The sequence below is a fragment of the Phoca vitulina genome, unplaced genomic scaffold (assembly GCF_004348235.1).
Source record: "Phoca vitulina isolate PV1807 unplaced genomic scaffold, GSC_HSeal_1.0 scaffold3, whole genome shotgun sequence".
NCBI lineage: Eukaryota > Metazoa > Chordata > Mammalia > Carnivora > Phocidae > Phoca > Phoca vitulina.
In genome coordinates this window covers 35,750,878-35,887,689 of record NW_022589706.1, presented here as the reverse complement: position 1 = coordinate 35,887,689, position 136,812 = coordinate 35,750,878, and the positions used below count along the sequence as shown (strand labels likewise).

General features: G+C 42.6%; 1 protein-coding gene across 3 annotated transcripts; it reads right to left on the bottom strand.

The window, feature by feature from the left end:
* Window positions 1–32,135: 32,135 nt before the first annotated feature.
* On the bottom strand, window positions 32,136–101,595 carry DCUN1D4 (defective in cullin neddylation 1 domain containing 4). 3 transcript variants are annotated; one of them, XM_032400343.1, is made up of 12 exons: window positions 101,453–101,595; window positions 81,835–81,905; window positions 81,616–81,655; window positions 71,760–71,874; window positions 68,851–68,942; window positions 60,685–60,755; window positions 56,376–56,467; window positions 49,628–49,736; window positions 40,032–40,091; window positions 37,865–37,969; window positions 35,662–35,764; window positions 32,136–35,456 (listed from the first exon to the last, which is right to left on the bottom strand). In XM_032400343.1, exons 1-12 carry the CDS (start codon window positions 101,475–101,477, stop codon window positions 35,401–35,403), a joined length of 939 nt encoding a protein of 312 aa, XP_032256234.1. In that variant the 5' UTR covers window positions 101,478–101,595; the 3' UTR covers window positions 32,136–35,400. The 3 variants fall into 3 exon arrangements, with proteins under 3 accessions (XP_032256234.1, XP_032256235.1, XP_032256236.1); XM_032400344.1 differs by lacking the exons at window positions 37,865–37,969; window positions 40,032–40,091; XM_032400345.1 differs by lacking the exons at window positions 32,136–35,456; window positions 35,662–35,764 and having other exon boundaries at window positions 37,870–37,969; window positions 40,006–40,091.
* Between the last annotated feature and the right edge of the window lie 35,217 nt (window positions 101,596–136,812).

The window sequence follows — 136,812 nt, the reverse complement described above, 5'->3', positions numbered from 1 at the left end:
GGTGTGGGGGTGAGGGAGGAGGGCGTGTGGGGGGTGAGGGAGGAGGGGGTGGGACCCCCGACCCACACAGTCCTGCTCTCCGACGGCTTAAAATCCAGAGCGAAAGACTCTGAAAGACGAGCTTCCTCCACCAGAAGTGCCAACCTGTGCCGCCCTGAGAAATCAATTCGGAGTTTGGGGAGGCGCGGAGGTGGCCAGGGGGCAGGGATCAGAAGCTAGGGAGGGAGGCGGGAAGGTCTGGAGGCGTGCAGAAAGAATCGCGATGTATTGCTTAAAGCACACATCGAAATAAATAATGTTACATCGAATTCAAAAGTACAAGATGAAATGGGCCACTGCCTGACTCGGGTCAGCAGAGGAAAAATCAGTTTTCGAATTCATGAACAAGATTCGATTTACATTTAGTTAAGAGGGCCCGACCATTTCCGGCGGTGTAAACCTAGAGATGGAAGCGGGTGGAAATCTTGTCCTTGAGTGCGTAATGTTATAAACTGCACGGTGGGAGCAAAACTCAGCACACTGGAGGAAATGCTAATGTACATTTCTTTGTCTATGAATAAGATTACCACCCCACATGAAAGGTTTCTTTTTAAAAAATGTGAATCCTGACCCAGAAGTGAACGCACTCATTACTCTTTTGTTATTTTCCGTGAAAACATCGCTGGGACAGGCTGCGTTCCCATGCAGCATCCAGGTCCCGTCACCACCCCCTAAAACCTCCCAACTCCGCTCCCTCCGTGGCGCCGAGCCCCCCTGTACCGCCTTTGCTGCACCCCCTCCCCAAGCCCGCGTACGTCACTGGTCAGAACTCGCCAAGCGCGGCCCCGCCACTGGGCCTTCTCGTGCGCCATTTCCTCTGCGCAGGGGGCTGCTGGGTGTGGTTCTGGCGGGGCCACCGGGCTCCTGACCGTGGGTGCTTCTTGCGGTCAAGACCTCAGCTCGCATCTCCCCCCTCACCGCGGGGCCTGCGCATCTCATCCTGTCTAAACTAGCATACCCCATGCAAAGCATTCTTTAGCACATTTTGGTGTTGTCTTCATGCCTCCTAGAATTATCTACAAAATTGTCATTTCAGTGTCTGTCTTCCCAGTAAAGGCAAACATCTTTTTTTTCCTTTTTTTAAAATTTTTATTTAAATTCCTGTGAGTTAACATACTGTGTAATATTAGTTTCAGGTGTAGAATTTAGTGATTCAACATGACATACATCACCTGGTGCTCATCACAAGTGCCCTCCTTAATCCCCATCACCTGTTTCACCCATCCCCTCCCCACCCACCTCCCCTCTGGTGACCAGCAGTGTATTCTCTACAATTAAGAGTCTGTTTCTTGGTTTGCCTCTCTCTCTCTTTTTCCCCCTTTGCTCATTTGTTTTGTTTTTTATTTTTTATTTTATATGTATATATATATGTATATATTTTAAATTTAAATTCTAGTTAGTTGACATACAGTTCAATATTGGTTTCAGGAGTAGAGTTCAGTGGTTCATCATTTATATATAACGCCCGGTGCTCATTATAACAAGTGCCCTCCTTAATGCCATCGCCCATCCATCCCATCCCCCTCCCACCTCCCTCCATCAACCCTCAGTTTGTTCTCTATAGTTAAGGGACATGATTTGCTTCCCCCTCTCTCTCTTTTACCCCCTCCTGAATGTTCATCCATTTTGTTTCTTAAATTCCCCATATTAATGAAATCATATGATATTTCTTTCTCTGATAGACTTATTTTGCTTAGCACAATACTCTAGCTGCATTCACATCATTGCCAAAGGCAAGATTTCATTCTTTTTGATGGCTGAGTAGTATTCCATTGTATATATACATGCCCGATCTTCTTTATCCATTCATCAGTCAATGGGCATTTGGGCTCTTTCCAGAGTTTGGCTATTGTTGATAATGCTGCTATAAACATCGGGGTGCATGTACCCCTTTGAATGTGTGTTTTTGTATCCTTTGGGTAAATACCTAGGAGTGCAATTGCTAGATCATAGGGTAGTTCTGTTTTTAGCTTTTTGCTCTATACCACTATACTGTCCTCCAGAGTGACTGTACCAGTTTGCATTCCCACAACAGTGCAAGCGGGTTCGCCTTTCTCTGCATCCTCACCAATACCTATTCTCTCCTGTGTTGTTAATTTTAGCCATTCTGACCTATGGGAGGTGGTATCTCATCATGGTTTTGACTTGTATTTCTAAGTGCAAAGATCTCATTTGTCTTGGTTACTATAGCATCCCCTGGGCCAGGGACAGTACTTGGCACAGAGTAGGTGCTCAGTAAACATTTGTTGGTTGAAAAATACATTTCAACTCCAGATAAACCAGGATTCGTGCTTTTCAACATCCTTACATTAGAAAAGACACACATATTAATGGTGAGAACCAGGTCCCACACTGTACCATCAGAAACAACTAAAGAAAAATGCATTCAATCTCTCCTAATAAGGACTGTATGTGATTTATTGGGAAAAATTCCCATGTTCTACAAAATTTTTAAATTAGAAGAGGAGCACCTCGGTGGCTCAGTCAGTTAAGCGTCCAACTCTTGATTTCAACTCAGGGCTTGATCTTGGGGTTGTGAGTTCGAGCCCTGTGTTGGGCTCCATGCTGGGCGTGGAGCCTACTTAAAAAAATAAATACATAAAAATAATAAAATAAGGAGAAGAATGTTTACTATTCCTGACTTCCAGTCTTTTTCTTCACTTAAAATATTTTCATAAAATTTCAATAGATGGAGCTACCAAGAACTGCCTCTCTGACAATTTTCACCACTGGAAAGATGGTTACTTTTACCCAACTTTATTATTATTGTTATTATTTGAGAGAGAGAGAGCACAAATATGCGTGTGCATGAGGTGGGGCAGAGGAAGGGGGAGAGAGAGAATCTTAAGAAGCAGACTCCACGCCCAGCGCAGAGCCCGACGGGGGGCACGATCTCATGACCCTGAGATCATGACCTGAGCTGAAACCAAGAGTCAGACGTTTAACCGACTGAGCCACCCAGGCACCCTACTCAACTTTTATATGCTTTGGAGAAAGGAAACCCACCTCTAAGTGTATCTTAAAAGGCGCTGGGTAAGGATTCCTAGGGTTTCTGGGTCCCTGGTGGTAGCTACACTTACCTCTCATCTCTTCAGTTTGACATATCTTCCTTGGCCTCTTTCAGTGCTTTAGCCAAAGTCCTGTACTGGGCCTGGCTTTGCCCCCATGCTAGGATACCACCTCGGTTTCCATATGGCCCATGTGCCCAAGTGACACTCATCAATGGAAGCCTTTTATCATAATCCTCTTTGTTCTTATCAAAGAGTATATTTTGAGTTTCAACACTCTTTAGGGGCAAGGAGCAGGTTTATAGAATTCTCTTAGTACAACACCTCTGTCTATAGGACAGGGACAATGAGTACAGTCAGCCCACCGAGAGCCTCCCTGCATCTAATTATGTGACTTTTTAAATCTCTCTTGTTATCTTAAAAAATCTCTTATAGGGTGTGCACCCAAACCTGGCATAGATGAATCATCTTGAGAACTTTAAAGGTAAGGACAGCTAATAGTTTCACCTTCCTCCCGCTACTCTGTCAGAGCTCCTATCAAAGCACAAATTAGATTATCTGGAGCCTGGAAGCCAATAAATAGCTGGGTGTTTCTGGAAACAGTTAGCCACCTGACTTTACACATGTTTAGGCTCCAGAGTTGCCTACAATAGGAAAAGAGGAAACTGCTACAAATCACCACTCTCCCTACCTCCAAATTCTTCACTGGGCCTTCCTTGGTGCCCATAAGAAAAGCTGGGGACAGGGTGGTGAGAATGGTGTAGGTCATGGCCAGGGAACACGGAGTTTAGGGAGGCACCTCTCTTAGAGCAAGCCTGCTCTTTGTCTGGGGCGAGAGGTGACCTCATCCCTCAGGCTGTTCCCTGCAAACCCCGCCCTGAGAAGTGGCCAGGAAAGGGGGCAAGAACCTTTGCTCGCATTCTTAGCACACCCAGGAAGAACATGGTGGGTCGCCTCTCCCAACGAGGTCAAGAACCAGTCTCAGAGGACCCGGCCCAGGGAGTTCCTCCACTGAATGGAGAAGATCCTTCTCTGCTCATCATGCCTAGGCCACAGGCTTGCTGTTGAGGACGGGAGGATCTGAAATAGTGGAAGTGAAAAGTTGGAACCTGCCCCCGCTGGTCTGAGGGACCGTAGGAGGCAATGAGAGAGGAAGTAGGAAGGCAGGAAGGAGATGTGCTTCCTCAATATGGAGGATGATGAGACCAGGGTCCCCCAGTACGGGTGAGATGAGCCCAGGGAAATGCTGAGGGCATCAGTCAGACTCTGGGAGAGGGATCACCTCAGACACCCCCCTTCCCCCACAGAGCTGGGGCCACCCAGAGCCAAGAAGCAGACTCAGCCATGCAGCATGGTTAGGAGATGGGGAGCTGGAAGTTAGCTTCCCAGAGCGGCTCTTCGTACCACTGTGGTGTGGCTCAGACCCAGCCAGTCCCGCCATGACCCAGAAGAGGTGTACTGGACCTAATGTTTGTGCCTCCCCGGCCTCCTTGGGCCACGTCCTCCTGGACCCAGTCATGGGGACCCTCCTCAGCCTCTGCCACAAGCTAGCAGCACATCATTGCCTGTAAGCCTCACTGTCTTCATCCATGTCATAGGGATAAGAACAGCACCTATCCCATTGGCTTATAGAACCACTTTGTGCCTCAGTTTCCTTATCTGCAGGATGAAGATAATAATATTACCCATTTCTGCCCCCACCATTTGATAGAGCTGTAATTGACATCCAGACTGTATAAGTTTATGGTGCACAGCATAATGACTTGACATACATATATTGTGAAATGATTATCACAATAACTTCAGTTAGCATCTATCATCTCATATAATGTCACTTATTTCAAATGATTGCTGTAAGGATTAAATGGGTTGTAATCTTTTAACGTGGTTTAGCCCTTAAAACAGTGTCTGGTGCTAATAAGTACCATATAAAAGTTTATTGTTGTTACTCTATTTTCAAGTTAGAGTTGCTTCATCAAAGTTTCTTCGTGAAGCCCAGGACTTAGGAAATGAATATATTTAAGCGTCACAGAATTGTAGCCTTTTAGAATTGAAACAGATTTTTAAAAAATTAATCTAGTCCAAACCTTTTGCATTATAAATGGTAAAAACAGGCTCAGAGTAGCATAGCATACCCGAGATCGGCCAGCCCGTAACGGCAGGGCTGGGACTAGACTCCTGTCCAGAGCTCTTTCCAACATGCCGCACTGCTGCACACTGACTGAATACAGACCATGTGCCAATGGCCTTCATTAAGCCAGAGCCTTTGCTACGACAGTCAAGCTTGGGTCCACAAAGCAACACAGAAGCTTAATGGCAGAATTTGGAGATTACCCCCAATACCACCACCATCCCCCATCTTTGGCTTGGGAATGCCTATTGAAACCTGATTCTTTAATCCCATAATATGAAGAGATGTTCCAGAGCTCCCCCTTGGGCCTCCACCCTTCGGCCAGAATTCCAGGCATTATATAGGAAAGTTCTTCTGATTCTTCCTAAATGAACTGTCTCTGTACCACCCCTTAATTCTCCCTAAGAAGTCTCTTGCCCAGGGAGAGTTTATGTAATATTCTGCTAAGGTCAAAGCACAGTTCTTTTTGGCAGCTGGATGTTAATTAGTCATTGATCTTCGAACTCTGCTTTTTTTCAGGCTGCTGGGCTGCAACAATGAAAAACAATTGTCTCTTAGAGTGCTTTCTGCAAAACCCCTCATTCATCGTTTCCTCCCCTTTGCCACTGTCATCTCCCCAGTGCGGGCCCTTTTGACATCTTGGTGATTTAGAAGGGGTGCTAGAGTGCATCGGTGAGAAGGGTAGTCTGCAGTGAGCCTGGGTTCGAGCCCTGGCTCTGCCACTTACGTGCAGGCGAGCACTCCTGGGGAAGCTGCCTAACCCCCCTAAGCCCACCTGTGCTAGAGCTGCCTCCAGTTGGCACGTGCGAACAGACTTGGTGCATCTTTTCCCAGCTCAGTGTTCGGTGACTTCCTGCTGGCAGCTTGACATTGGGCATGGTGCTGTTTTACACCAGGGACATTGATAAATGCTACAGATTAGCATCCTCCTCCCTCCCCAAGATGCTTGTTAAACATTGACCAGCACGTCTCTGCCTCTGAGCCTTCGTTTCTTCATCCATGTAGTGGCGACGACAATAGGATTTACCCCATGGGGCTCTTGTGAGAGTTAAATGAGATCATGTATATGAACACTGTGCAGATCTTGCAGGTTCGATTCCAGATTGCCACAAGAGAGCCAACATCATGATAGAGCAAGTCAAATGAACTTTTTGGGTTCCCAATGCACATAAAAGTTATGTTTACATGATACTGTAGTCTATTAAGTGTTCAATAACATTATGTCTAAAAACAATGTACATACGTTAATTTAAAAATATTGCTAAAAACTGCTAAACCTCATCTTAGCCTTTAGCAAATCATAATCTTTTTGCTGGTGGAGGGTCTTGACTAGATATTGAAGGTTGCTGACAGATCGGGGTGGGTATGGGCAGTTTCTTAAAATAAGACAACAATGAAGCCTGCCACATCTATTGTCTTCCTTTCACAAACGATTTCTCTATAGCACGTGATGCTGTTTGATAGCATCTTATCCACAGTAGAACATCTGTCCAAATTGGAGTCCATCCTCTCAAACCCCGCTGCTGCTTTATCAACTAAGTTTAGGTAAAATTCTACATCTGTCGTTGTCATTTTAACAGTCTTCACAGCATCTTCCCCAGGAGTAGTTTCCATGTCAAGAAACCACTTTCTTTGCTCATCATGAGAAGCAACCCCTCATTTGTTCAGGTCAGATCATGAGCTTGCAGTCATCCAGTCGTCTTTAGGCTCCACTTCTCATTCTAGTTCTCTTGTGATTTCCACCACACCTGCAGTTCCTCCCTCTGCTGAAGTCTGGAACCCCTCAAAGTCCTGCATGAGGGTTGGAATGCACTTCTCCCAAACTCCTATTCATGTTGCTATTTGGAAATCTTCCCATGAATCATGAATGTTCCTAATGGCATCTTGAATGGTGAATCCTTTCCAGAAGGTTTTCAAATTTACTTTGCCTGGCTCCCTCAGAGAAATCATAGTTTATGGCCACTATAGTCTAATAAAATTTCTTAAATATCTCTTAACTAATAAGATTTGAAAGTCAAAATGAATCCTTAATCCATGAGCTGCAGAATGGATGTTGTGTCAGCAGGCATGGAAGACTGTTAACCTTGTGGTCCATCTCCGTCAGAGCTCTTGGGTGACCAGGTGCATTGTCAGTGAGCAGTCACATTTTCAAAGGAAATTTTTTTCTGAGCAGCAGATCTCAACAGTGGGCTTAAGGTATTCAGTCCATGTTGTAAAGAGATGTGCTGTCATCCAGGCTTAGTTGTGTCATTGCTAAAGCATAAGCAGAGTAGATTCAGCATCATTCTTAAAGGCACTAGGATTTTTGAGATGGTAAATAGGCATTGGCTTCAACCTAACGTCACCAGCTGCATCAGCCCCTCACAAGAGAGTCAGCCTGTCCTTTGAAGCTTTGAAGCTAGACATTGACTTCTCCTCTCTAGCTATGGAAGTTCTAGATGCAGGGTTGCCACAAGCCTTCAATTTGTCAAAAATGCAATATCTGCAAAGAACAATCAAACAAAGCACAATAAAACGAGGTATGGCTATATGTAAAATACCCAGGAAGCATCTGGCCTAGAGGGATCCGTGTGTTCACTGTTATTATCCACCTCCTAATTAGTCTAGTGCCTCCTAGCTATTTCCACTCTAGCCCATCACTTAGTCACTCAACAAACACTATATTCAGCTCTGCCACACTCCATTCTCCCTACATCAAGTCTCTCCTCCTTTCCTACAGCCTGTGGTAATTTTTCCCAAACCCAACCATACCGCAGACGTATTCTGAATCACAGTTTCTGTGAATGAGGGGTGAGAAGGACAGAAGATTCGAGTGAGAGGAAGGGAAAGAGAAAACGTAGCTGTAAACAGCAGCCTCACCACTCCAGAGGCTATGTGGCGAAGTGCTTCCACTAATTATTTGCTGTCCTGGAACTGACATTCCCACATCCCTGTGTTTATGCATCAGCAGAACATGAGCAGCTGCACCTGTGTGTGTGTGCATGAGCACAGGCACGTGCACACACACAGGCACACACGCACACACGTGCACACACACACGCACACACGCACGCACACACGCACACACACACCGCCCAGCGTGGGGAGGATTTCTCAAGTTTAAACCTGATGATGGTCAAAGCTTCTCCAGTGGAAGGTGCTGACTTCCATTCAGTACTTCTGGGATGTTCTCCAGGCCCTTTGCTGTCTATTCTATTTCCCGTTTGGCTTCCAGCATTCTTGTCTGTCAAGATCATCACCTCTTGATGGGAGGAGGGAAAGGATGTTACACCGAGACTGTGCCCACGAGATGCCAAAAAGCCATCGAGCCTGACTGCATACAAAAACTAACTTTTTCCTGACCTAACCAGCTATTTATGTGGTTTGCTGGCTTCGGAAAATCTGCTTTGTGACTTGGTCTGAGCTCCGACAGAGTGGTGGGAGGAAGCTGAAACTCTCAACTGTTTTTACTTTTAAGGTTTACAAGGTTAAATATTGAGGCCAGGGCTCCACACACACAACTTTGAAAAGAGGGCAGGGAGACGTGTTTTTCCACTCACTCTTTCCAACTTCTTTTACCCACATCCTTACCACAGCTTACCGGGCTCGTCCCTGATTTTCCGTCTGGCCAGTTCACATCCCTCTCCTGACTCCCCCCTAAGCCCCATAAACCTCATCTAGATCACTTGGTTGTCTTCCTAGCTGACTTGCTCCAGATGCAGACAAATCTCCTCCCTTCTCAGTTCAGTGCAGCAGAATTTGGACGGTTTTAGAAAGAGCTTCAATAAGAACCTAAAGGGCAAGCTAGTATTGAGCTGGTATTCACTAGTACGACTCTACTCATTATAAAGATATTGAAATATTGTGTGTGACACCATCTTATACAGAGAAAACCCAAAATACTCCCCCCCCAAAAAAACTGTTAGCAGTAATAAAATTCAGTAAAGTTGCAGGATACGAAATCAACATACAAACATCAGTAACATTTCTATACAGTAATAGCAAACTCCAAAAATTAAATAAGGAAAACCATCCCATTTACAATAGCATCAAAAACCAGAAAAGACTTAGGAATAAATTTCACCAAGGAGATTAAATAGCTGTACACTGAAAACTATAAAACATGATGAGAGAAATTAAAGAAGACACAAAACAATGGAAGATACCCTGTGTTCATGGATTGGAAGAATGAATATTATTAAAAATGTCCATCCAACCCAAAGTGATCTACAGATTCAATGCAGTCCCTTCCAAAATTCCAATGGCATTTTTCACGGAAATAGAAGCAAACAATTCTAAAATTCAATACAACTTCAAAAGACTCCAAGTAGCCAAATCAATCTTGCACAAAAAGAACAGAGCTGGGGGTATCACACTTCCTGATTTTAAAATATACTACAAAGCCATAATAATCAAAACAGTGTGGTGCTAGCACAAAAACAGACCTATGGTACAGAAGAGCATCTAGAAATAAATCCACGCATTTACAGTCAGTTGACCTTTGACAAACGTGCCAAGAACACACGAAGGGGGGACAGGAGAGTCTCTCCAATAAATGGTGTTGGAAAAACTGGATATCCGTGTACACATAAGACTGAAATTAGACCCTTCTCTCACACCATATACAAAAATCAACTCAAAATGTATTAAAGACTTAAACGTAAGACCTGAAACTGTGAAACTACTAGAAGAAAACAGGAGAAAAATCTCTTGACATTGGTCTGGGCAATGATTTTTTGGATATGACCCCAACAGAATAGGCAGCGAAAGCAGAAATAGACAAATGGGACTGCCTCAAACCAAAAAACTTCTGTGCAGCAAAGGGAACAGTCAACAGAGTAAAGCAACAATCTACAGAACAGCAGAAAATATTTGCAAACTATACATCTGATAAGGAGTTAATATTCAAGATATATAAGGAACTCAAACAACTACAGCAAGAAAACAGGTAACTCTATTAGAAAATAGAAAAGTACCTAAATAGATGTTTCTCAAAAGAAGACATACCCAAAAAAACCCACTTCTGTCTTCTTTGGAAGAGAAATTTTAAAATGTTCAGCATCACTAAGCATGGGGGAAATACAAAGCAAAACCGCAATGAGATATCACCTCACACCTGTTAGGATGGCTGGTATCAAAAAGACAACAGATGAGTGCTGAGATGTGGACAAAGGGGAATCCTGGTGCGCTGTGGGTGGGAATGTAAATCGGTACCACCGTTATGGACAACAGTATGGAGTTTCCTCAAAAATTAAAAATAGAACTACGTATTATGATCTAGCCATTTCCCTGCTGGGTATATATACCCAAAGGAAAGAAAATCAGGATCTCAAAGAGCTATCTGCCCTCCCATGTTCATTGCAGCATTATTCACAGTAGCTAAGATACGGCATCAGCTTCTTTGTCTATCAACAGATGAATGAAGAAAATATACACACACAGGAATATTATTCAGTCTTGAAAAAGAAGGAAATCCTATCATTTGGGACAACATGGATAAACCTGAAGGACATTATGCTGAGTGAAATAAGGAAGGCACAGAAAAACCAAATACTGCTTGATCTCACTTGTATGTGGAATCTAAGGAAGTCAAACAGAAGCAAAAGCAGACTGGCGGCTGCCAGAGGGGAGGGATGGAGGGAAGGAAGTGATGTTGGTCGAAGCGTACACAGTTGTAGTTATGCAGAATGAAGAAACTCTGGAGATCGAATGCCTAGCATGGTGACTATAGGTAATAATCTGTATTATACACTTGACATTTGCTAAGAGTAAGTCTTAAATGTTCTCCACACACACACACACCACACACACACACCCCTACACAAATGTTAACTATGTGAGGTGATGGATATGTAAATTGAGTTGATTATGGTTCATTTCACCCTGCGCACATACACCAAAACATCACACTGCACACCGTAAATATACTTTTTGTCAGTTATGCCTCAATACAGCTGGGGGGAAAGGGGGAAAGATTGAAACGCTTGTGTACCAGCTGGTATTCAGCGGCTTCCCCAAGTGCCCTGAGAGCCCCTGACCAAAGGCAAGGCCCCTAGTGAAGCAGCCAGGAGAGCTCCGGATCCCTGCCCCAACATGTGGCAAGCATGCGTTTGATTAATCAATTCTTATCTTTAAAATAGTTGATGGGGTGTCTGGGTGGCTCAGTCAGTTAAGCGTCTGCTTTTGGCTCAGGTCATGATCCCGGGGTCATGGGATCAGAGTCCCACATTGGGTTCCCTGCTCAGTGAGGAGCCTGCTTCCCCCTCTCCCTCTGCCCCTCCCCCTGCTTGTGCTCTCTCTCTCTCTCTGACAAATAAATACATAAAATCTTTAAAAAATAATAAAATAAATTTTAAAATAATTGAATATTGCCCCATGCTAAGGGGACTAAATAAGATCACACGTTCCAGAGCTCCAATTCCTCCTCTGAAGTTAAGAGTGGACAGAGACTGGCAGGCTTCCAAGGGCTGGGGGGCACATCCGGGCTCCTCCCAGAGCAGCCCTGTCCTGGGTAAACTCCCTTGCGGGCTGAGGCCAAGGACACTTCACTTCTTCTTTTCTGTTTCTAGCCTATAACTTGTCCCCCCCGCCACACTCCTAGAAGCAGGAGATTCCTGGCCCAATGGTTCCCAAACAGCCCCTTGAGGATCAGGCCCATCCGTGATGAAGGTCTTACCCACCTGCTGACACGTGATTCATGCAAGAGGCTCATGTGGGGTGGGTTTCATTGTGTTTTGTTTTGTTTTAAAGAGGAGAATGATGGCTTCATTTTACTTATTTTTTTTATTGTGGTGAAATACACATAACAAAATTTTCCTTAACCATTTTTAGATGTACAGTTCAATAGTGTTACATACATTCACGTCGCTTTGCAACCCATTCCCTGAACTGTTTTATCATGTAAAACTGAAACTCTTTACCCATTAAACAACAACTCCCCAATTCTCCCCTTCCCCTAGCCTCTTGCAACCACTATCCCACTTTCTGTGTCTGTGAGTTTGACGACTTTAGGTACCATTTATCTGTCAATGGACATTGAGATTGCTTCCAACTTTCAGCTACTGTGAATAATACTGCTACGGACATGAGGGTACAAATATCTCTGAGACCTGGCTTTCAATTCGTTGGGGGATATGCCCAGAAGTAGAAGAGCTAGGTCAGATGGTAGTCTTGTTTTTAATTGTTTTGCAGACCATTCAAGTTCCTGTACCTTGTTCATAATTCTTAGCACCAGGGGGTGGAGGGAATGATTGAGTTCATGTGGCAAGAGATAACATCACAGCATCACTCAGAATATCCAACCCAGGTCATATAAATGAGGTGACGCTGTACATTAGTGCCTGGTTTTTTAACCAGTAAGACTGTGAGGAGATGGATTGGTGTGTCCTTTTAAATGCCGTTATCTTGAAGGCGGTACACATATTTTAATGATGCTCAGAACACATTCTTGTGAAAGATTCCCTGGGCAGTCAGTCGCCATGCATTCAGAATGGATGTGATTTCTGGAAATAACTGAAAGTGATTCAGAGCCACATCTGGTGAACATGATTGGAATCACGCCGGGAAATGCTAGTTTCATCCAAAAAGAAGATACGGCTACAAAATAATAGAGCTGACTCGTAAACCTTTCTGAAGGCAATTCCAAGAGAGGAATTCAGAAATATTTTGCGTAATGGAAGCATTGCGGGTAGAAGGGGGTAGGTGTACAACTTGACTACTCTGAAGGAAAACTGACAAGTTTAAACTCTGTTGTGAATATTTGGGGGGAGGGGATGAAAACAAAAACCTGGCTTTCCAAGGATACATCGTAACTTACCCCTCTTGGAACGCCACACACAAAATGGCAGCTCACAGGCTGTAGCTTGGCCCATACTTTGGTTTTCTTTGGCTTGCAGAGTATTTTTTTTAAATACTCTGAGTATTGAAATTGGGAGATATTAATTTTTTTTTTTTTTTGTCTCAATTTCTGACTAATGAAGAATCAGCAGAATTGGGCCATATGAGCAGGCATGCTCTGGAGCCAGACTGCCTGAGTCTGACGCCCAGCTCTGCCCCTTTCCACTCATTTGACCTTGGACTTACTTAACCTCTCTGTGCCTCAGGACTCAAAGTAGCTCAGTGAGGAGTTATTTTTCTCATCTGAAAAAGAGGGACAATAATAGTACCTCTTCCTGCGGTTATTGCGAGCTTCAGATGAGGTTAGCTATCTGCCCCAATAATGTAAGCTACACTCTGGGGGCACTGCACCCTCTTTTCTGCAGGGACCAACAGTGGCTGGCCTATGTATGCAGGGCAAACAGAGTCCTGTTGGACACAGTTCCTGGAGAGTCCCCCTCACCCATCGATGTCACCTGCCTGGCCCCTCCCTTAGAGTCGCGGACCGAGCCAAACAGCCGCATTTCCAGAGAAAGAAACGACCTCCCCTTCACCAAGACCATCTGAGGTCAGTTCCAGTGCCCCTGAGCCTATAATCCTGGCCCCGTGGCCAAGGCTCTCACCCAAGGCTCCAGTGAATTCTAGCAGTGTCACACAAGCACTCACAAGCACCCAGACTTGCAGAGCAAATGGAATTTCTTTCTTTCATCTTGGACGGATATTCCTTCTGGGATAGCAGGCGCAACTCCGCCTTGCCCGTGAGAAATATCGCTATCTCTTCCAATCTTAATGGCCTTCTCTTTGTTTAAAATTGTAATCTGTTGGAAAGGAACTGAACTCTCTATCGGGACTGGTTGAAGCATCTCATTGGAGTGACTTCCTCTCTGATTTTTGTCTTCGCTCCGTTCGTGTCTGCCCATTGGGATCTGGGTACTCTGTCTTTGAGGCTTTGGGGAGAAAGGATTCTCAAGTGCGACTTTGCAGGAGGTGACCCTCGTCTGCCCAGGGGCTGCTCATCTTGTTATTCTCTGGCTGTCACTTGCCTTGTCTTTGGTCTGTCCCTCGCTGGCCCGCCCCCACCCGGGCTCTCACAGACCCCGAGCCTGCCTGCGCCCCTGCACCGCCGTCTCTAAAGCCCCACACTGAGGGCCACCCAGCCCCTTCTCTGTGATCTTCTTGGCAAGGTCCCCAAGCAAGCCCTCAACTCACCTCCATACATGCTGCCTGAGCCAGGGGTCCCTAGAAAAGCAGTCGGCAATAAAACTGAAACGTCAGTGTATTATGGGCAGGGAGGGATGAGGATGAAGAGCAACCCCAGGGAAGCCAAAGTGAGGGAAAAGGCTAACTCAAGCAGGGGACAAGAGGCAGCAAGTGCAAGATGACGCGCCAGGAAACGCAGGCGTAGGGATGCCTCTGCAGAGGCTGCAGGGCACGGGGCATGGGAGCACCTCTGGAGAGGCTTCCTGAGTCCTGGAATCATTGATGGGGTGGGGGGAAAGGGGAGAGGCCGAAGGGCAAGGAATGGATCTCCTAGTTCCTTCCCAGTCCCTGTCTCTCCCAGTTCAAACTTAACAAGTCAAAACTTTTCTGCCCTCCTGGGTTGTGTTCCCAGCTCTCTGGGCAACACTTGAGAGAAGTCAAGTCCGTATCAAGTTGTGCCGCTTCGGACCTTGAAAATGGTTAGGGTTCTGGCTTCAGCTACAATGGCTCCCATGGGACCCACATTTCAGACAGAGAGTAAGGTGAGGAGCACAGCCTGGCTCAGGCCATGTGGCTGCGGCTGAACTGACAAAGTGGCCTCGTTGCTGGCCCCAGCTGCCTACAATGAGAAAAGAGGGGCGGAGGCTGGGGAGGGTCCCCATGACTGGCAGCAGCCCCATGACTGGGTCCAGGAGGACGTGACCCAAGGAGGCCGGGGAGGCACAAACATTAGGTCCAGTACACCTCTTCTGGGTCATGGCGGGACTGGCTGGGTCTGAGCCACACCACAGTGGTACGAAGAGCCGCTCTGGGAAGCTAACTTCCAGCCTCCCGTCTCCTAACCATGCTGCATGGCTGAGTCTGCTTCTTGGCTCTGGGTGGCCCCAGCTCTGTGGGGGGAGGGGGTGTGTGTCTAAGGTGATCCCCCTCCCAGAGTCCTGACTGATGCCCTCAGCATTTCCCTGGGCTCATTTCACCCGTACTGGGGGACCCTGGTCTCATCCTCCATATTGAAGAAGCACATCTCCTTCCTGCCTTCCTACTTCCTCTCTTATTGCCTCCTACGGTCCCTCAGACCAGCGGGGGCAGGTTCCAACTTTTCACTTCCACTATTTCAGATCCTCCCGTCCTCAACAGCAAGCCTGTGGCCTAGGCATGATGAGCAGAGAAGGATCTTCTCCATTCAGTGGAGGAACTCCCTGGGCCGGGTCCTCTGAGACTGGTTCTCGACCTCGTTGGGAGAGGCGACCCACCATGTTCTTCCTGGGTGTGCTAAGAATGCGAGCAAAGGTTCTTGCCCCCCTTTCCTGGCCACTTCTCAGGGCGGGGTTTGCAGGGAGCAGCCTGAGGGATGAGGTCACCTCTCGCCCCAGACAAAGAGCAGGCTTGCTCTAAGAGAGGTGCCTCCCTAAACTCCGTGTTCCCTGGCCATGACCCACACCATTCTCACCACCCTGTCCCCAGCTTTTCTTGTGAGCACATGGGGAGACCAGTGAAGAACTTGCAAATGGGTACAAATATTGTAGCTCCGAGGGGTTCTGTATTCTTGTGTTAGTCACACTCAGCCTTTAGCAATTCATTAAAAATCTTCGTTAAATTCTTGTTACCGGCTTGTATGCATCCAGCAGCATCTGTCCAGGCCAAGCAAGGGCTCATGGCCCCTTCCTCCTGGGAGGTGCCTGTCTTCCCTTAGATTTCAAGTTTGTGGGTTGACCTGCGACCTCAGCTCTCTGATAGGTTCAAGAAAAGTGGTGAGTTTTCAGATTTTTTGGCAGACCCTCACTTGTTTGATTCAGGCCCAAAACATTGAAGAGAAAGGCCATGCTAAACCAACTGGATGAAATGATTCAGCAGTGAACAGAGACATGAGAGAACAAACCATCCAGCAACAAAAGCCACCTCTTAGAAATGAGAAAACATGATGAGGAGTGGACTGAGCTAAAAATGAGTCTACAGATGACTTGGTTGTCATTAGAATCCTGTCTGAATGACACAATCCACAACCATGTTCATATATTACTTCAGTAAGAAGGCTTTAAAGTTGTGGAAGGACACAAAAGTCTGATTACTCACGAAGTCAGAAAAATAAGCAAAGCATCCAAGTGGCACATGGTCGGTGGCTGCCGCAGCGTGGGAATGTAAGAGCAAAACAGCAGAACCCAAGTTTGGCCACTGAGAGCATCTGAATCAGCTCCTCTCCAAGAAACAGAAATGAGAAGTCCGGGAAGTGTTGGCTCGGTATAAACCTGGCATGTCTACGCCTCTCGTTCACCTATTCAGTGACTGTAAAAAATCGAGTTGCAGCCACACCAACTCAGCATCTAAGAATACCCCTAAAATGTATCTTCCTATATTTAAGTTGCATGAGATGAACCATGGGTAGTAGTCCTCACACCCTGAGGCTGCTGCCCAGACAAGCAGACACACCACAGCGGTTACAACAATTCATGTTGGCTTCAGTCAAGCTTCATTCCAGCCAAGAGAGGCTTTGCCACCTGTGGACACCCAACAGTCACCTGGGCTGGCATCAGAGTTCCCAGACGGGCCGGCACCCCTAAACACTCTGAGCCATGTCAGGGTTCTACTGGTCTGAACTCACTTTCCTCAGTCGAGCATTTCCAGAAAGAAATGAGTCCTAATGACACAATATGTAATAGTTTAGCTCTTAGAGAATTCTTTGGACCCTTTCCATTCAGTTGCTTTGAACTTAATTTGAAGAAGTAACTAGCTTTCACTTACTATAAGGTGCAGTTGGATCAAGCAGAAATTTGGAACTTTGGAAATGCAGAACAATCTTCACAGCTTAAAGGAAGGGGGAGGTTGTCGACATTTGGATTGCTGGTTTCCACCTTGGCCCAGTGGCTCATCAGAAAAACAAAAACCAAATTCGTTTAATTTCGTCTATCTTCACAGACACAGATAAATCAAAACCAAGAAGATCTAACAAAAAACATACTGGAGTCCCACTGAGAAAAGTCTGATGTTACAAAATGATATGCAGCCTACAATTGCTCTTCTTCCTAAGGGATGAGGATTTGGAACAAACAGGGGCTTGAGTGGAACAGAGCTCTGCAAAGAGAGGATTCCTACTGCTTCCAGAAATGGATAGAGTTACTCATTGTCACAGCCAAGCTCTCCCAGGGTCAGAAGCTTCTAGTTGGTAAGCAGCCTCCCCTAATTCCAAGCCTCCTGCTTTACAAGGCAGGAGGGAGAGTTTTCTATTGCAATGCTGACAAAGCAAGGGCTTTCGACACAGATGAGTTTCTAACCACCGCGAGCAGAGGGGAAAAAAAAAATTTCTTTGGGTGGGAAGAACATTCTTCCAGTGCATAAAAAGCTGTATTCCTTCTGGATCGTTACTGAGCATATATGCAAGAGCAGTTTGTAAAGCTGCTAACTAGCCTGGAGGAGCTGTGTGGTTAGAAGTTAAGAGCATGGGGCTCTGTGGCCAGATTGCCTTGTTCAAATCTTGTCTCTTCACTTCTTTGTGACTTTGGAGAAACCGCTACACCGGTCTGCGCCTCTGGTATTTTCATCTGTGTATGAGAATAATAACGTTTGTAGTGAGGACTAAGTGAGTTATTGCCTACAAAATGCTTAGGACAGCGCCTGGGTCGTACAAGGCACTCAGCAGATGGTACCTACAATTATTTTGGTGGCAAATTTCTCATGTCTCAATTGCTTGTGATCCACGAAGCATCCTCTACCCGCCAGCAGAGAATGAACTGGAGAGTTCCCATAGGGTATTTGTTAACGGAGCCTTCTTCCAAACCCCCGCCCCAGAAAGGATTTTCCTGAATTATCTCCTGGTCCTTGAGGTCACTCACAGCTTTGTGGTTCCATTCTGCCGGCGGAGGAATTTATCTGGTTGCTTTCTATATCACATCTAGAGCTCTACATTGGGCCCCCTGGCCTGATTCTTGGGCTATGTGAGGGTTTGTACACTCTTAGGTTAAATTATTGCTGTCTTTCAGAACAAGAACCAGGCAATTCAAAGATTTTAGAACTTCAGGAAAATGGATGATTTTCTATGCTATCATGTTAATATAAGTTCTTTTATTGACCTGGAATACATATACCAAAAAAGGGTACAAATTGTAAGTGTACTGCTTCATGAGTTATCACAAAGTGAAGAAACCTGTATTACCATCATCTAAGACAAAGTCACTATCAGAACCTGCGGACTTCGCCCCCCACCCATTCTCTCTCCAAATGACCACTCCTTCCCTCTTGCTCAGATTTAACCACTGTCCTGATTTCTAACACTATAAATTAGTTTTCCTGGTTTTGAAACTTACATACATGGAATAGCAGAGAATGAATTTGCAACTTGTTTCTTTCATTTTCTATTAGAATTCTAATAATCACATGTGCTATTGCATGTAGTTGGCTCTGAACATTGATTTCAATGTCATTTGGTGCACTTATGTGGCTTTTTTTTTTTTAGATTTTATTTATTTATTTGAGGGAGAGAGAGTGAGCACGAGCGGGTGCAAGGGGGGGTGCGGGCAGAGGGAGAAGCAGACTCCCCGCTGAGCAGGGAGCCCCACATGGGGCTGCATCCCAGGACCCCGGAATCGTGACCCGAGCCGAAGGCAGATGCTTAACTGACTGAGCCACCCAGGCGCCCCTATGTAAGCATTTCTGATGAGTATATACCTAGTGGGGAAATGATTAATCACTGGGTATGTGTATGATAATGCCAAACAATTTTCCATAGTATTTATACCAATTTGCACTCATGCTAGACACGCATAAGTTTCAGTTGCTCCGTATTCTCACCAAAAGTGGGTATTGTCAATCATTTTATTTTATTTTATTTTTTTTTTTTTTTAAGATTTTTATTTATTTATTTGACAGAGAGAGACACAGCGAGAGAGGGAACACAAGCAGGGGGAGAGGGAGAGGGAGAAGCAGACTTCCCGCTGAGCAGGGAGCCCGATGCGGGGCTCGATCCCAGGACCCTGGGATCATGACCTGAGCCGAAGGCAGACGCTTAACGACTGAGCCACCCAGGCGCCCCTCAATCATTTTATTTTTAATGTTAGCCATTCTAGGGTGAGAATAGGAGTGTCTCACTGGGATTCTAATTAGCATTTCTCAGATGATTAACTGTTATGAATCATCAGATGCTTAATTAATGAATCTCAAATGCTTAGTTGTATGAAATCTTTTATCTAGTAAGATTATTATATGAATTACATGATTTTTTCTTATTTTATAAATACAGTAGATTGCATTGATTGATTTTCAAAAGTGAAACTAATTTTTTATTCCTGGAATAAACCCAATTTGATGATCTTTATATTTTTGCTCAATTCGATTTGATAATTTAGAGTTTTTGTGCCCATGTCATAAAAAAAATTGACCTACAATACTTTTTCTTGTAAAGTTCCTAGGTTACAATAACATTATTAAACAAGATTCAAAGTGTTAGTGTATCTCTTCCTTCAATGTTTGGAAGAACTCATTGGCAGGGACATCTAGGCTTGAATTTTGCTTTATTTTGCTTTGTAGGAAGGTTTTACTGCTGTTGTTAACTTCTTAGGCAGAACACCAGGAAAGTGCACGTAAGTATACTGCAGTACATTTTCAAACTGAGTATACAGCCATGTGGTCAGCTCCCTGATTGAGAAACATAATCAGACATAATCAGACATAATCAGCATTCCAGATGCCTGTTTCTGGTCTTCTTCCAGCCATTAGCCCCCTTCCCATGGGTAGCTGCTATCCTGAATTCCGAGACCATTATTTAGTTTCGCAGTTTTGGAACTTGGTTGGAAATCTGTTGAGACTTACTTTTTGATCCAGTATATGGTTAGTTTTGGTATTGTTCTGTGTTCACTTAAAAAAAAAAAAAAATTGCCTATTTTGAAGTTGCTGAAAGCAGTGTGCTATATGTCAATTTAGTCAAGTTTGATAATTGTGTTGTTCCAATGTTGAGTATCTTTAATGTCTATTTGTCAGATTGTTCTATCAGTCAATCTCCAACTATGTAGGTTTGTCAGTTTCTCCTTTTGATTCTGTCACTTTTGGCTTCTTATATTTTGAAGTCATGTTTTTAGGTTCATAAGATTTAGAATTGTTACATTTCCTTGATGGACATTTTACAGTTATGAAATATCCCTCCTTATCTTCAGTAATGTTAATTGCCTCGAAATCCACTTTGTCTGATATTAGAATTGCTTTACCAGCCTTGCCTCTGTTAATGTTTGCAATGACCCATCTTTATCTACCCTATTATTTAAAATTGTTGGTATTTAAGATTTGCCTCTTGTAAGCAGTGTATGTTAGGGTCATGTTGTCATTGTTCTGAAGATCTTTGTTTTTTAAGTAGTGTAATTCGTCCATTTGCAATGAATCTAATTACTGATATATTTGCGTTTACATGTACCATCTTACTATTTGTATTGTATTATGTACCCTGCATTTATCTCTTTTCTTTTTTGCCTATCTCTTGTCTTATCTTCATTTTCACTAATTAGTTTGATTACTCCATTGCTTCCCTTTTATTAACATGTCCTACTTTCTTTACCATTTATTTCTGATAGGATTTCAATTCAGCCTGAACAATTTCCTTTAATATTTCTCGTACTACAAAACTGCTGGGAACATATTTTCTTGATTTTCAGTTATCTGAAAATATCTTTGCCTTTATTCTTTTTTTTTTTTTTTTTTTTAAAGATTTTATTTATTTATTTGAGACAGAGAGAATGAGAGAGAGAGAGAGAGCACATGAGAGGGGGAAGGGTCAGAGGGAGAAGCAGGCTCCCTGCCGAGCAGGGAGCCCGATGCGGGACTCGATCCAGGGACTCCAGGATCATGACCTGAGCCGAAGGCAGTCGCTTAACCAACTGAGCCACCCAGGCGCCCTTTGCCTTTATTCTTGAGGATATTTTCACTGAGTGTAGAAATTCTGGGTTAACAACGTTATTATTGATTTTAGCTCTCTGAAGGTATTGGTCCAAGGTCTTCTCAACTTCTTAGTGTTTGATGAGGAGTGATGGTTACTGAAATGGTTGTTCTGCAGTATATAGTGTTTTGGTTTTTTACCCTGCTACTTTTGTGATTTTCTCTTTTTCTTTAGTTTTCAGCAGTTTGACTACGATGTGCCTAGGCATGGTTTTATTCATTTTTATCTTGTTTCGGGTTTCCTAAACTTCTTAAATCTGTAAGTGTATGTGTTATACTAAATTGGGAGAAATTCTAGCATTTGGTTCTTTGTGGGTTTTTTGTTTGTTTTTGTTTTTTCTTTTTGTCTCATTTTTCCTATTCTTTCCATCTGAAACTCCAATCATATATATGTTAGATCTTTGCTGGTGTCCCACAGATGCATAAGCTTCTATTCATTTTTTAAAAAATTTTCCCTGTTCTTCATATTGGATTAATATCCATTAATCTATCTTCATTTATATTGAATCTTACTCTTGTGAATTTTTAATTTCAGGTATTTTTTACTCCTAGAATTCCCACTTGGCTGTATTTTATAGTTCTTATTTTTCTGTTGAGATCTCCCATCTTTTCCCTTATCATGATCATGTTTTCCTTTATGTCTTTGAACCAGTTATTATATCCACTTTAAAATTCTTATCTACTAATTCTAACATCTCGATTGCCTCAGGACCTCAGTCTCCACTGATAGTCTTATCTTTTGAGATTTGGTTGTATTTTGTTGATTCTTCACAAGTTAAGTAAGTTGGGGTTGTATCCTGGATATTGTGTTTTATTGTAGAAACTCTGGGTTCTGTTAAATTCCTCTGCAGAGTGTTGGTTAATTTGCTAAGATGCAAATAGCAAATTTTGTCTACTGTGTGGCCCCTCAAAATGCATTTCAGTAGTTTTATCTTTAGCTGGGCTACTTGCAGCCTGCCCTGCATATGCAGGATTCAGGGATTAGTTGAACATTTGGGCAGAGTTTATACTCAGAATTTGGAATTTCTCCTTTCTGGCTCTATTTCTGGGATTCTCCCTCACTTTCTAGAAGCTGTAGTTGCCCTTAAATCTGTCTTCTGGTTATTAGAAAGGCTGCAGAGTTTCTATGAAAGTTTTGCCCATCCCGGTGGTGCAGTGGTGCAGACTGTGGCATAACTAAAAGCTGAAAACTAAAACTAAAAGCTGTCAAAACGAAAAACTTTTTCTGTGCCATTCTCTTAATCCAGGTGTCAACTGACCTTCAGCCTCTGCCTATTTTTGCTTACTCTCCAGTGCTTTCAGGTCATTATTTGTTTTTAATTTATCTCCAGTATTTTATAGTTTCTACCTATACATGTGGCTGCTTTACAGGTTTTCTGTCTGTTTTTTTCAGAGGTTTTACTTGTATGTTGCTTTGTATTTGTCCTGCTTGGGTGTTTGTAGCACTCTTGAATTGGGGCTTCTTATCTTTCATTAGCTCATTCTTAAATAAATTTATTTATTTATTTATTTATTTATTTATTTATTTATTTATCTTAAATAAATTCTTAAGCATTGTTTTTAAAATATTGCCTCTGCCACATCCTCTGTCCTCTTTTTCTAAGTCTAAAATTATTTGTCTTTTAGGCCTTTTCATGGTGCTGTAAATCTCTTGACTTGTCTCTCTATGTTTTCCACTTTTTTTTCTTTAGTTTCTCTGTTCTTCAGTTTAGATTTTTTCTGACATATTTTCTATTCACTAATTCTGTCTTTGTTGGGCTTAGTCTTCTGTTAAATCCTATCCACTGAGTTAATTTATCTATTAAATTTTTCAGTTCTAGAATTTCCATTAGATTCTTTTTTATAGTTTCCTTCTCTGCTGAAATTCTCTCTCATAAATATAATTTACGGTTATTTAAAGTCCACATCAGATAACCCCAATATCTAAATTTCTTACGGGCCTTTTTTCTATTGGTTTTTCTCCTTTCTTAAAAAAAAAAGTCTTGTCCTTTTTGTAGGCTTGGTTATTTCTGAATGATTAACATTAAATAACATTGTGTACAAGAAATTATAGACATAACGTAAAGTTCTGTATGATATTTCTTTAATAAAAGAAAAATCATTTCAAGGTTTCAATAGTCTTACAGATATCTAAAAATAGACATCAAAAAGTAGAGCAAAGACTGCTGGGGAAATGAGTTCTGGTCTTGGAACTTTGAGGACTAAAGCGGCTCCATCTGTCTTTCAGGGAAATGCATGTCTTATAGCTTCTTCTTACTGCTGCTCTGTGCCAATCAGCTTTTTACTTCTTGACATATAAACTATGTAAAACGGCAATCTACCCCCAAATCATCATGACATTATAGATCTCATACCCACCTATTTCCTCCTGACTGATCCAATATATTTTAGTTCAAATTCCTGAAGAAGAGAACACGAGCGGCTCAGTGAAGTCTATGGACTGGTACCCATTGGGACGGGTGTGTACCCCTGGTCTAGTCAGCTGTAGCCATACCCATAGGTGTGAACTCATATATTCAAAAAGGGCAGCAAGATGAGGCCTAGAAGTAAGTCTCAGCAGGGGTGCCTGGGTGGCTCAGCTCATTGGGCATCCGACCCTTGATTTCAGCCCAGGTCACAATCTTAGGGTCACGAGATGAAGCCCTGCATTGGACTCCATGCTCAGCGTGGAGCCTGCTTAAGATTCTCTTTCCAAGGCACCTGGGTGGCTCAGTCAGTTAAGTGTCTGCCTTTGGTTCAAGTCATGATCTCAGGGTCCTGGGATTGAGGCCCATGTTGGGCTCCCTGCTCTGCAGGGAGTCTGCTTCTCCCTCTGCCCCTGCCCCCCAATCATGTTCTCTTGCATGCTCTCTTTCTCTTTCTCAAATAAATAGTCTTTAAAAAAAAAAAAAAAAAAAAGATATTATCTCTCTCTCTTCCTCTGTCCATCCCCCCTAAAGAAGTATCCTCAGCAGAAACCAAAGATAATCCTATCTAATATAGTCTGAAAGCATTCATGTCAACATTATTAAATTCTGTGTTATTTTCTTCATCTATTAGCTTTACTGAAGATACATTACATCTCATTGTTTTAAATTTGAATTCCTTTTTTCATGAGTGAATAGAGTTTTACTTCATATGTGTATAACCCATGGATGACATATTTTTCTCCAGAGAGAACTTACGTCTGGTTCTGTCAGGCAGTTAGACTCAGGGCATTCACCATAATCACATCAGGGCTTGAACTGATTTGGAGCTGAGCTTTTGTCCTGTGAGTACTGGTCTATTTCTAGCTCATCCTTACTTGTAAATCCTTCTAGATTCACAGAGTCCCAACCATAAGTCTGGGGGTTTACCAGAGCCCATCCTCCTTGGCAGACTCTAAACTCAGATTTTGTCACCCCATCCCAGTGAGACCTTCAAAAGATTTTCTGAGACCCTCAGTCTCAGCTTTCACTTTCCAAGTGGACTATTTCCTGAAGGGAACACGTGGCCTCAAATACTAGCTCATCTCTCTTGGCTTCTTTCTTCTTCTAGATCTTTGCCCAACAAAAATGTTCACACAGATTCTAAAAATATTTTGCCTAACTTTTTAAGCTATCCTTATGAGGAGGTTGTCCAAGACAGCCACTGTAGGAAGCAAACCTCATATGCTATCCACAGACTTCCCAAGAATGTCACCAACTTAGAATGAGAATTGGTCTTATTTCCCACGGCCTTTGGTCCCTCCATATTATGGAAGATTTTATAGCTAACTTTTACATTAATTGTTGCACCTGATGGTTTTTCTCAAGTTTTCTGAAAACATAGGCCATTATGGCACATTCTCTGCTCTTGCCCCATTGCCTCAAAGAGACCCCAAGTTCAGCGTAAGGAACTCATGAAGGTGGAAAAGGGTTATCTAGTGTAATATACATGTCCTCCTCTACTCCAGCCATCACTTTTGTTTTTGATGAGGGTTGTGATTTCTTCCACTTTGCCTGGCATATGGGTAACGACAAGGGTTAAGCTAATGGGATAGTTGGGACAAAGTGAGACGCTGAGTGGACCCTATCCACCACCATGACATGGGTCTTTATGTAAGAATAAAACTATCAACTCTCCCTTTGTTTCCTAATATGTCCACAGAGCATTCTGGCTGGTCTCCTACAATCACAAACACCAATGGCCAGGCTTCTCAAGGACTCTCCGGCTCTTACGTGAGGTGTCATTTAGCTTTCTCACCAAATAGGAGATACACTTGGAAAGTGACAGGAGTTACCCAGCTATCACTTGATTTCTCATATTCAGGGAACCTTCAGAATATGTTTTCCAACCCTTCTATTTGACTATCACATTGAGGTAGAGCCTCCCATCTTTTGATGGACCTGATAGTAGGACCACCTAGGTCTATGAAATTATTCCACCTAGTCTCCCAAACTAGGGTTTGGGGAGTACAGGGTTTGGAAAACGATGGGGAAAGTCAACTTCTGCTTCTTCTTTATCTATTTCTTGAATGTGTTGCCATGCCAATGATGTTACAGTCCTGGAGTAAGGCCCACCCAGATCCATTCTTCAGCTTCCTCCCACTCACCAGCAGTTCCATTTCTAGATTGCTCTTCACAGGAGTGATTATCTCCTGCCTAATTAGACTCTTGGTCTCCTACACTTCCATCCCCCAGAACATCCTTCAAGATCTCCTGTATGTCAGGTGGGAATCTAGCCCTGGAGAGGGCCCACAGGAAGAAACTAGAACACCACTGCGTGAGTCCTCTTTACCTAAGTGGTCATAAATTGTCCTTCTACCTTAGCAGCTCACTCTCTGTAGGGCTTACTGTGTTCTTGGAAAACTTTGACCTCCTCTGATGTTCCAAATTAGTAGGGAGCAGTCTGATATTCCTCATATTGCAACTCAGACACAGTGTGCTCCCTTGTCCCACTTTTGCTTTTAATCCACTAGATAACCCACTCCAGTATCCCAGAATAATCACACAAATGTCATCATCCATTGTGCCTGCAGCTCGAAAGCCACAGAAAGCCACTGGCTGGATGGCACCACTCCAGTAACTTAGGAACTTAGTCTTTCTCTGCTACTTTCTTACACATGAGGTCATTCTGCCCAAGTCTGTTAACCATTTACAGGGACAGGGCTGACCACAGCCTGGTCTGGATTTGAAGACTAGTAGGAATGGCGTCTCAACTCAACTATGGAAACTTCCACTTTGTTTCACCATCTCTTCACCCAGAAAATGATGCAAAGTATATGTAAGCATTCAAGGATACATGATAGTTCAAACCACTGGACATGGCTTCACTGGGTTTCCCTTATTTTTCAAAAGGCATCTCCAGAGATGGGTGGTCTCTGCAGTCTGGAAAAAGAGAGGAGTTTCCCGGGTCAGAGGAGCCCAAAGCCCAAGTCCTGCTGTCTTTTATCCCAATTTTGGTGGGGGGCTGGAGCCTGTCAGCCTTGTCACCTAGACCTAATGTCGACGTCCTGGAACCACAACTTCTTGCTATGCCACAGCTACATAGCCTAGTCTTATTTTTATTTCTCTTGGGACAATGAAACTTATTCTTTCATCATCTTTTCTCATTCTCCTCAGGGGCTCTTCCACACTTCTATCTCTCTCCTTGAACCTCCTACCTCTCCCTTCTCTCAGTAGAAATCTTTGAATCAGTCCCTGAGAAAACCAAGGCCATAAGGTAAGACCTCTCAACTACCTCCTACTCATTAACAGACATCTCCCCTCTTGTCTCAGGGGAAAACTGGTCCCTTGCCCTAAACTTCCACTTGGCTGGAGGGTCCTTACTCCTGCTTCCTTCAGTCCCTCATTCCACCACCATCTCCTTTCTGCCCTTTATCTTGAAGATGAAAAGTTCCGATACTCCACTTCAAGAAAGGAAGGAAAAGCAACAGGTTCATTGGCCATAGTAACATGTCATTGATCGATGATAGCTTTGTATCATCAGTACCTATGTATGATATTGTGATTGATGGTAAGAAAGATATATTTGGTCTTGGTCCCAGATCCTGGCACAGTTCCTAAATCCCTTAGAAATTCCCTAAGTGATGAGAGAATTAAGATGCTCTTTGTGATGTTAATGAGGTGACTTTTAGAAAGTCCCTAGGTAACCTGAGGATAGGGCTGGCTACCTGGGGAACCAACCCTGTGATGCCTTTGAAAGCCAGCCCCACACTTCTGAGTTGGCCAATCAGCAATATTCTTACTCCAGTGACCTCAACTCCATGGCTGAAGTGCAACCAACCCATACATTCCTATTCCGAAAAATCGGCCAATCCCTGAAATCCATGTTTCCCCAGAACTCGATAAAACTAGCAGAAAAGGGGCACCAGTAAGTCCATCAGAGGCCCAAGCAGCACGCATAGGGCTCACACGCCTCACCCCTCCTCGCTGCAACCTTTTCTCTATACCATGTGGCCCCCTACCAAACTGCTGGAGGTGGAGACATCGCCTCCTCTCTCTCTCCCACCTTCCAGCCATGTGACTTGGCACAAGTTACGTAAACGTTCTGAACCTCAATTTCTTCTGTATGATTCCCATGGTTGTTGAAAGGTGTCTCAGGAGACCAGTGTAAAACACACTACCTCACTGGCCGCCTTCTCTTCTGAAAGGAGCCAAATAATGTCAGTAAGCCACCAACTGGCCTTCCTGTCTACATCCCTTGAATCCATTACAGTTTGCTGGCAATCAACTCTCAAAACAAAATCCATGAGTACACACATGACATGAGTGTATAAAGTAGCCGAGATGATTGTGTTGAACCAGAAAGTCTGATTTCTTTTCTTGTTCACTGTCATGGGTCTGTCACCCGCAATGTCATCTCATTGTGGTCAGAATTCAAAAAGCACTTGGCCTCAAAGACCCATAAAAGCCTGCTCCTTTATACCCCCACATTTCCATGCTGGAGCAAGAAGGACATGGTTGCAGGTGCCTTCTAGCTACTTACTCTTTTCACAGGGAGGGTGGCGGTGGGGTAGGGGGCAGACCTAAGTCATGCGACTGCTTAGCTGCAAAGATTTTGACAATCGGACGGCACAGAAAAACATGCTGTATGGAGGCTGGATCGATTCTGAGCAAATGGGGAGAGCACATGGTCTCTGCTAGCCCGCAAGCTCTCCCTGCACCTGAGATTGGGGTCTCTGGAAATTTGTCGGTAGGCGAACTCCCTGTTTTCCGAGCACTGTCCACACCGTGGCCCTGCTTGCTTCATCGCTCCCCCTGGAGGTTTTCCTCCCCTAAATCTCTCTGCCACACTGTCTGACCCTTCTCGCCTCCCAGCACCTCGGCTTCCCACTCCCCTTGCAGAACCTTGGGGGTCTTCCTCCCATGGGTGTCCTCCCTTATACGAAAATGCCTAGTGGCTGGGCCTGGGATACTCCTGGAAGCCTGACCTCCGGTCTCCCTCCTGTGGGGAGCGGGCTGCGGTGCTCTGCACCCGTTACTTCCATCCGGTCTCCAGAGGACGGCAGAGGGGTCCACCCTCCAGGAGAGGGAAGAGAGCATCTCTCACTTGCTAGAACTCTCACACTATGTGAGAGTTTTCAACTATAGTCGGACATCCCCAGAGTGAACTTTGGGGATCTGGGAAGCCAGTCCTCCACCAAGGAACATGCTTGATGTAGCTGCCTCAATACATTCCATATCCTTTTTCATGAGAGATTTCTTCTGTCGGCATTTTTTCATCAATTATATTGCTATCTCTTGATGACAACCACAAACTCCCCCGTCCTGAAAAGCCCAACCTCTCTGTTGCCCCTATATGCTATCCTTGTGTACACTGCTAGATTCCCCTGAGAGTCGTCCCCTGCCGAGTCCCCATCTATCCCTATAATGCCCTACTCTCCAGAGGAACTCTTGGCACCAACCGAGTGTCTTTCTGGTCTACCACTTATTTATCAGTGGCTGATGCCACTTACACCCAATGGGCACAAGACCCCCATGCCCAGAGGTCTTTCCAAATTTTTTTCAATCTGTTGATTTTCTATTTATCCCAGTCCCCACTCTGCACACTTGTAAATTTTAATGCCTGTGTTCCCAATTTCACATAAGAGTTGTGCCTAACGTACAACTGAAGTTCGTTGATACAGTGATCATACTGCAGATCTGAGAATCAAGCTCGATGGGAGGAATAAAGGAGGAGTAAGAATTCGAGGTATTTATGAGCACTCTGAGACATGCAGAATAGGGTGCTAAAAGGCATGTATTATTCTGTTGGGATTATCTGTGATGGGGTCATAACTCTTGTCCAAGTCCCACTCTCAAGAAGGTGTCGGCAGCAGCCCCCACGGGTAATGAAGCCAAAATAAATAATAAGCAAGTAGACACAAAATGGAGTGGCTTTTTTTAAGAGAGGGAGGGAGAGAGAGAAGTGAGGAGGGGCAGAGGGAGAGAAGTTAAGCAGGTTCCATGCCCAGGACGGAGCCCGCTGTGGGGCTCAATCTCACGACCCTGAGATCATGACCTGAGCCAAGATCAAGAGTTGGACGCTTAACCAACTGAGCCACTCAGGCGCCCCAAAATGCAGTGGCTTTTAATATACTATGGAAATTTGGCCACAACTTTGTGGTTAGTTCACTGGTTGTGAGTACAGCTGCAGCTCTCCTCATCATTACATTTATCCCAAGATTTCTAGAGAACACTAGTTTGAATTTCAGATATTCAAATTTAGGCAATTCTGAGATGCCTCTGCTAGAAAGTGCCAGAGGTAAAAAAAAAAAAAAAAAACCCTTCCCTCAGCTTACTTTCTTATTGCCCTGGTTCTTCACAACCCACATGCTTCAGAGAGTGATTGCAAAGGAATTTTTTTCTAGAAGACTGAATACATTTCTTCAGAAGAGATTACATTTTAAATGATGTTTTAAAAAATTTCCATTTAATTACTATAGACAATTTATGTTTTTCAGTTTCCAATTATTATTCTCAGCATAGCCTACTTACTCACTCACTATAATTTCTAAGCAAGTACTTGTACACACGGGACGGTTTTATTTTTTGTTATGGCAATTGAAGATAAACATTAGGAACAAATTCTGGTGGGAAATAAACCAAACTATTTTCTGTTGAATGTGCCAAAAGTGGTGAACATTCTCTATTTTGGATTACCTTCTGCCCTACGAGCGTAGGTCAGTAGACAGGGCCAGAAGGCTTATGTATTATTTCCTCATGTGTTAGGTTTTTCCCCTTTCTAGCTGTAACCAAGTTTCACAGGCAATTCTTTTCTGAAGGGATCCCAGCAGCTTTTCTCTCGTCTCCTGCCTCGAAGTTATTCTTCACACGAAGATATGGGGATAACGTTCAAGCGAGTCATACAGATGACGTGGTGCACGTTGCACCGGGGAGAGCATGTCCTGCCTCCCTGTGGGTTCAAACAAATCGAGAAAGGTGCTGTCCAGAAGTAGCTAACTCTCCTCCTCACTCTTCTAGCCCCAGGGCGGCCTCCGTGATCTTCCATCTTTTCCGGTGGGTAATGTTTTCCATTTTTCAGTTCACTTTCCTCTTTGTCCCATTATTTCAAAGAGCTGTCTTGAAAAACGCCCTTCCTTTGGAGCAAGCTTCCTGTAACCTCTTCCCTCCATTGGCCTGCCTGCAATGCCTCTCAAGCTGTGTGTGCGCGTGCGTGCGTGTGTGTAGCAGGCATTGGTGATCTATTCTCTCCCCAGTCTATCCTGTTTGTTACACCGCTGGAGAGCTCTATTTCAACTCTTGTGAATTTTTATGTGGACTAGTATTGCCCGGAGAAACCCACCTCGTGGTCCTATTTTGTAGCGCTGGATGAAGTGCCTCGTGAATTCCTGCTCTTTGCTGTAGCCCAGGTTGGGTCCCCTGTCCTACCACTGGCCATCTCTCATTGCTTGCCATCCATATAGAATTAAGCTTTTTCTTTATCTCCACCTACCATCTTTGTAGGCTTCTGCAAGAGTATTTTGAGTTGATCCCAGCTTCGGTCCAAATTACAGTGGAAAGACCATCTACATCACCAATTTAAACTGGGTACCTGGAGATTCTGTGTTTTAGGAATCTTGTCTTCTGCCTCCTGTCTTACTTTCAAGCTTCTCGGGGTCTTGAAGTCTGGTCGGTCCTTGTGGGTTCTCTAATCTTTATGTGAGGTTTCTCGGGTCCTGCCAATTCCCTGCCCAGCACGAACTTGTGACTTGCTTCCTTCCACATGCATTTTCTGGGCACCCACTCCGTGCCAGAGATCCTGCCATCAGCGACAATTCAGAGAGTGGTAACCAGGGCTGATACGCGCTAGAGACTAACTGGATGATGCTGGAGGCAGTAAAAGTGGGCATTTCTGCCTGGCGCCGACACATCGCAAGCACTCAATTGTTAGCTCAGTGTTTTAGAAATACACAGCATATGGTTGTATATATTTTTAACTCACTGTCTGGCTGAGGAGTGTTTGTACTATATCTGGAACTGTTCCAGATTAAAAGAGATTAAAGAGGCAGGACAGCTAGGTACAGTGCTTTTCCCCGGATTATGAATAAAATTGCTATTAAGGCCAATATTGGTACAAATAGAGAGATTTTAATCTAGACTGTATATTAGGTAATAGAATTGTATCAATGTTAAGTTTCTTGAGTGTGAGCATTGTATTGTGGTTATAAAAATGTCTTTGTTTCAAAATACTAGGTATGAAGCATCATAATGTAATTTACTTTCAGTTCAGGAAAAAAGCGTATCCACAGAGAGAAGTGTACGTATGTACACACACGCACGCACGCACACAGGTGCACACGCACTCAGAGTGGCACAGAAAAGGTGGCAAAATGTTGACAAGCAGAAAATCTAGGTGATAGGTACATAGATGGGTTGAAGTTCATTATATTATTCCTGCATTTTTTTTTTCTGTAGCTTTGAAATTCCCCAATAGAGGGAGTTCGGCGGCGGGGGGGGGGGGGGGGGGGGGGGGGGGGACAAAAAAGTAAAAGAGAAAATACTTTAAAACTACCTTAAGTGGTTTTTGAAGCAAAATCCCAAGAAGAGAAGAAAGAATTCACAAATCAGTTCTGAAACCAAACACAAATACTTTTTATTTATGGGATATCATTTTACATCAATTCCATTAAAACCTAAAACCAGTTTGCTGCACTCAAGTTAGGTGGCATAACAGTGTTTTAGTTAAGCTGGAGTCACGGGACTTGCACATGTCTATGGATGGAATGCAGCTACTGACGACACGAGGCGTTCACAGTTACAGGTTGGCTGTTGTCCATTTAACAGGAACCCCCAGGGGAAAAGATCTTATGATAAAAAGCAACCCACGTTTTGGTCTCATTTACAGACACCCAACATTTAGCTGGTCAATGAATTCTATACATTTATTATACAACATATGAAAGAATAAAAGATAAGGCTTACAGAGGTATTTTAGCAGTTGTAAGAAAAAAAACCAAGGGCACAAACTAACTTGGAAAGCTTTCTGTAGAAACTTCAAAAGCACTGTTGAAATGGAGACGGAGAGGCAACAGATGTGTGTTGTTACAGGAGCAGCTAGAGGTTTGTCTAGTCAGATTTGTGAAAACTTAATTTGGAGTTCATGCTTCGAAAAAGCTGCATGTAACATTACAGTGGGTGTTTACGGCAAATCAAATCACGAAATTTGACCTACCAGTAAACACCAAAATGTTGTATTCCATGATGACACAGTATTGCGATGTGTAGTTCAAGACACAGTGGGAAGACAGAAAGGGTGTAGACAGGTAAGAAAGAAAAACCAGAGGAAGGCACCCTAATTTCTTTAACATTAGCCAGTAAGTAAGTGTCTGATGACTGCTCAATTTTATGTAACTTAGGGACATTTTTAAGAGAAAAGTATCTTATTACACGTTTGGCCCCTTTTCCTCTCCCTAAAAATAACTGCATAAAATCAAGAACCAAGGGCAAGCACTCCACAGTCATGGAGGTTTATTTTTCCAGGGAGCTCAAAAATTATTTGGAGTCTTCTAAATATACAAGATTACCATCACTTTGGAATATTCACTTTCCATATTCTAGATCACGAATAGGTTTTCCTTGGGTTTTTCCCCTTATCATCAAAATGTTCACTGTGGCTGAAATGTAACATCTCCCTGTAACAATCCCTTTATGTTACGATTAACTGTGCTTAGTGTTTCAAAACATTCTCCAGTTCCTAACCATAACTTTTAAAATAATTTCATCTATGATTTATATTTGTTTAAACAAAACTAGAGTTGATCGAATCTAAGAACTGTTGCCCTTAAAGTGTGATTTTTTCTTTTTTAACTTTACGGGATGGGATACTTCTGAAAACGAATCAAGTTCTTCACAAATGCACACCTGCCTCTGGCCCATTGCCACTGGAATACGAGGCACCTGTTGGGATGGAACCCCTTGCAACACATCGGTCCCAAGAGCTGTGCTTGCCATCAACATCTTCTATTCTCTTCGGATATTAACTTGTGCAAACTGGTATGAAGTTGTAAGGTAGAGGTGAGTCTACCATTCCTAAGCAAGGAATGATTAAGTCTGCTTAATCACTACAGAGTTTTTCACACTTCTGGTTTATTTCACAGCAAACCAAACCTTTCTGTTTGGTAGAAAAAGGAAGTGATTTCATTCTACCATATCATGATTTTGTATATGCACACACACCGTATATACATACAAAATTTCTGTCTTTGGTGGTTCAGTTAGGGAAAAAATAATATGAAAATCTGAACACTGTTTGCAAAGAAACTGTGAAATAGTGGTCAGGAGTAGCATTGTCTGTGTGCTTTACTCATTTAATGCCATTTAAAGGTTCACATTTAGTCCAAAAGATTTTTTGGCCAGATTTTGCAATAACCCAAACCTCTTCCAATCATTATTCCATCATGGATCTTGCTCATACCTGCAGCATTCACCTGTTCAAATGCACCATTAGCTTTTTACTCGGTTTAAATCATTAGACTTTTATGTTTTCACAAAACTTTAGGGATTAAATTAGTCATTCAATAGCACCAGATAGTTGAGGGGAAAACATGTTATCTATACATTTCCTCAAGAAGGATAAGGCAAGGAAAAAAAAAAAAAAAAAGACATAAAATACAAACCTAAAAATACCGTCCTGTTTACTCTTGTTTCCTCATCCACATATATAATGGCTATCACCTTTCTGTACAAATTACTCGGGTAATGAATGACGAGTGGCCCCTCCAGGAAAGGTCCTACTGTGTGACAAAGTGAGCTCAATGCTGGTGGTTTCGTGTCCACTGCCTGCAATGGACATTCTGCCAGGAAAAGCCTAGCATGAAAGAAAGAAAACAAAACAAAACAAAACACCTCTCACTTATAGTATAGTTCTTTTTCCAAAAAACTAGAAGATTAGACACCACAAACGCTTAACTAAAAATCCAAACCACAACTAAAAGTGCTCTGCGGTTACAAATTGCCAGCGAACCATTAGGTTTCCACAGAGGAGGCAAAAATCAATGTTACTTAGAATGGCACGGGAAGCATCAGCAGACCCAACACTGACCAGGAGAAGGCAAAAGGGGGGAAAAAAAAAAAAACAGTAAAGGAAGTTTTCGAGTTTCAAACTCATTTAAAAAAGGTGCAATTTTAATTTGTTCATTTGTACCTATATTCAAACTACTACGGCTTTAACATCAGAGAATAAAAACCTACACCTTGCGTGGTGGAAATGATTTGTGGCACGGTACATGTCTGGATGTTCAAATAATTGTACCTTTCATCATTTAAAAACACTCTTATTTAAGTAAACCAAATTATATTTGGCATATGCCTCTGAAAAGTTCTGATTCCCACCTCCTTCCAAAAGTTGGCCTCTTAAAACAATGAGGTTAATTCTGGCAACATTTGCTTATGGTAACAGTTGTTCTCTCTTGTGTTCTGAAATGCTACGTTGGAGACCAAATAAAGTATAACTGGTTCATTTGAAAAAAGGGACTAGAAATATGCCACAAAAATTATTTTTACAATACAGTTTTGCAGAAATAATCTCTAGGTGAAGCTTTTTCTTTTTATACACATATACAAAATTTAAACAGCAATATACACATCATCACAGTGAGGACGTTGGCAAATTCACCAATCTGTAGTGTAAATACAAACTGCGAAGCAGCCTTCCAAGAGAACAATGCTACACAGCAAGCAGAGCTGGCCCATTCAACAGCAAACACCACGACGTCCCTGCAAAGGGGAGACAGTGCAAGAAAAGCAGCATGCGCTTCGATACAAACAGCAATTTATGGCTAATGGTTGACATATCTGTGGTAACAGTGACTCTCTCGCTGCTATGCATAAAGTCCTAGGACATCTGTTTGTCTTTATACCACTCCACAAACTCGTCCAACAAAACTGGCCCTGCAGAGAAACAGAAAACAAAGCGGCTAAGGCTCTTGCCAGTGAGGACGGTGTGCGGATGGACGGCGTCGGGCTGGGGCTGGGGCGGGGGCTGGGGCGGGGGGCGGGGCTGGGGCGGAGCGGGGCTGGGGCTGGGCTGGGGGCAGGGCTAGGGCGGAGCGGGGCTGGGGTGCGTGTGTGAGAGCGCCCAGCGCCCCGTACTTACACGCTCCATCTTCGTCGTAGTTGCTGAGGTCAAGGTTAATTGTCCTGCTAAACTCTAGCACATTGCACCACTGGTCTTTGTTAATAACTTTATATTTTGATTGCTGATGGAGGGAAAAGTAATATGAATTACTGACACTTACAATTAACAAATGGCACGGTTTCAACTGCTGTATGAATCAACTTAATAAAGTTCATGAAGGTTAACTCTTTCCATTTGAGGTATGTTAAGCACCAATCTAGGAGAAGGATGAGAGAGAGCAAGAGTAGAACTTAAGATGACAATTCCCATTAGAAAAATATTATGAGGGCTCAACACAAAATGACAAGCACATCAAAGAAACATGATTTTTATCCCTAGAAGTGAAATTTCTAGACTGCAAAAGCCCTTCTATTAAAAAAAAAAGAGAGAGAGAGAGATAATTAACCTACTTCATAGAGATCCTGCAAGAATTAAAAGAGGTAATTTATGTAAAGTACTTCATTCAGTGCTTGGCAGAAAGCAGGTGCTAAATAAAGAGTAGCTCCCATTAATAATCCCTGCCCTGATCAGCATGCTCACTGTCAAGTACACACAACAGGGAGTTACTCTCCAGGAACTTACTAAGGGCCACCAGCGGTCTCAGAACTAGGTGCTCTAGCCGTTGAAGAAAGTTACTGTTCTAATCATACTGATCATAAAAGTAATAAATTAGAAGACCCATGAAGTAGTTTTCCTTTTCCTCTCAGACAAGAAATATGCCATAGGTATTTTTTTTTAAAGTACACAATTCCTGTAAAAAAAACTGAAAAATAAAGCCCAGATCCAACAGTTTTTAAATCCTACCCACTAAAAATCAGGAACACTGGGAAACAATACGAGTACGTAAAAAGCAGAGAGAGCTGAGCCCACGGTTTTGAGGACGCAAACACAAGAGAAGCTCAAATGAAAGGTTCCTGTGTCCTTTGAAAAGAAAAAAGCAAACTAATGTAAAAGAATAAAGCACAGACTACAAGTTTAACTTTCGAAGCAACTCAAAGCAAACATCAGTCATGGAAACAGTTGAAGATGCTCCTGGAATCGTGCAAAGTCAGACTTGCTTGTGGCAAGGCCTTTCAGCTAAAAAACTCCTTGCACTGGGGCTCAAATTCTGCTCCACTCTGAGAACAAGGACCTATTTCTACTCGTTTTCCAAAGAAAGCTAACATTTCACGGGATGGCCAGAGAAATGAGAACAGATCATTTGTAGACACGGACTGTCACGTCAACAAACGCTTCTTATAAGTAAAACTAGTTTTTAGACCCATCTTGAGGAGTCCTGGTTAGTAACGTTAAAAGCAATTTTTAATAACAGTCCTCAAAGAATCAGATCAGCTGAAAGTTTTTCTGGACCATTGCATAAAGTGAATTCTAAGAGATTATGACAAGAGTGAAGCTGGAGTCAGGGTAGGGCCCAGGCTTTTCTCAAAGACCCAGGACCCTCACTCATCCTTTTAGGCAAAGGGCACTTTTTAAGGGGTTTGGGTCCGCAGGGCAAGAAGGATGCCGTCTGTGACCAACCCAGGAGCTCAAACTCACATCTCAGATACTTCCAGGTCCTACAGTATCACACGGCATCAAAACCAGCTCCTGATAACCAGCAGCTCAAAATGTTTGATCATTAATACTTACAGCAAACAAACCACAGTGGAGTCAAGCGCTGGATTTTTTTCTAATGCAAACAGAAAACAGAAACTGAGGGAGAGGCTGCAGGTGTGCCTACCATCTGGACTGACCTAGGTGCCCATATTCTTGGGGATAAGAGTAGATAACAATACAGGACAAACTTCTTTTAATAAGAAGGCAGATGGCTGTTTTTTAACCTTTGCTTCATAAAAGCGGAAATTCACCTATAGCCACACAAAAAAGTGAATCTTGTTTTACTACCGTTATACAGAGCAGGAAATCCTAACGGAGGTCAAGTTTTTCCAGTGGGGCAAGAGAGCGGAAAGGACAGAGCCGTGGCTGTCTCGGGTGCACCCACACGGGAAGTGATGCGGCACGTACACCCCCCCCCAGACACACCCAGAGAAAACGGGGAACTGCTCACGGACAGCAATTACGTCACCATCACTCCTACAGGCAGAAAAGTACAACAAACAAAATTATGTGAAATGGTTAAATAAAGTATACTTGGTAGTTCTAAGCAAGCAAACATACATTCCATAAAATAACAATTTGGTACCTCTAAGAATTGGTGAAAAACTGGAAAAAGGGGCCAGATTTTTCCTAATAACAGTCCCAACATGCACTTGGCAGTGTTTATGTCTAGGCTGCGCTGGTCCTTTTCCTGTTTAACAAACAAAAACAAGGATGAGCCAGATGCCCCCAAATAATAAATTCCAATAATCCAAATTTCTATTTCACTTCAACACAAAATTAGTAAACAGCTCATTTATCATACACCATAAAAGTAAAAACCCTGAACCAAGCCTGAGGTGGGGGGAGGGGAGGCGGTCAGACACAATGGAGGGCTTAATAGGTTCGGTGCTATATCAATTTACCGTGGGAAAGATTTACGTCAACTGAGTGATCGCCCTAATGCAAAATCAATTAGTTATGTAGTCATGTATCTATGATTATTTCATGGGATAAAGAAAAATCTACAACTCAAGTCACTTGCTGTGACATTTATGATAATTATCCAAATCATAATTATTGACCCCAAAGCCCATAACTTAACTAAATGGAATTTAAAGGTTTCAATTTCCATGCTTAAGAATCAGGTTTCCTTAAGAAAAATCATTTTTCCAACAATTTTATTTCAATGGTAAGTGTTTTTCTTGAACCTAAAAATGTTGGAATTAAATTCAACTCCTAATAAATGCTGGGGCTCTGGAGATTCTGAGAGGATAAACTCATCCACCCACTGAGGGGAAAACAGTCTAACCTATTGCAGTCCTCCTTACCTTGGATTTATTAGATGTGGAATCTCTTAGCAGAACCCCTGACTAGTAGCCAAGTGAAAGACAACATTTTATAAGGAAACCAGAAAAGCAATATTACATAAACCTGAATATGGGCAGATTAAGTTCAAATTCACTTATATTTGCCATTAAGGATCCTACTTTCTCGTTCTCACCTTTCATACAAGTTTCCACTCCAGAACTACAAGCAGGCTGTCTCTAGGTAAAGGGGCAGAGGACCTGGGACCACAAGCAGTCACCTCACGTATCCAAAGCTAGTCTCCTTGTGGTATTTTAACTACAGTGGGAATGTGCAAAAGTACTTTTCGACAAAGGGAGCGAGTGCCTGGCTGTCCCACTTGGGGCGGACTCTCCACGTTCGTCACATTAAGGGATGATGCCGTGACCACCGCAGTCGGCCACGTACGCAGCCACTCGTTACCTCAAGGACTCTAACGCTGAAGTGCTCTTTAGTACACACAGAATTTCTGGCCATGACACTGGATTTAAAAGTGAAGGACTTGAACAATACAGCAAATGTGAGGGCCTCACTGAACAACAGCAAACAAAGTAGATGCAGATACAGGAAGATGTGCAACAGGTCTGTCTTCCGGTCCCAGTCGTAAAGCGTTAACGACCGTTCGCCAACAGACCAGGTCAGACGGCTCCAAGTCAGCCCTCTCCGTTACAGGCCACACAACTGAGTCTGATCATGGTGGAGGCCCAATTCCACAGGCCAATGCAAACAGGTGGGACCTCCTTTCCACGGCGTTCTCTGCCTGTCTCCTGGCCATGCACACGGTCTTGCTCAGGGCCGCAGGACTCACTCCCAGGGAGCGGAGGACAGTAGAAAAGGTGCTCCCAAGATTGCCCACCTTTGCCAACCACCTCATTGGTCTGCTGCACTTCAGGGGCTCAGACTTGGGTGAGGCACCGTGCAAGCAAAGGGAAAACTTCCTCGTACCCTGTGACACAGGTGTGGCACACAGCAACAGCACACCACACTATAAAGCAATCCACAAATAAATAAATAAATTAAACAACGAGTAAACTGTTGAAAACACACGCGGCACCACAGGACTGGGCCCAAAGTTCACTGGCTGAACAACCGCTCACGCAGCACGGGGCTGACGCCGCCGGCATCCTGCGAAAGCTTTCCCTCTGACGAGTTTGTGCTCACTCCCTACACCTGAAGTCGCTAGTCTGGCCCTGGTTACAGTCGTGCCTTCTTCCAACCTCAGTGCCTCTGTCCCCATCACAATGGACATACACTAAGGTGACAAAAAAAAAAAAAGATACAAAGGACCTGGACAGACTCTTTGCAACAATAGAATCATCTGACAAACTGATGGTCATGAAGGATTTCAATGCATGTGTTTGGCAGTGATGCCAAAACATGGAGGGAAGGCATCAGACTCACAGGACCGGAAGCTGAACCGCACTCACTGACTCCTGCTCTGCAAGGGTGCTAGCCGGCAGCTCGCAATCACTAACACCATCTTCTGCCTAGCAAATAAGAGAAAGACATTACGGATGCACGCACGGTCCCAACAGTGCCATCTCGCGGGTAACCAACATTGCCGGTGCGGGGACAGGACTAAGTGCAAATGACCGTGCCTGGAAACGCTCAAAATTCCTGGGAACAGCACAGTTGAGAGTTCCCACAGCACACATCTCCTAAACAGCGAAATTGGAGACACGCCCAGGGAGTTCTCGGACAATGATCCTAATGGCAGGCTCTGCAAAAGGGTTCCCCATCAAAAGTGAAATGAATCTTCTAGGATGCTCTGAGGCAGCCATCAACATCATGGGCAGTTAAAAAAAAAAAAAAATCACCTTAACAAATTCAAGGAGTACAGCAAAGACATACAGAAGCTCCTTGAAAGAAATTAAATAGTACGCTGTCAACACCGACCCTATGACCCTCTGCTCCTGGAGCACCAAGGAGCAAAGGACCGATTTCTGCATCTCAAGGTCAGAATCTAAGCACAAAGGCCCTTGAGGCAGACTGTCAAGAGTCAGTCAGCACCCCCCCGAAGGCCCATCAAGGTTAAAGGAGAAGAAATGAAACTTCCCTTCCTGCCTACTCCTGACCTGACCCAAGATGTGGAGGTATGTATTTCACGCACTTTCATTTTCTAGGATAACAACTTAAAAAACAATTTTACTTTTCAAGTAATAATAGGAACTGAACAGGTTCTATACACCAAAGAAACACTAACTCCCTACAATACACAACTAGATTCTGCCTTGCTGTCTTCCTTAAACACAGATTTTAAAAGAGCAGTTACAGATGAATCAGGCCTCTTAGTGTGGCAGCCGTAAAACCAAAGGAATGTACTCTGATGATTTGAGGAAGTTATGTGTTGTATATGGAATAAATGCATTCCTCAAGCTAAAGTCTAACAACAGCTAATGCAGAAAGTGATGAAATTTTATTAAAGTCTAATCTAAAGTTCTAATATCTAATTATCTATCTATCTAAAATACCTTTGTTTATGTAAGACTGTTCCCATATAAGTCGTCTTGTAAAATGTGAAAATTAAGCATTTTTTTCTTAAATGGCTCAAATGACTTAACAATAACAGAAACAAAGCAATTTAAATATGTAAATATGGTATTACAAAATGTATCTTTCAACACATAGGTATCCAGATATGTTGTATCAGAGGTCCCCAACTGTTCCAGATGATCTATTTCCAATTTTCACAAAGTGTTAACAGCTTAAAACTTGTATGTGAAAAGAGGAACGCTGAATTATTAAAATTCTAAGAAGAAAACCTTCAAAAAATCCCTAATATTTTTAAGAGAGACTACATGAACTCAAGAAACAATATACGTAACCACAATTCACAAACATAAATGGCCAAATCGGAAGTTGGTATATGAAATCAAAAGGCCTAAACTGAAGACCTATGATACACGTCCTGCAATTCTTATTTGACACCACAGGGATTACAAAAAATAAAGAGAAAATGCAGTCCTCCTTAACACAGCTACCTAAGAAAACAAATGCAAGGTAAAGATAGCGCTAAAGAACTCGAATTTTAATATGGTTCAGTTTATAAAACTGAAAATACAATTAAATTAGTTTTCTGAGTGGGAGTCAGTTTCTTTAAATGCACATTAAAAACAAGCAAAAAGTCAAAAAACCCAAGAGTGCCCTCCCATTGGGAAAAATGAAATAATTTTGCTCTTAGAACTTACCCAGCATTCATTTATAGATAACAATGTTTGCAAGACAATTATTTAATTAAGCTAAACTACTGACACTTCCTTTAAAATAAAAGAAAAACTCTGCCAACAGGCAGTCTTTCCTTGTCATTTTATTTGGCAGAGATTCTATTACTGTAAGCACTACTCTTGGAAAACAAGTCATTATTTGAAACTTGAGGTTTGCAGACAACTTAAATAATGTCAATGTAGAATAATTCAACAACTACTCCTAATTCTATGGGTAACTTTTATGGAGAAACTTCATCTGCACCAAAAATTGAGGTGCCTTAAACTCATTTAATACAACAACTCTGTCAGGACAGGCATTATTATAGCCCCCACTTTATAAATAAGGAAACTGAGGCATGGGGAGCTAAGTGACAGTCATCAAGTCGTAGAGCTGGGACTTGAACCAGGTAGTCAAGCCCAAGCCTGAGCTCTTCACTGAGTCCCACAGGACTTCCCTGAGAACGAACGAGGGGAGAGAAGCCCAAATACTCAGAGGCACAGAAGTCCACTTAGCTTTACGAAGAGCTGCTCAGCAAACGTGTGTGACCCAACCACCAAAGAGTAATCTTAAAGATAAAACGGACAAGATGTTCAGGGTAACGGACCTGGGGTTAGCGGACTACCCTTTCTTCCTACTTTTGTCCTGGCCCAGGACCACCTTCTGTTTTCTTCCTAATTCACAAAGAAAACAGGAGAAAAAAAGTGGAGGGAGGGAGGGTGGGTGTGTGTGTGTTTGGGGGGGGGGGGGGGCGGAGAGGGAAACTAGACAGTTCTGTCGCTTAAGTGGACGTGAGAAGCAGAAGCGGCTCCAATGATGGCAACAGACTCTCACAGGTTAGAGTCAGGCCCAATTCTCCGCCAACATGGGTTGCTGAACAAGGCCTGGAAAATTTTCCTTAGATTCTACGAAGAACACTCATCGTCATTTCTGGTTTGCATGGAAATGACTCAGCGGCTGTTTCACTTAGAGGAAGACGACACAGGAGCTTTAGGCCGGGTGCCCCCTGCCACTGTCCCGAGGCACCTCCTCAGGAGCCGGCCCAGAGGTGCTGGGGCCCCCGCCCGCGGGGAGCACCCTGCCGCCCACTCACCCCGCGACAGCGCCTCCCAGGAAGACGAGCGCGGGCTCTCCTGCCTCCATGGAACCCTCCGTGACAAATTCTCCAAGCTGGACTTCAAGGGGTGCGAGGGCAAGGACTCCCGCCAGAGAACTGGCCTCACCTTGAAGGCCTCCCTGCTCTCCAGCCGGTGGCTCCTCCCCCCTCCCCCCTTCCCGTCCCTCCCCGGCACTCTAGGCGGCCCCCCACGGCCACAGCCTCCTCACCCACTCTGTCCCCGCCCCTCCCCGCGCCCCTCCGCAGCGCCCTCCTCAGCCCGACTTCTGTCCTCAGAACTCCCGAGAGTCCGCTGGCTCTGGGGCCTCAGCGCGCTACCCGCCTCCGCCACACGGAACAGAGAAACATCAAACCTAACGTATTTAATAACTATCCCCAGATCAACCAAAATTACTGTAGTTAGTCTTTTACCTCAGTCCATTTGTCCAATCTTATTCTCGCTAGGTCCTTTTCAAAAAAGGAATGAAGAAAAAATGGCTGTTTTATTTTAAATGAGTCCATACAACCATTCTTGTTTATATGATAATATTTACACTGGGGGAAAAAACCTCTCTGCATAAATTCCCACTTGTATGAAAGAACTGGCCATTTCCGCCCCTGAATGTGTGTCCCACCGTCTTCCTCTACCAAGACGCCACAAGATGGTGACAGTTTCAAGGTAGGGAAGGCAGCGTGGCTCTGTGAGAGCCCCGTGTTGTCCTCGTGCTGTCCCCTCCTCTCTGGCTCTCAGTCTCATCATCTGCATAATGACAACACTGGACCAAGTGGTCTCCTATGGCTTCTTTCAGCTCTAAAGTTTCACAATTCTCTGACTGATCCATAAGACTATAAATAAGTTCAAGTCAGAATGAAATTAGGAGAAAAATAATATAACTTTATAGCCAACCACTATTTTTAATTGGCTACAAGTCCTGAAAGTGAGGGAAAAAACAATCACACCCACATAGAGGGCTATATAATCTTGGTGGAGAGATGTCAAAGAGGTCACCTTATCATTTTCTGGTACTGTATCATAATTTCTTTCCTCATACATTAAAATATAATTGAAAGTATTTAACATACGCCACTGTTACTTACAATAGGGAATATTTAGGATGTTAAAACTACAAGAAAGCTTAATTTCTATTAAAAGTTTGATTTTAAAAGGTCTGCTGTGTTAATTATATGTTGTTACCTCTAGGAGTCCTTTTTTAGTAGGGACAAATAAATATTAGAGGGGAAAAAAGAGGAGATACAGTTCTGCTGCCAACCAAGACGGAGTTAGAGAAATCAGATTTCCCCTCTGAAAAACCAGAAAACTGGACCAATTATCTGAAATGATGGCTGTCACACACTAGACAACAGGCAACACAGGACCATGACCGCTGAGAAAAAGGAGACAGGACAGAAGCCCTAGGGTGATCCCAGCTCACTGTTCGGAGGCAGGTTCCAAGCCAGAGCACAGGAGGGAGAACCCAAACCGAGCCCAGTGGTCTTGCTGAGTTGGAAAGGACAGAGGCTGTAGTTCAAGGAGGCAAAGGTGACTATAATTTGTGGGACAAAATACCAGCAAGGGGGGAGCTACACAGAGAGATATCTGGAAATCCACAAAGTGACTCCCTAGTCACTGGCCAAGGACTTATCTGTGTTAAGTGTGAGAGGAGACAGAGTCCAGGGAGGGCACCACTCACTGCAAAGGAGTTAGCAGAAATTCCCAGACCTCCCAGAGGGCTGGGGAAGACCCTGTGCTCCCACCGGCTACAGCAGAAAGACCTAATATACATGGCCTTAGGGAGAATCCTCAAAAGAGTCTTCCCAGTGGTGCTGAATCATCCCAAAACTGAAGGCTGCTCCAGACCAGTCCTTTCGAAGGATCAATCTGGTTCCAAGTAACTATAACTATACACCAGGAAAATGTATAAATTGAACCTTATTTAAAGGCATACAACAAAACCCAGGAACCAACAACATCCAGCATCCAATCAAAAAACGAAAATACAAAAACTAGGAATGCAAAGAACCTGTAAAATATGACCCACAATCAAGATAAAAATTAAGGAATAGAAAGAGATCCAAAAATGACAGATGTGATGGTACCAGAAGACAAAGTTGTTAAAACACCTGTTATAAACATGTTCTAGACATTCAAGAAGGTAGAAGAAGACATTATCACATAACAAGGAGAGAAACAGATATAAAAAAGGCTCAAATGGAACTTCTACAGCTGAAAAATACAGTACCTAAAATGAAAAAAATACTGGCTAGGATTAATAGCAGAAGAAAAGATTAATACCAGCAGACATAGTAAGAAATATTACAAAGGGTAAGGGGGGGACCCCAAAACTGAACATGGAATCACCGGCTTGTGGGCCAATACCAAGCATCTAACATAGATATAACTACAGTCCCAGAAAGACAGTAAGGGAGAACAGCAAAAACACTGAAGAAATAACAGCTGACAAATTTCCCAACTTAATACAACCTATAAGTCCACACATTCAAAAAACTGAACAAACCCGAACCAGAATAAACATAAGGAAAATTATGCCAAGGTGTATCATAATCAACTTGCCAAAAAGGAGTGAAAAAGAATAAAAGCAGCTAGAAAACAAGACACTATGTTCAAAGGAAAAATGAACAACATCAGACTTATCATCAGAAACTATGTAAGACAGAAGACAAGGGAAAGAGATCATTAAAGAATAGTAATAGTCAATCTATAATCTTTTATCCAGAGAACCACCTTCTAAATTGAAGGCAAATTAAAAGCTTAGAGAACTCATTACCAGAAAATCTATACTATGAGAAATGTTAAAGGGAATTTTTTAGGCAGAAGGCAAACGATACCAGGAAGAAATGTGGATCTACGCAAAAGAACTAAAGAGCACAACAGTGGTTTATAAAAGATATTTTTGACTAGTTAAAAAAAATGATAACAATGTATGCTATGGTCCGATGTTTGTGGCGCCCCCTGAATTCATATGTTGAAATCCTACCCCCCACGGTGATGGGCATTAGGAGGTGCGGCCTTTGGGAGGTGGTTAGGTCATGAGGCTGCAGATTAGTGCCCTTATAAAAGGAGACCCCAGAGAGCTCTCTCTTCCCTTCTGCCACATGAGGTTACAGCAGAGAGCCATCCAAGGATCAGGCTTCAGGCAATCACCAGACACCCAACCTGCTGACACCTTGATCCTGGACTGCAAGACACAGACTTCTGTTACTTATAAGCTGCTTAGTCTCTGGCATCTGTTACAGCAGCCTGAATAGACTAAGACAATATACTGTGAGATTCGCAGTCTATGTGTAAGTAAAATGCACCACAGCAGCAGCGGAGTATGGGAAGGCAACATGAAAGTCTACTGTCGTAAAGGTTCTTGCATTATACACGAAGTGGTACAATATTATTTGTAGATTGTGAAAATTTAAAGATGCATACATAAAGCCTAGAGCAACCACAAGAAAAATGAAACAGAGAGGCAGCTATTAGGGCAATAGTGGAATGGAATGATTAAAATGGAATCATTTAAAAAAATACCTCAATCCAAGGAAGTCATGATAAAAGGGAAAAAGGAACAAAACAGATGAGACAAATAGGGAAAAAAAATACTACAGGAGATGTAAATTTAACTATACCGATAATTACACTAAATATACATGGTTTAAGTATCTCAAGACAGATACTGTCAGTCAGACTGTCTATATGTTATCTATAGGAAACTATATCCTACCTGTAAGAAACCCACTTTAAATATAAAGACACGAATGGGTTTAAAGTAAAAGGGTGGAAAAAGACAGATCATGTAGACTGTCATCAAAAGAAAGCAGGAATGGCTATATTTGTATCAAAGTAAATTTCAGAACAAGGAATATTACCAGAGATAAAGAGACATTTCATGATGCTAAAGGGTCAATTCTTTAGAAGGATGTAACAATCTGAACTGTATCTAAACCTAGTATCTGCACTTCAGAATACATGATAGAAATGACAGGAGGAACATAGCTGGAGAATTCAATATTCCTCTCTCGGTAATGGACAGAACCTAGAAGGCAGACATCGGGAGAGATACAGAAGACCTGAACAACACTATCAACCAACGTGACCTAATTGACAGTCATAAAACACTTCACCGAACAGCAGCAGAATACTCATTCTTTTCACGTGTTTTACACAAAAAAACATTCATCACAGCAGATCATATTCTGGACCATAGATCAAGTCTCCACACATGTAAGTGAACTGAAATGACACAGGGTATGTTCTCTGACCACAACAGAATTAAACTAGGTATCAATAGGAGGATTACCTGGAAAGCCCTAAATACTTGGAAAATAACACCAACAATACATTTCTAAATAACCAATGGGTCAAAGAAGAAATCACAAGGGAAAATGGAAAATATTTTGAACTGAATGCAAATGATGAAAACACGTACAATATCTCAAAACTTGTGGGATACAGCTAAGCAAACCAAACCAAACCAAAGGGTTCAATAACAAAACCATCTCAGAGCACATTTTAGCCGAACTCAATCTATTTGGCAATGATTATACATGGGTGGTAGTTACTCATCTTACATACCAGGGCTTATTAATTCATTGGCAATGCTCAGTAAAAGCAAAGAGCTCTCTGCTGGCTGTTACTGGGGATGCAAAGAGAGCAAGTACGTAATCCTCTGCTCTGTCAGAGCAACGAAAGCCTGTGCCCAAACTCCACAGCCACGCTAGAGGAGGCAGCAGGGCCACGCAGGGAAGGCGCCCAACCCCCTCCAGGACGGGAGGGTCCGAGACCCGGGCTGTGGCCACGTTGCCACGTGGCCACGGGAGAGAGCCGTGGGAGCACAAACAGGGCTCCGGGCAGAGGTCCGGCATGACGAAAGGCAGAGAGCAGAAAGGCCAAAAAAGGCAGGTGGCAGGTTCAGGGAACAGCTGACTGGACTTCACCACAACACAGGCGTCCCGTGAGGAAGGAAGCCCGGAGTGACCCGTGGCCTGGAACTGGGGCCAGAACCTGGGTTTGAGTTCTGGATCTACTGCTGATGAACAGCGTGACCATGGTGCAATGTCTCTTCTTCTCTGCGGCCCACTCTCCTCCTTTGTGAAGTAGACTGAACCCGCCCCTGCTTGTCACGCAGAGTGGCTGGGGGGCGAGGGGGACAGCCGCACCAAACACATGGTGAAACACTCCGTACCACGAAGGCACCGGGGACTGAAGGCTCCGCTGAGCCGGGAGGGGGCCCAGTGACCCTGGGGCTGAAGGCAGATGAGGGACACCCTGCTGGTGTGACGCTGGACGAGAAGTGACAGAATGTGGAAACAAGAGGACTGTGGCAGAGCAGGCCCGGAGTAACCAGGGCTTCCACCGGCAAGGCCATGGTGGAAATACCAAGGAAGAGGCAAGCAAAGGGGCCCTTCTGAGATGGGCCACGCTGATGCACCATGGATGGGGCAAGCCGGGGACGGGAGTAAAATGGAACCTGGAGCTGAAGTTGTGGCAAACTCTGACCCCCAAACAGAAAAGCTAGAAAACAGGGCTTATTTTGGTGAGAAGGTATAATGCTTCTAAACAAACTTCACCCATACAGTAAGAAACAGCTGACTATGGGAGGAAACCAGTCTCATGTAATAAAATATTTAATCCCAGAAACTATGTACCTATTCTAAAAGCATCTGGCAAATAATTCCTATGTATATACAAATACCATTTAGAAGAACACTGTATCTGAGTTTCACCGTTATCATTTCTAATGTCTATAAACTTTCATGTGTTGTGATTTTACTGGAAGGTTATGAAAATGCAAAAATTCACAAATGAGGACACCACAGAGAACTACTAATGTGTTATTGCAGATGCACCAGAATTCACCATCAAGTAAACCTTTGGTGCTCAACAACCAGAGCCAAAGCATGTAAAAAATGAAAAAGATCAGCATGGTGGTAAGAAAAAAAAGAGTTCTCTCTCCCTGAACTCTCTGCTTTAAAACACAATCAATCAAGAAAGCCTAGTCACCTGAATCCACCAAACACACAAGCCTAACAGAAAACACAACACCATTCTTGAGTAGAGTGTAACTGCATGGGCTGTGGATTGTGTGTGAACGAATGCAATGCCAACTGGAGCCTCAGAATTCACTACCTGTGGTGAGTAGGCTGAAAAAATAAGACTTTATTCACTCCAGCAGAACCACAGTCACACACTTAGACGGGCCTCGCTATGTGACAAGATGCTCACTTTTCAAAATGATGACTAGAAATTATGTTTGAATTATGTTCACTGAAATTCACTTGGGTTTGAAGTTCAAACGATTTCCAAATACAACACAGCACCCAAAGTGAAACTGGATTAGATCTGAGTAGTTTATTCCAATAATTCAATGGGTGAAGATTTGTTGTTTCATGAGAATGAAAAGCTTTTCCAAGCCTATCTAAAAGACATTTTAAAAAGTATCTATTACATGCCCATTTATAAATGACTTCTAAGCCACTCGCAACAGCTTTTGAAGGTCTGCCACCACAGCTTTTTGCTAACCTACTACCTTTTTTGCCCAGAATCAGTTAGTTTAGAAAGAGTACATGTAGAAAGAAATTCTAACTAGCACCCTGGGAGTAACTTACTCAACTTCTTTGCTTGCAGCATGTAAAAACAAACCTCAAAAGGCAATAAAAAGAAAGGGGGGGGGGGGAGGGAGGAGAGGGAAACATCTGGATAGGCTCCAGAGAACTCACCCGTGCAAAGTCAAATGCGTATCTGTAAATAAGTTTAAAGTTTGTAGAATCATTTAATAATGATCTTAAGTAATCCAAAGTATTTCTGAGTTTTTCTGTTGTATCACATCTAGAAAAACAGAATAAAGGCAAATTATAATCTGAGTTTTTTTCTTAATTGGGGCAGTAATATAAAACATAATACCAAAAGACAGAATAAAACCCTGAGTTGGAACACATTCATGCTGATCTATTTTTCCCTACATTTTTTATTTAAAAAAATTTCAAATGTACAGAAAAATGGAAAGAATAGTAACTAAGCACCCACATACCCATTCCCTGGGTTCGTAACAAATACTGTCATATTTGTGCTCTCTCACATACATGCACTTTTTTTCTGTAACATTTGAAAGTAACTTGCCAACGTTATGACACTTCACTCCTAGACATTTATTTATTTATTTATTTTAAGATTTTATCCATTTATTTGACAGAGAGAGACACAGCGAGAGAGGGAACACAAGCAGGGGGGGTGGGAGAGGAAGAGGGAGAAGCAGGCTTCCTGTGGAGCAGGGAGCCCGATGTGGGGCGGGGAGCCCGATGTGGGGCTCGATCCCAGGACTCTGGGATCATGACCTGAGCCGAAGGCAGACACAACGACTGAGCCACCCAAGCACCCCTCCTAGACATTTAAATACCTTCATCACTCTTAATATTTTACCAGTGTAAACTTTCTTAGCTAATATATAGCCCATATACGAAATTCCCAATTGTTCCCCTGATTTTCTTTATAGATGCTTTTTCTTGATCCAGGATCCAATCAAGGCTCACGTATTGCTTTTAGCTGTCTATCTCCTTAGTCTCTAGAAGGGTGTCCTTCCTTTTTTCCGTCTTTCTTGACAATGTCATTTTTTTAAAAAGTTGTTTTGTAGAATCCCAATTTGTCAGATAATTTCCCTATGATTATACTTAAGCTAGCTACTTATGATAAGAACACTACTCATGATGTCCTTCTCCCTGCATCCCATGAGGAGGCTCATAATGTCAGTCTGTCCCATTATGAGTGATACTAAATTGATTCATTCAATTAAAGTAACATGCCCCAGATTCTCCACTAACAGGTACTTTCCCTCCTCTGAAATGGTATATAATTTATGGGATGCTATCTTGAGACTGTGAATCCTGTTCGTCAACAACCTGGTGGTTTCAGCACCCACTGGTGATACCTGCTTGAACCGACGTTACACTTGAAGACATGAAATGGGGATCGTTCTGACTCTCGCAGGCTGTGCTGCGACTGGCTGGAGCTCTTCCATAAAGAGAAGGTCTACTCACCACCTTTCCTCTTTTCTGGACTTAAGGATTTTTGCTTTTATTCAGTGTTATCACCTTTTATTGCCTTTATTCTTTGTGACGCACAAATTGTTCTCATTTGGGCAGCAGCCCCTTCAAGCTGGTGCCACTGTCCTTCTGACATGTCCCCGTCAGTCTTTGAGCACGTCCTTGCTTCTGGCACAAGACATCCCAGCTCACTTTGTACTTTCTCTACCCTAGAACTGAAATCAGCTATTTCTCCAGGGAGCTTTGGTGATAAAAACCTATTTTTACAGGTAAGTGACACACTGTTTATTTTTCCTAAGAAAGTAGACTAATTGGCTATTTTTACAAACCGATTTTTCTGTTCCTAATATCTAGTCCTTAAAAATGAGAACCAAGAGTCACCATTTCCACCAGCGATATTAACCTTTTCAAAGCTGGATGTGCTTCCTCGTATTCCTCTGTAGAGCTTTTACCTACTACTACTAAGTATAAATAATACATATTGTAAGTATTATCAATGTAAATATTTTATATACCTTATAAACTAAAATATGGTTCATACTAGAGCACACTGATCTACTTTTAGAAATAAATTTGTGAAGGTTTCTTTTTTGTAGCTAACTACAAAACAGTTCCCATAATCTACTGAGATAATAAAATATCTAAACGTCAAAAACTAGAGTAAATGTTTCATTTCTGTGAATCTACAACAATTTAGAATGTCCTCTATTTCTTCCTGATGTTTGAAAAGTAAAAAAAAGATAACAATTAGACTATTTTAGAAGGCAGAAAAGGCTTCTTTAAGGGACTGAAATGTTTGCTGACAGCTAAAAGCAGACACTAAATATTTTTAGAAGAGAGGGTTTTCCAGATAAAAGGAACAGCATGTGCAAAGGCCCAGTGGCAGAAGGGGCATGCCAAGTTCAAAGATGAAAAGGAAACCATTGTGACTAGACAGGGTAGATGAAGAGGGGAAGTGAAAGGGAGGTGGGGCCAGGCCATAAAGGGTTTTGTGGTCCATACTGTTTTGTTTTGTTTTTTTAATTGAATCCTAGAAACAACTGAAGTCACCCCCTACCATGGGAGAGACTACAATCATTGGGCTTTGCATCTTGAAAAGCTCACTCTGGATCTCTGTGGAGAAAGGTTGGGGAAGAAAAAAAAAAAGATGCTGATAGCCTAGTTAGAGATCTAGTGCCAGACCCCAAATGGGGGGTGAACAGAGGCTAAAAGGACATCCAAGGAAGCAGTAAGTGGGAGTCTAGGAGGCAGGAGGGGAGCAGGGCTTACTTTGCATTGGGCATTCTACTGTATGATTTGATTTTTTATTGTATATATACATAACTAATAATATTTTATTAATAATATGGGGGAGGGTCAAAGAGGAGAGAAACCAGCTAACCCCAAAACATTTAAGGCCAAGGTCTCTGCTCTTTACTGGAAGGGAAGGTGAAGGACCAAAGCCACAGGAAATTGGCCAGATACCAGCAGGTGGTTTAGCTAACTCCTGCCCAATGAGAGGAAGAAGAACAGATGTTTGTCTCAACAGATCCGAGGGCAGGGACCACTCATTTCGACAAGTGCTACTGCTACAACAGCTACAAGACAAGGAAGGAGCTGTGAGTCTTCGGGTAGAATTGCAAGGCCAAACGTGAACGCAGTTCAGTAGCATGCCTGGGAGTCCAGCCACCACCCTGGACAAAGATGTCCTTCTGTTTGAAAGATGATCAGAGTTCCTGTCTGGAGTGTAAAGCATAAAATGCCCAAAGTAAAACTTTCCCTTCATACATGTACTAAAGACAGTGACATAGGTTAGAGCTAATATCATCAATAAAGGGTTTAATCTGCTTTAAAAGGGGCCCTGCCCCACAGAGCCTCTGGACCCACCCCCATCAGGGAGCAGGCCGCTGAGTCACCCCGTCAGAACCACAGACTGCCATCTAGTGGTCACTCCACAAGAGCAAGTGCAGAGGGATTGCCTTCTAACAGGGCCTGTGAAGAAACTGGCTTGGGGAGTTGAAGCAACCAGCCTGAGACTTTCCAGAAAGCAGCCACATCTTCAGCCCGTCCCCCCCGCTTTTCGGTGTAGCACACGTGAGAAGACTCATATCGGCCTAAGAGAGGCAGACCGTGCCACTCCGCTCAGGGGCATCATCTCCCCAGAACAAAATGTGAACCTATTGTGGGGTCATTTCTTATGTGAGTTTTGCTCCTGTAACAGATTCAGAAGCACCAGGAAGCAGGACAATAAACCTCAAAGGTTCTAAAACGAAAAGTAGTTCTCCATTACCCGGGGAAAGGCCTTCACCCCTTCACTTAGCCAAAGGTATGTTTCTAGCCCATCATCAACTTCTATGCACCTTCTAACTTCTATGCAAAGTTGGCTACATCTCTAACATGCTTTTGTTCTGTTTAGTGTAAACATCCCTATAAGCTTAATTCATCAGAAGTAAGCCTAAGCCCACGTGTTGGGACAAGGCGATAAATAACAAAACAGTCAACTGAAACGAGCAGTGCCTTCTCCTGGCTGAGAATGATCTGCAGAGCTTGGGAAGGAGTGTCCCCACCGGCTGCCGTCATTCCTTCCGGCGCTCACAGAACACTGGCCCCAGCGGGGCTGAGAGCCCAGGTGTGACCACAGTGCATCGCCTCCCCTTCCCGGCTGGCGAGGCGCTGCCAGAGACACCCAGGGAGTGGTGGAGCGGATTCAAACCTCTGGCTCCAAAACCCATGGGCTTTCTGTTTCTGGCACACTCCCACTGTAACCAGTCTTTTACACTTTGCATTTTAATCAAATATACTAATATATTATAAATACAGGTATTGTCATATACACTTTAATTCCAGTTTGAGTTCAAAACACTTCAATGGACAGGTTTAATAAAACCAAAAGAGAGCAAAAAAGAAAAAAATCCAAAACAGAAGACAAAATAGGTAATTCAGAAGAGGGACTACTTTCCATCTTCTACCAGCATATTAGTGATTAGCTTCTAAGCATTCTTATTCTTGTTTACTGGGCATGCATACCTTACAAACACAGTACTTATTTTATCATTTCAAGAAGCCTAAAGAGAAGTGGCTTATTACTTCTGGATATTCTGCCTGCACTTCGCTTCCGAACCCCTGACCTGAATGGACTGCCTTGTTCGTGGATTTTGTTTCCCCAGGATGTAGAACACTGCACTTGGCACGTTGCGGCCATTCAAACACTTGCTGAACAAATCACGCATCTAGGGAGGCCTGAGGGAGGGGGAATGAAGGTTCTTACAACTTGATATTGGACTATTCTGAACTATAAAGAACCTTAAAGGTTATTCTGAGTAATTATCTCTTCCTCAGTGATGGGGAAAGCCATCTCAAGGTTTCATGCCAAAAAAAGAAAGCAGGCCCCTCAATGTCCTTAGAGTGGGTCAGCTTGTCATTTCACCCTGAATTGCAAGGACCAAGTGGCCGTCTCCTATGGGAACCCATCTGCCACCAAGTGCGTCACACCAAGCGTTAAGCGGGGTTCCCAATAAAGAACCAGCAGGGTCCCTGCAATCCCCCCGAGACTCCCTGAACATACACAGACCTCTTCCAGGGAACTGCACACTTCCCAGGCAGTGTGGCCCTCATATGGGAAAGGCCTGGCATTGTGTAACATTCTTTGGTAAAGGCAAATGTAAAAAAGAATCTAGAATGACATAAAAATGGATATTATACCCTCCCCCTCTGAAGACAAATGAAAATGTGCCTGAAAAATATTAATGGTGCCTTCTCTGAAACCTTGAAATAAAATCTTGATGTGGCCATGCATTCATCATGACAAGGACCCTTAAAAAAGAGCAGCCATCCTGCGCTGTGATCAGAAGGCAGCACAGAAAGTCCGCGAGGAAAACAAGGAGAGTGAGTAGACTTGAAATTGTCAAGGACATGTGCCCAACACCAAAAGCACAGTTTTTAAAGAGATTTCCGAGGACTTAACCCTAAAATTCTAGAGCATGCTGTCAGGAAAGTGTATTTGTAAAAGGGTGACTTGACTTTTACCTAAAACTCATCTGCCATCAGACAACAGCTGTTAGAGGAAGAACGTGACTTAAAGAATCAGAAGTCTGGGGTTTTCCTCCCCTTTCTGCCACTTACTTTAACACATCATGTATCCCTAAGCCTCAGTTTCCTCATTTGTAAAATGTGCAGGACAAAGCCTGATCGGTCTTCCTCATCCGGCAGCCTCAAATGGGCTCAAACGAGCGAGCAGTGAAGTGCATAACCAACTACTACGGCCAGGGGCAAAGAAAGCATTTTTATCAATAACAAATGGACAATGCTAGTAAGCTGGCAAATTACAAATTGTTTAAATAAACCCATAAAACCATTTCCACTCCAATTTCAATCCAGTAAGTATCAAAGTCTATTATTCCAAGTTAAAGTGAAAAAAGAGTCCTTCCGAGTACTTTAGATCAAAGTTCCCATGTTAAGGATCAGCACTTCATCTTCCAGTACCACTGAAATATTTACTCACCCATCCCAACTGTATCCTTCAATGCCAATAATAGAGTAACAATTGTTTTCTTGAATGAAACTCTTAGTGTGTGCACCCCCCCACACGCACACATGCATGCACACACACGCGTGCGAAGTGAACTCATAAAACCACTGGGTTTTTTTTCTTATTCTGGCTCAGGTAACACAAACAGAATTGTTATTATTACTTTTTAATCACTAGAGTAATGAAGTTCCAATTTTGCCCAAAACTAAAATCAGAATACATAAAATAGCAGCTATCAAATATTTTCACTTCTAAGTTAAACTTCAGTCAACTTTTTCTCCCTACCTGTAAACCAGATGCTAATATGCCTTTGCTTTTTAAGCTCTAAGGCTGTGCTAATATGGTAGTCACTAGATGCACGTGGCTACCAAGCACTTCAGATACAGTTAACACAAACTGAGCTGGATCAGAAATGTAAAACATATACCAGAGTTTGAAGATATAATATGAAAAAAAGAAAAGCTCGTTAATTTTTAAAATATTGATTATATGTTGGAATAATAACATTTTGGATATTTGTGGAGTTAAATAAAATACATTAAAATTAATTTTACCTGTTTCTTTTAACTTTTTTTAATGTGACTGTTAGAAAGTTTAAAATTACATATGTGGCTCACATCTATGAGAAGAGGCTGGTCTATTTCTATTGGGCAGATCTGCTCTAGAGGAATACTAAAATAAACAATATACATTATATAAACATTTTAATTGCTAAAATTTATGCATAATGTCCTCTCTTCACCATATAAAAATGGGATTTGGTCTTTACACCTATGGCCACAGGTGAAGTGTGCCAGATCACTTGGCTTCCTCCAGTCACCCAGCCCGGGCTCCCTGACATCCCAGGGAGGAAACAGCCGGCTGGGGAGTGCATGGATGCCTCCCCCCAGACCCCCGGCCCAGGACAGCCTCAGGACTTACTGTAGAGAAGTCATTCCTTTTAACCATTCCTGTAGAGTAAAATAACCCATGTTTTGTGCATCCAATTTCCAAGCTAGGACAAGCATAACTACCTGTATAAAAACAAACAAACAAAAAATTAGAAAGACCAATCAAATCAGAATGACAGATCCCAGTAATTAAAACATATCAACAACTTTCCAAATGCTTCTGTTCACGGTAGTCTAGTCACTGAAATATGAACAGGGTAACTTCAAAATTGAGTTCTAGTTCGGAAAACATCTAAAAAGTTTGATAATTAGTCTGTTGACAAAGGCTTGGAGGAACATGAACTCTTATGATGCATGATGGTGGAAGTGTAAAGCCATTAACCTCTCCAGAGGGCAATTTTGCAATATTTACCAAAATTAAAACCAGTTATCAACTTAGCAATTCCACTTACAGAAAGTTATGTTATAGATACACCGCACATGTACATAAAGATGTTATTATTCAATAACATTCCTGCGGTCTTATTTATAGTAGCAAAAGACTGAGAACAACCAAACATCTATTAATAAGGGCCTAATTAAATACTTCCTTGCTGAATGCTCTCCACACAAAGAAATACTATGCCACCATTAAGACAAAAGAAGTAGAGCTATCAGCAGAAACGGGGAACAATCTCCAAGGTTTATTAAGTGAACAGAGCAGGTGCAGAGCAGAGGGCTAAAAAAAATAAAAAGGTCGGTGGTAGGTCATAGATAATAATGGCGTTGTATCACAAACACATTAATGTTTGTGAATTTAACTGTATACACTGGAGGAAAACTATTTGAAAGTGGCCCAAAATTCCACTTAAAAAGCGCTGTGCGTGGACTGAGCACAGGCTGAGTGGCCCAGCTCCATCACTTCTCAGTGGGGCACCACTCTGGCTTCGAGGGAGTCTTCGGAAACTCTGGAAGCATCAGGAACTGTGACAACTCTAGTTTCCGGCACTGCTTATCACTTAGCTGCTTTAGGGAAAAAGATGGCCCAGAGATCCTGATGGTGAGTTTAATAAACGCTTGAAGGTGTAAAGACAAAATTACATTTCAAAGGTACATCCAGCTTCAAACTGTCCAGGACTCCACAGAGGGACAGAGCTGAGTCCACCCATCCCTGACTGGGGAAGAGGAGGAAGCCTTCCCATCTCGTCTACCTCAAAGACCCAAGAAAGGGTGAGGAATAACTAAAAAAGAAAGTAGGTCAGCCCTAGACAGGTAAAGAGGGGCAGGGCTTTGCTAGGACCATCCTACCACTCTGGGCTGGTTATCTCTGGACAGTTGTCCATACCTAAGGGACACCCAAGTCCTGAACTGGGGATCACATATACACTGCTGAATGGCTACATCTCCATTTGTTGTAACAATAAACAACAATAAAAACAATGGGAAGAAAATAGATGTTTCTGCAGAAATTGGCCAGGGACTAGCATAGTCCACATCTGGCAGTTAATTTTATTTCTTTACACAGGACGTGAAGGCTTCAACTACTACAACTTCCCCAAACATTAATCCACCATCCATGTGGCCCCACTGGGTCAGATGGTGATGGTGGTAAGAGGATGAGAGAACATGAAAAAAGTAAGGCAAGCAGTCAATTAGAAATCACTTGAGATGATTTAATTAGCCCCTGAGAGCCAACACACATACATTAAGTACTCCAGAAGAATGGTATGAGGGAGATTCAGAAAGTCTGTCCTTTTGTTTGCCAACAAGGTAGTTTGTACAAAGACTAAAAACGTCCAGCTTTGTCTAATTTATAACTGCAAGATTAATGAAAAGCTTTCTCTTCATGCTGACTTTATGGTTTTCCACCTTGGAAATTATTATCCGTGAGAACCCACTGAATCTCTAAGCCCTTTCATCAAATCTCAATTAAATCAGTACATATCGATTTTTAAAGTCACTAGGTTTTTTAGATTAAAAAATCTAGATTACTAGGTAGATTACTAGCACTGATCAGTAAACCAATGTTTCTACATATTATACACATCATCACAAAATATCATCCCTTAATAGGTTAAAAAACTTTAACTTAAAAGACCAGGGGGCTACTCAGAAGAACTTCCCAAAAAGACATGTTCTTCCAAATATTTACACATTAGTGGATTTCTCCTCATCCCTCAGCTTTTCTTGGAATTCTGACTCTGGCATACATATCAATTTACCTAGGTGAAATAACCCACATTTCCTAATTCAAACTTGGTATGTTCTCAAACAATATCTATACTCAATCCTCTATCAGAAAGATTTAAAGTTCCACATAAACACTTGTTAAGTTAAAACAATGGTTAGGACACAGAAACACACAAACACACACACAAGTATGCAAGAAATGTGGCTAAAAAGCCAAGTTGATATTTGCAATGAGTATTTCTTTACATAAAATGGACCTTTCTTATGGTAGCTAATCAGGATGCTAATTACTTAAAGGATTTTGCTGTTGCCTTAGTAAATGACAGCAGATTTGAATTTTACAAGCCTGCTTCAATTTCATAAGCTCTAAGTCTTCAGGCAAGGTGAGGGCTTTAAAACCTACCTTTTAAGTGTTTTAAAGTACTAAGTCAACAGTGCAGACAAGCCTTTAAAAAACAACTTTACTGCTTATTTTTCAAATGTTAACACTTCTGATACTGGGATGCATTCACAATTGATGCATATCAGAGTTTACTTAGCAACGTTTTTTCTTTCTTAGTGATGATATAAAATACAACTTCTGTTAGCGGCGTCTTAGAAATGAAGTACAGTAATAAGTACTTTAGAATAATATTCTGAATTTGGTCTCCTGGACTTCGGTGTGATTTGACATTTCAAGACTATTTCTTTTCCTACAGAAATCAAGAACTAAAGGCCTCATCACTGCTCCCCAAAAGGATAACAGCAGCTCTCTGTTACTGAGTACTGGCATTTGAAGAACTAGAATCCACACCAGCACTCCCTCCCCCCCACCCCCAACAGGCCTTTCCCCACCCCTGAGAGTAAATGCTCCCGGAGTGCCTCTCACACTGGCGGGCTGCCCTGGCCTCCTGATCTCCTCCCCTCCGGGCCCTGCTGGCCCCCTCCGATCTAGGCTGACGACTGTGCTCTGGGTAGAACCTTTAGGTCCGCTCTCAGGCCCAACTCACTCTCACCCTTCTTACCATTCAGTCCAGAAAACACTCCGCCAACCTTGGCCCAGCTGCCATCAGGAAACTTCCTTCATAAAGCCAGTGAAATGTTCTTTTTTGTGTCTATGACTAGTCTATGGACCACATCAGGCAAATACTATTGGCCCAGATGTCCCTAAACCTTTATAGCAAGCTGAATAATTTATTAAGATACCTGAACTAGATCACATTAAAATAAAAAATACAAGACAGAAATCCATATAATGAGCTAAAGGCTCTTTAGAAAATGTAGTGTTGCAGGGAGTAAGGGGGAGGACAGAAGCATAGAAATATTAAGGGTAAAGAAAAGTTTTAAGAAAAAAGTGTGAAGTCTTAATTTCTAGTTGTCTTTAAGAGCATGATATATACATAGGCACCAGCTATCTTGCCAAGAAGAGTCTGAATGAGGGGGATGAGCTCTTGAGATCTCTTCTAGATCATAAATTCATTTAGGATCGAAGACATATTTGTTAAATTGGAGGCTAATGCAATATTAAACTGCATAGTTAATGAGCCAAGGCACTTGTATGAGCATCATTTCTCATTTTAGTGTAAGAGAGATGATGTAGGAACAGGAAAAAATATTCAACATGATAAGAATTAGGAAAAAACAATTAAGCATATAAAATAACTTCTAATTAAATTTTTTAAGGAAATACTTAGGGCCTTTATATACTAAAAAGCAACCCTGTGTTAAATTCAATCAGAAGTGAAAGAGCTATGAAAAATTCTTGATAATTACAACCTACTCAAAACCCTTATGAATAATTAATTATTCAAAGATCTGGACAAACTCTGCATTAGGCTGGAATAACTATAGAGGGGGACAAACAGAGAATAGACTGTGACTCAGTCTCCCAGCTGATCTCTCAATGGAGGTACACATGCCCACACCACTCTTTAAACATCTAGTTTAATTACTTTATTACCATGCCTTTTATTTACAAGAACGTAAACAAGAGAAAAAAATGACTGGTTACACCATACCAATTACAACAAAAATTTTTGCTTAGAAATCAAATTAGAATTGGAACTTGTTACCCAGATTGCCTCACAAAACTAACACACCATTACTTCTTTACCGTTGCTTTATTTGTCAAGGGACAAAAGAGTTAAGAAAAATAGTCAACTGATTTGCCCAACTTAATAGGTTAGACTTACATTTTCGGGTTCGACACCAATGTCTTCACAAAATTTCTCCATGCCTTCAGGACCTACAACATCATCAGTACCTGCGATGAAATGCAACCTTATATAAATTAAATCTTACCATGTACGCTATTACTCCTATAGTAGTAGTATACTGTTAAAATATTTTTAAAGTAAACTAAAATCAAATAACACTTACGGGCCATAATCCTTTCTGAGAAAAGAAATCACCAAGTATAAACTAGAAAATATTCTGGAATTTCCGTTACTTTTTAAAGGATTTGGCTCTGCACAATCATTTAAGTCAATTTATTGCCATGCCTTTCATCAACCTATGGACACAGGCTACACATACTTTGTGTCTAAAGATAAGGCTACCTGAGTTCAACTCCTGCTCTTTAAAGTAGCTTACAGCTCTATCTTATTTTGGTAATAATTTCAATACATACAATAATCTCTGGAAACCTAGCAGAGAACCACATAATATTCTTTACAAAATTAACTGGGAAATAACATAATCGCTTCTCTTACATAGGAAAAAAGCAAGTAGTCTTTCTGTTCTTGACAAGGCAATAAAGCCTCTTTCTTCCCACTCTGGCTTCAGCTCTGTTTCCTCCTGAAAGAACTGCCTACATGTTCCATCCTTACTTTATCTCCCATTCATTCTTCAACCACTGCAATTTGGTTTCTGCTCCTCTCTCTCTATTGAAACTCTTCTTGCCAAGGTCACCAATAACACCCTTGCTGCCAAATCTAACAGTCAGCTGGTTTTTATTTTATCTGACCTCTCTGTGATATCTGAAACTTTGAAGTTCTTTCTTCACAAAATTTGCCTCCTCCCACAGCTTCTGGAAGTACCCTCTCTCATCTGGTTTTCCTCCTACTTCTCTTTTGGTTTCTTAATGTGTTCCTTTGCTTTCTCCCAACTTGTTAAATTTGATGTGAGGAGTTCCATCTTGAAACCACTTCTAGTCCATTCTATACCCTCTGCCGAGGAAGTCTCAATGGTGCTCGAGCTCTCGGGCCCACACTTTCCCTCTTAACTTGGGACTGTCCACCACATCACCGCCTGGCTACCCCACCTCCTGTTGAACTGCCACAGCTAAACTCATCTTCTGCCCCGAGCCACCTCCTGCATTTCCCATTTTCAGCCACCACCTGAGTGGATCATCTCTCCATGCCACGCCTGCTTATCCTCTCAGAGTCTGTCTCGACTGGTGGCCCCACGGGGAAACAGAAGCCTGGGAGTCCTCCTGGACTCTTCCCTTCTCCTACACTCTCCACATCTGGTCAACTAGCAGGTGCAATGCCAGTTTTTCCTTCCAAATATTTCTTAATTGTACCTATCCCGTGCTGGCCTGTTCAGGCGTTACTCTCTCACGCAGATGACCACAGCAGTCTCCTCAGGAGCTCCTGAATTCCACAGCCCCGTACCCTCTGACCCATCCTGCACACAGCCACCTAAAGGAGCCATCCCAGACACAAATCCCATGCCGGCGTCAAGTCCTTCAGTGGCTCCCCACTCCCTGAAGATGAAGTGCAAAGTGTGGCATATCGAGTAAGGTTCTCTATGACCTAGAGCCTCCCTTCCTCTTCAGCCTCCAACCTCTCCACCTTCAAATCAAGTTTCGTGAAAATAAATGAATCAGTAAGCAGTACTCAATGAATAAAAGCCCCAGAAACACTTACCTGTGGTTTGCTCCTGACACACACCCAACACCAGACTGTTCTTTGTGGCCTCAGCCCATCTTCCTCTCCCTTCCCCATGTTAACCGGCCGACTCATTTTCAGTCTTGAAGACTGACACCAGACAGGGAGTCTTCCACTCCTCCCACCTCCACCTGCAGAGGCTGGGAGGGGCAGTCCTCTGCGACCCCCCCCACAATGCCAGGAGTGGTTTTCTCACATGGGGTACATCTGTGTTAAGTCCCAGCTCCTCTGTCTTTCCCTCTGAATTCCTCCAAAGTAAAAGCTACTGTATTTCTAGTGGACCTCAGCATTCCACCTGGCATGGAGCAGTTGCTTTTAGAAAGTTTATTAAATGAATGAATGAATACCGGAATACAGGAGTCACTCTAATCTTTGCACAGCCTCTAGATCTAGCAAGTCCTGCAGAATCCACCATCTTCATAGGTCTCAGTTTCATCCAGGTAACATTTACTTGACACACTGTGGACCTATGCACTGTGGTCGTTGCTGACGATTAAGAAAACATGGTCCCTCCCCCTCCAAGAAGGGAGACAGGGCATAGGAATAATTCCTTTTTTCTTTCTTTTTTTTTTTTTTTTAAGTAATCTCTACACCCAACATGGGACTTGAACTCACAACCCCAAGATCAAGAGTTGCGCACTTAACCGACCAAGCAGCCAGGCGCCCCAGGAGTAATTTCAATATAAAATAATGATAAACAGAGGTGCCTGGTAGGCACGGTTGGTCGGTGGAGCACGTGACTCAATCTTGTGGTTGTGAGTCCAAGTGCCACGTTGGACGTAGAGATTACTTAAAAAAATAATAATAATAAACCACAATAAATGTGTAAGGTGGCTGTCCTCAAAAGATGAATATTAAAATCACCTAGTGGGCTTGTTGGAAAGTCTTATGTCCTTTCTCTGCTTCAAAGCCCTGGCTCCCCTAAAGTCAAACTTAGGTCTTTCCCTTGCAATGTGGCCACGGCAAATATTTTTTCTGCATGCTGTTATTTTCCTTTTAATCACAAATGTGCCTTTTTGTTACAAGATGTTTTGTTTCATATATTCAAATCTGTTACCCTTTTCTGGGATTTTCTTTTTTCTCCTTTTATTTTATAGGTTTTTCTATGTATTCCTAATTTTCTTATCTTGATTATTAGGGGAAAAGTTATTGTTTCAAAAAAAATTTAAGGAAATCTTTATATAATACTTAAATATTAAGACAATAATAAAAGCTATTATCCAAATAAAAGATTACTGCATTTTTAATCCAGTTTTTTTGCTATATTAATATATAAATACGATATAAAATTTCATTTAAAAGAGAAAGTGAAAAAAAATTAGAAAGCAAGTTTCCCCTCCAACCCCTCCCTACTCCTCAGAGACAAACATTTATTAAATATTCCTTTAAATTACCTTCCCCAAATAAGTCATTTATAGAATTCTACATGCATGGAATAGGTACATGTTTATTTGCTGTTTCTGTTCGTCCATGAAATTCTCTGTGGCTTTCCAGGGAGAATTTGATCATTTCATCTCCGACCAATGTTCATTTTTGCTTCCTCCTTTCCAGTTATTTATTCTCCATTCTTTCTATGTCTTGTCTAACAGCCCTGGCTCATCATTTCCAAAACAATGGCAAATAAGCATCACAAGGGTAAGCATCCTTATCTCATTCTTCACTCAAATGAAAATACATTTAGCCTTTTACCACCTGATAGGCTGCTAGCTTTGGCCTGGATGGTGCACATACCCACACGTGCGCAGTCACATATACATTCTACAAATGACACATGAATACATCCACATGGGAAAATACTCCAACAGACAAGGTCAGGGCAAAACAGACTAAAAAGAAAAGGGTGTTTTCACCCTTTCCTTACCAGTCCAGCATATATCTTCTCAGACCTTTATGCTTGTACTTAGGTATGTGCAAATACACAATGAAATCACTTTTAAGTTTGTTTACACACAAGGGTTCATGCTAGGCCTATAAATCCTGCACCTCGCTTTTGTCCCTGCATGTGCCTGGTGGTATCCCTGGGCGAGTGCCCGCACATGCGCTCTGCTAGTGGGCCCGTCTTCCATTACCCCACAGCACAGGAGTACATGTACGGGTCACCATTCTTTCCATGGTTCTACTACTGTAAAGATTCCGGCTACGAGATCCAAGAATTCTTCTCATGAGGAAATATCCACCTATTCCTATTTTGCTAAGAGGTTTTGTTTTTAGGAACAGATGCCTTTTTTTTTGGTATCTACTGAGAGGACCCCTTGGGAGGTGGTTGCAGATGTGAAAGAAAAAGTTACTTTATAATTCTTTTAAAATTCCTGTCTTTGGTTTCCATTCCTCCTGATTTAAAAAAGCTCTTCTGCTGTAACCTATCCTTGAGCCTTGCAAGGCGCCCGACTTCCCCGGGCCTGTGCACGGGGCCTTGGTGTGCCAGCTGACCTTCCCCCCGCCAACCCCCCCCGGAACGTCCGTCCCTCCAGCCTGGCCACCGACGCCGCTCTCTGCCAGCATTCATCCCAAAGACGATGCTTCTCGGTCTGCTGGCCACACTAGAAAATGAGCTGAGTGCACCCTAGAGCCTAGTCCCCAGCAAGCCCTCAGAGGAGGTCTGCTGAGGTATACCATGCAGCAGTCACGTTAAGTTCTCCAGGGTTTTCCCTTTCTTCCAGATTCCATGCAGTGCCATTGTCATGTTAGCGATATACACTTGCATCTGCTGTATTTAAAGAGCAGGTTTTTAACCCTATGACTTACAGTGGCATGACTGCCAAAAGTAGTATTCTATCCTAAAAATAGTAAAATGTAGCTTGTTAATCAACATTACTTAAAAGATACCCATAATTCTGCTATTTAAAACAACTTTTCTCTTTTTGCCATGATCTTTCTCGTGCACACATTTAAATTTAGCTGTAATCACATTGTTCGTTGGCGTTAAGATTGTATTTACACTAAATTGATCAATTCACTCGTAGAATTTAGCCATCTTAATTCTAACATTAAGAACTGAGAATTCTTAATTCTGAATATGTAACTGGCCAACACAAAGTGGGTCAGAAGTGAAGCACGAAGGAGAGGATTTTAAAAAGTTGTATCTAAAATCCTAAGCTGTGGAATGCTCTGGTAACAAGCTAGTGGAGATACATTTGGAAGGCAGATATACTGACAATCATCTAAAAAAAAGGAGTCCTCCCACTTTCCCCGCCACCTTAAGCAGGGGCCCCTCATAAATACATTTTTCATCATGGCCCCGGGCCCTCAAGGGAAAGCTTCCATAAGGCCACCATGTTGCATCCCTGAGGCAAACGAGGCCACACTGTCCCCTGCGTCGTCCTTAGCCTCGGCTCCCTTGCTGACAGACCACTTGGTCACTTAGCATCTGCTCCTGGTCCTTAATCTCATTTTGGCAAACCAAAACACGATCCCGTCAGAGAACTTAATCCAAAACAGAAACTAAGGGCCCACAGTCAGTCAGGACTTGGGAGAACTTCTATGATCTACATCTATGTGAGTTTCCCTGTAACTCTGACATCAATGCTGGCACGTGTTTGGCTTAATTCCTTATTCTTAGATATACTTCAGAAAGTGGAAGTTATTAGGTAAATTGCTTCTGTAAAACTGGTTATTTTCATCCTAATGAAAAGAAATGGGACTCCAGTTTCAGATGGAGGTCTAAACAACACTCCCCCACCTTCCTTTCTCAAGTCACCAAGAACTCAAATACCAAAGTACAAAAGGGAGCAAACCTCTAGCCACAGAGACCCGGAGGAAGAGCTCCCGGTGGAGCAGGTTTCATTTATTCAATCTCTGAGAACCAGAAATGGAGGTGATCGGGATTTGAAAAGGGGAGAGCCTGCACCCTAGAATGTGTAAAGGAGTGCTGGCGCTAACTGGCCCGGGAGAAGCGGGGAGGAGCAGGACTCAGGCTGCAGGAGCCAGGGCAGTGGAGGGCAGGGTAAGGAGTGGAACGGAGAACTCTGGGAAGAAGGGAAGGGGCACCCATGTGAGACAAGCGCACCACCAGGGCCCTCCCATCCTCCACCCGCCCCTCCACCCACCTCGGATTAAAGTGCAGGGAATCAGCCCAGGCCAGCTAGCTCTTTCCTAAGGAAACAAAACTCACCACCGGGTTTCACCACGGGGGGTAAAGCCTTCCTCTTGCTAGCTAGCGCCCTGCCTCACAGCCTGCCCCGGCAGACTCATCCCACAGCACAACCTGACAGTCGCCCCGGAGTCATCTCACCATTTGCTTTTCTTCAGTAATGATCTACAGCTTTTATTCATGTGTTTGGGCTATTAGAAGTGAAAGCAGGTATCAGCTGGAGCTCCTAATTATTCCCAATTTCAAGCCATTTTCCCTACTAACACAGGAAAAGAAAAAAATGGGGGTGGGGGTAAAAACAGGGATAGCCAAACCCACAAAAACTTTTTGTAGGGATGAACTGCAAGGAACCACCTGGCAGGGATCTCAAGGAACCTAAAGAATGTGGCTTAATCTTTATCCCAAATGTCACCTTCCTGAGCCAGAGAAAAGCAAACAAGATGGAAAACTGTAGCCTGCTCTCTTTTTAAAGGACACAGAAATGTGGCCGTACCAGGGAAAAATGATGTCTGCTTATAAAGGAAGACACACACACGAATCAAAATAGCTGTGCTCTGATGGTAGAATTAAGCGTACTTTTTGTCTGTTTAAAACTTCCTTTTCATAACCCACTTCATAAAAATCAATGTGAACCAAGATAAGAAAGCAAAAAACCTTCACAAAGTGATACAAATATGAGAAAACCATTCATTCAGCACCCATGTATCGAACACCTGGCAAAGTGTCAACCACTTTTCCTAGGAATACAAAATGTCTTCGAGAGATTCATTTTCTCTTGATATAACATGGAAACACATACATTCTGATACTATGTATTTGTTTTTTTTTTAAGTTTTATTTATTTATTTGACACAGAGAGAGAGACAGCAAGAGAGGGAACACAAGCAGGGGGAGTGGGACAGGGAGAAGCAGGCTTCCTGCTGAGCAGGGAGCCCGATGCAGGACTCGATCCCAGAACCCTGGGATCATGACCTAAGCCGAAGGCAGATGCTTAACGACTGAGCCACCCAGGCGCCCCTATGTAAGTATTTGTACTAAGGTCCCTGTCCTGCAAACAAGATCCAGCTCAAACTAGTTCAAGTAATGAAGGAGAATTAATTCACTAGAAAGATATTGGAGTAGCTCACGAAAATCCGAAGACCTACAGCAATCAGGATCACGTCCTTTCAAGTCTACCACCGGAAGAGAAAGATGCTCTTCTCTTAGCTGCAATCTGAAAATCCCAGGGGAATTTTATCTGATGGGCCTGGCCTGAGTTACCTGCCAGCCCTTGGAACAACTTCTGTGGCTAAAGGGGCAAGGTTCTTATCAGAAAACGAATAGGGTGAGGTAGGGGATGGGTTGGGGGGCGGGGGAAGGGGGAGGGAACGGAAAGATCAGACCACAGGAGGAACCCCCGCTTGGACACCTAATAAAAGGGCATGCGAGCCAGGTAGGAAAATGTCCTGTGTGAGTACAAAGCAGGCTGTTAAGCTAATGAAGGGGCCTCGAAGATGTACAGCAAGAATCGTCTGATAGCAAAGCGGTGAGAAAACACTCCAGGTGGAGGGACGGCGGCGGTGAGCCAGTCAGTTCTCTTTCAACCTGGAGGGAGCAGGGAGTTTTTTCAGGAGGCTAGCCTGGAGCGGAGTGTTAGGGAATGACTTGGTCTGATCTGTTTTTTGCTTTTGTTTTGTTTTTTAAATAAGACCACAGGAGGCCCATGAAACCTAGTTGGGAGCAGAGACAGAGGACAGGAAAATCGGTCTGAAAATGGCCAAAATCATCAAATGTAAAGGCTATGAGAGCGCCAGAAACACGGCAAAGAAGAGGCATAGAAGAGCCTTCAGCTCAAACTTGTCTGGAAACACTCCTTTTCTTTTTATACCGCACACAACCAGTGACAAACAACCCTGGATTTCAGTCTGATATTATCCAACCAGCTATTGTAAGCTGCAAAAATAGGACTGAATTTAAGACATTTTAAATGACAAAACAAACATTTTCTGCCAAATAATCTTTCAGAATAGACACTTAATATAAGAAATTCCATTGCACATAAGGGTTCAAAGCAGCAAAGCTTATTTTAACTTTGATGTCCAATCCAAAGAGTCACCCACTACCAGCATTCTAAATAGGTTTCCTAGCAATCCTGAGTATTTCTCCCAAGTGCATTCATCTTTTCAGTTCCCTTCTAGTGTTCTGAATTCTTTGGCTTAGCTGCTGGCTATAAATAGGACATTTGGTGATTTGTTTCAACTATGTTCCCTCCCTCAAACGGGGAGAGACGGCACACAAACCACATTAGAAAAGTACACATTTTAAAATTCTTTAATCTTCCCTAAGGTAGTCCTTATTTTCATAAGGGACGGTCTCAGATCATCTAAATGAGGACCTACCTGCATATTCGTAGAACCACTCTAAGCATCTCTTACTTGAAAAGGCTTCTTCTTCAGTCTTTATTCTGGTTGAATCATATTTCCTATACATGCTAGAAATTGAAAAAGGAGTCTGAAATTATTTAAAGATGCGGAGTTTCTGTTAAGTAGCAGACAGTTTTTCTTCTTTTACCCAAACCAGACATCTATTCAATCAGTATTTCCAGTATATTTTAAACATTTTACTTCCTGCATTTGGAAGCTTCAGCTTTTATAACTACAGTTTTAAACACAGTCAGACCCAAAACAGAATTAAATGGTAAATACCTGATACACGTTTTGCTCTCATTAACAAGTAATCAGTTCGTTCTGGCTAGTGAGGTAGAGGGGGGACTCTGGGATCGAGTCCCCCCTCTACCTCACTAGCCAGAATGAACTACAGAGTGATACAGTGAGACACAGCCAGAAATGGCTAAGGTGTTTCCTTCCAGCGAAGACCCTAGAACTCACTCCCGTCTCTGCATTAAGTTCTCCTGACTTTCATGTCTTACAAGTCAGGGTGGGCACAGAACACAGTCTAAGGAAGAACCTGTCAGTACTGGACACATCAAGGGAACATTAAGCAAATAAAAAGAAACATCAAATTATGTCCAAGCGTCCAGGGAAAAAAGCCTCAGGAGAGAGAAGTAGAGGAGCCTGGCCTCTGGCCCTCTCCTGTCGTGCCCCGCTGGTGTGGCAACACCCAGCATTAGCTGCACAACAGAGTCAGGAAGCACGGCAGTCTCCTCCTGCAACAGTGTGACTCTCTGCAGGAATTCTGTATTTTATGATGACCGGGGGAGCTAAGAACCAAGATGTTCCCTATCTGGGGAGGGGAGAGAAGGCAGGATCTTTAAAGTAGTCATTTTAATAGAAAAATTATGAGTAAATACTTTTTCTTTCCCTCATTTATACATAAATTGCCTAAACAGGTGTGTGTATGCATATGTATATGTAAACACTTATGAATACAGTTTTAATTTCTATATTATATATTACAAAGATCATACATAATTACATTTTAGTAAGTATTTATTCATGACCTAGATATTCACCAGAATAACTGTATGTATGCCTGATTAGAGATTCTGGGTTTTAATACCGAGCATGGCTATAGGGTATTAAGATACCGAAACTGCAAACAACCCCACCAGTTTTGTACTTCTTCTATAAGAGGTAGCCACACTACCCAGAAACAAAGGTGGGACTGGCCAAGGGGTCAAACATATAGCTTCCAATCCTGGGCCGAGACATTCTCAGCTCACAGTCTGTACCTGGCCAACAACATGGAGACCTACACAGGACGCTGTAATGAAGTGCCTCAAAGTGCTCTACATAAAAAAGGACAATTGAATACCATTCAGTAAATAAAAAAAGATACCAATACATGCTATTACGTGGATGAACCTCATAAACATCATGCTAAGTGAAAGAAGCTTGACACAAAAACACCACTCACATGAAATGCCCAGAAAAGGCCAATCTGTAGATGGAAGCTGGATGGGGGGTTGCGGGGGTCTGGGGGTGGGAACAGGGGAGCGGACTGTGAATGGGCATCAGGGATCTCATTGGGGTGGTAGAGGTCTTCTAAAACTGGTTTGTAGTGACAGCTGTGTAACTCTTAACTACTTAGTAAAAATCACTGAATTGTACGCTTAACGTGGATGAAAGCTGTGGTATGTAAATGACGTTGTTTATTAAAAAAGACCAAGAATGAAACTCAGCTAAAGCTATAGACCCCTATCCCTTGGGTGGCCAATGAAATGCTATCGGTAAGAGGACCTCACCCCCTCCTGCAACGCAGCCACCAGTTTTAACACAGCTTTCTCATTTGGAGTTATCCCAGACTGTGGTGAGAAGTAGCAAGTGCTCCATATATAGTCACCAACTCCTATGTGATTATTAGCATTTAACAGTTCCAATGACAAGAACAGCGACACCACCAAAGAAGTGACCAAGTGACCTGGCTTCCCAAAGCTGAAAATCACTGGTCTAAACATTGCTGGTGATTGTCTTCTCAGTCACTGCTATCTTCTCATAGATCACATTTTCTGCTCATCTGGTATAGGAAGAGTGATAGCATTTTCACATTTTCAGAGTCCATCTCTCTATCCTTCCAACCGAGTTGGAGCATATTAAGTATCACGGCAAGGAAAAAACAGAAACAGCTCATCTAATGCCCTTGATTTATAGATGTGAATATTCAGGCCCTTGAGTGAAGTAACCTACAGAGCCAGAATGGAGGAAAATGGAAAAAAGGCAGAAAAGAATGAAATTACGATGTTTGTTCGTTGTTAAAAAACAAAAAGAGCAAAGCAAAAAAGACTCATGAAAATCGAGGTGAAAGAATTAAAGATGCCTAAAATAAACAAGCCTAACGACTTTTCGAGTTACCCAATTAAGCAGTTCACTTGTCTGAAAGAGAAGTGGTTTGCAGAGTCTTCTTTTTCACGATTTCTAACAAATCCTCACTCATTTGAGACTCAACCTCTGCTCGGCCACCACTCCAGGCAGGCTCAGAGCGTCCAGGCCCCACAGCACCCCCCGGCCATTCAGCCCAGGGCCCCTGCGAAAGCAACTGCGGATTCCTGTGGTTGTGTTTGGTGAGTGAGACCCCTTAGAGGACAGATACATACCAATCCCGTGGTCCTCAACGGGCACAGACGGCAAGCCCTTAAAAGGAAGAAACTCTACACCAGTTTTGGTGGATCAACTAAGATCCACTAAGACAAAAAGTCAACTAAGACAAAACTTCAATTTCTAAGAACTCGGACTTACCTAATCTGGCTTTGTTTTATAAACCCACATAAGTATCACAAGATAATTACACTTTGAAAGTGTGCCTCTTTGATACACGTCATTGAGTTTGATCTACTGTCTCTGCGACATACCCATCGTGTCTACTTTTCTTGGCGGATAAGTCATCTCCGGAGGCAGGTCTCCTCTTTTTCCTCGGCGGCATCACTTTACTAAAGCAGTCTGAAGAGCTGCAAGACCGCAGGCTTCCTAGGGACAAAGAGTCACAGGGTACAACAGCACGTTTAGCCACATCCTAACATTCCCAGAGAACGCCACCCGCCAAATTGGGAACAGTCGTGGCTTATACCGTAAAGGGTTTAGATGTTATCTGTAAATGTTATAAGGTGAAAAAAAAGGTTATTAGTTCCTCTTTAGGAAAATGTTATAGTCGAGAAATAAACCTTGCAATGACACAAATAAGTTAATGTCCCCCACCCCCAAAACCACATTAGAAACAGAAGTTATCACGATTTCCATTTACTCTCCAAAAACACTAATGTAAATCATCAAAGCTTCAGTCTCTTTTATATGTCAGTGTTCCTTCAAAAGGAACTGCACTGCTATCTCATTTGTGTATTTCATTAGGCAAGGCCAGATCAACCAGTAACCTTGAATCTAAAATACAAACAAGCACATCAGTCCCAATACTCTTAAGCTTCAAGGGGTATCTGATCTTAGAAAAACAGGATTTAGATTTTTTTGGACAGAAGCCTGACAGGATCTTGAGCAAAATTTCCATAATAATTTTTAGTCTGTTTCTGCCACTTTTGGTCAGGATTTTCAGAAGCAAACCTTCATTTGGTAAAAGATATTAAAATATACTAACAGACGATCCCAACACGGAACACGTACAGGGACCTCACTGTGAGCCAGGCCCTGTTCTGAACACTTACATGATGCCTTCACTTGTCCACCTCCTACCTGCCTTATGAAAAGAGAAGCCTCATTACTGCCTATGCCGCTGAGAGAATGAGGGCAGGGAGAGGTTAGGTTAAGTGGCAAAACTGGAATTCAAACCCAGACAGTCTTGCTTCAGACGGTCTAAAACCATTACAAATTACAAAACAGTTATAAGATAATTAAAACGTGTCCATCCTGGCACAGGTGTTACCAGATATGCCATTTGGGTCCCGCAGTAACCCCGAATGTCAGGCAGGGCAGAGATCATTATCTCTGCTTGACAGATGGGAAAAATCAAAGCTCGGACATCCAAGTGATTTTCCAAGGTCACAGAAGTGTTTAGGGGTGAATTCTGGACCCCCTATGTCTCTCCTCCTTCCACTAGTCCCTTGGTAGAAGGCCCTGGGCTCTCACTGAGTCAGAGGACAAGAGAGAGCTTAAGGGTGCTGGTGTCTGAATGATCTGCATTCAACAAATAAGTTTTAGCTCTTCACCTAACTATGTGGCTTGGTGAATCGCTGACCTATTCTGGTTCATCTTTTAAAGAGTAAGAACTGTGATACCTCCCTCTCAGCATTTTTATGAAGAAAAACGTCTACTCGATAAGTGCTTAGGTGCCAAGCACTGTGTGTAGACAGACGCTGGGGATATAAATAGAAACACGTTCTAACTGCTGGAACGGAGGTACGCAGACAGTGCTCAGGCTGGACCTCAGCACTCCCTGAGTGCTCCCAGGGACCCTGCGATGTAGGTATTGCTAGCATCCCCATTTTTACAGATGAAGAAACTGAAGAAGAGAGATTAAGTAACAGTCAGAAAGCAGTAGGTGAAGTGGATGATGGAAACCAAGCAGCTCGGCAGCAGAGCCCCAGCGCTCAGCCACTATTTACTGTCGCCTCTCTGAGGTCGTCCAGGCAGAGACTGAGAAGCAGAGAACTCAGGACAGAGCCCCGGCGAGGGTGGATGTGTAAAGGGCTGAGAAAGACCTGGGCAGGGAGAAAAACTAGGAGAGTGTCATGTCCTACAAGCCAAAGGAGAAGAGAGCATTTGGAGGTGTGGTCAAGTGCACCCCGAGGTCAGCTCAGGGAAGGAGCGAAGGCACCCACCAGACTGAGCAAGGAAGGCCCACAGCAGGGGGGCGGTGAGGGTGGAGGCCAGGCTGCAACGGGCTGCGGAGGGATGTGGGTGAGGGAGCCAACACAGTGCAGGTGGACAGCTCTTTCTAGAAACCTGCTCTGAGGTGGCTGCCCAGTGCCAGATACTGAATGATGCATGAGCTCGAGGATCCTGTCTCCTCCTCTAGCACAGAAGCAGACCCCAAACAGGGCTAAAAAGACAACCCTCGGCCACCCTTCTCCAGGTCCCTACCAGATCCTGTCCTTCCAAGGATGGAAGCAGAGAGTTTTTCGGAGACACAAGGCACACCGTATCTCTCTCCCCCACAATAGCAGCAGTAACTGGAAGGGAAAGGTGGAGAAAGTACTGCCCACCACCACACACACCCCATCTTCCCTATAAAATGGTCCTGTTTATAAACAACACTAAAGCACACAAAAAGGGCCAAAGAGCTTCACAGTGACCCAAGCTTCTGAAGAAAAAAAAAAAAGATTTATTCTTGTCCATGAATGCTTTGCGGTGGGGGTTGCAGAATGTAAAAGTCTGTCCTGCCAAGCTGGAAAGCCTGCCACACTGCTCAGAAATAACGGTGTGTCCAAAAAATAGCAAGTGGTGGCGAGGTGATGGAGCTAAGGGAACCCTCGTGCACTGCTGATGAAGGCAAGCTGGGGCAGCCGCTCTGGAAAACAATATGGAGGCCCCTGAAAAAACTGAAAATAGAAATACCCTGTGATCCAGCAATTCCACCGCTGGGTCTTTACCCAAGGCAAAAAAAAAAAAAAACACTAACTTGAAAAGAATATATGGACTCCTATGTTTGTTGCAGCATTATTTACAACAGCCCAGATATGGAAAGAACTTAAGTGTCCATCGATAGATGACTGGATAAAGAAGATGTGAGATAGATAGATACATAGATAGATAGATAAATAGATAGATAGATAGATAGACAGACAGATAGATAGATAGATACACAATGGAATATTATTCAGCCATAAAAAAATAATGAAGTCTTGCCATTTGCAACAACATGGATGACCTAGAGAGTATTTCAGAAAAAGACAAATACCATATGATTTCACTTACATATGTAGAATCTAAAAAACAAAACAAATGAAAAAACAAACAGAAACAGACTCATAAATACAAAGAACAAACTGGTGGCTGCCAGAGGGGAGGTGGGCCAGGGGGATGGGCTATACAGGTGATGAGATTAAGAGGTACAAACTTCCACTTATAAATAAGTCACAGGGATGCAAAGTACAGCATAGAGAATACAGTCGATAATATTGTAATAACTTTGTATGGAGAGAGACGGTAACTACACTTATCCTGGTGAGCACCGTGTAATGTATAGAATTGTCAAATCAATATGTTGTACACCTGAAACTAATACAACATTGTATGTCAACTATACTTTAATTTTAAAAAAAGAAAGGAAGGAAGGAAGAAAGAGTGGTCTGTCTTAAACGTCAAAGCTCACTTTCCCCTCCTTGGATGTCTATGTATAAAGAAAAGTCGGGGCACCTGGATGACACAGTTGGTTAAGCATCAGACTCTTGATTTCAGTTCAGATCACGACCTCAGGGTCGTGAGATCGAGCCCCGCATTGGGCTCCGAGCTGGGCATGGAGCCTGTTGAAGATTCTCTCTCTCACTCTCCCCGTGCCCCTCCCTGCCCCCTTCTACCCTGCTCACTCTCCCTCTCTCTCTTAAACAAAAAAAAAAAGTCATTTCCTTCCAGTACTGTCATGGCTTGGTTCTGAGCATCTCACGTGGCAATAACCTCCCCCTTACACCAGTGTCTGCAGAACATGGGAGAAAATGCACTTGAGTGCCTCAGCCCATGGCACAATGCACACTATTTATAATGTCTTCACCAATATAGGTTAATCCACTAGCTCCTCTCCTATCTACTTCCTCATAGACAAACTGGTATAATGTCTAGCTTTCACTGAGTCCTAGTTATCAAGAGTATCACATTTTTGGTAAACATACAAACATCATAAGTTAATTTTTTCAACTTTCTCTTATTTTCTTCCTTACTGATGAATGTTTTCTGTGAAAAGTTTCACAAATCACTTTTTCTTGTGTTTGTGTAAAATGCACTCATTATTTGAGCCCCAATTTGGCATTTTATTCTTTTATTTATTTAAAATTTTTATCTTCTAGGGGCGCCTGGGTGGCTCAGTCATTAAGCGTCTGCCTACGGCTCAGGTCATGATCCCAGGGTCCTGGGATCGAGCCCCGCATCGGGCTCCCTGCTCAGCGGGAGGCCTGCTTCTCCCTCTCCCACTCCCCCTGCTTGTGTTCCCTCTTTCGCTGTGTCTCTCTCTGTCAAATAAATAAATAAAATCTTTAAAAATAAATAAATAAATAAAAATAAAATTTTTATCTTCTAGTTAAAAGATGGCTTTTGCTTAGATCTCTCTACTCTGATGGTCAGCATAAGCAAGTGGCTATGAGGGGGCCATCTTTCACAAAGAAATGGCGTCTGTTCACCTTCCCGGTGCCCACTGGAGTTCAGGCACTCACTGGCTTACTGACCCTTTCATCCCGCCTCAGAGGAAAGATGTGTCAAACTCAGCCCCCAGTGAAGATACAAAGGACTACACAGTACAGCTCCAGAGGTAGAACCCTAGAACCCATAATGACAGTGAAAAGTTTCAGGCTACATGAAAAGCAATTTTTTAATGCTGAGGAAAACAAGGTTATTTATAATACTTTGCCAACATGAACCAAATCAGCAAAATACACAGAGAGCACACAACTCAAGGCTTATGTGCCCCAAACCCACTCCCCTTCTCCCCAACATAGCTCCAGGGATCCTACCTGAGCAAGAGCAACAACTAGGGTTTTTTAAGTGCACATGCAAAAGTACACATTGGTTTGCAGGGCCCCACTTGGTTCACCTGTGCATACACAGCAACTAATAGAGCATCTTAGTACAATAATAAGAAGATACATACATTACTGAGAATCCTACAGAACACTCTCAATAAATATTTGTGAAATAAGTGTGTTCCTAAAACATGTGTAAATCAAATTCTACTTAAAAAGTCAGTACATTTCCTTAGTACCTTTCCAGATATTTAAAATACCAATGAATACATAGTATATCATTTCAGATTTTTTTTCCTGTTTGTCAGTAAAACAAGCACTCGACTTTTAAGTCTCCTGGCAAGTAGGATTTTTTTAAACAAAAATATTCGATACTGTTTGCTTCTTAAAATAACTCTGTGATGTCTTTTTATAATAAAAATTACATTCATTTAAATGAATGTTTTACAAATTTGTATTTATTTGTATCATTAAATTTAGGCTTTACTGACTCAGAATTTATATCAATTAATCTACTTCAACTAAACTTTATCTTTAAACTAAAAAAACAACTTATGAAAATGTTATGAAATGTTATCTACTTCAAAGAATGGACTATTTTAACCCCCTAAAAGTATCTACTTAAGTACAATCAATCTGACATTACAGATCAAGGCAAAATGTTAAGGCTGATAGTTTAAAGAATAATGCTGAAGCACTTCCAAAGTTATCCTCACAAATCTGAGAGGTATTATTACCGTCCCAATTCTACAGATGAGAAAATTGGCCGATAAAGTTGAGCACCGGAAAGTTCCTAGATCAATAATTAGGTAAAAAAGAAAAGCAACTTCCAATAGATGAACTTTAGGAAACCCCAAATTCATTTGAAATGATCAGAGAGCTGCAAGTTTTCATTCTTTGCCAATCACCCAAGAAAAAGCAGTGATGAAAAAGATTTTAGAGTCATCTTACATTATGAGAAATATTTGGCAGATACATATGAAAGAAGAAAAGTCTTTTGATAATAATAATAAAGGGAAGAGGAGAAGAATCCCAACTAGCAAGCCCAAACTGTAACTCACACTCCTTAATATTATCTTGATGTTCTGGTGTTCAGTCTCAATATCTCTACAGTAGATGGACAATCAGTCTGAAATCTACCCTGATGCTGGTGTGTGTGTGTGTGTGTGTGTGTGTCTGTGTGTGTGTGTGTGTGTGTGTGTGTGTGTAGTCCTTAAGAAGGCAATAAAAATTGCTTATATTTTTTTACCCAAGAGTTATGACTTGAGTTCAGGTTCATTTCTTTTTGATTTAGTGTTAAAAGAACTTCAGATCACCGAAGGGGATCTAAAGTGATCTAAGATGCTAAAGAGAACAAATGAAATATTCTATTCACTGCCTATATTTTCAAATAAATCAGGTAGTCAATGAAGTCTTCCCACATTAAACAATTAGAAATACTGCCAACATCTTTCAGCTGATTTATTTTAATATTTGGTCCCACAAAATCTATTTCAAAAAGCAACTCGAGTTCACCTGGATCAGACCAAAGGCCCTTTAATGACTATCCAGCTTGTTGTTTTGATGATAATTTAACTAAACCTGTTATTCTTAATAAACAGTATCTATGTATCTAAGATGCTCCACTGCCTTTTCTTTTTTAATCTTTTTGTTTTGGGGCCTCAAGAGGTCCATAAAATTAGAGAATTTGTCTGACTTTTCCTAACTTAGTGTAAGTGCATGTTCTAAGACAAAAATCTCACTAATTTTTCATTTTACTGAGTTGGTTGTATCATACCCTTGTTTCACTTAATAACATTTTACATGGTTCATTCTGCCACTTCAGTACTTCTTATATAGCTGTTTCACCTCACTATTCACTGAACAATGTCACAAAGACATAGTGATTTTGGGTTGATAAACAGATCACATTTCAAAACACCTTTCCAGTACCTAATATTTTCTTTCATTTCCTTGAACAGATCATTGAACTACTTGCTTGTTTGAGTGAAACTATTAGTGTCTAAATGTGAGATTTTTATCCTACTATTTAAGACAAAAAAATTTTTCCGTTCCTTTCTAAATACTGACTTCTGACATCTATCATCTTTTTTCTTACTCATTGTTTTTTGTCCTCTCCATTTGGCTTTTTTTATTCATTCCCTATAATTTGGATTTGGGGCTACTGGTCCAAGATTAACTCTCTCTGTCTCTCTCTCTTTTTCTTTTCTTGGTGGGAGGAAGACTGAAAGCACCAAAGAAAAGCATTAGAAGGGACACAGCAGCCTCTCTTGCACTTAGGTTTGGCTCTTCCACATACAGTTTCTTACAGATGCTGCTGAGACTACCATTGGGCTTCAAAAGATTCAAAGCAGCATTATGGTGATTAATGTTCTCAGATTTCCAAACATAACAGATTTTATGTTGTTTAATTTTTAAAGCCTACTCCGTCAGGTATGGTAATCACAAGTGATGCTACAACCAAATGGGGAAATGTTAATGAAATGGACTGTTCTAAGAAATGACTAATGCTAACTGACACTGACGGGCATGTATGAGGTAGCAGGCATTGCACCAGCACGTTACACACCAAACATCACACGTGTCCACTGTCCCCAACGGTGAGAGAGGAGGCATGAGGCCAAATACATTTTCCACTTTCATTTTCTTAATTATAGCTTCCAGTTATTAAATTGCCACATTCGAGTTAAATATTTAGACATAAAATTACTATAGTAACAATATTCATTTAAATCTAAAGTTCAAAGTTAACTACATAATGTACAAGATTCAGAACTCAGAGGTTTTTTTTTTTTTTTAAAGATTTTATTTATTTATTTGACAGAGAGAGACACAGCGAGAGAAGGAACACAAGCAGGGGGAGTAGGAGAGGGAGAAGCAGGCTTCCCGCCGAACAGGGAGCCCGATGCGGGGCTCGATCCCAGGACCCTGGGATCATGATCTGAGCCGAAGGCAGATGCTTAACGACTGAGCCACCCAGGTGCCCCTCAGAACTCAGAGGTTTTATTACCTCAGCTAAAGAAGAGACAACCTCAAGGCTGTACCAACACAAAATTCAGTTTTAAATCAAAATTGCACTAACTCTTAAGTTTAAAAAATCCTCAGAGCCCACCAACATATTGGTTCAGAATTGGAGAGAAATGTGCTTTACTTCTGACTATTAAAACTGGCCCTGCAAATTTTATTTCAGCATTACTGGTAGCAGCCGAGTCAAACAGACTTAAACGTATATCAACAGGAGACTACAGAAGCACATTATGATATATCCATGAACTTTAAAAATGCAGAGACAAAAAATATAAAGTAGATGCTTTATAAATGTGCTACTATAAAAAGATCAAAATATTCTGAGTGACCAACACAAGAGGCACATACAAATATATACTGTTTGGGGGGGGAAATATCATCATCATTAAGGAAACAAACATAAGGATATCAGAGTTACCTCTGGAGAGTCAAATGTGGAGTACTAGTGGGGGATGAAAGCTGGGGGTAATAAAACGGAACAGAAACTTTCATTTTTTATTTTCTACATTTTCTATATTTCTTTTAAAACCATGTGCATACATTGTTTTCAAACTGTATTAAGCAAATTGCTTTTGATTGCCCTTGAGTTGATTTTCTGACACAGAAAGATCAGGGGAAGGGAGCCTCTGTGGCCTCGCCTTCTAGAACACTCCTGGCACAGACTCTGCCTGCCCCCCCCCCCCCCTTCTCTCACTCCTTGTCCTGGAAGGAGGAGTGCCTGATCTAATTAGTGGTCCAGAGAGAAAGAGCTGAGAAGGGCCCAGCCCCTCCTGACCTCCCTTTCAGATTGGCCTACCAGCAGAAGCTCAGACTCCTCCGCTGTCATAACAGGTGGGTTGGAGGGGGGACAGCAGGTGTGCTGGCCTGTGCTCATCTAGTTGTGGTGGCAACTGCACATCAGGCTAATTCAGATGAAATACAGAAAAGCCTCTGCATTCTATCTATACATCCAAGCTGTGTTTTCCAACAAACTGTTACTTCAATCTCCATCTTGTGTCTAATTTTCAATTGATTCTGAACCAATCTGGAGAAGGTGGGAGAGTCCTAAATCCCCAAACCTCCAAGATATACCATTCAATGAAAAAAAGAAAGATGCTGTATAATATGTACATTATGATCTTACAGATGCTAAATTTTTAAAAGTACTATAAAAGTATATGCATGCATAAAAATGTCTGAAAGAATAAACATTAAACAGCGTACTGGGGGAAGGCTGGATTGGGAGACAAAGAAGGAGGACTGTCACTTTTTACTCCATTCACTTTTGTGCTATTCAAAATTCACCAACAAGCATGTGTTCCCATATTACTGTGGTAATTTTCAAAAACTTTATATTTTAATAATTTTTGCTGAGAGATGTAACCACAGATCAAGCAAAAGTTTCTGAACTTTGGGATTATCAACAGTTTAGAGAAGTGGTTCTCAAAGTGTGATCGCCTGACCAGCTGCATCAGCATCATCTGAGAGCTTGTTAGAAATGCAAACTCTGGGGCCCCAGCCCAAGTCTACAGAATCAGAAACTCTGGGGGTGGAGACTAGCAATCTGTTTTAACAAGCCCTCCCTAGAGGATTACAAGCTAGCTAAAGTTTAAGAACCACAGGACTAGAGAACTGTTTATAATAATTGTTTCAATTTTCCAATTCATAAATCCTCAAGACCTATACAACACATACATCTAATACCCCACCCATCTATCAAATTATTTTTCATCTCAACTCAACAAGCATTTGTGGAGTACTTTTCAAACTGCATTACTGTAGTAAGTTTTTAGTATAAACTAAAATACTTCAGTAAAGAAACAGTACCGTGAAACCACTAGGGAGGTCCCAGCCCCTTTAAAGGGACTGAAGTACTCTGACATAAACCAGAGGCCCACCAACAGAGATATGACACTGGGAAAGAGCTAGAACACAGCTTCCTTCATACACCCTGAAAAACACCCTCAACCAAGTAACAACTTGTTAGTGTATTACAACACAGATCATTCTCAGCTAGTATTTCTCCTTTATAACTTTATATTACAAAGTTTATTTAAATTTAAGTAGTGCAAACATTTACAGATACCTGTTGGGTGATCGTCTTGGCCAACGTCTTCTGTTAGATTCTGCAAGAAATATGTTCATTATTACCAAGAAATCACACACCATATGGCAAGTTTTAAAATTCATAAACATTTTCATAAACAGCTGATATCTTAGTATCTGTAATCTAAATTTTTACCAAATACACTTAAAACAACTACTTTAAACAGCTGGTAGATTCGTCTTTAAAAGGTTGACTTACTAGCTTATTAAGGGTGTGGTAGATCTTATGAATATTTGCCAGTGTTGAGAGATGAGAGTTCAGCTGGAAGTCTTTAAAAGAAAAAGAAGAAAATTCAGTATCATTTATTTCCCAGGCTGCCAAAACAGTGTAAAAGAAGAAAACTCAGAAGTGAAGAAAAACAAATGTTTTGATACCACTGAATAGTATTCTCCATTAATTTGATACTTATTAAGTAAAATACAACATGCAACTACTGACCTATCTCTTAGAAATAAAGTCTGGCAATAAAGTTAAATTCCCAACCGAATGTTTAAGGCCATGAAATTTTCATGTGAACTGTAAGGTAAAATAAAAATCCCTCAGTAGTCGTAAAATCCTACCAGCAATGAACCTGAACGTAAGAGAAAAATGTCAATAATGTTAGCAAATTAAATAAGTCACACAAATAGAAGAAAGATCTCAAAAGAAACATGTTCACTTTCTCTTTCTCTTTCCCTTGCCCTTTCTCTTCCTCAGAATTACTAATACAGTATCAAATCAAGCTCCTGGCAAGAAAAGAATAGAAAAGCATCTCAACCATTTGGCATTTCTTGTAATATATTTATTTTGTTGGCTCTTATACGAGAGAACAAAAATGGAACCTAAGTCCCTCCCCTCCCATCAAGCAGACAAATCAAAGGACTACACTGCAAGCTGAGTCCACGAGCCCAGAGCCCAGTGATGGAGCCTATAGTTACTTGCATTGCAATATTAAAAAATGCCACAAACCCTGGAACGCAGAAGCAGAAATCATGCTCAAAACCTGTCCAAATCAAAGAACATTATCCCCCATCACCTCTAATAATTTCAGGATTACCCGCTAAATCATACATACATCTTGGAATCCCACACAACATGTAACTTTCAACCGTTAGGCTTCTGAATCTCTAATTTCAAATGTTTCTTATGGCTTGCATACGTATTAGGCTACATAAATATAAGTTAAAAGTCTATAAATAATTTTATATTTGAATAAACATCAAAGAAGTATTTTCACAAAATACCAAGATTTACACTAGTTCCTTTACCATCGCAAAGGTTAGTCTGAAAGTAACCTTGAAAAGATACTGTAACTCCCCCAGGTTAGGCCATTCTGATAAAAGAGGAAAAAAATCGCCCTTCACTGGAATAGTTTCCTTGGGACATGTATTAGGTGCAAAGAGACCAAAGAGCAGACACTACAGTACAAGTTGTGCTGGGCTGGACTCTGGGCTGCCGCTCCGAGTCTGGAAAGCAAGCTGACTGCCCTGCCAGTATTTAGAAAGCTTTACTTTCTTTTCGAAATTGTGCCAGGAATCCAGTTCTGGGCTGGCAGGCAGCAGAGCCTCTGGCATTCACAGGTCACTGTCAGGGGCAGCAGGCCACACTTGCACGTGCGCACGCGCACACACACACAGGTGTACTGCTCCGACCCACCTGGTGGCAGCCATGGTCAGACGCTCCACTCACAGCCACTGAGAACTGCCCAACTAACCAGATTTTCTGGCTGAGGGACAACCAGAGCAGGGCCTCAGACTCTAAATGGGCTTTGACTAGAGACAAGTGTTACTTGTTTAGCATCTGAATGGTTTAGCCATACTTAAGGTAAATAAATGATGACATAATGTGGCCCAGAATCCTGATTTTCCATCTTAATTAGTGCAGTTGCACAGAAAAGGTTTAGGAAAGAATTTGGAGTATGTGAACATATGTGTGTGCGTTTATTTACTTATGTGTCTATTTAATAAACATTGATGGGGTCTCTAAAGCTAGGCGCAACAGTACTCTCCTGATCCACAAGACGCTTTGGGGAGCTTGAACACACGCAGCCCCCGTGACCCACATTTACCACCACACCATAACCTCCCCTTTTCGTACTCTCTCAATTTCAAAATCGGAAGACAAATGATACATTCCATCGTCATCTCTAAATTAAATCCTGAAATAAACTCCTGGGTCTCCCCCCCCCCAAAAAAAACCCAAAAACTGAAAAAAATTTAAGGATCCAGATTCTCTCTTCACTGAGGCCACATGGAGGGGGGGAGAGAAAAAGGGGCTTGCTAAAGATTATTCAAGCACCGAGGTTTCCAGATGCCCCCCCCACACCATGGTACACTTTTTCACCACTCTGATGTTAATTCAACTGTCCATTCACATAAAAGAATCTAAATGAGAGGCGCCTGGGTGGCTCAGTTGGTTAAGCATTTGATTTTGATTTCAACTCAGGTCATGGTCTCAGGGTTATGAGATCGAGCCTGGCATCAGGCTGGGTGTGAAACCTGCTCAAGATTCTCTCTCTCCCTCTCCCTCTACACCCCCCCTTAAAAAAAGAAGAATCTACATGAATTACAATTTCTAAATCCTTCTACACATACACACACACACACACACACACATATACACACACACAGTTCTGTACAAAAATCACAGCCAAAATGCCACTTCAATTTACAACCTCTCTGTGGAGACTGAAAGCTGATTTGAATCTCAGGTCTACCAGTTATTTAACCTAAATCTCAATGTTCTCATCTATAAAATGAGATTACAATTCCTAGATGTGGCAGACATCCATTATAATGCCTGGTCCATATTAAGTGTCCAATAAAAGAAACCAATTATCACTACATTCGCTTATATTATTTTCCATATCACACTTCTATCTAAAATGGTCTCTAATTTCCATAGGTCCAAGTCAAGCCCCAAAACAAAAACTCTAAAGTTGGGGCTCCTTCTGTGATTGAGGCATGTGGCCTGATACGTCTTTACAGCCTATGATGGCATTACTATATTCATATACCACCAACCGATGTTCACGATGATGGTCAAAGATAATCTCAACATAGTAGAAAAAAAGGACAAGAGCATTTAAGACCAGGTTCTACATATGAACTTTCACTTCACAGGCAATGGCGGATAACAAGGTTTATTTCGCACATCACGCAATACAGTCAGGAATTCTCCATTTCCACATCCACTGTCATCACCATCTCATCATTTCTTCACCAAAAGGAGAAAGAAACCAGCAACACGAATAATTTCTCTTTAGCTTCACCAAGGTAAGAAGCAGCCAAGGAGGAGACACAAATTCAGAGAAAAAAAGAAAAAAATGGCCTTAAAAGATAAATCCACAAAAGTTAACACATATTGAATTTATGGTTCATCTGTTTAGTGCTCAGGGCAAGTAATAGATCTTGAAATCTAAAATAGATTTCACATCCTTAAGGAATAGATGTTAAGGGTAAAGATCAAATGCTTTACAGAGAACATATTTAGGAAAGCACTGATTCATAAAAATTTCCTTCTGCTCATATTTCAATTCCAAAGGATAAATGCTAGGTTAAGCCACCTTTATTCCATGATCAAATGACTCCACAGTAAAGCACTGACTGGGTTTCACTCTCCTGTGTGACATGCAAACCCTATTATCCTGTATTAAAAGCAAAAACTGGCTCTGCAAAAAGGCACAGCCTGCTTAATAAACAGCACGCCTAAATTATCTTCTGGGTATTCTTAAAACGATCAACAAATGTTGACTGGGCATAAAGTTTCCTGGGTTTTTGTTTGTTGTTTTGTAATTATCGTTTGCTGTGACCTACATATGATAAAAAAAAAAAAAAGAATGAGGGGGGGGGGCCAAAGTCCATGTCCCCAAACTACCCTAGGTATAGAGTTCCACAATATAAACAGACATAAACATTAGGAATGAAACAATTATATAAGTTCAGACAGTGACCATCAACCAAAAGAATCAAATTTAAAAATTAACAGTCCTAATAGGAGTTTATTTCCAGAAGAAGGTCAGAAACAATTTAAACTCTTAAAAATCAAATCCTTTCCCTCATACCACAGTCACTTGTAAAATACAGCTGGGAGATGATCTCAATTGTAATAGCAACAAAAAGCAATAATACATACAGGAATAAACAAATATGTAACATACAAACGAAAAAACAATAAAAGTTTACTGAAAGACATAAATGTAGAGATATCAGAGATATTACACCGCTGGAATGGAAAAACTCAGTATTATAAAGCAATCACTTCCCTTTTGCACTAAACTACAAATTAAATGCAATCAAATTCCTATTCTTCCTGCCTCTCAGATCTCCACCCTGAAAGAGGTGGAGAAAAGGAAGGGAGTCAGGCAGATTGATTCTAAAGTTCATCTGAAAGAATAAACATGTTGACCTTGCCAAGAAATTGTTGAAAAAGAAGAATGAGGAAAAAGGTGCCCTATCAGATAGCAATACATAATATAAAGCAGAGGTTGGTAAATTCTTTGTAGAGGGCCAGATCATAAACATTTTTAGCTTTGTGGGCCATGCCATCTCTTCTGCAACTACTGGTGCCATTAGAGCTCAAAGCGGCCATAAACAATACATAAACAAATGAGGGTAGCTGTGTTCCAATAGAACTTTATTTATAGAATCTAAGTAGTAGGCCGAATTTGGCCCATGGGCCATAATTTGCCAATGCTTGGTATAAAGGTACAATAATTACAACAGAATGGTACATATGCAAGAAGATAAACCAATGGAAGAGCACTGATAAACATATGTACATCTGTGTAAACAGACATATGTAATTAATATATGATAAAATGGCATTTCAAATCAATGAGGAAGAAAGAATCATTCAGTAAATAGAGGGGCAACTAGCTAGCATGTGGAACAGATTAAAGTTAATTCCAACCTCACCCAAAAGTTACAGATGGAAGGGGAAGGCATTCAAGGCAAAAGAAAATCCCTTATCTTGGGTTCAGGGCCCTGCATGCTCTCTGCCTCTACCCAACTCTCCAATCTCATCTCCTACCCATCCTCCTCTGGCTTATTCTCCTCAGCCACAGTGAGCTTCCTGCTGTTCTGTGAATATTGTAAGCACACTCCTACCTCAGGGCCTTTACACATGCTTTGCCTCGAGCTGCCTTCTGTCTGATAATAACATGGCTTGCTCTCACATTTCACCAGATTGCACCACCAGGTGCCTTCTTACACAACCTCGCCAGACCAACAAATAGGACCCCTTCTTTGATCTTTATCACTTTCCCATGCTTTCTTTTCCTTTTTCTTTTCTTTATATCACAGATTTGTCATCTTCTTCTCCCATTAAAGTGTAAGCTTCATGGAAGCCAGGACTTGGTCTTGTCCACTACTGTATCCCTAGTGCCTAAAATGATACCTGGCACCTAATAGGCACTCAATAAATACTTGATGAATGAATGCAGATCAAAGGCACCAAACCTTAATTTCGGTATGTTCAGGGCATTTCAAGTGCATCCACACCATTAGATCTTCAAATGTGAGAAGCAGCATGGTAAAAGAGGAAACTCGTAAGGAAGGCCAAGGTCAGAACATAAAGAATCTGTAAACCCTGCTTACCAGTTTAGATTTAATCTCTTAATGACTTGTATCTCCAACTGGGCCACTCGGGGGTATGCAAATCAAACAGGCATGGCACATTCAAGCAGCATCAATTCTACTCCATAGTAATTCACCTGAAACAGTGTTATACGAACACAAAAACACGAGTACGGCACTTCAAGGAGGCTTCACCACACCGAGCTATGCTGCCGGGATCCTGTGAGTACTTAAGTCACTGAACCTCTGCCATAGCAGAATGTTGGTGGAGAACTTTGAGGACTATTGCTGTGAGTCCAGGTGCTGCACAGTGTTTAAATTGGGAATTTTTTTAGAAGGATCACTCGGCAGCAAATGTGTGCCACGGATCGGGGTGGTCTGGCTTCAGAAGGGCCTCTCATGAAGACTACCGAAGTGACTGAGGCGAGGAAGGATTAGGGCCTGGCGTGAGACAGGGGCAGTACCAGTGGAGGGGAGCAATGCTGAGTACAGTGGGGCTGCACAATATCCACATTTAACTCACCCAAATTCAACCTGATTCACCTGGCCAAAAAAAAAAAGAAAGGAGGAAGAGAGAAGAAAAGAAATTTCAGTTGTCCCATAACGGCCCTCCATTCTACTGAATGAGCCACAAATCCGACAGCCGCTTGGTGAGTCTGTTTCCACACGCCAATCACATTTTGTGCATCTCACAACACTGGATGAGTCTAGTATTTAAAAATGTATTTTCCATAAAACATGGTCCCTAAATGCAAGCCAGCTGCTTCAACCGGCGCTCCACTGAAGAGCCAGAGATCTGTTCCGGTGCTGGAGGAAAGGACCGGCTGTGCTGGACTCATCTGAGGCAACCTCCCGTGGGGCACCTTCCGAAAGTACTTCCAAGTGATATTTTTAATACAGGTGATTCTGGCCTTACATATGGACTCAGAACTAACCTCTATATAAAATGTGATTGCCCTATAAGGAAAAGCCACTATGACTGCCATTCAGGAGACGACACAGAGGAGTTCAACGTTTCATGTCCATTTGTCCAATTCTCCCTTTCCTGGCTCAGGCAGGATCACACAGCTGGCTGTGGCCAAGCTGGGAATGATTCACATCCTCTAATTCCCAATCCAAAGCCCATTCCTCCATTCTAGCTTATTTCTAATCAGAGCAAAGACGGATCTATCTTCATGCTCCATAAAAGGAGAAAAGCAACACCCTTTCCCACTCAAAGTTGTTAACAATCAAGTACACAAACTTAGAGTAACATTTTCTTAAAAGTTACTAAAACTGGCTAAATCTAAAACAACCTACCAACCTTTTTTTAAAGATTTATTTATTTATTTTAGGGCGGGGGGGGGCAGAGGGAAATGGAGAGAGAAACTTAAGCAGACTCCACACTGAGCTCCACAGGAGGCTCGATCCCAGGACCCTGAGATCATGACCTCAGCCGAAAGCAAGAGTCAGATGCTCAATCAACTGCACTACCCAGGCGTCCCTACCGCCTTTATTTAAAGGGAAGAGATGTGCAGAGTAGATACCACCACCACCACCAATGTTATTTTGATTTCAAGTACACTTCTTTCTTCTGAGCACTAACGATCAATAAAAGTATTTTATTATTTTTTTAAAGATTTTCTTTATCTTAGAGAAAAAGAGCACATGCACACTCGCAGGGGGCTGAGAAGAGGGAGAGGGACAAGCCTGACACAGGGCTCTATCCCAGGACCTTGAGATCATGACCTGAGTCAAAACCAAGAGTCAGACACTTAACCGAATGAGCCACCCAGGCGCCCCTAAAAATATTTTATTATTAGCTAAACTCTAGTTGGCCCATCAATGAGCAATGCTCTCAGGTATAAAGGTTTTTAATGCAGCACTATGCACAGATATGTACTTAATAAATGCTTCTTGATGATAGTGAAAATGATGAACTAAAGCAGTAAAGGCTCTTGGGGAGGGGACGGGCAGAATAATGACCAAGTTATTGACAAAGAAGTGGAACAAAATCAGACAAAAATTAAAGGTCATCAAAATCAGCATTCGTCCTGAATGTTTCTCGGACAGACCAGAACATGATCTTGCAGAGCGGAGCTTGGGCTCTCGAACTGGAGTTCAATATGGAATGCTTATAGGCTCTCTAAGCTACAGGTTATATGGCCCATTCTCCTGAAATGTCAATTTTACTCAGTGGTGAGGAAAAAGAAAAAAAATTATGTTGTCAAAGTCAAGGGTGTATGATAGTTGAAATGTATTCTTTAGGTTTGCCTTGTCTCCTTCCTTCTAGAAACAGGAGCCCTCTTTCCTGTGGGTTTCAGACCGACAGAATGAGAATGCCAATGAAGTCAAGAGGAGACCCCTACCAAACCTGTAAAGAACATGTAACAATGTTTGATTTCAGTCAACAAGATTTTAGATTTGTTACTGCAGCATAAAAGGAGAAAAAAAAAAAAAAACCCAAGTCTTCAACAAGTCCTTACAAGGCCCTACATGATCTGACCTAAGTCATCTCATTCCATTATCCTTGCTCACTCCATTCCAGCCACTCTCGTCCTTGAAGACTCACGTGAACTCCTACCTCAGGGCCTTTGCGTTTAATATGCCCTCTGCGTCAGTGACTTCTGGTGTTCACAAAGCCTAGCAGCTGACTTCACTATCTATTCAAATGTCACCTCAACAGAGAGGTCTCTCCTGACTCCTATCAAAAGCAGCACCTCCACCCCCCACGAGCTTTAGATTTATTTTATTTCTCTAAGTTTGTGTGCTAGGTTTGTGGGTCAGCTTCATACGACATGCCCCTTCTTTGCTAGAAATAGGAATTTCTTTATAAAATGGATAACAGCGCCTGCCTCATAGGGATACTGAAGAGGACTGAATGAGTCAATGATGTGATGGGCTTAGAATAGTACCCGGCACGAGGTAAGCACTACCTGGGTGCTGGCTGGGATGCCACAGAATGAGCAGGAACGGTCTGCTATCCGCCCAGCGCCCTCTTCCCCACAGTCCAAACCAAACCTGCTAATTAAGCCTCTGAAAACTAATCCAGCAACTGCACTTCAGAGAATCATCTGGGAAGCTTGAAAAAAAAAAAGGCCAGGGTCCCCATCCAGATGGGAGTGGGGTCATTGATTTTTCAGTAGCCCAGATGATTCTAATATGCAGCCAGAGAAGGGAGTTCTAACCCCACTCTCGACTCAGTCCCCAACCTGCTGGCAGCCAATCCACTAATGGAACAAGCTCAGCACACAACAGACCGGAATCTAACTCATTCACTGGTACCCCATCAGCACGTGAAAAAAAAAAAAGATCAAGATCCAGGGAAAAGATTATAAAACTGAAAAGCCAGGTGAAAATGAGAAGAAACAAAGTAGCAGTGGGAAGATATTAACATCATTCTCCTCATCAATAAATATTTGCCACTTACAAGGCACAAAAGGCAAAAGGTGAGGCCCCGCAAGGGGAACCTCGATAAGTGGTGGGAAGCAGGTCATCATAGGTGACTCAGCGTTATCACTGAACACGAGATCCAAAATTAAAGCCGTCCACGCATACCGCTGCTGGCTTTTTCCTTCTGACTCTCACAGGACCCATAAAAGAGGCTGCGAGGAGAAGCCATACGCCCCGGAGAGGCGGTGTGTCACCTAGCACAGTCATCCACTCCCCGGCCTATGCCTGCTGGTGCCATCTCAAAGGAGTCGGCCACTTCAGGACACCCCGTGTGGCTGCACTCCAAGTGTGACAAGCTATAAGGGGCCCTAGATTCATTCCCTTTGCCCCGCCTCACCCACTGAAGAACACAGATCCACTCGGTAGTTCAGAGTAAAAATCGTCCTTTAATCTCACTAATGTTACAAGAGTTCTGATGCTCTGGCATCAGAAAGACCTGAGTTAGAGTCTCAGCTCTGTGACAGTCTAGCTGAGTGACCCTGCCTGTTACCCAGTCTCACTGTGCCTCAGTGTCCTCATCTGTACAGTTGGACTAATGGGCCCCCCTTCCCAAGGCTACTGTGAAGATGAAACGATGGTGCCTACCAAGCACTTAGCACAGTGTAGGCCCATACTATGCGCCCAGAAAGGTTCAATGCTTTCCTCCCTGTTATTATTAGAACATAGAAGAGACTAAGACACCCTGAACCTAGAAGATCAAAAAGTAAAAACAAGGTAGAAGGGATGACAAGGTGACGGGTCCTTAAAAGTATGACATCAACAGACAGTTGCCTGGACTTGAATATACAACTATCCTTCCCAGCTTCTTATTTAATTAAGAACAAGTAATCTGTGGTCTAATTTTTGGGAATGGCATTTATAGAAAGCGATATTAAAGGAAAAAAAGACTTAATCTCAACTACAGAAAAAAAAGAAAATAATTTCAAAGATGTTACACAAAAACATGTTAGTAGCTCCACTAAAAGGTAAGGGGTTTGTTGGGGGGGAGGGTTGTTAAGATTAATTTATTTATTTGAGAGAGAGCGAGCACGCCAAGTGGGGAGAGTGGCAGAGGGAGAGGGAAAGAAGACTCCTGCTGAGCACAGAGCTCAATGCGGGGTTCGATCTCAGGACACTGAGATCACCACCTGAGCCAAAACCAAGAGCCGGATGCTTAACCAACTGCGCCACCCAAGCACCCCTAAAAGGTAAGTTTTACGTTTTCTAGCTTTTCTGCAATGTTGTCAGGTATCTCCTATATTTAAAAATAATATAAAAAGTGTATTTAAGAAGTAGTTAACACAGGTCTGTTTAAAATTAAGACCTAAGAAGACTAAAATGACTATGTCATTAGTTAGTTAAGAAAAGGTATGCAATACTTTTCTTTGCCACGATCAGGTCCCCAGTTAGAATCAGTTTTTTAAATGCCTACTGTCATTGAGAGGAAGATGGCAGAAACGAGAGGACAGGAAGGATGGGAAAGAAGGAACTCCTCCTATGTCCTGATGCTGTTGGGGCCCATTCCAAGAACAAAAGAACCAAAAGCAACATGGAGCTGATCCGATCAGCTGGCTCTGCCATCATCATTCATAGGCCAAAGACAAAAGAGGGAATTCCAACATACCTGCTGGGCTGCCATAAGGATTAAACCAAAGGCAGAAACAGAATGTTGAGTATTATTTCACTGGCAGTGGTGGGGCACCTAGACCCTGGAGTCAGAATGCCCAAGTTAGAACCTCAATTCACCACTTAGAAGCTGTGTGACCTCGAGAAGATGCCTTAACCTTTCCACACCTCAACTTCTTCATCTGTAAAATGTGGATAATAACAGTACATAGCCTGCTTCCTAGGGTTGTTATGAGGGCTGAATGCATTAATGCAGGCAAAGCAGCTGGAACAGCCCAAGAATAATCACCAAACACGTGTCAGCCCCTCCCCCCCCTTGTTCCTCCTCACTCCCTGCGCCCCACCTTTCCTGACTTCTTGCTTTCCTCCTCTCCTTTCCTTCCTACTCATAAACTCTCCCTGGTCCCTCTTGTCAGCCCTTCGCCACAGGGCTCCTGCCCACCCTCCACCTTATCCCCCTTCACCCCAGCCTACCAAACCCCCTTTCTACCGCCCCAGGTCTCAGTACTTTCACCCATGCTGTCCCCTCCTCTGGGAAAGCATCCTCCCACCTCACCCCCAGGCACACACAAATCTTGTTCTTCACAGGGGAAAACTTCAAAAGCGAAACCCACATGATAAATGCCAACCCTTCCATGAAGTCTAATTTTTATGACTTCCCATGCATTTCCAAGGCACTCTGGGCATCCAACTAACCTAGCTGCCGTCGTGCCATACTTCAGCTGTCCATTACTTCTCTGCCTGCACCACTAAACCCGCTGGAAGAAGCTCTTTAGACACAGGGACCCAACCCCCCCACCCCCAGTCACGTGGGTTACCGCAATGCCTGACAACAAGAAACCTCAAACGTTTGGTGAATGACTAAGTGAGGGAAGACCTCATTTGGTTCTTTCTGATAACCTCTCTTCTTCTCAAGGGTCTCCTTTTAAAGCCTAATGAGGACAGAGTCATTACACAGCAATCATCAGCAACAAAAACAGAAGAGAGCCAAGCACTTCTCTAAACTGTGTTTTTTCCCTCATTCAGTCCTTGGGATCGCTCTGATCTTGCCTCCTACTTCTTTCTCTCTGCCCAGCTCCCCACTCCACTCCAAGCACACCAGCCTCTTTGGGATTCCTATCACAGGCCTGCTCCCCCTCAGAGCTGCTGCATCATCTTCCTGCTGCCTGGAATGCCCCTCACTCCCATCAGGTCTTAACTTAAAACCTGACCCTGCTATTAAAAACTACAACATCCTCCACTCCTCTCCCCTCCTTGCTCACACGCCTGTGTGCCCTACCCCTTGCTTTATTCTTTACAGAACTTACAACCATCCGACACATTATATGATTTACCTGCGTATAGGCTCTCTCCCCTATGCTAGACTGAGAACTTCACGAGAGATGAAGAACAGGGCCTGGTACATGGAAGATGCTCAATAAACACTGTTGACTGAACAACTCCATACTCTGCAGTAGGTATGTTTTATGCGTGAGGACTCTGGAGTGCATGCAGAGGAGCTGCTGAGTAACTTGCCCACGGTCACACAGCTAAGACATAACAGAGCAAGGATCTGAATCTAGGCAATCTGACTCCTGGGCCCACACTTAACTATTATCTGTCTCCCAACCTGACCCAGATAACAATTAAAAGACATCATCAAAAAATTTTTTAAAAAATAAAAAAAATAAACAAATAAAAGACATCATCACATCCCTGGAGGAAATCCTAGCAGTCTATGTCTTTGGGCCATACGGAACAGCCATCCACTGGGAAACTTCAAAAGAACAAGTCATTTCACTCTAGACAGTTCCATGTGGTAAAGCATTATCAGATTTATAATTTATACAGCACTGATAGTTTTTCTTTGGACTTAATAGTTCAGGAAAAAGAGGAGGAGATTTATCACACCTTCTTGTACTGTAATATCCCCATGAACAGCAAAATGACAGATCATCAACTAACATGGAGGTGGCTTACGATGACATACATTAAAAGCCAAAAATTGTGGTAGGAGGTGGAGAAGTACAGACTGCAAGGCAGCACATGGGAACTTTTGGGGGTCATGAGAATGTTCTATAGCTTAATTTTAGTAGTGGTTATAACAGTATAGATATTTATCAAAATTCATCATCAAGCTGTACACTTAGAACAGGTACAATCTTATAGTATCTGTATGATACTCAATAAATACTAAAAAGCAATAAAGACTATCAGATAGGAATTTTAACTAAATATTCTACCCAAAAAAGGCACAAAGAATATTTCCATGCTAATACTCCCAAATTAGATCCAAAAAGACGCACTAGAAGTTAGGCATTAGCTCCTGAGCATCACACCTCTCTCTCTCTCCTTTTTTTTTTTTAAGGGCAAAGAGGTGATTAGAAAAAGACAGTGAAGAGCTCTGTATAATGAGATCCAGCAGGGTGGCTGATGTGTGGCTCAGAGCCTGCCTGGCCACTGGCAAAAGCAGCGCCCACAATGGACATTGACTGTGTGCTCCTTCCGTTCTTTGGGTAACCTCAGACCAGGACTCTAGGACCCTGAACAGAGTCCAGTGAGGGTAGAAGGGCACATCACTGGTCTTCTCCACAAGGGCCTCTGCCACGTACTGACCACTGACAGGTATGAATGTTGAATTTGTCAGAATTCTTAATTTCGAGCATCAGAAACCAACTAGCTAATATAACAGGATAGTGATTTCTTTTTTTAAAGAGGCATTGGATAATTCATAGAATGTCTAGGAAATCCAGAAAACCAAGTTGTGCAACTTAAGGGCACACAGCAGAGCACACGGACACAGCCAGAACTGGCCTGGTCCCTGGGTCCACAGCCTGCAGCTGCCCCCCACTGTCCTGCCCCCCTGCCCATTCTCTCCAAATGGCCTCCAGGCACTCCCAGCTTCTTTCCAACACTTGCCTCCAGCCTCAGATTCACGCTCTGGTGGGTGTGTCTGAGCAGCTTGACCTGCAAAGGTAGGAATGTTCCAATCAGAGAAAGAGCCAGGGCCCTTGAAGACTGATGATGCCCATCATAAACACAAATGGATGACACGCCATCTCTGGGAATACTAGTGATACAGGCAAGTAATAAAAGGCTTTCAAAAAAATATTTACAAGAAAAAAAAATCCTCAAAGAGGGAACTAAAAGGAATCATATCCAAAGGTAATGCTATTTGGGGAGGGTAGGAGTCCTTTTCATATAGTAGTGCTGTACTAAGTATATTAGTTTCAAAAACTACAAGCCTACCTTCCTAAATTGAAAATGCCTCATTAAAAGTGTTTTCTAATTAAAAGAAAAATAATTCAAATCTGGAGTAGCAAATACTTTGTTTGCTAGAATAAAGAACACAAGAGGAAAAAAAAGTCCTTAGATCTGAAACGGTAATGCAATGATCGCTAAAATACATGATTCTATTTAAAATGCATTTCAATATCTTTTTCTACTTAAAGCATATTTTTTAAATGTACGTTCTGCTTAAAAGAATAATTCTCAAGAGGTACTTCTCCTAACCTGAATCTCAGAATAAGAAAAAAGAACAAGCTATGAAAAGCTATTAACACTAATTCAAGATGACCGACTATAGAAAGATATCCATATCAATCTCAGATAATCAGAAAATTCACCTCCAACTAGCAAAGTTCATTTTCTAAATGAAGAAAGCCTTCCAGTAATCTCAATGTATAGTTAACATGAAATAAACCCTAAGGACCGGAATCTGGTCATAAAACAAAAAGAGGGGTAATATCAGACCTGTCAAGTTCTGCCTTTGCCTTATCTCCGCAAGACTTACACACCAGATCTGAAATGGAAGCATGCATTTTCACACAGACTCCTGGCCCCTTAGTATATCACTAGTATTTTACTTTCTCCTTGAGAATTTCTCTATGCCACATTCTTCAAAATTGGTATCTGCACGTATTTAAAAAGAAATACTATTTAAATTGGTTTGCTTATGGCTGACTTTGTCAAAAAAGAATGAATAAGTGAAAGTTTGTATTCCCTGAAGAAAAATCTGAAGATAATGAAAGAACGACTCAGAAGCATGCTAAATAGCAGGAGGGAGAATTACAATTTTCCAGATAATTCACTATTTAACAGTTGACCATTTAAGTGCAATTCAGTACATATTTGAAGACCTAGACAAAGTGCCATCCTGGATGATAAAATGGATACTAAACAGTCCCAGATCTCAAGGGGGTAATAATCTAATTGGGGAGGGGACAAATAAGTAAATGAGCAGCTACTGTTATATTAGATAGAACTGAGAACAGAAATAAACCCTACTTCGGAGATTCAACGGAGAGAGAGGGAACAGGAACCCAGTAAAGAACAGTTCCCCAAAAGTAGGAGAGTCCTTTTCATATAGTAGTGTTGTACTCAGTATATTAGTTTCAAAAACTACAAGTCTACCTTCCTAAATTGAAAATGCCTCATTAAAAGTGTTTTCCCAAGGAAGGTGCGGGGGGGGGGGGGGGGGGGGGGTTGCTGAGCTTCCATGCGTAAGGCTGATTCAACCCCAGGTTCTGAGGAGTCTGTATTTCATTAAGCAAACACGAGCCCTCGAGGTTTTGTGTAGGGCAATCCTAAGGACAAAGATGATTTAACTAGTGATGAAGAGGACAAAGTGAGAGGAGGCTGAGGCTAGCAAAAGGATTACTGTGGATTAACAACAACAACAACGTAAGAAAGATGGGTGAGCCCTAAGGCGACGGCAATAGGTAGTAAGGCACGGGAGGAAATGCAGTCCCCCTCTTACCACCAGCCAGGGAAAAAGAGGATGAGAAATGTCTTAGCTTCCACCTTGGGTTATTAAGTGAACTGCGGCTTCATTCACCAAATGAATAAAATTAGTCTTGTTTTGCTCTTTGTTTTGACTACTAGGAAGCTCAGAGCCAAATATTTGGCCTATTTCTAACATACGGCAAGCATTTATGTGCAGCCTGTACATCTAAAGTTTATTTTCCTTCTCTTTTTAAAACTTATTTATTAGAGAGAGAGAGGAGAGGGAGAGGGAGAGAGAGAATCCCAAATAGACTCCACACTGAGTGTGGAGCCTGACCCTGGGCTTGATCTCATGACCCCAAGATCATGACCTGAGTCGAAATCAAGTCGGACGCTTAACCGACTGAGCCACCCCGGCGACCCTATTTTCCTTCTCTTCACAGCTTTTATCTGTACTTAGTAAGTCACTTTTAATTATTTTTAAATGAGGCAGAAAATAAATCAACAGATTAAGAAAAGACTGAGACCAAGCCAGAGATAGCTGGACAAAGTAGCTGGCTCAGGGATATAACCTGTAGGCTGCCAACCCAGAGTATTCTCCTCACTGCTCCTCTACCCTAGCAAAGGCCACATCTCACAAAAGCAGCTGAAAAATGCCAGACTTCCACTTTTTCAACCTTCCTTACAAGTAGCAGTGCCATTAAATCAGTTCTACCCAATGAAACTGAAGGGGAAGTCTCCAAGGTGACGTTCTAGAAGACTCCTCTCTGCTAAGAGAGAGTTGTAAGAAAATATCCTTCCTTCCTTCCCGTCTCACACAGGGATGATGTCTGGGGCCACAGCAACCACATTACCAACATGAAGCAATGAGCCTGAGGCTTTCCATAAGCCAAATACTAAAAATAGGGGAATAAAAGGATGGAAAGAGCCTAAAGTCTTCAAGCACATCATTCAGACACCATACCACCCTTACAACCATCTATTCTCTACACTTCTTGCTACTGGACAATAATAAATTCTATTATTTATGCCATTTTTAGTTGTGTATAGTTACTTGCCAATAATGGATACACACGGTCAAATCATGAGGTCAGTTTCTGACAGGCTGATTTTTATTCTGCTGAGTTAACAAGATCATTATTCTTGAGATGAGAAAATGCAAACATGTATTATTAGTCAGGAAAAAAGCAGTAAGCTATAAGAGCTGCTGGGAGCAGCTAAAGATAAAAACAGAAAGGGATGTAATGGTAAATAATTATTTGAAAAAGCATGATCAAGTATTGATAGGGGCACTTCTTGGAGGCAGGAACAAAGGAAGGAAAGAGTAAATGTACAGAAGTCCTCTAAGATGGAGAAAATGAAGGAGACTTTCTTTTCTGGCAATGTTATAAACAAGATAACCTAAAAATCCTTCCCAATATAAAACAGTGAAAAAATTCTGGGTTAAGTATAAGAAACATCTGTTTAAATGCACAGCTAAGTTCACATGAAAATAAAGGACGTCCCCAAAGGCTCAAAGAGGACCCTAAAATCCACAGCATAAAGTAGAAGCTGATCATGTTTAGAAACCTAGGGTTTGAGGGGCTGGAGGAGAGGGGGATTGTGTGCGTGTAAAAGGTATCTGCCCTTTGGGATGTAACAAAAATAAAAAGGGAAAGAAATTACTGGCCTAATATTTTCTTTAAAACACCATCTTGAAGGCAATTATAACTCTTATTTTCAACCTTGGACACTTTACGTTTTATATGAACAAATTCCAGCATTAAGTGCATATTTTAAAAAACATGTCCATATTACATATTTACATATCACAAAGGGCTTCCTGAATATTTCATCATAAGATTAAGTAAAACATAAGATGGACAGAAATCTTTTCCTGAAAAAACCATACATTGCCCAATTTTTCGGCCATGATTTAATCACTAATCACTTAATCAAGTTCAGTATATTTGTAACTATACTAAAAGGTTTCCAAATTTTAGGACTTTTTGGTAAAATTTTATCATTAGGGTCATTATAATATTCTTCCAGTGACTATGCGACCAATAGTTTCATAATACCTTATGTATCATATAAAAATAGTCTGTTATCTCCAAGCTAATGTTATTGCCCTCTACATGACAGATTCTGCAATGTACAAATTCAGTATATAAATGGTAATGGGAACTGGCAAAGGATGTGGTGTTTGGGGCATCTACAGACTGAGAGGATGGTCTCTAATATTAAAGAGGCAAAGAAAAAAGAATTACAGCCCCAGCTAAAAACAAAAACACAAAAACCTCTTAAGGTCGTCCACTGAGTTTACGTTCTGCTAGCCTCATTTACTTCCCACGTTCCCTTGAAAACTGAAAACATCCTATATTCCCTTTGCTCATCTTCATGCTGGCTTTATGAATGGGCATAGTTCCACCCTAAATTCCATTAAGCCGCCTCCATCATTCAATTCATTTCAAGACCATCTTCTTTCAAAAAGTCCTATCTTTGGGCAGTTCAAACAGCCCAGGAAATACAAACACATAATCCATATTATCTTCACAAGGGTTACATGGGTCTCCACTACATTCCCAGATTTACCTAAGACGAAATCTTTTAACCTACTGTTTACATACACTGGATGCCACAATAAATACAGCATCCTAAACTCTGCTTTAGACTGTGCTGCATCTTGAATGTTTCTCCAAGCCTACGTGCTAGATGGTAAAAGACTAAGCATTTACTCTACAAATAAGGCCACCAAAGGCAGGGGGAAGTAATCAACTCGGGAATCAAGAACCCAAGTGTGAAAGGACTGCGTTTGGCTTGGTTCTCCCCCTCCCGCTGACACAGGGAGAAGGTCCAGTGAATCGCTCCAGTCCCAGGGGACGAGAGAGGCTCCCAAGAGCGCGCTCGGGTCCGCTGGGAATAAAGCACGAGTTAGCAGAGCCGGAGGCTCCGAGGGGCGCGCTGCATTCTGGGACTCGTTTCCACAGTTACCCACGTGCACCCAACCCAACCGCGGCCCCGCGCGGCGCGGACTACAAGTCCCAGAATTCCGCGCGACCGCCTTTCCCCTTCACACCCGGCCACTGGAGCCAGACCCTAAAGGAAACCCCTAAAGCGTCCTCCCCGCAAGCTTGGCAGAGGTCGCGCCCCGCGAGCGCTTACGCGGGGCCTCTGGCCCGGCCCTCCCTGCAGGGAAGCGGGTCCCCAGGCACCAGCGTCCACACCTGACGACCAGAAATTAGACAACTGCGTCACAGACTGCCAATCCCACGGACTGCCTGGGACCCCAACACCTCCCCTGCGCAAAACCCCCCACCCGGTCTACAGGGCCCGACCTCTCCGGATCCCGCCGCGGAAAACCCGCAGCCCGCACCCCGGCCCCGCCTCCCAGTCCCGCAGCCGGAGCCCGCGCCAGCGCTGACCTCGCTTCCCGCCGCTCTGGGGGAACCGCGGCCAGCGCCAACCTCAGGGCACCTCCCCGCCCCCCCCCCCTCAGCCCCCCCCCCCCCCCCCCCCCCCCCCCCAAGCTCAGGGCTCCCCCCCCCCCCGCCCCCCTCTTGATCGGGGGGGGGGAACCCCCCCCAGAAAACATAGTCTGCCCCCCCCCCCCCCAGCCCTGCGCGGACCGAATCTGGACTTGACAGTCCTCCCCCTGCCCTGGCCCCTCCCAACCCCCCTTTCCTCCTAACTAGCTCTACACCCCCACCGCACCTCCTCTACCCCTGCCCCCATCCTGTCACCCCAAACCCTCCCCTCCTCCTTCTCCTCTCACTCCCAATTACCCTCTCTTCCCAACACCTGCTCAATCCTATTACCCCAACGTCTGCCCCCTCTCACCACTCCCAGTTACCCACCACCCTTCCTATGCCTCTCCCGCCCGCCGGACTCCCCAACTATCCCATCACACCCCAATCCCTCCCACCACCTCGCTCTCCCGTTACATCAGCCCTCATCTCCGTGCCCGCCCTCCTGCCCCACTCGGCCGCTACCCCCATTCCCCCACCGCATTGTTCCCCCCCCACCCCCGCCATCCAGCCCTTCTTCCCATTGTCCCCGCCCCCGCGCTCCCCTCGCACTCACCCGCCTTTCTCACGGAGCCGCCCGCACCGCTCAGCCCCTAGGAAATCCTCACCCCTGCGCCCCGCTCGCTCGCTCCCTCTCTTTCTGCCCGCGCCGGTGCCACCCCCGGCCCTGCCCGCTAGCGCCCGCCGCCGCCTCCACCTCCATTCACCCCAGGCACTCCGGTCCCAGCCCTTCATCGCACGTCCCGCCCCCCCTGCCCCCAACACTGAAAAGGAGCCAGTCCCCACCCCCCTCACCTCCGCCCTCCCCCGGCAGGCCGGCCCCTTCCCCCCCACGCCCGCCCCCGCGCCACCCGCAGCGTCACCGCCCGCCCCGGCCCCGGGAGGGGAAGGGGTGGCTCCTGGGCAGGGGCTCCCGGCGCGTTTCGGGACAGGAGGCGGGGGGCGGGGACTGCGGGAACGGAGTGGAGAGTGTTGGCAACCGCCCGGCCCCGGCCCGCTCGCTCTGTTACTCACTGACAGCGGCGGCATCCGAGTGCATTTTCGGGCAGCTCACACCCCACTCGCCGCCCAGGCTCCCGCGCTCGCCTCGCGGTCCCCCCACCGGCTCGCCGCACCTCGGCTCGGAGCTGAGGACCAGCCGCCAGCACACCCGGCCCGCCCACCTCGGCTCCAACCATTGGCTGAACCTCGCTTGAGGGACCGCCCCTCAGCGTCTCTCATTTGACAAAAAGAGTGCGGAGGGCGCCGGTCTGGAGCTGGCAAAGAGGCCCCGCCCCTTGAAGTCCAATGCGATTGGCCCGGCGCCTCGTCCCCGTAACGCCCCTGGCGGAGGCCACGGTCTGGAACAGCAGGTTGGACCCGGCTGCTGTCACTCACCCCCGGGTGTCCGAGAGCGCGTGTAGGGGCGAGGCTGGGGAACTGGTCCACCTTGACCCTGAAGCCCCGCCCCGTCACGGGCGGGATTGGTGGAGCTGCAGACCAACCGAGAAAGATGGGTCGGCTTCTGAAACAAAGCACGCGTGGTGTTCCGCGAAGAGTCGAGAAGGGAAAGCACCGTTGGGGTAGCTTGTGTCCCACTACAAGGAGTAGGGGAGTCACCCCCTACTTGGGTCTCCCACTTGTCTCGCATGCCTCAGAGCGGTTCTCAGCAGGAGCCCAGTCCGCGCCGAACTTGGACTGGGACTTCTCTTGCTAGGTGTTCCCTACTACAGGAAACTGGATAAAGAATCGCCGTGTCCTCGTTTCCAGCAAACCCTCGGGTGAGGAACAAATTCCCATTTCTTGTACAACAATTACATCCTCTCCCTGTTTTCGAAACGTACATCTCTTCCAGAATCACCACACTTCTATCCCCTTGGTCAAAAGTGGGCTGTTCTAAAGGCTTCGAATGCTACAGGCATTGTCCGTCGTACACACATACGCCCCACACAGGATACAGGAAATTAGGGCCCTGACGCTAAGAGGGCCTCATTTGGCTGTTACTTGGCAGAAGAAGGTGTTAATTTAAGTGAATTCTTAGGACCATTGAGTTTCCTAAGGCAAGAATTCGCACCATTTTCACGAGTTGCAACCACTTTTTTCAACGCTTTCCAACCAACTCATCACACTTAACCATAATGTAGCAGAATAATATTTTGAGATATTTAGGGAGGATAGCCCCCTCCTACCCCCATCACAGGACACCTACACCACTTACCTGTATTCCAAGGCCCTACCCCAACCTACAGCCAAGAGCATTACACACCCCCTCAAGGAATAGGATTACACCACAAACAATTGTTAACAAAACATTGGTCATTTTGGTTTTAGATTTCTTCAGCCGAGGCTTTTGAGTTTCAGGGTTCTGAAATTTACGTTTCAAGTCAGGGGATAAATGTCACGCCAAAACCAAGATATTTTGAAGGAACAGGATCAAACCAGTTCCTCTATCCTACACCACTCCTGTTGTAGTATATACTCCATCCCTCTTAATGCCTAATGTCTCATGGGTAAATTACATCCTTATAATTTTATATCTATCATGTTTCTTTTTTTTTTTTTAAAGATTTTATTTATTTTTTTGACAGAGAGAGACATAGCGAGAACAGGAACACAAGCAGGGGGAGTGGGAGAGGGAGAAGCAGGCTTCCGCAGAGCAGGGAGCCCGATGCGGGACTCGATCCCAGGACCCTGGGATCATGACCTGAGCCGAAGGCAGACGCTTAACGACTGAGCCACCCAGGCGCCCCTCTATCATGTTTCTATCATTCAAATATTTATGAATCACTTTGCCTAATCATAGAATCTCAGAATTGACCTGAATTTATCCACTTTAGGTTTCAAGATTCTCATCCATATTGGTGACTTTTAACCTGACAGGTCTGTCAGCTGGGCCTCACAGAGATGGGTAAGTACCTCTGGACTCTGAAATAGGCCATTCCTTGTTGGGCAGATCTAATTCTAAGAAAGTCCCTCCTTACTCGAAACAGAAGAGCTGCTCCTGCATTCTTTATCCCATTTATGTTTTCAGCCTATCATTATCTAGGAAGTAATAAATTATATAGAACTTACACAAATCAGGGGCGCCTGGGTGGCTCAGTTGGTTAAGCGACTGCCTTCGGCTCAGGTCATGATCCCGGAATCCCGGGATCGAGTCCCGCATCAGGCTCCCTGCTCAGCAGGGAGTCTGCTTCTCCCTCTGACCCTCCTCCCTCTCATGCTCTCTGTCTCTCATTCTCTCTCTCTCAAATAAATAAATAAAATCTTTAAAAAAAAAAAAAAAAAAGAACTTACACAAATCATAATATTTTTTTATATATAATATTCTGCAGGTATCTCCCCATCATTTTAATAATCCACAAGACTATAAACCTTTGAGGGCAGGAATTTTCTTATATTTATCTTTATGTCCCTAGCATCTAGTACAGTGCTTTCAAATAATAGGCACTCCTTAATTGTTCCTTAAAGTGAACTGAATGTTGACTATAATGTGAAATTTTAGATCTGGGAGAAGGCTTGGGAAAATCCAGCTTCCTCATTTTAAGAATATGAGAGTTGAGGTCCAATGGAGTTAAATGTCTAATCCAAGTTACTCAACTAGTAATAACAAAGCAATAACTAAACTCAGGTTTTTCAACTCCTAGACCAGGTCTTTCCTCCTGTACCAATATCAAAGCTTCAAACTCCAAAGACGGGTAAACTACTCTTCCTTCCCATTTGAGAGTTGTTATAGCCATCTAATACAAATTCTATACTTCATAGCTGGAATACTGCCTTCTTTTTTATGAAATTCAACAGGAAATTTTTTCAATATGTATTAGAACATTTAACTTTTTTCTCATTGATACCATCTCCAAACAACTTGATCTCTGTGGGGATGTTTACTGAGGTAATAATGTTACACTTCTGTGCCTTTATATTCAGATCCTTGGGGGGAAAGTTAGTGTCTTGGGACTGTGTTGGTAGAGTAAAACTTTTCCCCAAATTCCACACATCCCACCATAGCATGCTTTTCTGCATGTGTTGGGGATGGGGATACAGAGTGGAGAATGGCATAGTCCTAAGGCTGAAATAAACTTGGGCCTGCTTAGACAAATAGATAAATATGCCCCTGATAAAATTGGAAGAGAATTGGAAAGAACTCAGGTCAGGGAGGAATTAATTCAGCCTCAGATTGCAGTGAAAGAGTATGTAGAACTCCACTAGTTATCAAAAGTCAGGCTAGATGGGATTACATGGAAACAAACAAACCAAAAAAAGTAAATATATCAGTAGAGGTCAGGATAGTTTATTTCTTCAAACTCATAACCAACTGACAGTTTGCTAATCCAAATGATGACAGCTTTTTTTTTTGTTGCTTCCCATGTGATAGGCATTACTCTTATAGTGCTTTGCTTGTTAAAGTATTCCACCTAACCTCACAACACTCCAAGGAGGGTACTAATATTATTCCTAATTTACAGGTAAGTTAACTGAGGTTGAGACCGTTCAGTATCTTGCCACCTAGCTAATAAGGAATAGTGTCCCTAAGTGGTCAAACTCCCTGTGTTATAATGTTCCCTCTCTTCTTAATCAGGTTAATGTATGCCCTCCATACCTGAGAGGTTTACTTAGAAGGATACAATGATATGGAGGTGAATCTATTTTTAAAAGATGGTGAAACCTGGCCTCTTTCTAGAGTTGAGTATGTAGACACTCAGGCTGCCTTTGTAGATATATATTATGAAAAATACAAGTCTGAAAGATTATTTCCAGGTTACTCCATCCTTCTTATCTATTTTATCCTTTTGACCTTATTTCAATAGCAACTATTGACTTCATGGTATATTATTAATGAGATTATTTATCTAGAGTATCTAATGAGGCTCTGCTGAATATAATATGTTCCCTACTCTGATAGATCAGTGGGAGGGGGCAGCCTCTTCAGCCTACTGGAATTAACCTTTTAACCATTGAGGCCTGTGCTACTGGGAAACAGTTTCAGCTCTTAAGCTTTGAATTTCATAAAAATGCCACCTTAACTTATGGTGCTTTTCACATATATACATAGAACAGTTTTGCAATAGCCACAAATGCTCATACGGTAATAAAAATGTAGGTTTTGTTTTTCAATACCTATACATAGTCATGTCCCAATTACTAGGTTAATGGAAAAAGCACAGAAGTAGACATTTTCCTCCATTGTCACCAACAGGGACAGTCTCTCCTCAAAACTGGTTATGATTGAAAAGCTGAAAAGATGGCATCGTTTACCATATATCTTATTCACTACACTTTTTCTTTCATCCGCTTCCTTTTCCCCTGCCCCTCTTATGCTAGAGGTTAGAACACTGAAAATGACACACAAGCAAGTGACCTCTTTCTAATCACTCCAGATTACTTTGTAGAATTGATATCCTGTCATGTCCGTTTATAATGTACGTTAAAAGGTCTTCCTTTTTTTTTTCATCAGCCTCTGTTGGGGCAATAATGTAACTTCCACACACACACACAAAAAAGAGAGACCTTAAGAGATGGAACTTTCTGGAACCAACTCTACACTGGGCATTTTTAGCCATGGCAGCACTTTTGACATTTTTTTCTGAAGCAGAACATAAGCTTAATCCGGATGGCCTGGATTAAAAGCCCATTGGCTTAAGAAGTCAGTCCACCACTGAAGACAAATTATTTCACATCTCTGTGTGTCTTGGTTTCCTCATCCACAAAATAGTGAAAATAATAGGAACTACCTTCTAGGTATGTTGTGAGAAATAAGTGAATGAGTAAGTATAAGTAAAGCACATAAAAATACCTGGCTCCATACCTGTGAGCAGCAGTACTCATCATATTCTTGAATCAACCCTTCCCCCTCACAGCCAGTTTATCATCACGAACCCTTCTTTTCCTCTAAGCTGGTCCCTGACTCCACAGTCACTATGTATTATTAACTTGGCTTCCTTTCTCCTTTCTAGAGTTTACAGTGAGCATTGAGTTAGGGACAAAAGCTTTCTTCACCAAGACATGCCACCAATGTGAAATTAGCCTAGTTTGAAACTGAAATGTGAGACTTTACACAATAAAGAAAAAAAATGAGTACCCAGTATCAATGCTGTGTCATTCAAACTCTCTGAAAACTAGCTTAATGGAAATTGATTGCTACTGGAAGTTCAGATGTACATAAGAAATTCCTAAACAATTAAACAGATTGTAGTAAATTACAGGGGATTCTACATAAATAGAAGCACATATTGTGTTCCCATAGTGACTAATTTCTCTTCCTTGTGCTTTGAAGTAATATTACCCTTCCCTGAGTGCCACAGATTTTTAATCTGCTATACCAGAGGCAAAGTGTCTTTAGGTATTACCCTTGGGTCAGCCTGGAATAAGACGCAGACCCTCCTACTTAAGCAGGCATTAAACTTGTCTGGGCCTTCATTCCTCCATCTACAAACATGGGAATAATATCTTCAAGGGATAAATATGATAGAATATGTACAAGCATTTATAGAAGTGGGAGAGAGAAGCAGGAATAAATGCATGAGCGCCAATTATGTGATGCTTTCACATATTTCCTTGTGAACTTCATGCAGTCTTGTGAGGTGCAGTTGGCTAATTTTTATGCTTGGGGCTATTTCAAGTAAAAATGAGTCTGTGTTTTTAAGTTATCTAGAAAATCTGGGTTTCCTTCTTTATGAAGCTGCCATTTTAGGGATCTCTCAGAAAAGCTAAGAATTTTCCAATTCTGCTGAGATTTGACATCAGTGTTTCAATTTCAATTTCTTTCTTTCTTTCTTTCTTTTTTTTTTTTTTTTGCTAATCTTTTTCTCCAGCACAACTATAGAATACTTAAACTGGCACTTTTCTTTTCTTTTTTTTTTACCCAGGGCCTTTTATTTTTTGGAAATCACACCTGCCTAGGGATTTAACAGAGTATTTGAATAAAACTGTGCTCATTACCACATGTTCTTTTCTGAATTGGGTATTTTCACCTTATTCGCATGGAGCTCATCAAGTCCTAATGATGTGGCATTAAATTCGATCTCAGAAGGTATAATTTTCCAATCGAATCTAAACAATGCATGACGTGTAGAGTGACTTTCATAAATACACCATTGCTTCAGTTACTCCAGCTAGCAGGGTATGGGCAGAAAGAATAACCATTTTCGTTGTACAGTGGCGTCTGTGTGCTGTCAGGCTCTTCATTTCTCCTCGCCTTTTCTAGCCTGCTTCCAGGAATACAATGTCTTTTTAACATCCCTCTCAGGGCATACAGGAGGCCCCATCCATCTCCAGACGTCGGGTGGCTGCACAGCCGAGCATCTCATTATGGCAAAGTGAAGCATTCTGGGAGAGTGGATGGAGCCGGCAGGCAGCAGTAGGAAGTGGGGGAGGGAAGAGGAGGACAGGAGCTGAGGAAAATATATGCTCACTTCCTTGGTGATAACATGTTATGGAAGTAAGAACTTCCTGTTCTAGAAAGGAAGAGGATGTAGGATGTCAGAAACCTGTGACTAAGCAGATTCCAGCTCCTACAAGCTGGTTTCATCTGCCTCAGCTACCACAAGCCTCCTGACACACCTGAACCCCCCAATTGAAGTCACCAGAGAAGCCATGTTGTGGGAAGAAAGTAGTGAATCCAAAATATTTCAGAAAAATATCTATGGTTCCAAAATAGAAAAAGGAAAGAATTTGGAGGCGTGCACACACACACGTGCGGACACACACACACACACACACACACACACAAACCACTGATTTACCCAATTGAAAAGTATTTCCTTCCAACTAACCTGAATGCTTACACTTTAGTTTGTTACACTTCCTTCGCCAAAGTAGGTTAAAGCAAATACTCTTAACATTTTGGGAGTCACAGGACCCCTTTAAGAATCAATGAAAATGATGACTCCCTGTCAAAGGCCTGAAATCTACCTATGTCCACCCCATCACCCCCTAAATTAAGAATTCCTAGATGAGACATTCATTTGAGTTTACAAGTATTTCCCTTTTAAAATGCAGACACTTGAGGGACTAGTCAGTGGCTCTCAGTGATTTGTTGGTGAGAGAGGAGTTCCACACCCTCCTCCCCAGTCTGACTGTCGTCTGCGCCTGCGCTCAAATAATGGGAACTGGTGGGTGAGGTGAGCATTTTCAGGCTGTGGAGCAGTAGAAAGGAGGGAAGGCTTGGCTCTGGGGGGCAGCATTTTCAAGGCAGTATGGAGGTATTGGACTATCGGACAAAGAGCAAGAGAGAAGCAGTGCTCTTTGGAGAGGAGAGGCCAAAAATAAGCTTCTGTTTCCAAATTTTGCTCACCTCCAGTTCCAAACTGGGTTGCTGTCAAAGCTGCTTTTTCTGCAGCCACCCACACCCAGACTCTGGGTCCTCCCCTGCCCACAGTCACCCTTTGCCTTCCCTCTCATCTGATTGTCTCATCCTCTCATCCCCTGACCCCAGGCCCTGATCAGCTCCCACTGGGCTCGGGCTGCCCCACCGCCCTGCCCCACCCCCACGGTCTGGTCAGTTTACTGGGCAAGTCTGACCTTGAGCCCCTGCAACTGCTTTCATTTCATTCTTCATCCCTCCACCTCGCAGTCACTTTTTCTGGCTTCAAAGCTCTCTCACTACAACCTTCATCTGTTCTAAATCTCCATTCAAATTTTATATAACTGTAGCTTTGGGAAACATTTCCAATTCACAGATAATAGACTATAAATACTGTATTGGCAAACACTTAAGTACCACTCACTTGGCACCAGGCACCATTCTAGTGTTCGTATCGACTCATTTAATCCTCTCAACAATCCCAAGAGGTAGAAACTTTTGTTAAACTCATTTTACAGGTGAGGCGACTGAGGCACAGAGAAAGTAACTTCCCCAAGGTCACACAGCTAGTAAATGGCAGAACTGGGAGAATTAAACCCAGGCAACCTGGCTTCAGATCTGAATTTTTTCATCACTTTGCTATATCCCTTCTTTGTATGGCATTGTACAAAGGGCTGTTTGCCCACCCTCTGCACCGCCCCCCCAAACCCACATTCCAAGTCCTTTATTATGGAGACTATATACCTATTTTTCTTGCACCGGTAGGCAATCACACCTAACATAACTCAAGGGGGCCAGGGCAAAGGTACCGTGTTCTCTCTGCCCATCATTAGTGGCAACATGAAACACAGTTTCCCCAACTCCAGGGTATGGAACTTTATTCTCTTCCTTGTTAAAATGATTTGGGGATCTGGCAACAGAACTACCCGTTGGTGTATGTAAGAGTAGTGCTCAGGGGTGCCTGGGTGGCTCAGTTGGTTAAGCGTCCGTCTTTTGATCTCAGGTCAGGTCTTGATCTCAGGGTCGTGGGTTCAAGCCCCATATTGGGCTCCATGGGGCTCAAAGTAGCAGAGTGTTGTTACAGGCAATTCAGCTTTAAAGGGTTGCCATTGCATGTGGGTCAAAACTCTGCCACTTGCCCCCTCCTCCCCCTTTTCCAGCTCCCCTTCCAGGATCCCAGGGCTCCCGTCGTGGTGCCTGGTAGCCGGCGCTCCTGGACAGACCCCTGCTATTTTCAGGACAAGGTTCATCCCCAGTGAGTGAAGGCAAACCTCTCTGTTCCCTAATAAGAGCAAGATTGAAACGAGTTTAAACAACATCCCGGAGGAAAGACAGAGGGGTTGCCTGAGAATCGGAAGGAGACCAGACTGGTGCTGAGAGGTTGTGGTACTCAGTGGTCACAGGAAGGGTGATACTCTCAATTCCTCTTGCCATTTTTGGGTTAGGAAATGGAGACACTTCTTTCTCCCCTGCCTCTGAGTCACTCGGCCACTGTTGGAGCAAAACGACACCCGGCTCCCCACAGCGCGCATGCAGAGTGTAGATCCCAGCACCATCGCCTGCTTCATGCACCCCAGAGACGCCTGTACCTGGGACCGGTTTTGATGATCAGAACTTACCCGTCCAATGTCTCGTTCCCTCAGCTCCTTGTGCATGACTGGCTTGCTGTTCTGGGATAAGCTGATCCAGGGGAAATATACATGTGTTAACATAGTACCCCTTGCAAAGATATTTACACTTGAAATAAAAGACTCCTAACAAACACAGGGCTCCACACCAACAATGTACTTCCCCCAGCCAGCGTCCCACCCTTAAGTCTGTCCTCCTCCCGGTCTCCATGATGGCTCCTCCCCAGCCCTTCCGACTCAGCTTCAGGCTCACCTCCATTAAGCCCTTCCTTGACTGAGGTTGCCCACAGTCATGTCTTTTTTCCACTTAACACCTGCAGCACTAGAACGGAACTTGGCAGGAGGGAACAGAACCAGAACAAAAGGGAATAGAATGTTTGGGCAGGACAATCTCAGGGATGAGCTGGGCACATTCCCTCATCTCATATGTGAGGAGACAGAGACACAGAAAAGTCTGGTCAGACAAGGCCCATGGCAAGTCAATGGCTGGATCGGGCCACTTGGACATTTTCGCTAGGAAGAGCCCTGCTTCTTTGGGGGGAACTGCTCACGCCACCATTCATCAGATGGAGTTTTGATAGCCAATCAGGGTGCCTCCCACTCCCAGTGAGCACATGATCTCTTGCTTGCTCATTCATCTATTCATGAAATAACCATTATCAAGGACCTTCCATGTGCCAGACACTGCTGGGCTCTAGGAATAACACGTTGAGCAAAAACAGACCCAATTGCTGCCCTCATGGGGCTTATGAGCTTGCAGAGGAGGCATTCCTTAAATAATCATGCAAGCAAAGTAAAATTGCTATTTTGACAAGTAGTAAGGAGAAAAGGTACACAGTTTTTGAGAGCATACAATAGGGGAGCTAACTCAGCTACTTTGTACAGTTTGCACACTGCACAAAGGAGCACAGCCAAGGGGACAGAGGGGCTGGAATACCACTTACAGTCTGCTCACCGATCGATGGGCTTGATGTGAAGCTGTGTCTGCTCAGAGGAAGGGGCACCTTGTTCTTCACACACTGGCACTGTCCACCCAAAAGGATCATCTTTTTCTAATTTGCCCCAAAGTCTCAAATCGACCAGCCAGGACTCTGGGTGTGATTCAGTTAGGGAAATGAGTGGAAAGAGGGGAGGCTCCCCCGAGGAGGTGACTGGAGACACATGAATAATGAGTAGTAAATAAACTAAGTGGGAAGGAAGAGCTTTTCAGACACCAGGAAGAGCCCATGCAGTGGCCTTGTCATGATGGCTATCTAGTCCCTAGTTCCAGGCACTTCTCAGGCTTGGCTGATCTGCCTTCCCAGAGGATTGCTCTCATGACATTACATTTCCTATTTGTAGTTTAAATTAGTTTCTGTCACTTGCAACTGGAGAGTCCTGGCTCACAGAGCAAAGCTGGCCCAGCTCTCCTTCCTCCCAAGTCCATGGGACCTCCTCCCTCTGCCAGGCCCCATCCCTCCATGCGAGAAACCTCTACTCTGTCAGGCCGCCTCACCTTCAGAGCCGGAACTCTGTCTTTGATGATCTAATACTGTCTCCAGCATGTAACGGGAACTCAGTAAACATTTCATGAATCAAGACTTGATTAACTCTCTACCGGCAGTCATTTTGTCCACTGGGCCTGGATGAAGTGTGAATATTGGAGTACAGAGTAGCTTTTCTGTACATCTCTCATCTCTACCAGTTCACCCATGGTTTCTACTGGCCTTGAGCATATGCAGACTCCAGCTTATGCTTATGGTAATAAATGGCTCCGGTTTGTCTAGAATTTGGCTGTGGAGAGCTGGTGGGACTGATTTCATAAGGAAGAGTCAGCAGCTTTTATTCTCTCACAGCATGCTGAGTGCTAGTGGGCTGCCTTTAAGGTAAAGCATTTTCTAGATCTGAAATCTAGAGCTGAATGTTAAAGACAGTTTTCACCCTGTGCTTAGTATCTACTAAAGCCCAGTCTAGGGGTGTCATGCTACTTGAGATCCTCTGTGGTTTTGTCAGCCGAGAAGAGTCTGCTTTATCATTGATCTTTATATTATTCTAAATTAAGGACAATCACTCTTTTGGGTATATCCTTCCCCTCTAACTCCAGGGCCTGAAGAATTTCAGCTTCATACTATATCTCATGCCACTGTTGCTCTTAGCTTTGTTAAAGAAGCTGGTATTTGAGGGTTTTTTGAGCCTCATGTCCCCTTTTAGTAAGCCAAGCTCTATTGGCTTGAGATGCAGGCTGTCCTATGGAGGCTGCTGAGTAAGCCAATGTTTGGAAATAGGATTCATAGAATTAGGTTGCTTTTCTTCACTGTATCTCAAGATCCAAGGGTTTCAAGAGACTCTGCCATTCTTTTCACAATTCATCAGATTAGAAGGGAAACACAAAGATGATGCATCCATCAGATCTTATCCGTATTTTCTTCACCAAGACTCCCAATGCAGCAAGTCTATCGAAGAGCCAAGTGGTAGGGTTACAAAAGAGTAACACACCAGATTTTGAAAAAGCAGCCGAGGCTTGAACATGGGCTCTTCTGCTGAACACAGGACACATTATCTGAACTCTCTGTGCAAGATTTCTTTATTTTTAAAATGAGCACAATAGCACCACTTTCCTCACAGGAGTGTTGTGAGGACTCAACAGATGATACGTGTGTGGTAGCAGAACAGTGGCACCCCAAACATGTCCATGCCCTAATCTGTGGAACTTGTGAATGTGTTCCTTAACATGGCAAAAGGGACGTGGTAGATATGATTAAGAATTTTGAGATGGGGAGATTATCCTGGATTCTCCCAGTGGGCCCTATGTAATCACAAAGGTCCTTATAAGCGAAAGAGGGAGACAGGAGGGTCAGCATCAGAGAAGGACATGTGATGGGGTCCGAGTGAAGAAGTTCCTGGCAAGGGCCAAGGAATGCTGGCATCTTCTAGAAGCTAGAAAAGGCAAGGAAATGAATTCCTTCCAGAAGGAACATAGACCTAACAACACTTGACTTTATAGCCTCATGAGACACATTTGTACTTCTGATTCAAGAACTGCAACAAATATGTGTGTGTTTTTTTTTAAAGATTTTATTTATTTATTTGAGTGAGAGAGAGGGAGCATGGGGTGGGGCAGGGAGGACAGAGGGAGAAGCAGACTTCCCGCTGAGTGGGGAGCCCGATGCGGGGCTCAATCCCTGGACTCTGGATCATGAACTGAGCCGAAGGCAGACACTTAACCGACCGAGCCACCCAGGCGCCCCTAAATATGTGTGTTTTAAACTACCACATTTATGGCATTTTGTTACAGCAGCCATCAGAAACTAATACAGGACGTAAAGCGTTTATCTCAGGACCTGCTAAAATACCATAAATCGTTGTGGCTGTTACTATTATTTTTGTTTCCTTGAATCAGATTTCTTTTGTTATAAGTGACAGAAATTCAGCCAATGTAGCTTAGGCCAAAAAAGGGGGGGATTTTTTGGCTCCTATAATCAAAAAAAGGCAAAGCAAATGTATTATTTATGGAATGCTGGTCCTGGCATTGAGAAGGGGGACCCTGGTGGCTGACCCAGGGCCACATAAGAAAATGCTCCTACCCAAGACTTTACCTCTTCATAGAATGGTGCAAGGGTGCCTGGGTGGCTCAGTTGGTGAATCATTCAACTCTTGATCTCAGCTCAGGTCTTGATCCCAGGGTTGTGCATTTAAGCCCTGTGTTGGGCTCCATGCCCAGTGTGGAGCCTACTTGGGCAAAAAAAGAGAGAGAGAGAGAATGGTGCAGAGGTACAAGGATGAATTAGAGATAGTTTCTTGACTGCAGCAAGGTTGAGAGTCCAGGGGCAGACCAAAGAGTTCAGGGGTAGCAGAGTCCAGCACAAGCAGGAAAGCTCTGGCATCCTAAGCACACAACTTCTGTGGCAGGATCTGGATCATGCTCTACCCTACTTGGCTCTTGCTTCAGCTAGGTTTTTCAAACTTCCCATGCATTCTGTGAGCGTCCCAATGCTCTCCCACTGAATTCCTGGTCTGCATAAGTTAACCAGAGTAGTTGCATTGTGTGCAGCTGAGAATCCTGTTAAGCTCAACTGAGATAGTATAGCTTCAGGGTCCACTGTATTCAGAAACTAGAACTCAACAGGATGCTCTCTCCAACTCTGTCTTGTTGCCACTTACATCTGTTTTGACTTGTCTTTATTATGGTGGTGGGTTTTTTTGTTGTTTTGCATGTTTCTCAATTTGGCAGGATGCACTCTCTTACAGTTGGCGGTGGGGGGGTCACTCCTTAAAACGTGTGATCTCAGGACAGAACTCTAATTGTCAGGGCCTGACTCACATGATCACACCAAAGCCTATCAGTATGGCAGGAGATTGAATGGAATTGGCCAGCCCTGAATCATATACTGTCTTCTGGGGCAAGGGGGTATTGGATACTATGGTATGAAGCCCTGAAAGAACAACATGAAGTTAGTAAGCCGCAGTTTTCCAAGACAGTATGAGTGTTCTTTCCTGAAGAATAGAGGGAAGGAATGCTAAGCAGGATATTTTTTAGAGATGTCTACTTTGTAATCATTATTGTTGTAATTTTATGAGAATTTATTTATTTGTTCAAATAGTATTTGTTTAGCATTTACAGTTTAGCACTGTGCTAAACTCTGGGGATACAACAATTAACAAAACAGATAAAAATTCATCTGTGGCAATTCAAGGAACCCAAATAGCCAAAACAATCTTGAAAATATGAATAAGGTTGGATGACTCACTTCCCAATTTCAGAACTTAACACAAAGCTACAGTAGCCAGGACGGGGTGGTACTGGCATAATGATAGACAGATCAATAGAATAGAATTGAGAGTGTATAAGTTAAAATTATGAACATTTATTTTTAAGTAATCTTCAGTAAGGGTGCCAAGACAATTCAATGGAAAAAGGATAATCTGTTCAACAATGGTATGAGACAACTGGATGTCCACAGCAAAAGGATAAACTTGTACTGCTCCCTCACATCATATATAGTAATGAACTCAAAATGAATCATGGACCTAAATGTAAGAGATAAAACTATAGAACTCTTTTTTTTTTAATATTTTACTTATTTGAGAGAGAGAGATAGCAAGAGAGAGCATGAGCAGGGGCCAGGGAGAGGGAGAAGCAGGCTCCTCACTGAGAGGGAACCTGGGGTGGGGCTCGATCCCAGGACCCTGGGACCATGACCTGAGCCAAAGGCAGATGCTTAACCGACTGAGCCACCCCGGTGCCCCAAAACTATAGAACTCTTATAAGAAAACATAGGCATAAATCTTTGTGACCTTGGATTAGACCATGCTTTCTTAGATATGACACCAACAGCACAAGCAACAACAGAAAAATACAGATAAATTGGACTTTATCAAAACTAAACACTTTTTGCTACTAAGGACACCATCATGAAAGTAAAAAGACAATCCACAGAATGGAAGAAAATATTTGCAAATTATTTATCTAGTAAGGGACTTGTATCTAAACAACATAAAGAACTCTCACACCTTTAAAAAGGTACCTGTACTCGGAAAACTATAAAACATTGATGAAAGAAATTGAAGATGACAAAGAAGTGGAAAAACATTCCATGCTCATGGATTGGAAGAACAATTATTGTTAAAATGTCTATACTATCCCGGGCGCCTGGGTGGCTCAGTCATTAAGCGTCTGCCTTCGGCTCAGGTCATGATCCCAGGGTCCTGGGATCCAGCCCCGCATTGGGCTCCCTGCTCAGCGGGAAGTCTGCTTCTCCCTCTCCCACTCCCCCTGCTTGTGTTCCCTCTCTCACTGTGTCTCTCTCTGTGTCAAATAAATAAATAAAATCTTAAAAAAAAAAAAGTCTATACTATCCAAAGCAGTCTACACATTTAATGCACTCCCTATCAAAATACCAACAGTATTTTTTGCAGAGCTAGAACAATCTTAAAATTTGTATGGGACCACAAGAGATTCCCAATAGCCAAAGCAACCTTGAAAAATAAAAGCAAAGCTGGAAGCATCACATTTCCAGGCTTTAAGTTATATTACAGAGCTGTAGTGACCAAACAGTATTGGTACTGGCACAGAAATAGACATGTAGATCAATGGGACAGAATAGAAAACCCAGAAATGAACCCACAACTATATGGTCAATTAATCTTCAACAAAGCAGGAAAGAATATCCAATGGGAAAAAGACAACCTTTTCAACAAATAGTGTTGGGAAAACTGGATAGCAACATGCAAAAGAATGAAACTAGACCACTTACTTTCACCAAACACAAAAATGAATTCAAAATGGATTAAAGACCTACATGTAAGACAGGAAACCATAAAAAGCCTAGAGAACAGAGGCAGAAACCTCTTTGACATCAGCTGTAGCAATTTCTTTCTAGATGTGAACTACTATTATCCAGCAATTGCATTCCTAGGTATTTACCCAAAGAATACAAAAATACTAATTCAAAGGGATATAGGCACCCCAATGTTTAAAGCAACATTATCTACAATATCCAAATTATGGAAACAGCCCAAGTGTCCATCCACTGATGAATGGAGAAAGGAGATGTGGTATATATATATATATATATATATATATATATATATAGGTACAATGGAATATTACTCAACCACAAAAAGAATGAAATCTTGCCATTTGCAACAACATGGATGGAGCTAGAGAGTATTATGCTAACTGAAATAAGTCAGAGAAAGACAAATACCATATGATTTCACTCGTATGTGGAATTTAAGAAACAAATGAGCAAAGGGGAAAGAAAGAAAGAGGGAGGCAAACCAAGAAACAGACTCTTAGCTATAGTGAACAAACTGATGGTTAGCAGAGGGGAGGTGGGTGGAGGGAAGGGTGAAATAGGTGATGGGGATTAAGGAGTGCACTTGTAATGAGCACTGGGTGATGTATGGAAATGTTGAATCACTATATTGTACACCTGAAACTAATATTACACTGTATGTTAACTAACTGGAATTTAAATAAAAACCAAAAAAAAAAAGAGAGAGAGAGAGATACATAACCCAATCAATAAATGGGCAAAAGATCTGTTAAACATTTCTCCAAAGAAGATATACAAATGTCCAAGAACAACATGAAAAGTTGCTCAGTATCTTAGCTATTAGGGAAATGCAGATCAAAACCTCAATGAAAGACACTTAACATCTAGTAGGGTGAATATAATGGAAAAGGCAGATAATAACAAGTCTCAGCAAAAGTGTTGAACAAGTGTTGAAGAAATTGGAACCCTCATACATTGCCAGTAAGAATGTAAAACTGTACAGCTGTTTGGAAAATAGTTTGGCAGTTCTTTAAAGGTTAAACATAGAGTTGCTATATGACCCAGACCCAGTAATGCCTCTCCTAGCTGTATACCCAAGAGATATGAAAACATATATACACACAAAAAATTATACACAATGTTCATAGCAGCATTATTCACATACATTAACTGATGAATGGACAAATAAAATATGTATATCTATTTTTATATTACTTAGCAATGAAAAGGATTGACATACTGATACATGCTACAACACTGACCTTGAAAACATGCTAAGCAAAAGAAGCCAGTTACAAAAGACCATACATTGTATAATTCCAATTATATGGAATGTCTAGAATAGGCAACTTTATAGAGACAAAAAGTCAATTAATTATTGCCTATGGGGGGTGGCAAGAAGGAGAGTGACTGCTAATGGGAATGTATTTTGGGGGGAGGAGGGAATGAAAATATTCTAAAATTGTGATGATGGTTAGACAAATCTGATTATTAAAAAATCCATTAAATTGTATACTTTAAGTAGAGAAATTGTGTGGTATGTGAATTATATCTCAATGTTAAAAAAAAATCCATGCCCTCATGGAGCTTACATCTATTGGGAGATAAGGAAAACAAACAGAAATATATGAATAAATATATGATATTTTTAGTGTTGCTAAAGCAAATTATAAAGCAGAATGGGGGATAGGGTGTTTCAGAGAGTAGGTGGGGGCTGCAATTGTAACTAGAGTATTGTTGAAGACTTTACAAAGAAGGTTACATATGAGCAGAGACCTAAAGGAGATGAGGGTATAAGCCATGTAGATATTTGGGGAAAGAGTACTCTAGGCAGAGGAAACAGCAAGTGCAAAGGCCCTGAGGCAGGAATATCCCAATCATATGGATGAACAGCAAAGTCAGTGTGGCTGTGGAGACTTTCTATGTATGTTAGGTTAGTTGGTGTCCTTCCTGCTATTGTTTTATACCTTATACCAGTTTTTGGTACATAGGAAACAGGAATACATCATCCTGTTCTTGAACCTGGACACCTGGTCTAGGAAAGTGATTCTCAATCTTTTTTCTGCCTTGATACTCCTGAAAAATATGTTCCCATGAGCAACTTGTTCCCACAGACATTAAGATTAGGAACGAGGTAATATAGACCATAGGTTTGCATATAGGTACACAGTCCTGACTAAGTCTTCCACTCAAGAAAGTATATCAGAATGAAAGGGGGTGAAACTAGTGTTAGTATAATAATTTTGGATCTATTCAATTTATTTTTTAAAAAACATAGGACAACCTGCAGAATGGGAGAAAGTATTTTCAAGTCATATGTCTGATAAAGGCCTGGTAAAATATATAAGGAGCTTTTACAACTCAATAACAAAAAGACAACCATGTCAACTATATTCAGATTTTTTTTTAAACTGATACCATTGAGACCTAAGGGGAGAAAAGGACATATTTTCTACTGGGTTTGTAACTCTGCATTGTACCCAAATGCACCACATTCACTAGGTTCACAATAAATACTGTTGACAGAATGAACGGTAAGGCAAAAAAAAAAAAAAAAAAGACAACCAAATTTTAAAATGGGCAAAGGACTTGACTAGACATTTCTCCAAAGAAGATATACAAATAACCAACCAACAAACAAAAAAAAGTAGTCATTAGGCAAATAAAAGTCACAATGAGATAGCACTTTACACCCACTAAAATAGCTATAATTTAAAAATTTAAAAAAACCCACAGAAATACTAAGTGTTGGCAAGGATGTGGAGAAACAGGAACCCCTGTCCATTTCTGATGGGGATGTAAAATGTTTCAGCCACTGGGAAAAATAGTTTGGCAGTTCCTCAAAAGGTAAACAGAATCACCATATGACCCAGCAATTCTGCTTTAGGTATATATACCCAAAACAACTGAAAAGAGCTACTCAAACAAATACATGCACGTGAATAGCAGCACTATTTATAATAGCCAAAAGGTGGAAATAACCCAAATGTTCATGGATGGATGAATAAACTGTGGCATATGCATACAATGGAGTATTATTAGCTTATAACTAATAATAGGAATGAATATTAATAGCTAATAATAGGAATGAAGTACTGATACGTGCTACAACGTGGATGAACCTTGGAAACTTGGGAGACATGTGCTACATGAAAGAAGCCATACACAAAAGGTCACATATTGTATGATTCCATTTTATGTGAAACATCCAGAATAGGTAAGTCTACAGACACAGAGTAGATCAGCAGTTGCCAGGAGCTGGGGGTAGGAGACAGGGGCAAGTAACTGCTTAATGGGAAAGAGTTTTAATTGTGGGATGATGAAAATGTTTTGGAATTAGATGGAGGTGGTGGTTGCACAACATTGTGAATGTACCAACTGCCACTGAGGTGTTCACTCTAAAACGGTTAGTTTGATGTTAATTTACCTCAATAAAAAACCATAATAACACATTCCAATTTAGGCCTTTTATTATTAATAAGAAATAACCTAGTAACATACCTGTTAAGACACTGTAATCTAAAATGCTCTACCATAGCAATGCCACTTCTTTTTTTTTTTTTTTCCCAGTAATCTACTTTGATTTCCCTTTACTACTCAGCTAAGCGCTTGCCACTGTGTATCACATGGAGATGCATGGATTGGTAGGTAGGTGTGTTCTTATAGATGTACAGATTCAATCTGCTCCCTTTTCTATCGGCTGGCTTGTTTTGAGGGGGACATTGTTCTTGATTACCTTAGTTCACTTATCCATCCTATCTGACCAAGTCTCAAAGGTACCCGTAGGTCTTACTTCCTTGTACTTGTTAACATCTCAAGCCCACTTTGTCTGTCCCCATGCCACTACACTAGTTTCTCAAAAGTGAAAGCTGTAGGGGCGCCTGGGTGGCTCAGTCGTTAAGCATCTGCCTTCGGCTCAGGTCATGATCCCAGGGTCCTGGGATCGAGCCCCGCATCGGGCTCCCTGCTCTGTGGGAAGCCTGTTTCTCCCTCTCCCACTCCCTCTGCTTGTGTTCCCTCTTTCGCTGTGTCTCTGTCAAATAAATAAATAAAATCTTTAAAAAAAAAAAAAAAGTGAAAGCTGTAGACCAATTGTATCAGAATCACCTCACCCAAAATCCAGACCTACTGAATCCAGTTATCTGGGGGGTATCCCCAGGAATCTGCATTTTTATTAAGCATTGCCATATGCTTTTGCATGTAGACATTTAAGACCTTTACCTTTGTTCTGGATTCCTCTCTAATAGTTAATTTACTAATTCATTCAACATTGAGTGCCCATCCAGACAGTAGCCTAGATACTAAGGTGAGGAAAAAATGGTAACCACAATTTGCAAAAACAAACATATAAACAAAAAAATCAAAAAACCTCTACTTCGATTTTCAAAAGTACCAAACCATACTATGCAATATAAACTATCTAAACTCAAATCATTTTAACACTAGTTCATTCAGATCCATATATTTCAAGGTAAGACTAGAGTAACAGTAACATCACATGGATTTATGTGTTCCAAAGACCACAGACGTTCCAGCAACCTGCCAGATTTACAAATTCTGTCAATCCTGACCTAACTCCAGTCCTACAAACTCTATAAGTATCCTTCCCTAACTTCCCTCTTTGGAGACCCTACCAAGACTCTGTCAGGTCATGTTTTTCCTTGCTCAGCAATTTCAGTAAGCTCAGCTTTATAAGCAGCAGGTTTCCTTGGTGTTCTTTTTGTGGGACTTCAACAGCAGGCATAGATATAAAATTGTTATTTTCTTCTATGAATTATTGTTTATCTCCCTTACTGTTATTTTGCATTCTGTTTTATGTGATACTCTCCCTAGAATCTAAATTTATAGTGTTTCTGGGCATTTTCCTCTTGAGGCACATCAATCAAGACACATCCATTGGCTGCTTGTTCTATACACCTTGAGAACAGAGTATAGGAGAGTTATCTCAGGAGTTAGTTTACTGAAGCAGTAACAATCCCACAGTCTTAAGCAATTTGAAGTGTGTCTAGATCCTGTAGCAACAAGGACTGTGATTTCTGAAATGTTGCCAGGGTGTCTCTTGACGTGGATTTAGTCTTCTTCATCCTATTCAGGATTTAGAGGATATGTTCAGTCAGAAGATTCCTCTTTTTTCAGCCCTGGAAATTTTTCTTCTTCTCCTATTTCTTTATTTCTTCCCCTCTAGTCTCTTCATTATTCACTTCCACACAAATGCATAAACTTCTAGATCTATCCACCATGCGTCTTAACTCTTTTCCCTCTTTAGCTATTTTCATTTTGAGTTCTAACCCAGCCTCTTGGGTTGATCTTCCAACTCAGTAATTCCGTTGTCAGCTCTGTGCTATTTAATAACCCATTAGCGAAGGGTTTTCTCCCCTTGTTTTATGGATATAACGTCTTCTCAAATCTCCCTGAGTTTAGTTCTGGCATGGGGAATTGTTAGGGATTGAATGTTTATGTCTCTCTAAAATTCATATGCTGAGGCCCTAATCCACAATGCATTGGAGATAGGGCTTTTGGAAAGTAATTAGGTTTAGAGGAGGTCATGAGGATGGAGCCCCCATGATGGGATTAGTGTCCTTACAAAAGAGAAAGAGACACCAGAGCTTGTTTCTCCACCATGTGAGAACATAGTGAGAAGGCAGCTGTCTGTAAGCTAGGGAGAGGGCTCTCACCAGGAACCAAATTTGCCTGTACTTTGATCTTGGACTTCCAAACCGCCAGAATTGTGAGAAATAAATATCTGTTGCTTGAAGCCACCGGTCTGTGGTATTTTGTTATAGCAGCCTGAGCAGATTGAGACAGAAGGTGGACTCCTCTGCTTTCCTTCCAGGAATGCTCAAATCTTTGATCTGCTAATAGTACCATCTCTTGTATTCCCACACTACTATGGACTTACCCTTTTAAAAATGTTTTCTCTGCCTTTACAACAAGACTTTGGACAAGAGATAGGTAGGCACATGTGTTTAGTCACTCATCTCGGTTCAATAGCCGAACTCTGATCTCAATTCTAGGCATGGCTTCTAACAGTGATAAAAAAGGGCATTGATCCAGAACCCAAGAGACCTAGATTTCATTCCCAGGTCTGTGCCTCACTAGCTCTGTGATTTTAGCTGAGCCACTCACTTCTCCAGGCTTCTTGTTCTCATCTGAAAACCAAGAGGGTTGGCCAGATTAGGGGCTCTCAACCTTGGGGTCACAACATATGACAAAAAGCCAGAAATAACAGTGGTTTAAGTAAGATAGAAGTAAAACTCTCTACATGTAAATAGACAGCCCAAGGATCTTATGACAGCTCCAGCATCTTCAGGGACCCAGGCTTCTCCTACTTGGTTCTTTCCCTTGCCATCCTCAACATATGCTTTCTGCAACATGGTCCAAGATGGCTGCTTTAGCTTTCTTCTCCACATTTCAGCCATAGAAGGGAGGAAAGGGCATGACCCCCTTTCAGGACCTTGTCTGAAGCCTCACACACCACTTCCTTTTATATCCTGTCCCCAAGAACTTGTCTCTAACCCCTACAATGATCATTGTAGCTGCAAGAGAGGCTGGGAAATGTAGTCTTTTTTTTCTGGGTGTCCATGTGCCCAGCTAAAATTTGAAGGTTCTTAACAGAGGCCAGAGGCAAAGAAACATCAGGGGACAACCACAGGCTCTGCCGAGGTGGTGTGCCTCAATGGTGATTTGTATTTGTTACTAAGTAAGTACTCAAGATTACTGATGAATTATTTTAGAACCATGAGTGGATTCAAGGTCATCCCTATATTAACACCTATTCTCGCTTCCTTATATTTTGATGAGTTTTCTTTTTGAGGCAGTGTTTAATTCAACAGTAGGGAATTGAGTAAAACACAGTCTTTTCAGTGCCTCGGTCTGCAGTGAATTACTGCTGCTAATAGTCCTTACCAATGTTTGTGGTTTTGTCCAGTGTGAATATATTAGTAAGAAAGCGTCATGCATTTATCTTAATGGCAATCATGTTGGCTCTTATGAAGGGAAAAAGGTTAAGAAGTCTTACACCAAATGAGCTCGAAAAGTGCTTATCAGCTTGAAAGCATATGTGATTCAGGGCATGTAAATTCTCTTCTGCATGACCCACTTGCAGTGTTATCACCTGGGAAGCTTGTCCACAATACAGGGTCCTAGGCTCACTCCATACCGTAGACTAAAAATCTCTGCGGGTGAGGCCCAGAAATCTACCAATGGCACAAGCTCTCCAGGTGATTCCTATGGACACTGGAGGTTGGGAGTACTCCCAGGTGTCCTAGGGGAAAGCGTTGGCCAGCACTTTTCCCAGTCGGCCGTGGACGCGTTCAGCCGCGTCTGGCTGCCGGGCTGCCGGGCTGCCGGGCTGCTAGTGCAGCGGGAGGCAGAGGCTACCGGCTCTATCACGATCATCGGTGATGTCGTGGTTTTACCAAGTGTCCCTCACAACAGCGTGATGTTGAACTGCTACCGTCTACCTCTGCATCACCAACACTGCTATTCTTTGCAGCTTAGAATTCAACGGAAGATGATAAGCAACTCTTGGAAGGTCAATATGTCAAACTCATTTGCTGCCTTCTCCACACGTCTTTATTGTGCAGGCTTCCCGAAGTGTAATATACCACGTTGTAGTCTGTAGATGTAAGAGATTTTTTTGGCTTCCAGACATACACTGATGGGCTGGGGACTGAGAGATCTACCCTAGGAGGCAGAAGAGCATAACCTGCTGTCCTGTGGGGTCCACAGCTATACGGGGAAAGAGGAAGCGAGCCTCTGTTCTATGCTCAGGTCTCACCACGTGTTTCTGGTGTACACAAGCTCAAGTAACGCTCATAACAGTCCCGCAGGAGAGTGACATCTCCCTTTATTCTCATTCTCCAGAGTAATTAAGTAACCTGCTTAAGCTCACCCAGGAAGTAAAAGAGGCTAACTGACCCTCCTTGACTCAGGGTCAATTAGCAAAGTAGAAGAAAAGGGACAAGGATCTTTGTGGTTCTTGAATGAACACATTTCCACCACAGCGCATCTTCAAACTTTTGTGTTTGCCCATCCCAGCAGGAAAAGCTTCTGAGTGTGTCTCCCCTATGTATTTATTTATAAATCTATACATTAGAAACCAGTTTGCTCTTCACACCTTAGAGGGTAGCAGCATCACCTGCTGAGCTTATTCCGGCACAGCTCATCAGGCCCCATCCCCAGAGCACCAGACATCCTGTAGGTTTGAGATGGGACCCAAGAATTTGTACTTCTAACAGGTTCCCAGGGGATGTCGATGCAGCCTCTGATGGACCTGGCTTTCAATAGCTTTGCCATCAGCATTACCCCAAGGCAGAAATTTAAAGCACTAAAATATGATGGAATAAAATAGTAAATCTAGTTAATATTTTTCCTTCACCCAGATAATTGTCTTACGCAGCTCCAGGAGTGAAAGATCCCATTTTGGATACCGGTGCATTGAACTGAACCACACTGGCTTTCCTTGCCAGAGAGGCAGGCTAGGTGGCACTTCAGAAATCACAGAAATTTCCCAAACCTCAAACGTTGCGAATAAAGGAGATAATAAAGGGACACATCAGATGGGCACAGCTCTTGGTCCCACTAATATCCCCCCGTCGTGCTCAACCACTCTGCCTTTCATTTTTAGCACACTCTACTCCTATCATCTTTCCTCTGCCTTAATTTCTTTCCCCTTTGTGATAACAGCTACCATCACTTTCAGGTAATACAATCTAGCACCCCTGTTGTTCCTTTTATGGAAATTCTAGCCACTGCCAAGTACATGTGGTACTTGATATCCACAAAGCAAAAATGTTCTGAGTGAATGACGCTTTGATTGAACTTTAATTTTGCTGTCGCTTTGAAGTCCTGGCTCTGCATAAGTGATGTGCTGTGCAGCATGGTTACTTTCAGAAGCACTCGGAAGGGGATTTTTTCCCTACTCACATATGATGTAGATTTCCAGGGTGCTCTTGTAGATTTCTTCAGTGCTTTTGCTGTTTGGGTGAAGAATGAGGCAGACTTATATGCTGTAAATAAAACCAGTCCCAGCACTTTGAAAGAGAAGAGACAAGGTATTTGCAAAAACTTGGTGCATAAATTTAAATCTAAAGGTTATTATAGCAATGGGCTATAGTAGCAAGAGGCTATTGTAGCAATACAATTATATTATAAATAAAATAATGTATGACATAATTAAGATATAATATTATAAATATTATAAATTATAGCAATAGGCTGTACTATAAAAGAAAAACGAAAAAAAAAAGTTAGCCATTGCTTCAGTGGATGAGAAAAGAAGCATCTTTTGAAATTTCAACATAAAGGCAAGTGGAAGCGTAGCTTATTAGTAAAGACAAAGTGCCTTCTCCCAGAGATAACCCCAGAGTTTCCTGTGACCAAATCTGAGCAATAGAGCAAATGTCATGGACTGAGAGGTGCTTTGCAAAAAGCCATTTGTACTGTACAGGAAGACTGCTGTGACCCGTGCTCTGGCTTTTGTGGAATAAAGTCTCGATTTCAAACCAGATTCCAAAGGCCTGATGCATATGGATCAACAAAATGGCTCATGCACATTTCTTGCCCCACAGCTATTTATTTCCTCCCTAGTTTTCCACCCCCATTAATCTCAAATAAATGGCGCTTCTTCCACGGGTTAAGCCCTTGCTGGCTCAGAACTCAGAGCAATGTTAAGCCAGAAGCGTACACTAAGGGCATCATCTGGCATGACTACAATATCCAGTTCTTACAGAGCAATTATCCAGTTCCCACAGAAGGTCTTCCACCTTCTCCCTCTTGCCCCTCACCTCATTCCTGCCTCAGAAAGGAAACAGGTCAAATGGAAGAAGAGAGGCACTGGGGACATGTACCATCAGAAGCAGACACAGAAGGCCCATTTGGGCCTCGGATACCTTGGACATCTCTGATGACTTTTAAAAGAGGAGGAGCAAAAAAAGAAGCAGTGTTTGCATATTATGCCCCTAGAAAATATTTACTTGAGTCCAATAATGTGTCCTGCAATATATGTACGCCAGTCTTAGAATCAGCAGTTACTAAATGTGCTATTCTGGGCAAGTCAACTGAATTAGCCCAAGTATTGTTTTCCTCAGCTAGAGAATGCAAATAAGGCCTCCTGAAATCTAGCTGTGGCAGAGTAAAGATGGCCACACGCTTTTTGACACCTCTCCAATTGAGAGGTAGAGTCCTGGTTCACCATCTTGGAATAGTGAATAGGATGCGCCAGAAGTGACATTGTTCTAATTTCTGAGCCTAGGCCTTACTCTTCTGGAAGCTTCCATTTTCTATCTCCTGGAATACTTACTTTGGGAGCCCTGAGCCACCATATATAAAGTCCAACTACCCAACAACATAGAGAAAACAGCTAAGGGGCTCAGCTAAATCTAGCCTTCCGGCTGTCCTCATCAGAACACAGTCACATGGTAAAACCAACTTGGACTCTCCAGTCCAGCCCAGCCACCATCCACATGCCAGCAAGTGACCCCAGTCAATGCCACATAGAAGGATTGCCCAGCCCAGTTCTGCCCAAATTTCTAACCTGCAAAATCATGAGACATAGTTTATTATATAATAATAGGTAATCCACATTAGACGACTGTGAGACTCAAAAAGAGATTGTAGATGGAAAAGGACTTGTAGACTGCAAAGCAACATGATTTGTCAACAGTTGATAAAAGAACAGATACAGTCTCTGAACACAGGCGTTTACTGAGAATTAATTTTGGTGACATTTGCCATTACTACTTAAGGATGCAGTCACTTGCCATCGGGTGACAGTAGTGGAGATTAAGAGAAATACATTCAACGTCTAGATATTTATTTTGATAAGGTCCAAGGCTTTGTAAGTAAGGGATACTAATGCAAACTCCAGCTGAGCAAAGAATATACCATCAGGTTTCATGTTATTTATTTCGTAAAGGAATTTGGAACAATGATTTATTTTCTTCTTCTATGATTATACTCACCTTAGAGTATTTTGAAATAATAAAATCAGTTAGCCAGAATATTCAAAAACATGGTACTGTATCTGAAAATTCCATCAATGCTTCTTGTTGAAAATCTTTCCAAAATGCCATAATAACTTTCTTGCCTTAATAAGCTGTTCAGGAAATCCAAGATCTTTGAAAAGATTGTGAAAAGTTACTTCATAAGTTGAGTGTTTGAAACTTCAAATGCATTTTCCCTCTGAAATAACACTACAAATGATAATAAGATTCCAGACACAACGCCAATAGAATTACAAATGCTTTATAATGCTGCATAATTATATATTTTAAGGTTTAAAAAAAAATGTCCCCAGCCAACTCCATGCAGTGATTTCTTTAAACCTCATAAAATATGCTCCACCTTATCAAGCCCTTTTCAGTCAGATCTAAGGGAGTGTGCAGGATGTCAGAGCCCACCCAGGAAGGCAACAGCTTTAGGAAGGTGGCGTCTGTGTCCTGTTGCCTGTGTCTGTCCAGAGCTCAGCACAGAGCCCATCCCTGGGAAGCACTCGGCAGCTGTCTGCTGTTGATCCCTGAAGCAGCAGGGTATAGAGACTACAACATGGTTCAAATCAGAGAGACCGAGCTTGGACTCTGCCCCGCCTCTTGCTAGTGGCGACCACGAGCAGAGCTCAGCATCTGTAAGCCTCCGTTTCCTCAACAATAAAATGGGAATCAGTAATGCCACCCACATGGTGCTCCTGCAAAAATTCCATGGAACATTTTAACGAAAGGCTTGGTACCATGCCTGGCACACAGGAAGTCCTCCAAAAGGGGCAGCAATTATTATTACTATTACTGAATGCCCACATATCCCATTTGTGGCTCCATCCACTGCCTAATTCAGCAGTTCTGGGGAGTGGCGGGCAAGGGAGGAAGTGCAAGGAGAAACTATTACAACTTCTATGTATATTTCTTTTTACCCCAAAATATTGGAGGTAAATTAAGCTTTACTTATATTTGATATATGGATTTATAGGAGTGTGTATATGTAAGTTATAAATAGATACATTGAGAGTACACACTGCATTGCTCAATGTTTAAATTTTAAATAATACAGCTGTACACATCAAAATGTTTGAAGAGCACTGGCCTGATCCTTCAAATAAGTCACTGGAACAGAAGCAAGAGCAGTGGTAGACCCTGACCTCAAAGAAGGAGCCCAGCTATGGGTAGAGGGAGCTAATGTCCTTAGCCACAAGAGGGCTCTTGAGTCTCTATCCCCCCAAGCTACCAGCAGAGGCAAAGTCCTGCCTCCTTCAGGCAGGAGTGATGTTGGAGGGGCAGAAGAGAGAGGGAGAGTAAGAGAAAGTGGGATGAACTCTAACAGCCAGCCAGCCAGGCAATCCGTTGGTGACAAAGTTAGCCAGCGAGTGGACATGGGTTCCCTCTGGTCAAGGGACCTCACGAGATGGAGGAAGCAGAACTTCCACAGGGCTGCTGACATTGGGTCTGACAAAGTGAAGGAGACAAATAAGGACAGAGGGGTGGCTGGGAAAGAAATCTGCCCCGCAGATGTGGGCCCTGCACTAGTGCCTGGGCGGAGAAGCAAGCAGCGGGTGGGGAGATCAGCTCTGCCCTAGCAGGGTGGTGAGTCCAGGACTAGGGTGCCATCCGTGTATTTGAGACATGTGTAAGACAGGCAGACATAACTCAATTTGGAACATCAGCTTTCTAGGATAGAGGTTTGGACTATCTATCAGATCTTCATGATATTGCCTAGAAATGTTTTCCCCCAACAAATTTTATAAGAGGCAGGATCATGAGGAAGATGGAATGCTGGGCCAGGGAGTCCAGAAAACTGTATTCTTGTTCTGGCTTTTCTATTATTTAGCTGTATCCTTCCATCAGTCACCTAGTGCCTCTGAATTCCATTTTCTCACCTAAAGAATGAGAGCTGACTTACCTGGTCCCGGGAGTCCCCTCCAGCCCTGTGACTATGAATTCCAGGATTCTGAAACGGGCATATTCTCTTATGATTTGCCTCTTATGCCTAAAAACTGAATACAGGGAAGAATTACAGCTTATTAAGGGTATCTAGTTATTTACCAGTGTTTGACTGTTTCCTATTCTAGAGTCTTCTTCAATGTCTTTATTCTGAAGTAACAGCTATGTTACTGCTCCTACTTGTTGTTCACATCCTGAGGGCAACTCAAAGCGTTAACTCTTCTAGAGCTCCGTAATATAGATAAGGTAGTCTGAGAGTGAGAGAAAGAGAGTAAGAGATGGAATTATTAGCTCATAGGAAGCTATAACTAAAGTAATCAGATGCTTCCCAAATGCACAGGAATGAAAACAGCTACTGACCCAATTGTATAAAGTAAGATAAATTCACTACTCCACAGCAGATAAGCACTTGTCCTTTTTTTTGTTGTTGTTGTCTTTTCCATTGTTCCCAGAATCCATCTGATCATCTAAAAAGCGTACTGGAATTAAAAAAGCAAATAAGAAATGGGAGGCAAGAGAATACGACTCTTGAATTGCCAGATTCCATTAAGTGAAAATTTGGTTGGAGAGCAAAGAGAGAAGAAAGGAGAGCCTGGTCTCCAGAACAGAGGAGACATCAGCTATTATGAGTGCGTCCACTGTAAAGTAGGGACAGAGATTTGGATGTTTCCATTTTTCCCCACTGGACTCCCCTCCTCTCTCTACAGACCACCCCCACCACAGGTTGAGTCACTGGGTTATCAGACCTGTTCTCCTAGTCAGTTTGGGCTGCTATAACCAATGACCCATAGACTGGGTGGCTTAAACAACAAATATTTCTCATAGTTCTGAAGACGGGGAAGTACAAGATCAAGGGGCCGGCAGATCCAGTATCTGGTGAGGGCCCTTTTCCTGGTTTGTTAGACGGCTGTCTCCTCCTTGTATCGTCAAATAGTGAAGACCAGAGAGAGAGAGAAAGCTCTTGAGTCTCTTCTTTACAAGGGCGCTAATCCTATTCATGACAGCTCCACCCTTGTGACCTAATTTCCTCTCAAAGGCTCTACCTCCTAATGCCATCACCTTAGGGAGGATTTCAATATATGAATTTTGGGGGATACACAGTCAGTCCATAATACCTGCTCCCCTAGAGGCATACTCAAGAAACAAGTGAATTCTCATCTTAAATTTAAAAGGAATCTGGAAGGGCGCCTGGGTGGCTCAGTTGGTTAAGCGACTGCCTTCGGCTCAGGTCATGATCCTGGAGTCCCTGGATCTAGTCCCGCATCGGGCTCCCTGCTCAGTAGGGAGTCTGCTTCTCCCTCTGACCCTCCCCCCTCTCATGTGCTTGCTCTCTCTCATTCTCTCTCTCTCAAATAAATAAATAAAAAATCTTAAAATAAAAAAATAAATAAATAAATAAAAAAAATAAAAGGAATCTGGAAAAAAAGAAAGAAAACAAAAGCCAGATTCAACATATTGCTAGCTAGCTAAATTTTTTAAGGGAAAAAAATAAGTCTAAATGGAAAACTGCCAGAAATGTTAGAAAATGTTTACAAGGATATTGTTAGAAAGTTTCTGTTATGGCAAAAAAAAAAAAAAAAAAATGTTTATATAGTATCTTACTCTGCCAGGAAGCAGTGCAAACATGAGGAATCTCTACACTTTTCCTTCTCTACAAAGTAAGCTAAAATTGAGGAGGAATTATGTCCCCAGAACTCCCAGTCATCCTGTATGCAATTGTACAATATGAACTCTGGTGTTATCATTAACAGGAACCCCAAATTTCCACAGAATTGATTTAATTTCTAATCCATAGATTTCTTCTTTTTTTTTAAGATTTTATTTATTTGAGAGAAAGAATGAGAGAGAGAGCACATGAGAGAGGGGGGAGGGTCAGAGGGAGAAGCAGACTCCCTACTGAGCAGGGAGCCCGATGCGGGACTAGATCCCGGGACTCCAGGATCATGACCTGAGCCGAAGGCAGTCGCTTAGCCAACTGAGCCACTCAGGCACACTCTAATCCACAGATTTCCTCAGAACCCCTAAAAATAAGGAGAGCGAAGAGCATGTTGTATTTTGCTGGGTCGCCAGCTTATTAATCATTTCAAGTTTAGCCACCTTCTCAAAGTCTCCAAAGCAGTCCCCTTGAGCTCCCTTCCCCCAATCTACCACAGGCCTAAGCCTCCTACTCCAAGGCAGTCCAGCGGGTCTGCTCAGAGGGCCCAGCAATCAGAGAAATTGTGGTCAGCCACACCCTCAGCCCACCCAAACAACAAGGCCTTTATTTTACCTCAGGACTCAGCAACCGCAGGCATGTGCCATACCACATGGTTCGCGCTCTGACTTACTAAATTTGCGTTAGAATAATAACCGTCAGGTTAAGGGGGATTACATAATACCAATGCTCCGTGTACTTTCTGTTAAAACTAATGAAAGGTGTATCCTTAGACTTGCATAAAGCACACTACTTTGAAGCACACTACTGTAAAGGTGTAAAGAGATTATTAAATATGTTTTTCTTTATATGTAGACAAAAGATAGTGTCTTTGCAAAAATAAAACTTATGCATTTGAATTTTCCCCTTATCTCTATTTCCTGGGAGACTTCCATCTCTGGATCTGAGTTTCTTCTCACCTGTCTTCCAGTTCTGCTATTTTTCTATTCTGGTATTAAAACATTTCACTGAGGGGCACCTAGGTGGCTCAGTCAGTTAAACTTCTGACTCCTGGTTTCATTTTAGGTTATGATCTCAGCGTCCTAAGATCAAGCCCCGTGTGGAGCTCCCTGCTCAGTGTCAAATCTGCTTGAAATTCTTTCTCTCCCTGTCCCTCTTCCCATCCCCCTGCACACTCTCTCTCTCAAATACATAAATAAAATCTTTTTAAAAAAAAAACATTTCACTGAACTCTTAATTTTAGTTATAGTATTTTTGAGAATTCTAGAATTTTTCTTTTTTTCAAAACAGCCACGTCACTTTTTATAGTGTTCGTTCCCTGTCAGAATGTTCAAGCATGGCTTTTATGTCCTTGAGCACAGTAAGCATAATTTTTTATAGTCTATATCTGATAAATCCATGCTGAAGCCTCAGTATGTCTGTTTCTATTGTTTTTGCTGATCATGGTTTATGGCGTCTTATCTCCTATTGTGCTCAGTCATCTTTGGTTGTGTAGTGGACATTGTGTATGAAAATTATTTGTAGAAATCATTTGAGATCTGTTATCTCCCTCCTAAGAGGATTATTCATATTCATGTTATTCATTATTTATTCATTATTCATATTCATTTTATTTTATTGTATTGTATTTACTTATTTTACCAGGTGTCTAGGGGCATCAGCCATCCAGAATCACCTCAGTCTCAGTTCAGGGCTTGAGATTTTTTTGGTCCGTCAAGATCAGGGCTTCTCAAACTGACGTAACTTGTGGATCTTGTTAAAGTGCAAATTTTGATTCGGTGGAACTGGGGCAAACCTTGAGACTCCATGTTTTTAACAAGCACCCCCCCCCCCCCCAGCGATGTCAGTACTTGTAATGGTTAATTTCATGTGTCAACTTGACGGGCCACAGGATGCCCAGATTAAACATCATTTCTGGGTATTTCTACAAGGGTGTGTCTGGATGAGATTAACACTTAGATCTGTGGACTCAGTAAAGTATATTTGCCTCCTCAATATGGGTTGACATCATCCAGTCTAGTGAGGGCTTGAGTAGAACAAAAGGTGGAGGAAGGGGGAATTCACCCTTTCTTTCTTCCTGCCCAGTTGCTTGAGCTAGGACGTAGATCTTCTCCTGCCCTCAGCACTTCTGGTTCTCAGGCCTTCAAACCCAGACTGGAATGTATATCATTGGGTTTCCTGGTTCAGGCCTTCAGACTCAGACTGAATTATACCACCAGCTCCTCTGGGTCTCCAGCTTGCAGACGGTAGATTATAGGACTTCTCAGCCTCTGTAATTATATGAGCCAATTTCATATAATAAATCCATTTATATAGATGGATATATCTATAGCTAGCTAGCTAGCTAGCTAGCTAGCTAGCTAGCTATCTAATCTCCTTCCTATTGGTTCTGGCTCTCTGGAGAACCCTAGTACAGTGCTGATGGTCCATGGTTCCATACTTTAAGGAGCAAGGACTTAGAATGACTTGAAGCAGGCTTGCAGTTCTTTTGAGTGCTGACTTATTTCCAGTTTCTCCTAACATGCGTGTTTTCCATTTGATTTTTGCTTCCAGTAATTCTAAAAGTTTATCTGTAGATTCTGATGGATTTCCTTACATAAGCAATCATGTGGTCTGAAATAATGACAATTTTATTTTTTCTTTTCCAATTCTTACATCTTTTGTTTCTCTAGCCCTGTTGCACTGGGTAGGACCTCTAGTACAACTGCAGTAGTCATAGCAGGCATTCATTGATCTCATCAAAAAAGCCATGCCTGATCTCAAGAAAAAAAATTTCAGTAATTCACTGTTGTCATGTTCACTGTAAGGTTTTGTACATATACTTTATTAAGTTTTCTTTTTATTCCCAGATTGCTAAGATGTTTTCTAAAAAATAATGAATGGGGGATGCCTAGGTGGCTCAGCTGGGCGTCCAACTCTTGGCTTCGTCTCAGATCATTATCCCAAGGTCATGGGATCAAGCCCCACATGGGGCTCCACGCTCAGTGTGGAGTCTGTTTGGGATTCTTTCCCCTCCCTCTCCCTCCGCCTCTGCTCCTCCCCCTGCTTGCACTCTCTGTTTCTCAAATAAATAAAATCTTTAAAAAAATAATGAATGGGTATCAAGTTCTATCAAATGCTTTCTTAGATATATCTTTGCATATATTGTGGAGATGGAGAATTATATTGGTTGACTTTCAAATGTTAAACTGAGACTGCTTCCCTGGAATAAACCTAACTTAGTTATAACATATTATCTTTTTATAAAATGCTGGATTTGGTTTGCCAATATTTTGCTTAGGAATTTTGCATCCATGCCCATGACAGAGATTGGCCTATAATTTTACTTTCATTTAACATTCTTTTCAGTTTTGATATTGTGTTAGTCTGGGTTCTCCAGAGAACAGAACAATAGATGAAGATGATAGATAGATAGATAGATAGATAGATAGATAGATAGATAGATATAGCATAGATACAGATAGCTACAGATACAGTTATATCTGTATGGATTGGATGATGCTCATTAACAGGAAATAATTTCGGTAAAACATTTGGCTCAATAGAGGGTCAATGGTCTATTTAAGTTACCTGTATCTCTCGATATGCCATATTTTCACTACTATTTAGTTCAAAATATTTTCCATTGTGAGCTCTTCTTTGACCCATGGGTTACTTAGAAATTTATTATTCTCTTTCCAATATTTAAGGATTTCTCATTATCTTTTTGTTATTTGTTTCTAGCTTAGTTTCATTGTCATCAGAGAATATATTCTGTATTAATTCAATATTTTGACTGGAGAACCCTAGTACAGTGCTGAATTTTGGGTTTTTGGCCCAGTACATGATCAATTTGGGTAAATATTCCATGTGCACCTGAAAAGAATGAGTAATTTGAAGTTGCTTTGGGGCACTGTTCTATACATTAACTGTATTAAGTTTAACTGTGTTGTTCAAACTTTCTGCTTATTCTGTCATTTACTGAAAGAGGAGTATTGAAATCTCCACCTTGGATAAGCCCTTCGAGATGTAAGTAGGTCCTGAGAGCTTGATGAGTAAGAAGGAGACTAAGAGAGATAATCTGATCTGCATTAGAAATTAACAGATATGTGGGGTAGATGTGGAAACCAGAGAAGGTTATGAGGGAGATTCCTAAACTATGTGATGTGGAAGATACAAAAGATTTATAAAACAAAGGAATATCTATTCTGTTTAAAAGTGTTTTGGATTTCGGGGCGCCTGGGTGGCTCAGTTGGCTAAGCGACTGCCTTCGGCTCAGGTCATGATCCTAGAGTCCCGGGATTTAGTCCCGCTTTGGGCTCCCTGCTCAGCAGGGAGTCTGCTTCTCCCTCTGACCCTCCCCCTCTCATTCTCTCTCTCTCTATCTCATTCTCTCTCTCAAATAAATAAATAAAATCTTTAAAAAAAACGTGTTTTGGGTTTCTATAATGTAAACTTCTGTCCTTCTAAGATCTTCAGTAAGATATGCTACCCACTTTGTTTTGAGGAAGTCAAGGAAAGAATCGAGTTCTATGTTTGCTTGTCACAGAACAGAGGTGGCACTTGCTGTCAGTGTAGATCTGCTTCCCCAGAACTTTGGGAAATACTGAGCACCTGCTGAGTGCCAGGCCCTGGCTAGGTGCATTAAATGCACTCTCTCTACCTTGCATTGTAGCATAACCCAAGTCAGAAATGCAAGAGTGAGATCATCTATGAACTGAAATACGACAATGGAAAATAAGTGAGAGAGACCATAAAAACGTGAACCTTGCCCTTTAACCTCTCACAATTCACAGAAATCTTGGGGAGGACACTGTCTTCGGAGGAAGTAGAAGGAGGATTCTGGCCATCTTATCCAGGGCTGAAAGTAAGGGGACCTCAGTTGGCATCTAGGTTATGTAACTTTGCAAGTATCGCTGTCAGGAGATAATGTTGCTAAAGCACTTGGCTCAATAGAGGGTCAATAGTCAGTAATTACTATTCAAGCTGATTCTGTATCTTTCTCTCTCCAAATTGGCAGTTTGGATCCAAAAAAAAGGGCAACATTTTTCTCAGGTGACACCTCCACCACCACCTCGTGCTAGCGCAGAACTATGGCCATAAGAGACACTGAGTAGTACGTTTGCTGTTGTCAGGTTCTCAAAGTTCCCCAAACACGATTAGGCTCAAGGGCTGTATTAGTTATCTACCGATGCATAGCAAATTGCCCCAGTCCATAGGTGGCTTAAGACAACAGTTAGTGTCTGTTAAGAATTTAGGAGCAGCCAAGCTACATGGCTGGGCTTAGGTCTCTCAGGAGTTGCAGTCAAGATGTCAACTGGGGCTGAAGTAGAGTTTGAAGCTTGGCTGAGGCTGGAGGTACCACGTCTGAGGTGGTTCACCGACATGGCCATTGGCAAGAGGTCTTAGTTCCTCACCACCTGTCCTCAGGGCTGCTTACAATATGGCCGCTGGCTTCTCTCCGACCCAGGAGAGTGAGACAAGGCAGGAACCGCAAGATCTCTTACAACCAAAGCTTGGAAGTCGCATGCCATCACTTACACTTTATTCTCCTCATCAGGAGTGACTCATTACGTCTATCCCCAACTCAAAAAAGGAGAGTTAGGCTCCACTTTTCGAAGTGCCAAGTCATTTGTAGACATTTTA

Bases quoted from the DNA above. Each gene is read 5' to 3' on its own strand.
- DCUN1D4 (XM_032400343.1), bottom strand. From the start codon at position 101,477: ATGCACTCGGATGCCGCCGCTGTCA. The intron at 60,756-68,850 runs GTAGGTCCTCAT...ATTTCATCGCAG, and splicing joins GTGGTTCTACGAATATGCAG to GTACTGATGATGTTGTAGGT. The intron at 35,765-37,864 runs GTACCAAATTGT...TCCCTCCATCAG, and splicing joins TTTTTCACCAATTCTTAGAG to CAATCAAAATATAAAGTTAT.